General features: G+C 51.6%; 4 protein-coding genes across 7 annotated transcripts; 3 read left to right on the top strand and 1 right to left on the bottom strand.

Moving 5' to 3' along the window:
- Positions 1-45,442: 45,442 nt before the first annotated feature.
- Positions 45,443-47,691, top strand: CXCR5 (C-X-C motif chemokine receptor 5). Its single transcript, XM_049778391.1, has 4 exons — positions 45,443-45,491; positions 45,624-45,639; positions 45,757-45,778; positions 46,636-47,691. The coding sequence occupies exons 1-4, from the start codon at positions 45,443-45,445 to the stop codon at positions 47,689-47,691; spliced, it is 1,143 nt and encodes a 380-aa protein (XP_049634348.1).
- Positions 47,692-49,172: 1,481 nt separating this feature from the next.
- BCL9L (BCL9 like) lies at positions 49,173-77,418 on the bottom strand. Of its 4 annotated transcripts, none has more exons than XM_049778151.1 (9): positions 77,049-77,418; positions 63,263-63,369; positions 61,713-62,107; positions 60,761-60,880; positions 57,029-57,239; positions 56,802-56,886; positions 54,431-56,702; positions 52,922-53,206; positions 49,173-52,114 (listed from the first exon to the last, which is right to left on the bottom strand). In XM_049778151.1, exons 2-9 carry the CDS (start codon positions 63,286-63,288, stop codon positions 51,021-51,023), a joined length of 4,488 nt encoding a protein of 1,495 aa, XP_049634108.1. In that variant the 5' UTR covers positions 63,289-63,369; positions 77,049-77,418; the 3' UTR covers positions 49,173-51,020. The 4 variants fall into 4 exon arrangements, with proteins under 4 accessions (XP_049634108.1, XP_049634107.1, XP_049634110.1 ...); XM_049778150.1 differs by having other exon boundaries at positions 77,054-77,418; XM_049778153.1 differs by lacking the exon at positions 63,263-63,369.
- A 28,932-nt stretch (positions 77,419-106,350) lies between these two features.
- Positions 106,351-108,056, top strand: UPK2 (uroplakin 2). Its single transcript, XM_049778194.1, has 5 exons — positions 106,351-106,426; positions 106,877-107,011; positions 107,208-107,346; positions 107,628-107,698; positions 107,920-108,056. The coding sequence occupies exons 1-5, from the start codon at positions 106,351-106,353 to the stop codon at positions 108,054-108,056; spliced, it is 558 nt and encodes a 185-aa protein (XP_049634151.1).
- An 8,175-nt stretch (positions 108,057-116,231) lies between these two features.
- Positions 116,232-125,477, top strand: FOXR1 (forkhead box R1). The gene is made up of 6 exons (XM_049778390.1): positions 116,232-116,361; positions 122,692-122,780; positions 122,859-123,104; positions 123,494-123,720; positions 124,578-124,804; positions 125,413-125,477. The coding sequence occupies exons 1-6, from the start codon at positions 116,301-116,303 to the stop codon at positions 125,475-125,477; spliced, it is 915 nt and encodes a 304-aa protein (XP_049634347.1). The 5' UTR covers positions 116,232-116,300.
- Positions 125,478-129,823: the final 4,346 nt, after the last annotated feature.

Below are 129,823 nucleotides of genomic sequence, written 5' to 3'. Positions count from 1 at the left end.
TGAAATCTGTTTTACAAGCAATACTGGTAGAAGAGTATCTCTGTATAGATTTCAGGTTTGAACCAAGTTACGGGGAATGTTGGACTTTATTCATCGGCCCCCAGATGCACCAACAATATCTTGTGGCATTGCTTCTCTTTTGCATAGGCACATTAAAATGGGAAAATAATACACATGCAAACAAGTTCTTATCTAATAGAGATGGGAACACAAATTTGGTAATGCAATTAGGTCTTATACCCTGAACATTGGCATAATGATTTGGCTTAGGCCTTGGAAGAATCGGCATTGCCCACACACACCTGAACTATGGAAACCATCTATGGAAACAACCACAATTGTCTATAACATTACCAGGATCCAAGCCTCTACCAGGGAAGACCTACCACTGCTTTGGCATTGACTAACTCCAAAGAGTGCTCTCAATACCCAGACAACTCAGCAACAACCTGCTTGCAGGGCATCTAATGGTGTGCTGAAACTAGAGGATGCTCCACATCAGCCTGACATCAATGAAAGAAATGCGTAGAATCCAGACCTTTAAATGTAAGAACCTGATACCAACAACAGCTAAAGTGTGAAAAAGTTTCACTGGGGGGCCGGAGAGATGGCATGGAGGTAAGGCGTTTACCTTTCATGCAGAAGGTCATCGGTTCGAATCCCGGCGTCCCATATGGTCCCCCGTGCCTGCCAGGAGCAGTTTCTGAGCACAGAGCCAGGAAAAACCCCTGAGCACTGCCGGGTGTGACCCAAAAACCACAAAAAAAAAAAAAAAAAAAAAAAAAAAAGAAAAAGTTTCACTGGGACCACAGAGAATGACTCAGGTTAGACAGACTAGTATGCCTGGAACCCAGAGTCGGTCTTATGCCAATAAACTTCTGTGGTGAGGCCTTTTTGTAATCAGGTCAAGGATTTTTTTCCATTTTCCCCATTTTTCTGGACCTATGCAAACAACGGCGATTGCCATTATCATACCTTTACTATAATTTTTTTTACTCTTATCCTTTAAGGAAAAAAAATACAATTTACTGAACTTAAAAACAAATAACTGGGCCCGGAGAGATAGCACAGCGGTGTTTGCCTTGCAAGCAGCCGATCCAGGACCAAAGGTGGTTGGTTCGAATCCCGGTGTCCCATATGGTCCCCCGTGCCTGCCAGGAGCTATTTCTGAGCAGACAGCCAGGAGTAACCCCTGAGCACCGCTGGGTGTGACCCAAAAACAAAAAACAAAAAAAACAAAAACAAAAAACTGGGGCCGGCGAGGTGGCGCTAGAGGTAAGGTTTCTGCCCTGCAAGCGCTAGCCAAGGAAGGACCTCGGTTCGATCCCCTGGCGTCCCATATGGTCCCCCCAAGCCAGGGGCAATTTCTGAGCACTTAGCCATGAGTATCCCCTGAGCATAAAATGGTGTGGTCCAAAAAAACAAAACAAACAAACAAACAAAAAACAAATAACTGTAGTAGAATGCCTGTCTCGAAAACAGGCAGGGGATAGGAAGGGAGTGAGGGGAATGTTACACTGGTGAAGGGGGGGTGTTCTATTTGTGACTGTAACCCAACTACGATCATGTTACTTAAGTAAAAAATATATTAAAAAATAATAAAACCCAGAGCACCATCAGGAGTAATTACTGAGTGCAGAGCCAGTAGTAACCCTTGAGCACTGCTGGGCATATCCTCCAAACAAAATATAATTAGGAGTTTCGGCACCAAAAAAAAACAAAAAAAAAAAACAAAAAAAAATATAATTAGGAACTTAACTTTATTCCTCTATATGTGTATAGGTGTCACCACCTCCACAATAAATTTTTGTTTTTTTTTTTTGTTTTTTTGTTGTTTTTTCGGGCCACCCCCGTTTGTTGCTCAGGGTTTATTCCTGGCTAAGCGCTCAGAAATTGCCCCTGGCTTGGGGGAACCATATGGAATGCCAGGGGATCGAACTGCTGTCCTTCCTTGGCTAGTGCTTGCAAGGCAGACACCTTACCTCTAGCACCACCTTGCTGGCCCCTTTTTTTTTTTTTTTTCGTTTGTTTTTGAGTCACACCGGCAGCGCTCAGGGATTACTCCTAGCTCTACGTTTAGAAATCACTCCTGACAGGCTCCGGGGACCATATGGGATGCCAGGATTCGAACCATCGTTTTCTGCATGCAAGGCAAACACCTTACCTCCATGCTATCTCTCTGGCCCCCACAATAAATTTTTTTTCATCTCTATCTTATATATGGGGTATAGAGAAACATAGTAAGGGAACAATAAATAGCACAAAACTTCAGGACTAGAGATTTTGTCTACAGAACTAAGTTTGCACAGGCACTCTGGTGATGGGTGTGGTGTTGAGATGGTATGTGCACAAAAAGTATCATTAATGGTATTTAACTCCTGGTACCGCAATAAAAAGGTTGAAAACAACAACAGCGAATGAGGAGGTCAGAGAGATAGTACGGCCAGCCCTGGTTCAAATTCCAACATTCACCTCTAGTCCTTCAAGCACTGACGGAAGTATTTTCTGAGCACAGAGCCAGGAGCCAGCCCTGAGTGACACACACATCACTGGGTGTGGCCCAACACCACCACCGCCACCAATAACAGAACAAGTGCTTCCTCTTCTACTTGCTTCCTCTGAGGTTCCCACAGAATTGATGACTTAGGACAGACATTCATGTCCTCATGAAAGTGCTAGTAGAAAAGCTGGATATGGGGCCAGAGAGATAGCATGGAGGTAAGGCGTGGTGGTTCAAATCCCGGCATTCCATATGGTCCCCCGTGCCTACCAGGGGAGATTTCTGAGCATAGAGCCAGGAGCAACCCCTGAGCGCTGCCAGGTGTAAACCAAAAAAAAAAAAAAAAAAAAAAGAAGAAGAAAAAAGAAAAAAAAGAAAAGCTGGATGTACATCTCTGTGTACAAGAGAGCACAAGAGGGGCCGGAGAGATAGCATGGAGGATAAGGCGTTTGCCTTTCATGCAGAAGGTCATCAGTTCAAATCCCGGTGTCCCATATGGTCCCCCAAGCCTGCCAGGAGCGATTTCTGAGCATAGAGCCAGGAGTAACCCTTAGCAATGCCGGGTGTGACCCAACAAAACAAAACAAAACAAAAAAAGAGAGCACAAGATATGTCCACAAGTCATTTCCATCCTAATTAACTTTTCTGTTCTGCTCACAGGTTTGATTTAAATTGGGTGGTTCTGTGGAACAAAGGCAGTTCTCGTGTTTTTCATGTAAAGCTTGCTTGGCCAGAACATGCTACCCTAAAAATAAACTCACATGTAGGCCGTCAACAGCCCTCAATGGGCTGCACTTTATCTTTATTTTGTTTTGTTTTGGGGCCACACCCGGCAGTGCTCAGGGGTTACTCCTGGCTCTGTGCTCAGAAATTACTCTTGGTGGTGCTTTGGAAAACCATATGGGATGCTTGGATAGCATTCCAGTGGGCTGCATGCAAGGCAAAGGCCCTCTCCTCTGTTCTATTGTTCTGGCCCTTGCACTTTATTATTTATTATTGTACTTTATTATTTATCCTTTGTGCTGCTCCTGGCAGCGTGAAGTCCAGCTGAACACTCAGGCTCTTTTTCACATCCGTCAGTGAGAAAGACAAGCTACTTTGTCTGTGTTCACCCTAACACACAGCTCTGATGCTTGAGCCACCTGTTGCTTCCAGGATATTCCAAAAGCTTCTGCTCAGAGGCCAATCTTGGAGCTAATCTTTATTACAGATCTTCTGGAATGTTCCTGTGACCCTGACAGGTTGAGGCTATCCGTCATCTCTTCATAAGTCCTGGCTGGATTAAGAAGAAGACACATGGGCCCAGAGAGATAGCACAGCGACGTTTGCCTCGCAAGCAGCCGATCCAGGACCAAGGGTGGTTGGTTCAAATCCCGGTGTCCCATATGGTCCCCTGTGCCTGCCAGGCACTATTTCTGAGCAGACAGCCAGTAGTAACCCCTGAGCACTGCCGGGTGTGGCCCTTATCTAGATATTTCAATGTTTTAAGTCACTTTTTTAAAATTGTATCAATGTATATACAATACTATGTTCTTGAGGTTCTATGAGGGCAGTATTCAGGTCTTGCTCCTGGTTTGTGCTCAGGGATCAGTCCTAGAAAATCTTAGGGTTCATATGCAGTGCCAGGTTAGTCACTTATAAGGCAAGTTCATTAATCCTTCTACTATCTCTTCAGCCCTTTGCTGCTTATATTCTTTTTTTTTTTTTTTTTTTTTTTTTTGGTTTTTGGGCCACACCCGGTGACGCTCAGGGGTTACTCCTGGCTACGTGCTCAGAAGTTGCTCCTGGCTTGGGGGACCATATGGAACACCGGGGGATCGAACCTCGGTCCGTCCAAGGTTAGCACAGGCAAGGCAGGCACCTTACCTTTAGCTGCTTATATTCTTATTTATTAAAATATTTCAGGGGCCAGAGAAGTAGCATAGCAGGTAAGGTATTTGCTTTCCAACTTATAACCTGGGTTCAATCCTGGCATCCCACATGGTCTCTTGAGTCTATCAGGAGTAATTTTTGAGTGCAGAGTCAGGAGTAATCCCTGAGTGCCACTGAGTGTGCCCCCCCCCCAAAAAGTACTATTCTTTATTTATGCAGCTATTTAATAGAAAAGCAAAAGTATTAATATCCAATATAGTCCTAAATCCAATGACCAGTCAGCATCACCCTAGAAACAAACAAAATAAAGATTCTTTGTATGCGGCCAACCTGGGTGTGATTTCCCAGCATGCCAGATGGTCCCCTGAGCATACCAGGAGTAATTTCTTAGTGCAGAGCCAGGAGTAACCCCTGAACACTGCTGGGTGTGACCCAAAAACAAACAAAAAAATAAATAAAAGATCCTTTGCAGAAGTTGAGGAGCCGGAGCAATAGTACAAAGGGAGGGCATTTGCCTTGCACATAATTAAACTGTGAGTCAAATTTGCTCCTTAGCAACTCCTATGGTTTCCCAAGTTCTCTAGGAGAGATCTCTGTGTGCAGAGCCAGGAGTAAGCTCTGAGAATATTTTTTTCTTTTCTTGAAGCTGAGCAGCAGAACCCACCGCACCCCCAAAATCTCCATGCATTCAAGTTTGCAACTACATGAGAGAGAGGAACAGAGAGGCTGGAGAGGAGTAGGTAGCTTAATGGGCAAAAATGAAGGCTGATTGTGATGTAGTGAGGCAAGACTAGGCCCCAGAAAGCAGAGGGCAGCCTCAAAGAGGGATTCAGCGGCCAACTAGAAAAGCACAGGGTTTGTTTATGTTTCCATGGCCACCAAAGTACTTTAGAAACAGGAAACAGGCCAGGTGGAGCCATAAAGAGAAGTACAAACCCCCTGAATCACAACATCCGCAACTCACCGCACCTCAGGAGAGCTGCTTGCCACTTCTCTTCATTAACTTCATAGAAATAATTTGATTTTAGGTTTCATAATCTTCATCATCTCCTGAAAAACATCTGTCTGGCTGAGAATGTGAAGAAGGAGCTCTCATGAATTCAAATGTTTTAAAGCACTGTGTTTCAACACAAAGGATAAGACTGTTTTTGGAAGAAGGAGCCTGTTCTTTCCCCCACTGGCAGCCTTGGGACTCTATGTAATCTAGAAAATAGAACTCAGGGCTGGGGAGATGATGGCACAGAAGGTTGGGCACAGGTTTTCAAAGCACTAAAGCATGTCTGCTACCTGCCACCGCATCAGAAAGCCAGAGTTCTCACATTTCTGGAAAGAGTTCTACTCCTATCTAGCACACATAGCAAAGAGTGCTCATGGTTGAGCATAGCTCAAGTCACCCACACACTCAGCAACCAAATCAAGGAAATAGCACTTAGGAGTTTCATTTTAGTGCCAGGGATAAACACTATCTTGACTTCAAGACTCTTCAAGATTTCTTATGTTGTTTGGGTATTTAGGTAACTAGAAACATCCTGATGGCTTTTGTTTTTATTGTTTTTGTTTTTGTTTTGTTTGGTTTTGGTTTTTGGGTCACCCGGCAGTGCTCAGGGGTTACTCAGGGGTTACTCCTTGCTCTATGCTCAGAAATCACTCCTGGCAGACTTGGGGGACCATATGGGATTCCCAGGATTCGAACAGGGGTCCATCCTGTGTTGGCCGCATGCAAGCAAATGCCCTACCACTGTGCTATCACTCCAGCCCCAAGTAAAGGCTCTTAAAACATGCATGTTGGGGACATTCCTAGGAATAAATTAATCAGGTCACTGCTATACACTCACATAGACACACACATGTGCGTGCAAGATTAGGATCCACTTTCATAGTTATAATTTTCCGAAGCTCTGCCATTGTTTTATACTGCATTCTGGAACGTCCAGTTGAGACCAGAGTGTTAAATGGGCTGGGTCACATGCTTTGCCTGCAAGAGGCTCAGGTGGCATCTCCAGCACTGCATGGTTCCCCCACACGGCTGGGAATGATCTAAGTATAGAGTGAAGAGTAGCCCCAAGAACCACCTGGTGTGGTCCTTTTGTTCTCCCTTACAACTGAGTGAGATAATTTGTCTAGACTCTGACCCATTTCATCTACAAACAAACGTTTCAAAATCCATGCTTGGGCCCAAGGGTTAGAAGGAATAACAAAGACTTGAGACACCCAAGGGAAGGGAATCTGGGACAGAGTCAGGACTGTTGAATCAGCCAGCTCTTCTAGAATATTCTCTTTTAGAGGTTCTGAGAAAAAATAGTTTTTTCTTTTGGGCCACACCCAGCCATGCTCACTACTACTCCTGGCTCTATGCCCAGGGATCCCTCCTGTGGTGAAGGTTCAGGGAAATATATAAGGTACTGGAGCTCAAATCTGAATCAGCCACCTACAAGATAAGCACTTTACCTTCTGTGCTATCTCTCTGGGCCCTCTGATTCATTTTTTTTTTTTTTTACTAGAACACCATGTTCCCTTACATAGTTGAATAGCTTTCCAGCAGCTATTAATCAAACAACTCATTATTTCTTTAAGTTAAAAATTAAACTATATAAATGTGCACCCTGTTGCTGAAGGGTGTTGTACATTGTATGACTGAAAATCAATCATAAAAATCTTGTAACTGTGAAGAAAAAAAAAACTTTAATATGAGCAATCTTGTAACCACAATGTTTAAATAAAGAAAAAATTTGGGGCCGGGAAGGTGGCGCTAGAGGTAAGGTGTCTGCCTTGCAAGCGCTAGCGTAGGACCGTTGATTCGATCCCCTGGTGTCCCATATGGTCCCCCTCAAGCCAGGGGCGATTTCTGAGCGTATAGCCAGGAGTAACCCTTGAGTGTCAAATGGGTGTGGCCCAAAAACAAACAAACAAAAAAACAACTCTAAAACCTTAAAGTATAAACTTAGAAAGAAGTGACCTGGGGCCGGGTAGGTGGCGCTGGAGGTAAGGTGTCTGCCTTGCAAGCGCTAGCCAAGGAAGGACCTCGGTTCGATCCCCCGGCGTCCCATATGGTCCCCCCAAGCCAGGGGCGATTTCTGAGCACATAGCCAGGAGTAACCCCTGAGCGTCAAACGGGTGTGGCCCAAAAACCAAAAAAAAACCAAAAAAAAAAAAAAAAAGAAAGAAGTGACCTAATATGTGTGTGTGCGTGTGTGTGTGTGTGTGTGTGTGTGTGTGTGTGTTGCTTTTTTTTTTTTTTGGTTTTTTGGGTCATACCCGGCAGTGCTCAGGGGTTATTCCTGGCTCTACGCTCAGAAATCACTCCTGGCAGGCTCAAGGGACCATATGGGATGCCAGGATTCGAAACACCGTCCTTCTGTATGCAAGACAAATGCCTTACCTCCATGTTACCTTTCCAGTCCAACCTTATATATTTTCTAAAATGTTTAGCTTCAGCCATAATGGCTGTTTAGAAAACGACTGGGTGAGGGGTGAGAGATAGAATAGGAGAGGCCAGGGGCCAGAATTTGTGGGGCCCTCGACCTAGGACGATAAGGCAAGACTCGGACAAGATGTTTTAGGATAAACTCCTAGGCCAGGAAAGAGAGAAAGAGGAGAGAGAGTTGGATTTGGGACCAGGGTAAGGTCAGGAACAAGAAACAGGTAAACAAGGCAAAAGGATAAACCATCCAAGAAAATACAGCAGAAGCCTGTAGAATCAGACAGCAAACTGCAGCCAGGAGTAGAAACTGTTTGCCTGTCTGCCGCTCCACAAACTGCCACCTCACAACTCCCATTTCACAACTCCCCCCACAAGCCTCACTCAGGGAAGGGTTTTATACTCCCAGCCAAAAAACAGCCAGCCAATGACAGTTGGATAAAGTCTTCCTTTTATGACAGCTGCTGAGGTGTTACAGGGGTAATGTAGGACAAGAGCCAAGGCTCTTACTTTGCACATGGCCAATCCAGGTTTGATCCCTGGCACACGGAGTCCCCTGAGCCCAAAAAGAGGGATCCCTGAGTACAGAACTAGGAGTAAGCCCTTTACACAGCTAGATGTGGCTGCCAAATAAACAAAAAAAGAGAAAACAATTGGATGACTCAAGGAAGACTTTGGGAGTGTTTCCCAAAACTTGAAAACTCCCTACCATGACCACTGTTCATTGTACAGTTACTAATTCTGTAACTTGTCATTGCGGCCCTTTCTCAAATGTCCCCCAAATACTAGTAGACTCTGAGCTCCCTGGGGATTGTGCACACAAATTAATCAATCAGTTGTACAGCTGTGCTCCAACAGAAGGGACCCCATGGCACAGCTCCCCTAGGAACTGTTTTTGTTTTGTTGTTGTTGTTTGGTTTGGTTTGGTTTTGGGGTCACACCCAGCAGCACTCAGAGGTTACTCCTGGCTCTATGCTCAGAAATCGCTCCTGGCAGGCCGGGGGTGGGGGGGACCATATGGGATGCTGGGATTCAAACCACTGTCCTTCTGCATGCAATGCAAATGCCTTAACTCCATGCTATCCCTCCGGCCTCCCTAGGAGCTGTTGGGAAGCAGGGCTGCATACACAGGAGAATCTGGGGAGGGTGGGGACCACATGCAATGATAATAATATTTCTGCCACTAGTCTGCTCAGTCCCAGTATGAACAAGAGGCTCCTTCCCACAGTGTCATATTTAATCCTCTCAAAAGTCCACTGAGACCTGGCGTTATCATCTTCATTGATCAGAGAAGGCCACGAAGTGACTTGTCCAAGGCCACAGCTCATTAGGTGGGTAGATTTAGATTTAAAGTTATGTCTACCTAAACCAAGATGCTAAGAATATTTTTTGTTTTGTTTTTGGGCCATACCCAGTGGTGCTCAGGGGTTACACCTGACTCTGTGCTAGAACTCATTCCCAGCAGGCTCCAGGGACCATATGGGATGCTGAGGATAAAACTCTGGTCAGCCATGTGCAAGGCAAATGCCCTATTCACTGTACTATCACTCCAGTCCCTAGATGCTGAGGTTTTTGGTTTTTTTGTTTTGTTTTGTTTTGTTTTGGGTCACACCCGGTGGTGCTCGTGGGTTACTCTTGACTCAGCCCTCAGAAATTGCTCAGGGCAGTTTGGGGGACCAAATGGGATGCCAGGAATCAAACTGGGATCCGTCTATGGTTGGCTGTGTGGAAGGCAAATGCCCTGAAGCTGTGCTATTACTCCAGCCCCTAGCTGCTGAGATTTTAATGATTATAGGTGTCCAATAATTTCATGGTTTTGTTTTGTTTTCCTAGTGTGGGGGCCACCAGAGAATGCTGGGGAACTGGGGCCTCTCCCCATGGTGCTCAGAGATCAACAGGACACACCTGGGAGTGCTGGTGGGGCAGGGGGAATGTGATGTCAGGGATCAAGCCCTGGGCTTCGGGCCAGGTCCATAGTACATTGGGGAGGATGCTTGCTTTGTACACAGCTAACCCATGTTCTATATCCATCTCTATATCTGGTTCCTTGGCATCAGGAGTGAGTCCTGAGTGCACAGCCAGGAATAACTCCTGAACACCGCTGGGACTGACCCAAAACAAAATAAAAATGGGGCTGGGTGGTGGCGCTAGAGGTAAGGTGCCTGCCTTGCCTGCGCTAGCCTTGGACGGACCGTGGTTCGATCCCCCAGCATCCCATATGGTCCCCCAAGCCAGGAGCGACTTCTGAGCACATAGCCAGGAGTAACCCCTGAGCGTCACTGGGTGTGGCCCAAAAACCAAAAATAAATAAATAAATAAAATAAAAACAAGTCCAGAGCTTTTTGTGTGCTACCATTGAGCCACATCCCCAGCCCCTCTGGTATATCATGATTTGTCTATTAAGGATATTACTCAGGAATAGATTACTTGCCTTGTATATATGAGACCCTGGGTTGGAAGGAATCCTGACACTGCAAAAAATAATTAAATAAAATGAGTTACTATAAATAAATGAATGAAATTGCCTTGACTCAAAAAAAAAAAAAAAAGAAAAGAAAAGAAAAGAAAAGAAAAGAAATTGCCTTGACTTAGACTGAGAAAATAGCTCAAATGACAGAACCCATGTCTTGTATGTGCAAGATTCAAGGAATTCAGTCTTGAGCTGTGCCAGGGTGGATGGCCCTGAGCACCTGGATCCAAGCATCCTCAGCCAATCATCACTGCCACTGACCTCAGAAATTCCTGAACTCTGACAGGTGTGACCTATAAAAATTACCATAATCTGGGGCCTGAGCCATGGCACAGTGGGTAGGTTGTTTGCCTTGCCTGTGGTCCACCCAGGTTCGATCCCTGGCATCCCATATGGTCTTCCAATCCTTCCAGGAGTAATTTCTATGCATACATCCAGGAAACCCTGAGCACCACCAGGTGTGGCCCCCAAACCAAAAAATTAATAAATACAAATTTAAAATATTTAATTATCATACTCTGAAGTGCATGGATGTCTTTGCAGCTGATTTAAATGAAATATATCCAGTGCCTACTATCATCTAAACACACTTGACTCTGGGGTCAGAACTATATAGTGAAAAAATAAATTAAAAAAAAAAAAAAAAAGGGGGGCTGGAGAGATAGCATGGAGGTAAAGCGTTTGCCTTTCATGCAAGAGGTCATCGGTTCGAATCCCAGCGTCCCATATGGTCCCCTGTGCCTGCCAGGAGCAATTTCTGAGCATGGAGCCAGGAATAACCCCTGAGCACTGCCGGGTGTGACCCAAAAACCACAAAAAAAAAAAAAAAAGAACTATATAGTGGGGCCGGAGAGATAGCATGGAGGTAAGGCATTTGCCTGTCATGCAGAAGGTCATTGGTTCGAATCCCGGCATCCCAAATGGTCCCCTGAGCCTGCCAGGAGCGATTTCTGAGCGTGGAGCCAGGAGTGACCCCTGAGCGCTGCTGGGTGTGACCCAAAAACTAAAAAAATAAAAAATAAAAGAACTATATAGTGCAGAAGGTAGAATGCTTGCCTTGCACACAGCAGACTGGGTTCGATTCTCGACTTCTCATATGCTTCCCTGAGCATTGTCAGGAGTAATTCCTGCCTGCAAAGCCAGGAGCAAGCCCTGATAATAGCCAGGTGTGACCTAAAACACTGCCACCCTTCAAATAAAAGGGACACACGTGTCACTTAAACTAATATTAATGTTGATTTACTTTCTCTAACAGGCCCTTCCTGCCCTGAAAGAAAGTCAGGACTCAGATACAAAAACCTCTTTGTGGATCTAGCAGAGACAAACAGGAACCTAAGTGAGAGAGAGCCAGGGAGGCAGGGCTATCTTTAGGGTCAGGGAAGACTTTTCCAGAAGGGGACAGAAGCTAGAGTATGAGAGAGGAGAGGGAAATGGTTTAGCAAGAAAAAAAAAAAAAAAATACAGGTAAAAGTCCTTCAAGAAGGAAACCTGCAAACATTTTCCCAACAGAGCTGTCTTTGCTTTGTGCTCCAGTCAGCTTTGTGCTTGGGGAAAGCCAAAAAAAAAAAAAAAGTAGAATAAACTCCAGGCTCCTTGTCATTGAAGCTTCGTGTCATTGGGCTACAGAGCCACGAGTGTTCTGGGCCACTCGAGGTGGGATATGGCTGGATAGCTCAGACACAACCCTGCCTTCTGGGTCTAGGCAATGCCTAGACCAGATCCTGGCAACAGCAGGCACTGCTATGACCCTGGGCCACAAGGGAGGGGCAGAGGCTCAGGTGACGTGGCCAACTGCAGTACTAGGGATAAGCGGAGGCGGAGGAACTGATGCTGAGTGCATTCCTGCAGCTGGCCACAGGAATCCAGGGGACAAGGAGGAAGGCTGGGATGGGGGAAGGCATGGCAGATGGAGCAGAGGGGACAAGAAGGTCATAAAACACTTCCTGGCCCAGCTCCCAGCAGAGCTAATGCTTGGCACTGTCCAGCTGCCTGGCCGCTTTCCCTTTTTTTTTTTTTTTTAATAAGCAGCTGATGACTTGGTGCTGGATTTTCTCGTGCCCCCACAAGCTTTGCTTGGCTCCCTGTGGCCCCCTGCTCATGATTCAGACTGAAATAGCTGCCTGCTTTGCATGTCATTTCAGTTCTTGTTTCTCTGAAAAGGTACTGCCAGGGAAGCAGCATGAAATGTCAGGTTCCGGCCTGGTATTCCCCCTCAGAGGCTTCAAAGCTTGACTTCTGCGGGATCCCCACTCAGTCCCTGAGCACTGCTTGCTAATGGACTCATAAAGGGTGGGATGATGTCAAATGGTAAAAATGCCTGAGAGCGGGGCCCGGAGAGAGGAGCATGGAGGTAGGGTGTTTGCCTTGCATGTAGTGGTTCGAATCCCAGCATCCCATATGGACCCCTGAGCCTGCCAGGAGCAATTTCTGAGCATAGAGCCAGGAGCAACCCCTGAGCTCTTGAACCCCTGAGCGCTGCCGGGTGTGACCCAAAAACAACAACGACAAAAAAATGCCTGGGAACCTGTGTGGTGTTACCAGCTTTACCTTCCTAGTTCCTCCCACTCTCTCTCTGCCCGGCCTGTGGCCATACCAGATTCCCTTGGGAGTATCCTAGCTGCCCAGAGTGGAACTGGAACCGAAGGGCCATGGTTTTGTGCAGTGATTTGTTGATGTGGGGCCTGAGAGATAGTAAAGTGACTAGGGTGCTTGCTCTGCATAGGGCCTACCCAGGTTTGATCCCCAGCCCTCACTGTTGGTGCCTGCCAAGAGCCAGGAGAAAGCCCTGAGCACAGTCAAGGATGTGATCCAAAAACATAACGAAACAATGGTCTTTTCTGAGACTCACTCTTCTGACAGTGTTCTGGTCTGTCTAATTTATACCTGCTTCTGGTTCATCCCTGTATCTAGCCTACATCTAGATCTAACTATACCTGTATTAACCTACACCAGGGGTCTCAAACTCAATTTACCTGGGGGCCGCAGGAGGCAAAGTCGAGGTGAGGCAGGGCCACATAAGGAATTTCGCTTACCGAATATTCGCAATAAAAAATCGCATTAGTAAGAAAAAATCGCAAAAAAATTGCATTAAACATTTGCATACCCCAAACAAAACTGCTCGGGGTATGCGAATGTTGAATGCGATTTTTTTCTTACTAATGCTATTTTTATTGTGATTATTTGGTAAGCGAAGGGAGGCGCATTTAACCTCAGCAAACACTGTCCTAACAAGCTAAGCCCCTTGTTTATGTCTCTGTATGTCTCTGGACCTGAGAGTCGCTGTGTCCTGCTTCAAACCCCGCTTGGAAAAGCTATGCATTGCAAAATGTGCTCATTGTAGCCATTCATCCAGACATCACCTCTGATAAAAAAAAATCAGCTCAAATTATTTTATATGGGGCCGGAGAGATAGCATGGAGGTAAGGCGTTTGCCTTTCATGCAGGAGGTTATCGGTTCGAATCCCGGCATCCCATATGGTCCCCCGTGCCTGCCAGGAGCAATTTCTGAGCCTGGAGCCAGGAATAACCCCTGAGCACTGCCGGGTGTGACCCAAAAACCACAAAAAAAAAAAAAAAATTATTTTATATATTTTTGTTTTGCAGGTTAAAGTTTTGTTTTGTTTTTTAAGATTTTGTTTGTTTGTTTTGGCCACACCCATTTGATGCTCAGGGGTTACTCCTGGCTTAAGTGCTCAGAAATCGCCCCTGGCTTGGGGGGACCATATGGGATGCCGGGGATCGAACCGAGGTCCTTCTTGGCTAGCGCTTGCAAGGCAGACACCTTACCTCTAGTGCCACCTCACCGGCCCCTTTTTAAGTTTTTTTTTTTTTTTTTTATAAAGATACTATTTACAGTCGCGTGGAGGGCGTGAAAAATGTTTTCTTCTTCCTAGGGGGGCATGACAGAAAATAATTGAGAAGCACTGATCTAACTACTTGTTTCTGACTTATACCTGTATCTTACCCTCACCTGTACCTCATCTACACCTCTTCCAGCCCCAAAATATGAGTCATTGGGTGAATCATTTATTTATTTATTTATTTTGGGGGACAGAGTTACACCAAGCTGTACTCAAGCCTTACACCTGGCTCTGTGCTCTGGCTCTGTGATCATTCCTGGTGGGCTCAGGGGCCCTTTTGTGGTATACAGGATCAAACCTAGAGGCAGCTATGAACAAGACAAACACCTTATCTCTCCGGCCCCTAAAATGTGGAAACTCTGAAATGTGAAAGTTCTCAAGATCTAAATGTTTTCCCTGGGGTAACATTTGTAATTTCCTGGCTATTGGCACTGGTCAGAAAAAGCCCTTTTAGAAATGGGTCATTTGGGACTGAGGGCCTGGATCAAAGGGCAGGAGAGCGTGTTTTGCATGTGAAAGTACTGGATTTAATTCCTAACACCACTGGGTTCAGCTCTGAATACCAACTGGTGTGGGTCCTCCCTACAATGTGTAGAGAAAAGCCTCTTTGCAGATATCAAGATATTCTTTTTTTTTTTTTTTTTTTTGGTTTTTGGGTCATACCCGGCAGCGCTCAGGGCTTACTCCTGGCTCCATGCTCAGAAATCTCTCCTGGCAGGCACGGGGGAACCAGGTAGAATGCCAGGATTTGAACCAATGACCTTCTGCATGAAAGGCAAACACCTTACCTCCATGCTATCTCTCCGGCCCCTCAAGATATTCTTGAAATTCTCCTTATTCCAAAAGTTCTGTGTGCACATTGTGAGTGGGTGAGGAGGTGTATTATTGGTGACTCAGATGCCAGGATCTGGGCTGGTGTCAGCAGCAACATTGGTGAGGGACCCTGTGGAGGAAGAACTCAACCTGAGCCATTCAGAGAGGAAGAGGATTTCAATACACGTGGGAAACAGTTCCACTTCACTGAGAACAAAAGAAATGCAAATTTAAAAGTGGGGGCCATTTTTCATCTATAAAACATGCCAAAAGACCAGAGAAATTCTAGATGGGTTATAGAATGGAAAAGGCACGTATCTTGCATACAGACAACCTATGTTCTATCCCTGGCACTCGTGTGGTCCCCCAGGTATTGCCAGAAGGGACCCCTGAACATAGAGTCAAGAGTAAGCCCTGAACACTGCCAAGTATAATTTAAAAAATTAACAGAAGGGGCTGGAGGGTGTTTGCCTTGAACACTGCTGACCCAGATTTGATTTCCAGCATCCCATAATGGTTCCCCTAGCCTCCTAGGAGTGATTCTTGAGTGTAGAGTCAGGAATAAGACCTGAGCACTGCCAGGTGTGGGCCTGACCTCCAAATAATGGGCTGGAGTCTTAAGGCGTTGTTGGGAGAGTGCAACTCTGAATGATACCTGCTGCCACTTTTTGTGGGTTTTTTTTTTTTTAGAGGTGGGGTCACACCTGGCAGTGGTGCTCAGGAGATACTCCTGGCTCTGTGCTCAGAAATTGCTCCAGCGGGCTCGGGGGACCATATGGGATGCCGGGGATTGAACCGGGGTCCATCCTATGTTGGCCGTGTGCAAAGCAAACGCCTTACTGCTGTGCTCTCAGGCCCACCTGCTGCCATTTTTAGGGAGACAATCTAGTGAGGCATAACCACTGCATTCTTGGGAAATTGGGTTCAGAAAGTGACCCCAAATATAGACAAAGGTGCATTCACAAAGCGTAAAGTTCCTTAGAAGCCAGTACTACTGGAAACAATTTCTATGTCAGAAAAATTTGAGTTGAAAAAATGGCTAAATGAACTTGGGCAGATTCCACTGGTAGAATTTTTCTGCAACCATCAAAAAGGATGTCAAGTTTCTAGCACCGTGAGAAAAAGGCTTTTGGGTTGAGGGCAAGGGAAAAAAGTTAAACACAGAATTGTTTATGCATGATAATCTCAGGTTTTTTAAAAATATAAAACCCCCAAACATAGAAAGATCAAATATGGGGCCGGCGAGGTGGCGCTAGAGGTAAGTGCTAGCCAAGGAAAGATTGCCACCGCAGTTCAATCCCCCGGTGTCCCATATGGTCCCCCCAAGCCAGGGGCAATTTCTGAGCGCTTAGCCAGGAGTAACCCCTGAGCATCAAATGGGTGTGGCCCAAAAAAAAAAAGATTAAATATACCATATATGACTATCTTGGGGTATTAAAATTATGAGTATTTGGGGTGCCAAGGGGGTGGGTGGGATTAAAAAGTTCCTATTCTGGGTTGGAGCCATAGTACAGTGAGGAGGGTGTTTGGCTTTTATAGAGCTGATGGGTTTTCATCCTCGGCATTTTATATGGTCCAGAAGCCTATCATGAGTAATTCCTAAGTCCAGAGCCAGGAGTAACACTGAGTACTGCCAGTGTGACCTAAAAAGCAAAAAACAAAAACAAACAAACAAATAAAACAACTCCCTGTGCTATAGGAGTGGATATATACACTCCCTGTGCTGAGTGTAGTAGAGTCAGGAGTAACCCTTGAGTGCTGCCGGGTGTAACCCAAAAACAAAAAACAAAAAAAAACCAAAACAGGGGCCGGAGAGATAGCATGGAGGTAAGGCGTTTACCTTTCATGCAGAAGGTCATCGGTTCAAATCCCAGCTTCCCATATGGTCCCCCGTGCCTGCCAGGAGCGATTTCTGAGCACGGAGCCAGGAAAAACCCCTGAGCACTGCCGGGCATGACCCCAAAACCACAAAAAAAACAAAAACAAAACAAAACAAACAAAAAGAATGACATGGGTTTCCCAAGCCCAGCAAGAGTGATTCTTGAGTGCAGTGCCAGGATAAACTCCTGAGCATCAGTGGTTGTGACCTCAAAACAAACAACATTCCCTACCCATAACCTACAGACCCCCAGCATGAGTCCTGCACGCATCTGTCTAGGATCTTACGTATACTGTGGGACATGCACAGTTCCTCAAACATACTCATGAAAATGTGAACCCCAATGTCCACTGACATTGCAATGGGCAGCAAAAGGGAAGAAAGAGGAAGGGAAATATAGGAAATTTAGAAACAGAGTGAGAGGGGCCAGAGAGATAGCATAGGGACAAGGAGTACATGCTTTAAGTGTGTGATACCCTGGTTAGATTACAGCTCAGTGGATATCCCAACACTACCCAGGAGACCTGTGAGCACCTCCAGAGATAGCTCTATGATCCCTGGCATCACAGGCTACATTGCCAGGAACACCCAGCACTCAACAATTGACTGGTATCTTCAGAAGCAGCCCCTAACTTCTCCTGGAAACTACCAAATAATATATATTATATATAAAGAAATGGTGGGAGCAATGGTGCAGTGGATAAGACCTTGGTTTGCACATGGCCAACTCTGGCTCAGTCCCTGGCACCATACATAGTTCCCTGAACACCACTAGGGCTCCTAAAATGATCCCCGAGCCAGCTATGGCCCAAAACTCCCCAAATAATGATAATGCAATAATTAACATTTGCTGAGGTCCTCTTAGTACTAGTGAGCAAAGCTCAGGCAGAGTAGGGATGGGGCTGCAGAGGCCCTTCCTACATGAAGGAGACAGTCACTAAAAAAGTAAGTCGTGGATATGTTTATCCATGCTAGCCTCAGTACTAGGAAGGACCAAGGACCTGCTTGGGCATCTCACAGAGCAAGGTGTGAGGGAGGGCAAGGGGACCTATTTGAGTTTTGGTACTGGGAAAAAGGAGAAGATTAGTCCAGGAAAGAGAGACACGCAGAATTCTCAGAGAACAGAACAACCTGAAAAAAAAAAAAAAAAAAAAACCTGAGCAGAGTGTGAGTTTAACTGTGAGTTAAAAAGAAATTTTGTAAGGGACCAGAGAGGTGGCGCTAGAGGTAGCTGCCTTGCAAGCGCTAGCCTAGGGTGGACAATGTTTAGATCTCCCAGCGTCCTATACGGTCCCCCCAAGCCAGGTGCGATTTCTGAGTGCATAGCCAGGAGTAACCCCTGAGCGTCAAATGGGTTGCCCCCCCTCCCAAAAAGAAATTTTGGGGCCCGGAGAGATAGCACAGCGGCGTTTGCCTTGCAAGCAGCCGATCCAGGACCAAAGGTGGTTGGTTTGAATCCCGGTGTCCCATATGGTCCCCGTGCCTGCCAGGAACAATTTCTGAACGCTTAGCCAGGAGTAACCCCTGAGCACTGCCAGGTGTGACCCCAAAACCACAAATAAATAAATAAATAAATAAATAAATAAATAAATAAATAAATAAATAAATAAATAAATAAATAAATAAATAGAGATGCTTCCCCAGTCTTGCTTGGGAGCCCTAAGGCTATATCTGAAGAAACCTGGCCTGGCAGTTGGATACTTGGCATAATAATTTGGCCACAGTGCTCTGCCCTCTGCAATGCTAGGGCCACCTGGCTGCTTAGAGGTTATACAGCTGTGGGGATCAAACTCTGGGTCCCAGGGCCAGAGCAATAGCACAGCAGTAGAGCATTTGCCTTGCACGTGGCCAACACAGGAAGGACCCCAGTTCAATTCCTGTCACCCCATTTGGTCCCCCGAGCCTGCCAGGAGCAATTTCTGAGCCCAGAGCCAGGAGTAAACTCTGAGCACCACTGGGTGTGACCCCTTCAAAAAAAAAAAAAAAAAAAAAAAAAACCTCTAGGTTCCAGGGACACTCTTCACCCTCTTTGAACTATCTCCCCAGCCCCTAAAATGAAAAGTTGACTCGTTTGCTTGTTTTGGAGAGCGGAAAGTATTGCTCAGGGTCTACTTGAATCTGTGTGTGTGTGTGTGTGTGTGTGTGTGTGTGTGTGTGTGTGTGTGTGTGTGTGTGCTGGGGATCAAACCTGGGTGTTTCACATGCATAGTACGTGTGCTGTTGTTAGGGCCCATTTCCTCATTCCTTTTTTTTTTTTTTTTGCTTTTGGGTCACACCTGGCGGTGCTCAGGGGTTCCTCCTGGCTCTACGCTCAGAAATCGCTCTTGGCAGGCTCGGGGGACCATCTGGGATGCCGGGATCCGAACCACCGTCCTTCTGAATGCAAGGCAGATGCGCTACCTCCATGCTATCTCTCCGGCCCATTTCCTCAGTTCCTAAAATGAAATTTTTTAAAGCAGAAAAAACCACTTTCTCGCCTGTCTCATTGTCTTCTCCATCTTTGTTTCACAAGAGATATTCTAGACAGAAAAGAAATTTCTCTCATTTGCATTGACGTCAGATTGCTAAAAATACACGCAGAGCATATCCTTAAGGTAGGCACTGGAGAGCCAGTTGCTGCTCCAGATCATTTCTTCTCAGACCCGCAAAGCTATGCTGTCTGCTGGCTGGGATTGAGGCTTTGCTATTAACATCAGGATGACTTTTGCAGATGTAGATCTTTAGAGCAGCTTCTGATTTCATGGGCAGTGTATCTTAAAACAAGGACATCTCTTCTTTGGATTTTTTCTGCGTGGTGGCTCATTCACAGTAAATATTCAAGCACTAAAAAATAACACAGAAGGGAGGCCCTGAGCACAAGTACAGCAGGTCGGATGCTTGCCTTGCATGTGGCCAAACCTGGCTCATATACTGAGTCCAACTACATATGATCCCTGGTTATAGCCAGGAGTGAGTCCTGAATACAGGAGTAAGCCCTGAGCATGGTTGGGTGTGAGAGAGAGAGAGCTGTGTGGGGTCGAAGAGATAGTATAATGGTACACTTAATTCTCAAGTGACTGACCTAATTTCAATCCCTGGCATTTCATATGGTCTCCCGAGCACCACCTAGAGTGATTCCTCAGTGCAGAGCCAGAAGTAATCCCCAAGCACCACCAGATGTGGCCCAAGAAAACAAACAAAACCTGAGAGGGCTACAAAGATGGCTCTGTGAGCTGGAGTACAGGTTTCATGCAAGAGTCCTGTGTTCAAGCATTAAGACCACATGGTTCTCAGAAGTGACATCCAAGCAACCATCTGGAGTAGCCCTTGAGTTCCTAAGCATGTTTGAGTGATCGTCCAAACCAAAAACCAAAACAAAGGCATCAAAGAAGGGGCTGGAGCAGTGGCACAGGCAGTAGGGTGTTTGCCTTGCATATGCTAACCTAGGACAGATCCCAGTTTGATCCCCCAGCATCCCATATGATCCCCCAAGCCAGGGGTGATTTCTGAGCACATAGCAAAGAGAAACCCCTGAGCATCACTGGGTGTGGCCCAAAAACCAAAACCAAACAAACAAAAATAACAAAATCAAAGAATATCATCGAGTAATATTTGAATAATGGAATTCATATGTTTCCCCACACTACACAGAATCCAAGACTAAAATTATAAAGTTAAGAACCAAGCCTGCGGGGCCGGGTAGGTGGCGCTGGAGGTAAGGTGTCTGCCTTGCAAGCGCTAGCCAAGGAAGGACCGAGGTTAAGGACTGCGGTTCGATCCCCCGGTTCGATCCCCCGGCGTCCCATATGGTCCCCCCCAAGCCAGGGGCGATTTCTGAGCACATAGCCAGGAGTAACCCCTGAGCGTCAAACGGGTGTGGCCCAAAAACCAAAAAAAAAAAAAAAAAAAAAAAAAAAAGAACCAAGCCTGCAAAACTTATTTCTTGGATTATATGTACTGGCCTTATATAAAATAAAACATACACCCAAATTGATTAAAAATGCTTCTTTTAATTTTGGGGGTGACTTACTCCTAATAGTGCTCAGGGTTTACTCCTGGCTCTGTGCTCAGGGATTACTCGGTAGTGATGCCCAAGGAACCACAGAATGCACACTAGGATCAGCCACAAGCAAGGTAAGTACATAAATTCTCATGCTATCACTCTAGTCCAGTATATGTTTATTTTCTTTCTCTATTTAATTTGTTTTGCTTTTGTTTGTTTGGGGGCCACAACTGAAGGCGCTCAGGGGTTACTCCTGGCTCTGTGTTCAGTAATCACTCCTGGCAAGCTCAGGAACCATATGGGATACCAGGGAAAGAACTGGAGTCAGTCAGTCCCAGGTAAGCCACATGCAAGGCAAACACCCTATGCTGTGCTGTCAATTCAGCTCCTCTTTTTTTTTGTTTGTTTGTTTTGTTTTGTTTTGTTTTTGGGTCACATCCTGCGGCGCTCAGGGATTGCTCTTGGCTCTGTGCTCAGAAATCCCTCCTGGCAGACTCAGGGGACCATATGGGATGCCAGGGTTCGAACTGCCGCTTGTCCTGGGTCTGCTGCATGCAAAGCAAACACCCTACCACTATGCTATCTCTCCGGCCCCACATTTAAATTTTTTTTAATTGTTCTGTTTTGGAGCTGCACTTGGTAGCACTCAAGACTCACTGCTCTGCTGGCTCTTCATACACTCCTAAAGGGCTGGGAAATCCACTTGCTTGCAAACAAGCACCCTCCCCTCTGCCCTATCTTTCCAGCCTGCCCCCACTGTCAGTATTTCCCCGATGCCTGAGTCTGTGCACAGCCTGCTGGTGGGTTCCAAGCTCTTTAGCTCAGGTGGAGTGAACACAGGGGCCAGCTATGCAGGACAAATGTTTGCAAGATCTAAAGCATTGTCACTTGGCTCCAGACTCTTCAGGCTCTGCTCTGAGCATTGTCTTTCCTGCTTTCTCTTTCATTCTGTAGCTGTGACTTTGGCCAAGGCTCTTTTTTGCCAATTTACCATGACTTCGTGACTGCAGGAAGTTATGGTTGACCTATTTATTTATGTATGTATTTATTTATTTATTTTGGTTTTTGGGTCACACCCGGCTACACTCAGGGGTTACTACTGGCTCTATGCTCAGAAATCTCTCCACAGGGGACCAAATGGGATGCTGAGATTCGAACCACCGTCCTTCTGCATGCAAGGCAAACGTCCTTCTGCATGCAAGGCAAACGTCTTACTTCCATGCTGTCTCTCCGGCCCCAGCTGACCTATTCTTAATCCTTTCAGCACTGGAGAAGGTTAAATCCTTTTGAGGCTTCTGATTTCATAGAAAAACTGTTCCTGGAGCCTGAGCCATAGTACAGAGTCTAACCCAGGTTTGATCCCCAGCATCCCATATGATCCCTGAAGCCCACCATGAGTGATTTCTGAGTGCAGAGCCAGGAGTAACACCTGAGTACTGCCAAATGTGACTCAAAATTAATCAATCAATGGGACTGGAGAGATAGCATGGAGGTAAAATATTTGCCTTGCATGCAGAAGGACTGTGATTCAAATCCCAGCATCCCATATGGTCCCCCGAGCCTGCCAGGAGCGATTTCTGAGTGTAGAGCCAGGAGTAATGCCTGAGCAAAAACCAAAAACCAAAAACCAAAATCAATCAATCAATCAATCAATCAATAAATTAATATTACAAAAGAAATTGAAATAAAAATAAATAAATTCTATGTTCCTAGGTCTAAAAATAATTAGTAAATCTGGCTGGGAATGTGGCTCAAGGCTAGAGTAGAAGCACCTGCTTTGCATGTCATGACACCAGGTTTGACACTGGCATCACATGGTTTCCCAAGCCAGGAGCAGCAACACCTGAGCACAAAGCTGAGAGTAACCTCAGAGCTTTGACAGGCCTGGTCCAAAGTAAGCTAGAACTGAGGAGACAGCCCAGGTGTTAAGGCATTAGTCTAGTATATGCCACCACAGTTTGTGGGTACCTCCCAGCTCCCCCAAATTCCCCAGGGTACCTGTTCTATGCCATTGTCCTTCTCCCATGTTTGCTCCAATACTCTGGGTAATGAATCAGCCTGGAAACAGCAAAATGCTTTTCACACAGCATTTTATATCATACTCAGAGCGAGGCTACAATGCTTGTCTTCCTACTTTCTGCAGCAGGAAACGGAAGTTGGGAAGTGTTAGGAATTTTTCCCAAGATCCCTCCAGCATAGATCATGAACATTTATTTTCTCATAATTCTAAAGGCTGGGAAGTCCAAGGTCAAGGTCTCTCTTTCTCTCTCTCTCTCTCTCTCTCTCTCTCTCTCTCTCTCTCTCTCTCTCTCTCTCTCTCTCTCTCTCTCTCTCTCTCTCTAGCTAATGTCACTTTCTCTGTATCCTTGTTTAGCCTTCAAACCATGCTCAGTTGCAGGCTGGGAGAGGAGGATGTAAGAGAGAAAAAGAGAGAGGGAGAAAAAGAGAGTTCTTTCAATACAGTCACATGAGGTGCAGATGTCAACCTGAACATTTGGGGGGGAGCGCACATCCAGTTGTGCTCAGGCCTTACTCCTGCACTCAGGGATCACTTCTAGCAGTGTACAGGAGACCAGATGGGATACTGGGGACTGAACCCGGGTCAGCCATGTGCAAGGCAAACACTGTACCAACCCAACATTTCATTTTATTTGAATTAAACCACTCAGACTACAATTTTAGTGCTTTTAAGGGGAACTACCATCAGTGTTCAAGAGACCATGTGGTACCCAAAGAGGACCCAGCATGTTACTGAGAGCTTCTCTTGGGGGGTTCTTCTGGCTCAGTGCTTGTGGGGGCTGTTCTGAGTGGTGCTCAAGGATCTCTGTGTAGTTGGACCAGAACCTCAGGATTCTGCTGAATATTCAGTGCTGGAGCCTTGACCCCTGACCCACCACTGCCCCGGGACTTTTTGTTTGTTTGTTTATTTGTTTTTTCTGGCCACACCTGATGATGCTCAGGGGTTACTCCTGGCTATGCACTCAGAAATCGCTCTTGGCTTGGGGTACCATATGGGACACCGGGAGATCGTCTGTCCTAGGTGAGCACCAGCAAGGCAAACACCTTACCACTCTGCACCACCACTCTGGCCCCTATTCCAGGATTACTTAACCAAACACATATAAGTTATCCTCGTGCCTTAAATATAAGATATTCTTTTTTTTTTTTTTTGGTTTTTCGGGCCACACCCGTTAGATGCTCAGGGGTTACTCCTGACTAGATGCTCAGAAATTGCCCCTGGCTTGGGGGGACCATATGGGACACCGGGGGATCAAACCGTGGTCCTTTCCTTGGCTAGCGCTTGCAAGGCAGACACCTTACCTCTAGCGTCACCTCGCCGGCTCCAAATATAAGATATTGATGAGAGGTGTTGCAAGTCAGCCCCTAAAGAGGTTGACTGATGGAGGGATGGAGGATGAGGTCTTTCCCCTCCAGCTCGGAGCACGCATCTGCCACCCTGTTCAGCCGGCGGTTCTGAGGTGAAGCGGCGGTAAACAGCTCGCAGACAGTCAGGCTTGTGGAAATATTAGCTTTATTTGGTGGACAAGACTGAAGTCCAAAGCTTCAGCATCAGTTCCAGCCAAAAAGCCCCTCGCCTTTCACAGACCCTTGTTTTTATCCCCCAGAATCAGGTACCACCCAATGGTGGGATTAGATACCACCCAATGGTGGAAGCAGAATCAGGTACCACCCTAGGGTGAGGGCAGAATGCCAGGTCACACTCTAGGGTAGGGCACAATCACCGATCAGGGTCGGGTCAGTAACATAATAATCCCCTAAAATGTTTACATACAGAACAAGAGGGGCCAGATAGCAGAGCGGAAGGACGTTTGCCTCATACACGACCTTCCCAGGGAAGACCCTGGTTTGATACCTGACATCCCGTATATCCTCTAAGCCTTCCGGGAGCAATTTCTGAGCATAGCCAGGAGTAACCCCTGAGCACTGCCAAGTGTGGCCCCAACCCCCCCCATAAAGATGTTGATGGGATAGGTCTGTTGGAGTAGGGGGGTTCTGGGGGCTCAAATATGCAGTCTGTACCCTGCCCCCTTGTGCCCTGATGACAATATCTGCAGCAGGCCCAGGAGCCCATGTGTATGTCCTGTTAATCTCAGAGTTCCCTTTTCCTCCCTTCCTTCTGCTAGTCACAGGCAATTGCTAAGCACCTACTAGAATAAAACTCTTTGGGCAATAGGGTAAAGAATAAATGAGAGGGGCCGGAGAGTTAGCATGGAGGTAAAGCATTTGCCTTGCATGCAGAAGGTCGGTGGTTCAAATCCCAGCATCCCATATGTTCTCCTGAGCCTGCCAGGAGCTATTTCTGAGCATAGAGCCAGGAGTAACCCCTGAGCGCTGCCGGGTGTGACCCAAAGACAAAAAAAAAAAAAAAAAGAATAAATGAGAAAGTTGGGGCCGGAGCAATAGCACAGCACAGCACAGCGAGGAGGGCATTTGCCTTGTATGCAGCTATCCTAGGTTTTGTGTTTGTTTGTTTGTTTGGTTTTTGGGCCACACCCGGCGATGCTCAGGGGTTACTCCTGGCTGTCTGCTCAGAAATAGCTCCTGGCAGGCACGGGGGACCATATGGGACACCGGGATTCGAACCAACCACCTTTGGTCCTGTATTGGCTGCTTGCAAGGCAAACACCGCAGTGATATCTCTCTGGGCCCAGCTATCCTAGGTTTTATCTCCAGCATCCCATAAGAACCATCGAGCCTGCCAGGAGTGATTTCTGAGCACAGAGTCAGGAGTAACCCCTACGCACCTCAGAGTGTGACCCTAAAACGAAACAAAACAAAACAAGACAAAAGAGTAAATGAGAAAGCTTTCCTGTAGCTTGGCAAGTGGGCCTTAAATAGGAATCACTTCCAGCCCATGTCACTCAGCAATAAGAGCCAGAGTGGAAACACAGCCTTGGGGCTGGAGATTGTGGGGGAATTACCTTGGCTACCGAAATGGGGGCCCACCAGAGATGTGAAGAAACCTGCCAGAATTCGCAGAAAGAGGAGAGGAGGAAAGGGCAGTGTGGGGATGGTGTGGATGGAGGGGAGGAGAAAGAAAGCAAGGTAGAAGGCAGGAGAGACACAGTCGATGTTCTAGAGATACTTATCACCACTTGATGGGCCTCAGAACTAGCACTGGGGTCAAGTATGCCCTGCATATGACCAACGTGGGTTTAATCCTTTACAGCACAGATGGTTCCCAGGAACTGCCAGGAATGATTTTTGAGTGCAGAGCCAAGAGTCAACCAGGAGTTCTGCCAAGCTATGACACCACTCCCCTGATAAAAAAAGAGAGAGAGAGAGAGAGAGAGACAGAGACAGAGACAGAGACAGAGACAGAGACAGAGACAGAGAAAGAGAAAGGAAGGAAGGGGAGAGAAAAATAAAAAATAAAGTAAAGAATAAAGAAATAAAGAAAAAATGGGGGCTGGAGAGATAGCATGGAGATAAGGTGTGTTTGCCTTTCATGCAGGACGGTGGTTCGAATTCCGGCATCTCATTTGGTCCCCTGTGCTTGCCAGGGGTGATTTCTGAGCGTAGAGCCAGGAGTAACCCCCGAGTGCTGCCGGGTGTGACACCCCCCCCCAAAAAAAAAGCTAAAAGAAATAAAGAAAAATAAAAGAAATAGGGGCTGGAGAGATAGCATGAAGGTAAGGTGTTTGCCTTGAATGCAGAATGTCAGTGGTTCAAATCCCAGCATCTCATATGATCCCCTGAGCCTGCCAGGAGCGATTTCTGAGCATAGAGCCAGGAGTAACCTCTGAGCGCTGCCAGGTGTGACCCCAAAACCAAAAAATAAAATAAAATAAAATAAAATAAAATAAAATAAAGAAAAATTATTGATTACCCATACAGCTCATGAAACAACTCTAGGCCAGATACAGAGGCCTGGGCCGCTGTATCAGAGTCTGCAGCTTTATGCTCACCAAGCACTTCCGACCGACTTCTCTGCCCCCCCATCTCCCCCTTCCGAAGATCACAGGTGGCTGCTGTCTGGGAGCTGGTCCCACAGTGTCAGCAGCCTGGTCCCTCATGCTGTGTCATCAATTACAGCCTTTCAAGTGCCAGCCCCACACCAGCAGCCCCCCAGTGAAGCGGGCCCAGTCATTTGGAAACTCTGCCGCCTCCCCATCACAGTGCTGCCACCGCAGCAGGTGGGCTGGCCGCACAGGTTCTGGGCTCACAGGGAAGGCAGTGGTTTCACTGGCCTGCCGTGTTGTGTCGCCTGGCGCCTGGTTTACTTTCACTACAGATGCCTCTGCCCTTGGCGCCTCGCGATCCTGCCCACAGTTTCCTGTCCTTGGCTTCTGCGTTGATCCTTCCTGCTGAGTCCATTCTGTCCCCCATCCCAGGCCAAGGCCTTTGATAATCGTAGTTCCTGGCTCTGGGTCCCTTGGAGCCTAAGGTCATGGAAAGGGAAACTTTACTACTTGACTGGTTCTTCTTGAACAGTTAGGCTATCTCTAGGAAAAAGGAGGAGAGGAAAGTAAAGGAGAGGAGGGAAGAAGAGAGGAGGAGAGGGGAGAGGACAGGAGGGGAGAAGAGAGAAAGGGAGGAGAGGGAAGGAAAGAGGGTAGAAGAGGAGAGTGAGAATGGAAAGAAGGGCAGGGGAGAGAGACAGAAAAGAAAAGGGGAGGGACCGGAGAGATAGCATGGAGGTAAGACGTTTGCCTTTCATGCAGAAGGTCATCGGTTCGAATCCCATATGCTCCCCCGTGCCTGCCAGGAGCAATTTCTGAGCATGGAGCCAGGAATAACCCCTGAGCACTGCCGGGTGTGACCCAAAAGCCACACCAAAAAAAAAAAAAAAAATAAAAATGGCCCAAAAACAAAAAAAAAAAAAAAAAAAAAAAAGGAGGGGGGGAGAGGGAATGGAAGGGAAGGTAACTCTAGAACCTTTTCTTTTTTTTTTTTTTTTTTTTTTTTTGGTTTTTGGATCACACCCGGCAGTGCTCAGGGGTTACTCCTGGCTGTCTGCTCAGAAATAGCTCCTGGCAGGCACGGGGGACCATATGGGACACCAGGATTCGAGCCAACTACCTTTGGTCCTGGATTGGCTGCTTGCAAGGCGAACGCCGCTGTGCTATCTCTCCGGGCCCTAGAACCTTTTCTAAAACCATTAGAATAACATCACCTGGAGGCCAGTTCACCTCTAGCTCCTTTGTCTAAGTTCTGGGGACACTTTTGGAATGGGGGGCAGAGGGGGCTTTTCCCGATGGCCAGATTGATGGAGCTGCTGGTCTGCTCATGAGTGTTGTAGGCCAAGAATTCCTTCGTGTGTCTCTGCACTCAGGGATCACTTTTAGAGGTGCTCGAGAGACTCAATGGGGTACAAGGAATGGAACCTAGGTTAGTGACTTGCAAGAAAAACACCCTGCATTCTGTCCTCTTGTCCAACCCCAGGCCAAGAACTTTCTTTCTCTCTTTTCTCTCTTCTCTTCTCTTCTCTTCTCTTCTCTTCTCTTCTCTTCTCTTCTCTTCTCTTCTCTTCTCTTCTCTTCTCTTCTCTTCTCTTCTCTTTCTTCTTCTTTTCTTTCTTTCTCCCTTCCTCCCTTCCTTCCTTCCTTCCTTCCTCCCTCCCTCCCTCCCTCCCCCCCTCCTTCCCTCCCTCCCTCCCTCCCTCCCTCCCTCCCTCCCTCCCTCCCTTCCTTCCTTCCTTCCTTCCTTTCTTCCTTCCTTCCTTCCTTCCTTCCTTCCTTCCTTCCTTCCTTCCTTCCTTCCTTCCTTCCTTCCTTCCTTCCTTCCTTCCTTCCTTCCTTCCTTCCTTTCTTTCTTTCTTTGTTTTTGGGCTACACCTGGTGGTGCTCAGGGGTTACTCCTGGCTCTGAGCTCAGAAATTGCTCCTGGCAGGCTTGCTTAGTCTGTCCTGGGTCAGCTGCTTGCAGGGCAAATGCCCTACCGCAGTGCTATCACTCTGGCCCTCTAACTTTCTGCACATCCAGCTGTGATTCCTCCGGAGACAAAATGTGACAAAGCTTCACAAAGTGGAAATGAACCTGGAGCATGAGGTTGTGCTTATTAGTTCCTGAAGACCCAATTACTGGGAAAAGTGGCTGTCAGGTCTCTTCAGCCCCTGATTCCATCTCCCTGCTCTGAGGGGCAGGAGTTGGCCCAGATTTCTCTTTTCCAGCTTCTAGCTCAGGTCCTGGATATTCCTTGGAGGTTCTTTGAGCAGCCGCCACCCAACACCAGAGACACTCGTTGGCTGCTCTCCCAGCTCACTGCTCAGCTTGGTGCATGGAAGTGACAAGTCCCTCCTTTATAAGAACAAGCCTCCCATGGGCCGGGAGAGATAGCACAGCAGTGTTTGCCTTGCAAGCAGCCAATCCAGGACCAAAGGTGATTGGTTCAAATCCCGGTGTCCCATATGGTCCCCCGTGCCTGCCAGGAGCTATTTCTGAGCAGACAGCAAGGAGTAACCCCTGAGCACCGCCAGGTGTGGCCCAAAAACCAAAAAAAAAAAAAAAAACACAAGCCTCCCTCAGCCCCAGCTGAGCTGTTTCCCAGCTGTCCTTTTTGTGATCCAAATGCCAGGACCTGGGCCGGAGCAATAGGACATCAGGGAGTGCACTTGCCTTGCACATGGCAGACCAGGGTTTTATTCCTGCCACCCCATATGGTTCCAGGAGAAAAATCAGAAGTAACCCCTGAATGCAGAGTCAGGAATAACTCCTGAACATTGCCAAGAGTGATCTACCCACGATAAAAAAGAAACAACTAAAAAGCTATGACCTCCACAAGTTAGATGTGCAAACTTTTTTTCTATTCACATTTTTTCTCCTCTTCTTTTCCCTTTTTGGGCCAATTTCTCACGAGAAATTTCGGGCCAATACCCAGCTCAGAAGCTACTCCCAGCTCAGTGTTCAGAAATTGCTTCCAGAGCTCCTAAGGGACTCTGGGGGTACTTGGAGCTCCTGCACGCAAAGCCTGAGCTCCAGCCCTTTCAGCAGCTCCTGAGCCCCTATGTTTTAACCTGGACATGGTCATTTTTGGTGGTTCCATAAAAGCATTTTGGTTGAGAAATCTCCATGGGGAGGACTCAGGTCTGTCCCTCCACCTTTGGTGACCACCGGCCTGCATCTGTCCTTCAAAACTTTGCGGCTAATGCTTTGAACAGGTTTTCCAGGGGTGTGTAAGTTGTGTTAGAGCTTGTGTGAGTGTCCTTGTATGAGTGACATGGGTTTGTTAGACTTGTGCCCTAGGGTAGGCCCTGAATCCCACCTCTTTGATTGACAGATTCCTGGTGTGTGGGAGGTGAGGGAGAAGGGGCCCCTCACATCCCAGCACCTGAGCCCACACTTGATTCATTCTCCCTCCAAAACCTTCCCCAAGGTGAGGTCCCCAGCACCCTGACTGGGCCCGTCACCTTGAAATCACCTTGAGGGTCAGATAATCTACCTTTGTTTCCTCCCTCCCACACACCTTGTATCTGTGTCCTACAAACAGAGATGCGTGAGTGCTGCCATTCCGAGACCCCCCCCCCCCACTTCCTGTGCTGACAGGCCTCAAGATTGGTGGCAGTTGGCAGCCACAGCTCCTTCCCACTGCTGGCCGGACCTTGCCAACCCCCTTCCTCCTGTGTGTGCGATAAGGTGATAAAAATACCTGCCACTTCAGATGTTCAGAGAATGACAGGAAATGATGAGTGTGAAGAACATGAACTTGTGATGTCATGTGAGTTCCTGGTAAACAGCTCATGTAGAGGGAGACTAGAGGTCCTGTGCCCCCTCTGTCTGTACTTTGGGGACACCAGTGACCTGTTATTTTTAGGTTGCCTAAATGTGTCATCCTCTCTCTTGGAATCACCAGCAAGGGATGCTAGCCCCTCCACACCCAAGACAAGGGACAGCAATGCACTTCCTGAGAATTAGCTCTCCTGCCATAGGCATTGGAGGATTAATTCTCAGGAGTCATAAAACCAGTGACTATGAAGATGGAGATGAAGTTGACATCCATGACCAGGGCAGGGAGAATAGAACAGACTGGAAGGCGGCCTCCTTAATTTCAGTCTCCAGTACCCCGTATGGTTCCCTTCAGCACTGCCAGGACTGGTCCCTGAGCACAAAGTCAGGAGAAGTCCTGAAAATTGCCAAGCGTGTGGATTACTCTGTGCAGGGTCATTTAGTCTCCGTGGGTCCCATGAGAAATGCAAGATTTGTCCTCAGGCCAACGTCCCCCATGGAAACTCCAGCAACTCAGAGCCCAGTGGCTGGAAAAGACACACAGAAAGAAAAGACCAAGGGGCCAGAGAGATAGCATGAAGGTAGGCATTTGCCTTGCATGCAAAAGGATGGTGGTTCCAATCCCGGCATCCCATATGGTCCCCTGAGCCTGCCAGGAACGATTTCTTTTTGTTTTGTTTTGTTTTGTTTTTGTTTTTTGGGCCACACCCAGCGGTGCTCAGGGGTTACTCCTGGCTGTCTGCTCAGAAATAGCTCCTGGCAGGCATGGGGGACCCTATGGGACACTGGGATTTGAACCAACCACCTTAGGTCCTGGATCGGCTGCTTACAAGGCAAACACCGCTGTGCTATCTCTCCGGGCCCCAGAAGCGATTTCTGAGCATAGAGTAACCTCTGAGCACTGCCAGGTGTGACCCCACCCAAAAAACAAAAAAACAAAAAACAAAAAGAAAAGAAAGGAAAGAAAAGACCAAGGGCTGGGAATATAGATTTGCTTCTCATGTGTGAGTTTCCAAGTTTGATCCAAGCACAGGGAAGTGGGGAGAAGGAAAATGGGAGAAAGGAATTAGGGGGAGAGAGAGAGAGATAATTACCTATGTCAAAAAGAGTAAATCAGGGGTCGAAGAGGTAGCACAGAGGTAGGGCGTTTGCCTTGCAAGCAGCCAACCCAGGACCAATGGTGATTTGAATCCCAGCATCCCATATGGTCCTCTGTGCTTGCAAGGAGCGATTTCTGAGCACAGAGCCAGGAGTAACCCTGAGCACCACCAGGTGTGACCCAAAAACCAAAAAAAAAAAAAAAAAAAAAAAAAGAGAGCGAATCAGGAACCGGAGCAGTGGTGGTGCAGCGGTAGGGCGTTTGCTTTGCATATGGCTGACCTAGGATGGACCATGGTTCAATCCCCTGGTGTCCCATATGGTCCCCCGAGCCAGGAAAGATTTCTGAGCACATAGCCAAAAGTAATCCCTGAGCATCACCAGGTGTGACCCAAAAACAAACAAACAAACAAACAAACAAAAAGAATGAATGAGTTATTAGTGGGAGAAAAGATAAGGGGGAAATTCAACCAACTTCCTAGACCCCAAGACACTACAGAATAATGCATAGTTTCTATGGAATTTGGGAAATGACTTGAAGATAAGTAGCTCTATTGAATATTTGACATTAATGTTTGTGTTGTGGAAGAGGAGTTACAATTCCTGAGAAAAGTAACTCTGAGCTTCTGCCAGAATCACAGGCAGATGAAAGCTTTCTTGTAATAGAACCACCGAGAATGAAAAACAATTGTATAGAAAGTGGAAACTGTTCAGCCTTGGGTAGGCTGACTCTGGACAGGGGGCTGGGATCTCACATAGGAGAATGATGAATAAAGACTAAGACTGAGGGCCGGGAGAGATAGCACAGCGGCGTTTGCCTTGCAAGCAGCCAATCCAGGACCAAAGGTGGTTAGTTCGAATCCCGGTGTCCCATATGGTCCCCTGTTACTGCCAGAAGCTATTTCTGAGCAGACAGCCAGGAGTAACCCCTGAGCACCGCTGGGTGTGGCAAAAAAAAAAAAAAAAAAAAAAGACTGGGGCCGGGAAGGTGGCACTAGAGGTCTACCTTGCAAGCGCTAGCATAGGACGGACCTCGGTTCGATCCCCCCGGTGTCCCATATGGTCCCCCCAAGCCAGGAGCGATTTCTGAGTGCTTAGCCAGGAGTAATCCCTGAGCATCAAACGGGTGTGGCCCAAAAACCAAAAAAAAAAAAAAAAAAAAAAGACTAAGACTGAAATAAAATTTAGGGACTGAGAGTCAAAGCAATAGTACAGTGGGTAGGGCATTTGCCTTGCACATGGCCGATCTGTGTTTGATCCCTGACATCCCATATGGTTCCCCAAACATTGCCAGGAGTTATTTCTTTTTTTGTTTGTTTTTGTTTTGGGGCTACACCCGGTGACGCTCAGGGGTTACTCCTGACTATGTGCTCAGAAATCGCTTCTGGCTTGGGGGACCATATGAGACGCCAGGTCTGTCCTTGGCTAGCACATGGAACACAGACACTTTACAGCTTGCACCACTGCTCCCCTATGTCCCCTTAGCACCAGGTGTGGCCCAAAAAAAATCAATGTAGGCTTTCACTTGGAAGTGTCTCCCCCAAACTGAGTCCCACATCTTTAAAGTCAGAGAGATAGATAATAAAGAGGGTAAGGCACTTGCTTTATATGCAGCAGACCCAGTTCAAATCCCCACACCCCAAGATGGTCCACTGAGCACCAGCAGGAGTGATCCCTGAGCACAGAGTCAGGAGTAAGCCCTGGCTCAGCTGGGTGTGGCACAAAAACACAAGACTTAGTGCTGGAGAGAAAGTACAATAAGTAGGTAAGTGCTTGCCTTGCACATGGCCAACCCAAGTTCAATCTCTGGCACCCCATATGGCCCCCTGAGTCTTACCAGAAGTGATCCCTGAGTACAGAGCCAGGAGTGAGCTCTGAGCACTGCTGGGTGTGGCCCAAAACAAAAATAAATCAGAAAAGGGGTCGGAGCGGTAGCACAAACAGTAGGGCATTTGCCGTGCATGCGCTGACCTAGGACGGATCTCGGTTTGATTTCCCCGGCGTCCCGTACTGTCCCCCAAGCCAGGATCGATTTCTGAGCACATAGCCAGGAGTAACCCCTGAGCAAAGGATAGTCTGGCTGGAAGGAGGGGGTGCACAGAGAAAAAACCTGATTCTGTTAGCCTCAGCATACTGCAGGCCCAGCTCTGATACTAGCTATCCAAAGCCAAGACCAGGTGAGCCTGGGCCATGCACTACCTGCAAATTAGTTGCCAGAAGGAGACTAGAAGGACAGAAAAAACATGACATGGGGCCCGGAGAGATAGCACAGCGGCATTTGCCTTGCAAGCAGCCGATCCAGGACCTAAGGTGGTTGGTTCGAATCCCGGTGTCCCATATGGTCCCCGGTGCCTGCCAGGAGCTATTTCTGAACAGACAACCAGGAGTAACCCCTGAGCACCACCGGGTGTGGCCCAAAAATCAAAAAAAAAAAAAAAAAAAAGAAAGAAAAACATGACATGAGCCCAGGGAGCAGATTCCACCAGGATGGAGACTGGCAAGATATGAAGCCAGGACAACCAGGTGCTGGCTGGCTTTCCTGATCAGTCCGGTGGCATTGTCTCTTTCGGGCCTCAGGGACAACCACATACCATAGCTGGGGAGTGTCCCACACTTATAATCCACAGGCTCGCCAAGCTTGCCTATAATGAGCACATAATTTGCGGGTGATGGGACAGTCTCCCAAGCAATGCTCAGGGGCCCTCCCTATGGTTTTCAGCTAGCCAGGCCAATCGATGGCAACAGTATGACTCAGTCCCTGCACTGCTGGGAATCTCTAAGACCACCCCAGAAGCACTTGGGGACTCCCGGGCCACCCTTTAAGAGTACTGGGGGATCACATACCTTCAGGGGAATTGAATCAGGGTCTGCTTCAGGCAAGGCATACCCCTGACACTCTCTGGTGCCACATCACTATTTTGGTGTCTGAAATGACTTTGCTCAGTCATCCGGAGGTGTCATTTCATTTGTGTCTTCCAGTAACATATCTCTGGTGACCTTTAAAAATTTCAAACCTCGGGGCCGGGAAGGTGGCAGTAGAAGTAAGGTGTCTGCCTTGCAAGCGCTAGCGTAGGACAGACCGCAGTTCGATCCCTGAGTGTCCCATATGGTCCCCCCAAGCCAGGGGTGATTTCTGAGCGCATACCCAGGAGTAACCCCTGAGCGTCAAACGGGTGTGGCCCAAAAACAAAAACAAAAAATTTCAAACCTCACTCTGGGGCTGAAAATGGCAGGTAACAACGGAAGCCCAGGTGGCGATGGGCGAAGCACTGACCTGGTCTGCCTGGGACTGAGGAGAGGATGCTCTAAGTATAAGGACTTTCAGGGCTGGCCCCGGACTTCCTAGCAGGGAAAAGAGGAAGGTTTAGGAATGGTCTGAGGCCCAAAGTACTGGAAGTTGCCTGTCCCTTCTCCTGTGGCACCTCCTTCATGTCACTGTCCCCTCCCTCCCACCCCCCACTCCATCCTTGGATAATGGGGTGGTAGTTTTCACAACCAGTTTCACCCCTATAATATGAGGTTGGTAGTGGCACAGAGAAGAGGGGCAAGGAACTGTCTTCAAACCATTCACGAGCCCCAACTAGATGCCTTCTGTAAGAAGACTGAAATGTGCTTGACTAGCATTGAACTGGGGTTTTCCCTAAAAAAAAAAAAAAAAAAAAAAAACAGTTTTGAGAAGCAGCTACAGGTTCTTGCGGCCCCAGGAGATAGTGCACAGGTCGCTGCTCATTTGTTTAAATTTGCAGCTGACTGCTGCCTCCTCTCCAGTCACCAGGAACACACAGAGCGCTCAGCCCAACTCTGAGTGTCTGAGGGTGTCCCGGCTCTTCATCATGAGCTACCCCCTCACGCTGACCATGGACTTCATCAGCGAACACATGGATGATATGGTGAGTAGTATGGACATTATGGGATTCAGGAGATGGCAATGCTGTTGTTCCCCGTCCCCATGGAGGAATCCCTTTATTAGACATCCTTTTGGGGTTCCAGTGTCCTGCTTCAGTGCAGACTCACTAAGTGCCCTGGTGTCTCTGCCACTCCATTCTCCAGGAGGGGGTCCTTGCCTGATCTTTTGGAAGGTAGGGGGGAAAGAACTTCAGGAGTTTGTTTTGCTTGGGTACCACAGCTGGCAGTGCTCTGGGCTTAATCCTGGCTCTTCACTCAAGAATTATTCCAGGCAAATTTGGAGGACCATATGGGGTGCCAGGGATGGAGGCCAGGTCAACTGTATGCAAGACAAGCAAGCACCTTGCCTGTTGTGCTATTATTTCAGCCCCTACATTTTCTTTTTTGTTTGGGTAACTCCTGGCTTTGAACTCAGCAATTATTCTTGGCTCAGGGGACTATATGGAATGTCAGGGATTGAACACATGCAAGGCAAATGCCCTGTAGCTCCCGCTCTAAGTTTTCTTTTTTTGTTTGTTGGTTTTTTTTTTGGGGGGGGTCACGCCAGGCAACACTCAAGGGTTACTCCTGGCAGGCTCAGGGGACCATATGGGATGCCAGGAATCGAAGCCAGGTCTGTCCTGGGTTGACCACATTCAAGGCAAGCAAGCGCCCTAATGCTGTGCTATCGCTCCAGCCCAGCCCTAAGTTTTCTTAAGCCTCAGAAGTTGGCTTTGCTCGTGTACTGATCTGTGTCTATTTATGTGAATTTGTCTTGAGGTACATGGTGTACTGTGGATGGAGTGGGGGTGGCCCCTTGAAACAGCAGATGGTGGTGTGGCCAAGAAAGGGTGCACTGACTGGAAACTCTTACATGGCAACAATCTCACCTTCTCAACTGAGGCACAAGGGGATCAGGTGGCCAGCCAGCATGAAGACCCCAGTGGGTGAAGTTGGGAGGGGTGGGAGCTGTGCATACAACCAGGCGAGGGAGTTATCTGCATATCCCAGGAGCATCAGAGATGCTCTGGTCCCTAAAGATGTGTCCAGCTGTGCAGATTAGGTATCTTTGGGTGTCCTAAGAAAGGTGGTTCCCAGCATCAAGCTCTGTACCCCTGGGCCTCCTTCAGGGAATTAGTTCCATTAGCTTGGTTGTTGTGGGATTCCTAATGGATGCTTGAAGGGGACCAGCTCAGGCAGAGCCAGAGGTGGGGGGGGGGGGCAGAGAACTGTGAGGGAGTCCTGCAGAAATGTTCTGATATGCTTTTTCCCTGCCTCCTGAGGGATGACACCCCACTAAACTGCAGCTGACTCAGAAAGGCTCCAACCCACCTCTTCCTAAATTCATCCCTAAAGTGCCCTGAAAGGCTGAACTATTCCTCTGACTACCCTGACTACAGTCTCCCCTGTAGCCCCTCAGCCATGGTCCCAGAGGAACTTGAATACATCTGCTCTTGTGACTGGTTCCCTTGACTGGCAAAGGTGGGGAGACAGGAACCCCCCCCCCTTTCCATCAAATTTGCCTTCCCTATTCCAACTCTAGAGCCAGGACCCTTCAAGTATCTCATCTGTGGAATCTGATGCAAAATGAAAATACATGAACCCAAGTTCAAAAATGACAGTTCCCCATAAACCCCTAAAACAAACTCAGGGACTGTCTGATCTGCTGGTACTTCGGGGAAACAGGGCACCTGGCCAAGCTTCCCCATCTGGCTGGACAGGACCCCATGCTCCACCCCCTGGCCCCTGGCCTCCCGTGTTCGTTACAGGATGTTCCTCTGCCTGAAGCTTTGGGCTCACCACGAGCCCTGACCCACTTGGCTCTTTCTGTGAGCAACTCGAGAAGTGTCCATTCCTGGCTTCTGAGAAACCTCAGAATTTCCCCTAACTGCCTCACTGGCTCCGAAGAGTGACCTACTAGACACAAGTGGCAGCGGGGCCCCTTGGGGGGCAGTGGTACGAGTCCCAAAGAGCATGAGAAGCCTCCACCCAATGGGAGACCTGTAGGCTTTGCTGTCTGTCACACTGGCAATGACAGATCCTGGGTCAGGTACCCCTCACAGATCCAAATCACTTCAGTCAGGCTCTACTCAAACCCCAAGAGTCAAGACCAGGAGCTTCTGGAGCCCAAACTTGCCTCATTTCCCCCTGCACTCTCTCTAAAACTCTTGCACCTTAAAAGCAAAGAATCAGTGCTCCCTGTACCCCGCTCACTTATACCAGGAACCCATAGTTGTGCTAAACATGGGTCCAGCACATGGCACACAGCAGCTTCTTTATAAGTAATTCTCAATCTGTGGTTTCCTGTAGGTTGTACTTCTGGAATCTTCTGTCTTTTATTCCTGTGGCTTCCTGTTTTGCTTCCCTATCCTGGCCTAAGTCCAGTACTGGCTGGCTCACTTTTCCAGAACGTTGGCTTCTACAGCACAATGTTGGGGTTGAGAACTGGGGGGAATCTATGGTTGAGCTCGTGCATTACACATGTGAAGCTATGGGTTTGGTCCCTGGCACTGCAAAGTTGTAAAAGAATAAGTGGTGTTTGGCTACCAACTGAGCACTGACTTCCCTGTGTCCCCTCCTCCTGCTATTCTGGTGGAATGTCCATTGGCTTGGGCTGGGCTGTCGATCCACATGGAACAAACCCAAATGGCTGAGGGCCAGGAATGAGCCAGTCCCAGGTGGGTTGCTAGAGAGGCAAACCCAGAAATATCTCTGTGCACAGCAACCTTGACCTCCTGCAGCCAAAAAAGGGCTGGACACCTAGGGGCCTGTCATGGACAACATTTCCCCCCCCCCATCAGAAGAGGAAGCCACCTCGGTTCCAGTGCTGTGCCTCGTTTTCCCACACAGAGCCACACAGAGCCTGGTTCCACCATGCCCACAGTACATGTACCCAAGCCCATGTCAGGTACCTCATTTCTTCTCGAAGGTGTGAAGAAGAGGAACCAAAACCAGCTCTGGCTTTTCTGGGCTTTACCATGGGGGAAGGGAGGATAACCCCCAACTGGGTCAAAAGTCCCCAAGGAACCCCAGTGAAGTAGGCGGCAACTGGGGGGAACAGTTGGGAGGCGGGGTGTGGAGAACCCAGGCCAGCCCAGGGTGGGGTCGTTCTGGGCTCCGGCTCACAAACCACATCTCCGCTGGGCACAGCGGCCACGCACGGGCAGATCCCACTTCTCTGTCTGGGCCCCAGGGGAAGTGGCTGTGAACTTGATGCTGACCTCCAAGTACAAGGATGAATGTTCTTTTAGTGACATGGGAGTGGGGGCGGGGGTGTGCATAGCTCAAATCTGCACTGCCCGCCATGGTTGATGAGGTTGATGTAGAGGCATAAGGGGTATGTTCATGCTCCTGGACAATGGACATGGATTTGGGGAGCCTAAGGAAAGACCCCCTGTAAATCTAAAGACTCGGTGCGGAGATAGGGGCTATATAAGTCCCTCTCTGAAATCACTGAGCTGTAGCCAGCTCCTGAATGCATTAGGACATCGGAAGACTGGGAATGAGGTGATAATTTTTTTTTTTTTTTTTTTTTTGGTTTTTGGGTCATACCCAGCAGCACTCAGGGGTCACTGCTGGCTCCAGGCTCAGAAATAGCTCCTGGCAGGCTCAGGGAACCGTATATGGGATACCGGGATTCAAACCACGAACCTTTTGCACGCAAGGCAAACGCCTTACCTCCATGCTATCTCTCGGACCCCGAGGTGACAAATTAATATTAGAGTAGTGTCTCAGAGGGTGTCGCAGTGTGTAATCCTCTCAGAGAATGGTGGGGTAGTCCTTCACCACACCCCAGTGCCCTCCACATCACTGAAGGGTGCACTGAGAAACCCCAGTGGCCCCTCTGGGCTGGGAAAGGCTGGACACGAGAGGATCTGGTACCAGTGTGTGTCTGAGGCCAGAACGAAGACCTGCATGCAAATGTGTGTGTGCAGCCATGTGGATTTATGTATATCTGTATGGTTTGTACATGCATGTCTAAGTGGTGTGTGTGTGTGTGTGTGTGTGTGTGTGTGAGTGCCTGTGTGTGCAGTACCTACAACCAGTGCAGTAACCTACAACCAGTGCAGTATTTTTGTTTGCTTTTTGGGGGGCCACACTAGCAGTGCTTAGAGGTTACTCCTGACCCTTGGCTCAGAAATTATTCCTGGCAGGCTCAGGGGACCATATGGGATGCTTGGAGTCAAACCTTGGTTGGCTTCTTTTTTTTTTTTTGGTTTTTGGGTCACACCCGGCGGTGCTCAGGGGTTACTCCTGGCTGTCTGCTCAGAAATAGCTCCTGGCAGGCACAGGGCGCCATATGGGACACCGGGATTTGAACCAACCACCTTTGGTTCTAGATCGGCTGCTTGCAAGGCAAACGCCGCTGTGCTATCTCTCCGGGCCCTTGGTTGGCTTCTTGCAAGGCAAATACCCTCCCTGCTGTGTTATTGCTCTGGCTCCATTGCAGCCATGTAGTAAGCAGCGTGATTTCCCTAGTCCTGGGGTTCTGCCTGAGACAGGGAGCTGTCTCCCTGTCTCCCAATCCCCCTTCAGCAGCTGGCTCCCGTACCCTCACATGGTGGGGACTGAACCAGTGGTGCTGGGCTGGCTCTGCTGCAGGGTGGGTAGATGGATGGATGGGGCAGCAGAAACTGTGCTCCCATTGGGCAAAGGGCCCAGTGTACTCCCTGGGGAGAAGGTCCAGAACTGCCTGAGAGCAAGATGCCAGAAACCTCTTGGGAACTCAGACCCTTTCCTTACCAAGGCCCTAACCCCTGATGGACAGTTCTGCTCCATATAAGGTTTTCTCTCCAGGACCGGGGATGGAACTTTAAAGGCTACTACATAAACAGCTGTAGGGTATTTGCCTTGCATGCGGCTGACCCCTGACAGACCTGGGTTCAATCCCCGTCATCCCATATGGTCCCCCAAACCTGCCAGGAACAATTTCTGAGTGCAGAGCCAGGAGTAACTCCTGAGCACCATTGGTGTGGCCCCAAAACAAACAAAATAAATAAAGGCTGCATAAGCTTTACATGCAGAAGACCCAATTTCAAGTCCCAACAATGCGGAGACCCCGTCAGGGGTCCTCAAACTTTTTAAACAGGGGGCCAGTTCACTGTCCCTCAGACCATTGGAGGGTCTGACTATAGTAAAAACAAAACTTATGAACGAATTCTTATGCACACTGCATAGATCTTATTTTGCAATGAAGAAACAAAACAGATACAAATACAATATGTGGCCCTTGGGCCATAGTTTGAGGACCACTGCTCCAGATGGTTCTTTCCTCTTCCCAAGAGCCAGAAAGCATCCTCTTAAGTGAGAATTCCCAGGCCCCTCAGTGAACTGTCACTTTTATTCTGATCCTTCCTTCCTTTTCCACCAAACTGCTGGTTCAGCAGCTTCCCCCACCCCACTCACCCCTGCCTGTCCCTGGGCTTCTTTGCTAAGTGAGGTCACAGCACTCCTCGCCACCCCTACTTTGTAAAGCCAGCAGTGCCCCCCCAGGACACTGCTCACTTGTCTGGACCATCCAGGTTTTCAGCCAGAGCCCTTCTTCTGTCCCTGCCCCTGCAATGACATCTGGGCAGCTGGGCACCATTAGTACTGGTGTGTTCCCCCAAAACAAGACAGAGGTCAGAGGAGAGCCTGAGGCAGAGCCTGAGGAAGTGCCTTAACTCCTTTGCTTCCTGGCCCCATCTGCTGGCACTGGACCCTGCAGGCCAACCAATGAGGGGCAATGAGGGTTTGGAGAGGGCAGATGTACTTAAAGGGGTGGTGGGAGGAAGTGGGGTCCCTTGTGAGCCCAGTTCAGGCTCAGCACTTGACTCCACCTCCCATCCCCCTCACTCCTGACCTACTTAGGCCAGAGAGATAGATGCTCAAGATTTGAAGTCCATGATCTACATGCAGGAAGCCAGGATTCCATCCCTGCTCCTCAAACATGGCAGGAGACCCCAAGTTCAGGTTTGGGAGTAGCCCCCAAACACCAGCAGATTTGCACCTCCTCATAAAAAACACACACACACACACACACAGAAAAGAATTAATAATAGAATGTTGTGGGGCCAGAGAGATAGCGTGGAGGTAAAGTGTTTGCCTTTCAGGCAGAAGGTCATTGGTTCAAATCCCGGCATCCCATATGGTTCCCCAAGCCTGCCAGGAGCGATTTCTGAGTATGGATCCAGGAGTAACCCCTGAGCGCTGCTGGGTGTGACCCCCCCCAAAAAAAATAATAGAATGTTGTGCTCCTCAATAGCGAAGCGGTAGGGCATTTGCCTTGCACATGGCTGACCCAGGACGAACCTCGGTTTGATCCCTGGTGTCCCATATGGTCCCCCAAGCCAGGAATGATTTCTGAGTGCAGAGCCAGGTGTAACCGCTGAGCATCACTGGGTGTGACCCAAAAACAAAACAAAACAAAACAAAAATGTTCTTCTCCTCCCCAACATTTCCCCCAGTACACATGGCAGCTTTCTTTTATGTTTTTTTTTTTTATTTGTCTTTGTTTTTTGGGCCATACCCAGTGGTACTCAGGGGTTACTCCTGGCTCTGCGCTCATAAATCACTCCTGGCAGGCTCAGGGGACCATATGGGATGCCAGGGATCAAACCATGTTGCCTGCATGCAAGACAAACACCTTCACCTGCCTCTGTGCTACAGTAAAAGCCCCATAATGGGGCTTTCTACCTCGCCGTTCTCAGCCTCCTGCCCAGCCTCACCCCGTCATCCTAAATTCATGCTTCTTTGGGATCCCAAAACCTGCTTCTGGGGAAAGCTCCAAAATGCCTGCTGAGCCCCCTATCCTGCTGCCATGGTTCTTCCCAGACAGGAGGATGATGTCTTTGGAGAGGTGTCCTTGTCCCCAGAAGGGGTAGTGGGGCCACATCTGGCAAAGCCAGGGTTGAGGGAGCAACAGGGTGCCAGGGACCTCAGCCAGAGCCTGCAGCGCTGGACATTGAATCACACACCCGGACCCCCAAAGCTTTTCATTTAGTTTCATTGAAGTAGTAGTGCTCAGGAAGTGACTTCTCCATACTCGGGGGACTTCCCGGAAGTGCTTCCCAGGAACCATACCATAGCATGCACAGTGCGTGCTCAGCCTTTTGTCCCTCTCCACAGCACCAGTCTCCCACCTGCAGCAGCATTTCATACCACAGAACATGGGTTACTGGGCAAGGATACCTGTCCAGCTGTAAACCTCAGCTAGCTTATGGTCCCCTGAGCCTGCAGGAGCAATTTCTGAGCGTGGACCAGGAGTGGCCCCTGAGCGCTGCCAGGTGTGACCCAAAAACAAACAAGCAAACGAACAAAAAACTCAGATAGTTCCTGTACCCCTACAGGGAACCACAGTGCCCAGCTACCTGCCTGATGCCCTGTGCCTCCATCCCATGGCTAGCCCTACTTTCTTTTTTTTTTTTTTTTAGTTTTTGGGTCAGACCCGGCGGTGCTCAGGGGTTACTCCTGGCTGTCTGCTCAGAAATAGCTCCTGGCAGGCACGGGGGACCATATGGGACACCGGGATTTGAACCAACCACCTTTAGCCCTGCTTTCTTAGCTCTACTTCTGGTCTGATCCCTGGCTATGGGAAGTGACTTCAATGCTTGCTAAGGTCTGTTTGACACCTCCTGTGGAGACATGGGAGGCCCTCCCTGCCCTCTGTACATCCGCTTTCTCCTGGCTTCCCCTTCCCCTCTGCAGGGCACTTCACCAAATAAGCACCTTATTTCTTACAAGAAAGACATCAATTCTCCCTCCCCTAGACACTGAAGAAAAAGGGATGCCAAGGTCTTGGGGACACACTCCACTCTGTTCACTTTAATCCTTTAGACCCTTTGGGTCGAGGAGACAGATCAAAGTGTTGGTACAGAAGTTGCCTGCAGAAGCGCAGAGTTCTATCCTCAGAAGCATAAAATCCACCCCTCTGGCCCAAGCACCACTGGGTGTGACAACACTCCCCTCCCTGGAAAAAAACAACAACAACAACAACAACATAGCAAATAAATGATAAATGAGTAATGAATCTGGGAGCTTTAAGTGTGGGCCCATGAATGCGCCTCATTTTAGGGCTTCAGCTGGGCAGACTGCACCATGCCGGCCACCGGGAAACGTGCCAGTTAGGACTTGGCACTAGCAGGGACGGCAGAATCCAGCCCTGCTGCCTGGCCAAACCCGGGTCCAAATGCCTGGTTCCATGTCTCACTTTTCTCCCCATCAACTCCTGCAAGAGATGAGTCACATGGTTTATCCAAAGGCAATTTAGAAAACAGCAGTTTTCAACAGCAATTGAGGAAACAGCTCCCAAGTGGAAGAGGAGACCCAAGATAGGTCCCAGGCTGGCAAGAGTGTGGGAGGGGGTGGAGAGCAAAGAGGAGAAACTAGAGCCAAGAGCCAACTCAAAGGCCTGGGCACAGGGGTCAGATGGACAGTACAACAGGAAGGGCATCTGCCTTGTACACAGCCAAATTGGGCTCGATCCCTGGCACCACAGATCACTTTGAGTACAGACAAAAGAGATCCCTGAGTTATACTGGGCTTGGCTCCAAACCAAACAATGCCCACCCCTACACACACACACACACACACACACACACACACACACACACACAGGCTGAATATATTCATTGTATAAGGGAGTTCCAGGTCCATCCTGAGCACTGCCAGGAACACCCCTGAATAAGGAGCAGGGAGTAACTCCTGAGCACCCCTGGATGTCGTTCAAAACGAAAGCAAGGCCGGAGACATGGTTCAGGGCTAAGACACTTATCTCAACAGCTACAGTTCTTGGCTTTACACATATTTCTTTATGAGTGTTACCAGCAGGGATCCCTGATTTTTTTCGGGGGGGGGGGGTCACACCTCAGGGGTTACTTCCAGCTCTGCACTCAGGGAATGACTCCTGCAGTGCTTGGAAGACCATATGGGATGCCAGGGATTGAACCCAGGTGGGCTTCGTCCAAAACAAGAGACTTCCTTACCTGCTGTTCTATCTGTAGAATAAAACAGCAGGCTTTTATTCTACACTATCTTCCTGGCCTTCCCCTTTCTTTCTTTATTGGTGCTCAAGGCTTACTCCTGACTCTGTTCAGGTATCATTCCTGGCAGAGATCAGAGGATCATATGGATGTTGGGGATCAAACCTGGGTCAGCTATGTGCAAGGCCAGAACTCTACCTGCTGTACTCTCTCTTGGGCCCAGCACTGCCAAAGCCCAAACACAAAAACAAACATGGGAAGTCTGAAGGGGAGGGGAATGAATAAATTGGGATCCCCGCCTTCTAAGTCACTCAAAATCTACCATCTCCAAGAATGTGACTTTGCTCTCAATGTGAGGTGGGAAGGGAAATCAGCAGGCAGGACACAAAGACAGCTTGCACCTCAAGGTGGTCAGAAAGGACCCAGGAAAGTGGGGGAGGAAAGTCCCCTCCTTAATCAGAACTTCGAGGGAGAGGGAGAGAGAGGACACTATTCTGGGTATCTGGGCATTAGGAAGAGGGTGCAAGCAAGTGTAAATGAAAGCAAACATCCATGGAGGGGTCCCCAATGCCCTCTCACAGGGCTCTAATACAGGACTCAGTTGGGAAGTGGGTGGACGCCCCTCTGAGGGCCAGAAAACCCCAGGGTTATCCCCATTCTCCTGGGAGGCCATAGCCTGGGACTACTGAATCAAGCCAGGAGCCCTTTCCTCCCTTTTTATCCAACCCAGAAAACTAGAAACTCCTGGTTTCTAGTGTCTGGTTTCTGGCGTCTCCTGGTTTCTATTGGGGTCTTTCTGAGGTCAGAGCTAGAGGATAACAGGGAGGACACTTGGCTTGCATGCTGTTGACCTGGGTTCAAGCTGTGAAACCCCATATGGTCTCCGGAGCCCACCAGAAGTGATCCCTGAGTGCAGAGTCATGAGCATTGCCAGATGTGGCCCCAAACCTCCCACCTCCAAAAATAGAGGGGATCTTTCTGCACCCACAGAAGTGGGCTCAAGAAGGATTTTACCGGCCATGCCCTTCAAGGGAGTCTGGCCGTGGGAGCCGGGAAGTCGGGGAGCAGGTGTGTGGGGCACAGCTGTGAGTGAAAGGTCTGAAAACAGGCCCCACCCCCACCTTCCTCTGTGGTTACAGTAAACAAGGCACCTGGGGGAGGGTGCTTCCCCTTCACGTGAGACTGCCCCCACTCCCACAGTGGCCTGTAGCGGCAGGTGAGGGGCACTGGCCTTTCTGTTGGCTGTGGGGAGAGCAGAGCGTGGGTTTACTAGGAGATTTGAGGCAACAGCGCTGGTGAGATGTGATGATGCCAGCACTTGAATTTGGACCAGTTACTGCAAGTGGAAGGGCCAGGTGGGAGGACAATTGCCCCTGTCTCCATGGCAAGGAACATAGTAATTGGGGCAAGTTAAGTCAGAGGGAGGGAGGGAAGGAGAGAGGGAGGAGGGAAGGAGGGAGGGAGGGAGGAAACGAGGGAAGGAGGGAAAGAGGAAGGGAGAGAGGAAGGGAGGAAGGGAGGGAGGAAGGAAGGAAGGAAGGAAGGAAGGAAGGAGGGAGGGAGGGAGGGAGGGAGGGAGGGAGGGAAGGAAGGAAGGAAGGAAGGAAGGAAGGAAGGAAGGAAGGAAGGAAGGAAGGAAGGAAGGAAGGAAGCTTTGTATGTAGGAGGTCAGGTTTGATCATGATATCACATAGTCCCCTGCATCCCACAGGGAGTTACACCAGATCATGTCTGAGTGTGACCCAAAGACCAAGAAGATTGGGTGCAGGGACCAGAGAGATAGCATAGAGCTAGGGCAGGCAGAAGGATGGTGGTTCAAATCTTGGCATCTCATATGGTCCCCAAGCCTGCCAGGAGCCATTTCTTTTTTTTTTTGGTTTTTGGGCCATACCCGGCAGTGCTCAGGGATTACTCCTGGCTGTCTGCTCAGAAATAGCTCCTGGCAGGCACGAAGGGACCATATGGGACACCGGGATTCAAACCAACCACCTTTGGTCCTGGATCGGCTGCTTGCAAGGCAAATGCCGCTGTGCTATCTCTCTGGGCCCAGGAGGGATTTCTAAGAGTAACCCCTGAGCGCAGCCATGTGTGACCCAAAAACAAACAAAAAAAGAGTCGGTGCAGAAGCTGGGAGTGGGAAAGTCCTCCAGAGGATCAGCTCTCCCTATGAAAGGAAGACTTCTCATTCCCGGCCCTATCTCTGCTTTTACAGTACAACTATAATGATAGCACAGAGATCCCCGACATAGACACCCCCATCTGCTCCACGCTGGAGGGACCCCTACTGGCTTCCTTCAAGGCCGTGTTCCTGCCCTTGGCCTATGGCCTCATCTTCCTCCTGGGCATGTTGGGCAACATCCTGGTCCTCGCTGTCCTGGAGCGTCACAGGCAGACACGCAGCTCCACAGAGACCTTCCTGTTCCACCTGGCCGTGGCCGACCTCCTGCTGGTCTTCATCCTGCCCTTTGCAGTGGCTGAAGGCTCCGTGGGCTGGCTCCTGGGCACGTTCCTCTGTAAGACAGTCATCGCGCTGTACAAGATCAACTTCTACTGCAGCAGCCTGCTCCTGGCTTGCATTGCCGTGGACCGCTACCTGGCCATCGTCCATGCAGTCCACACCTACCGCCACCGCCGCCTGGGCTCCATCCACGTCACCTGTGCCACCATCTGGGCCACCGGCTTCCTCTGTGCCCTGCCTGAGATCCTTTTCGCCAAGGTCAGCTGGCCCCATGACAACAACACTCTACCAAGCTGCTCTTTCTCCCAGGAGACGCCCGCCATGGCCAATGCCTGGTTCGCTTCCCGCTTCCTCTACCACCTGGGTGGCTTCCTGATACCACTGCTGGTGATGAGCTGGTGCTATGTCGGGGTGGTGCAGAGGCTATGCCAAGCCCAGCGGCGCCTGCAGAAGCAGAAGGCGGTGCAGGTGGCCATCTTGGTGACTAGTGTCTTCTTCCTCTGCTGGTCCCCCTATCACGTTGCCATCTTCCTGGACACGCTGGTGAGGCTGCGGGCCGTGGGCAGCAGCTGCCAACTGAACAGTTACCTGTCTGTGGCCATCACCATGAGCGAGTTCTTGGGCTTGGCCCACTGCTGCCTTAATCCTATGCTCTACACGTTCGCAGGCATCAAGTTCCGCAATGACCTGTCTCGAATACTGACCAAGCTGGGCTGCTCCGGGCCTGCCTCCCTCTGCCAACTTTTACCGAGCTGGCGCAAGAGCAGTTTGTCTGAGTCCGAGAACGCCACCTCGCTCACCACCTTCTAGGGCCCAGCACCTCTTTGTGTCTGGGAGGGGGGGCGCACCCATGAGACCGTGACCCTGCTGACTGGGCCCCGGGAGGCCTCAGACTACATCAGCCAGTGGGGGTGCACTTAGTCCTCTCCTGATCTCCCTGCCAGTGCTTCTTTCCACCCCAGGGGCATAACCAGAACCCAGGTTGGGAGGCAGTTTGAATGGATTCTGTGCCCAGTCTGGGACCCTGCCCTTTTGCTGCTGCCTTAACTCTCCAAGTTCAGGAAGCAACTGGGACATCTGCCCTCGCCAAATACTCCCCAAGAATACAACCGGAATTTGCAGGCGGGAGCCTCAGATTTAATCGCAATTGCGGGAGTGGTCTCCAGTCCTACAGCATTTTCTGGACAATTGACCCCACAGGTCCCACCTCTCCTCCTGCCTGGCCTGTGCAGAGAAGCCAGGAGTGTATGAGTGAGGCGCCTAAGGTTTGGCAACTCATGGCCACTGTGTCTCAGTTGCTGAGACACACACACCCAGCCAGAAGCCCCTGTACCAAGCTCAAGCTAGTCCAGGCCACCAGACGGCCTGACGCTGACCCAGACTGTGCAGGGTCAGCCCCAAGAAGAGCAGCTCAGACTTGACTCCAGGCCCCGTAAGAGACCAGCCAGGTCCTAAAGAAGAATCACGGCCCGGCCAGCAAGGAAAACCCAAGGGGAAAGAAAGCCTATTTATAGGGACAGAGCGATAGCACAGATGGTAGGGCATTTGCCTTGCATGCAGCTGACCCAGGTATGATCCTAGGCTTCCCATATGGTTCCCGAAGCCTGCCAGGAGTAATTCCTCTTTGTTTGTTTTTGTTTTTTGGGTCACACCCTCAGGGGTTACTCCTGGCTCTGCGCACAGAAGTCACTCCTTGGCAGTCTCAGGGACCATATGGGATACTGAGATTCAATCTGGGCTCCGTCCTATGTTGGCCACTTGCAAAACAAATGCCTTACCGCTGTGCTATCGCTCCAGCCTTGCAGGAGTAATTCATTCCTGAGCACAAGTGTGACCTAAACAGAAAAAGTAAAAATAAAAAATCTGTTTCCCTGACCCAGGGAGAAACAAGCCAAAGCCAGTGTCTTCTGTGCTGGACTCCCTCCTCTCTGTAAAGCAACACCAGGAGCACTTTGCCAGGAGTCAGGATAGAGCTGTGGGTCCTTAAGGGGCCACGCCCAGAACTACAGGGGAGTCCTGGGGCCCAGAAAGCCTACCGTCCCCAGGGGGTATGACTCAGATGGAACCGGAAGCAGCAGTTCCCCACTGGGGAACATTGCCCCCAAACCCCATCTCCCACTTCTAGTGGACCCCCCACAAGACCAAGTGGAGGACTAGAGCTCTGAACCAGATTGTCATCACCAGTATCGGGGAGCACTGGGGTACCTCCACCTTTTAAAAATAAATTTCCCATCACACAGTAGCAAGTGGGGGTACAGGGTAAGAAGAGATAAAAGTAACAAGGCAAGAGGTCAGATTTCTCATTTTCTCTTTTTAATAAAAAGGCACCTATAAAACAGGTCAATACAGTACAGGCAGCACAGAGACCCCCGGAACAAGCCTAAAAATTGTCTCAAAATAAAAACCAAGAAGATGTCTTCACATATGGTATTTATATATTTATATTTATATATATATTTATATAATGGTACAAAATGGCCGGGGGCGTGGCCATGGATGGGGGGGGACAGGCGGCTGGTCTATGGTGCTCACCTTAAAGAGCTAATCTGGTGGCAGAGGTGGGGGGGCCAGAGGCACTGGACCCTTTGCCATCTGACTCCCCTCTCTCCTCAGAGCAGGAAACATGAGTCAGTTTTTTTTTGGGGGGGGAGTTCTTGACTGGGATGGAAGGTTCAGGGATATGGGGTCCCGGTGGAACAGTGTGGGCAAAGTGCCTGGCAGAAGGGCAAGTGGTCCCCAAGCCCAGAGTAAGGGATCGACTCCTGGAGGGTCTGGGGCCCTGCAGGCGGCTGGGGGGAGAGGGGGCTGAGGACAGCACCAGAGGGAGAAGTGGGGAATCCCTTTGAATAGCTGCCAGAGAAAGCAGACCCCCTCCCAGCTCAGCAGGAGATACCTCAAAAAGGTCTAGAAAAGGCCCCAGGGACAGAGGGCCTGGGCTAGGAAGCTGCTGCCTCCCAGCACGGGCACCAGCGAGGAAGAGGTCGGAAGAAGTGCTTTACTCCTGGGGCCCAGGGGGACAAGCCCCCAAGTATGGCTTCAGTCTGCAAGAGGGCAGAGCAAGACAACACTGCAGGACAGGCTTTCTGGACCCAGGAAGGGCTGGGTACCTGCCCCAGTGGCTCAGCCAATCCTCTTGCTTCTGGCCCAGGAGGCAGTGGGAGTCTCCAGAAATAGGGCCCTGGGCTAACATAACAGGCCTGGATTCCAGGCTGGCCCTGTCCCCCTTTCTCCTTCCCTTCATCGAAGACCCCAAGACTTCAAGTTCCGGCTAAGATAAAGCTGCTCCCCACAACCTTTCAGCAGCAAGCTGGTATTCGGGGAAGGTCTGACACCTGCCCTGGGCTCAACAGCCGAAAAATCTGGGTGGTCTGCCCACAGCTCAGGCGGGGGACACCTGGGTCACTTCACCAAGGGGGATGGCCACATCTCTGATGCTGAGGACTGCAAATAGGGTAGGGGTATGGAAGAGTGGGCAAAGATGGGTAGAACGGGCAGGGGTATGGGAGCGCAGGCAGGGGTATAGAAGGACAGGTAGGGGTGAGAAGGCAATCTCTTCAACTGGGGGCACGGATTCTTTTATCCTTTTTTTGTGTGACTTTTTATCAAAACACAGAAAAACAACACACGCACACACGCACAGAGGCACGAAAGCGCAGCCCTATTTACAGCTGCGGCTGGCGCCTGCCCACCTGGCCAGCCGCCCACAGAGAGGGATGGGAGGGGGCCAGCCACATGTGCAGGGGGAGGCAATGAGGTGGGAAAAAGACAAGAGGAAACAGGGGAAGGGGGTAGGAAAGAAACAGAGAAGGAAAGCAAACCCAGCTCAAGAGAGGGGTGAAGGATCAGAGAGGAGAGGGACGAAGGAAAAGGGGGGCCTCTTACTCCAAGACCCCATCTCCTTAAAGAGTCAAAACAGAGCTGACCCGAGGCCACAGAAGGGTACAGAAAATGAGCTAGAAGAGGCTCCAGGGACTTGGAAGACCAAGACAGAAAAGGGGGAACAGTCCTGCTGGCCAACACGAGGCCACGACCCCAACAGCCCCCACCCCACTTGGCCACATCTCCCTCTGTTGCCAACACACCTGGTCTCCACAGACATGCCCACCTCCCCCCACATCACCCCCTCGCCCAGGCCAGCATTAGAAGGGCAAGTTGGCCATGCCGCCCGGCGCGGGCAGATAGCCCATCTGACCGTCCACAGACACGCTGCGCTGTCTCAGCGGGTGAGACACCATGAGGTTCTGCTGGGGTGGGGGGCCCATGAGCGAGCCCTGTGGGGACAGCATGTGGGGGGGCTGGCTGTAGACCTCGCCACCCACACCCCGCTGCTTCATCAGCAGGAAATTCTGCTGGCTCATGAGGCCTTGTGGAGGGGGCACGACCCCCTGGTGCAGGCCGTGGGGTACCAGGCCCTGCTGTGGGGGCACACCTGTCCTGCCCAACAGTGACATCTGTCCAGGGTGGCACATGGACATGCTGAGCCCCCGCTGCACGCCCTGCTGGCCTGGAAGGTTCGGGGGCCGTGAGGGTGTCTGCTCCGCCATCATGTTCTGCAGGTTCAGGAGGTGCAAGTTGGGGGGCTGGGCCTTGGGGGGCTGGTTCTCACTCTTGGGGAAGTATTGCAAGGTACTGCTGGGCTTCTCCGAGGGGATGATCCTCGACAAGTCGAACTCGGGGATGCCCGTCGGGGTGGGCCGAATCACTTCGCTCAGCTCCGGGTCGTTGAGAACCGAGGCCACTCCGGGGAGCATGCCCGAGGGGTAGGCGTCCCCCATGCGGCCAGCCATGCCTTTGGCCATCAGGTGAGGCTGCGGGGGCATGGGGCCTTGCGGCTGGCTGGGCAGGTCCTCGGGGGGCAGTGGGAGGCCCGTAGGGTAGTGCTGCTGCAGCCCGGGGCCCCCGCCCCCTGCCCCACTGGGGGCCATGGCAGCGTGGGGGGCCTGTAGCCGCGGGGGGAAGGGCACCATCTGCGAGGAGTTGGGCACAGGGCCACAAGGGGCGTTCAGGGTGTCTGGGCCCCCCGGAGCCATCATCATGGAGTTCTGGGGTGGGCCTCCGCTCCCCTGTGCATTGGGGTGCAGTGGGAGGCTGGAGCCCAGTGGGGTAGGAGAGGGTAGCATGGTGGGCGGTGGTTCGTGGGACAGAGGCTGCTGCCCGGGCAGGGCCATGCCCATAGGGCTCTGGCCGGCAGCGGAGTTCAGGTGCATCTGGTTGGGCTGGTTACTGCTGATCCCTGTGGAAAAGAGGAGACGGGGCTGAGGAGTGGAGTCAACACAGGCCTTCAACCACCTCAGCCATTCCTTGAAGAGCTAAGAGAAAACACAGGGTTTTTCTACGTGGCCATGTGGCTGGAGAACCTGAGTCTGCAAAATTCCCAGGAGTGGACACTGTTTTTGTTTTTGTGCCACACACGGCAGTGCTCAGGGGTTACTCCTGACTCTACGTTCAGAAATCACTCCTGGCAGGCTCGGGGGACCATATAAGATGCCGGGATTTGAACCACCGTCCTTCTGCATACAAGGCAAACACCCTATCTCCATGCTATCTCTCTGGCCCTAGGAGTGGACACTGTCCAAGGAACCATATCTTCCCATCAAGAGCCTTCTAGGGGGGCCGGAGAGATAGCATGGAGGCAGGGCGTTTGCCTGGCATGCAGAAGGACGGTGGTTAGAATCCCGGCATCCCATATGGTCTCCCAAGCCTGCCAGGAGCAATTTCTGAGAGTAGAGCCAGGAGGAACCCCTGAGCGCTGCCGGGTGTGACACCCCCCCCCAAGAAAATAAAGCCTTCTAGAAGAATGTCAAGGCTTGAGATATCGGGGGCAGGAGCAGTAGTACAGTGGGCTTCCCAGCCTGAGTTTGATCCCCAGCATCCCATCTGGTCCCCTGAGCACTGCCAGGAGCTATCCCTGAGTGCAGAGCCTGGAGTAACCTCTGAGTACCACCAGCTGTGGCCCAAAAGCCAACCCAGAAGAACCAACAATTCCCCAGGACTTGTCCCAAGCCTCTAAGGGCCACCTGCCCTTGCATCTGCCCCATACCTGGCCCCGAGCCCTGTGGTGGTGGCGGTGGCGGGTGCAATAGGGTCCGGTCGGGCAGCAGTTCGTCATCGGAGGTGGCAATGGTCTTGATGGCATTGTGGTACAGTGGGGTGGAGCTGGGCATGGCGTACTTGGACATCTGTGACATCATCAGGGACAGAGGGTTCTGCGAAGGCGTGGGGTCCGGGGAGGAAGTAAAGGGTAGACTGGGGTTCATGAGGCCACCCGAAGGGTTGGCAGGAGGTGCTGAGGAGCTGCTCCGGGGGCCACTAGGCGGGAGGGCACCTACGGAAGCAGGGAGACACAGACACAGATTGCTGAGTGAGTGGGGTGAAATGGAAACTTGACTGCCTATGTGGGGGTATAGGACTGACAGCACCCCAATCTCATTTTTTTGGGGGGTCACACCCGGTGGTGCTCAGAGGTTAATAATCCTGGCTCTATGCTCAAAAATCAACCCTGGCAGGCTCGGGGTACCATATGAGATGCTGGGATCCAAACCACCATCCATCCTGTGTTGGTTGCTGGCAAGGCAAATGCCTTACCACTGTGCTATCGCTCCGCCCTGCCCCCAAGCTCTTATTTTTTGGTCTTTTTTTGGTTGTTGTTGTTTTTGGTCACAACTGGTGGTGTCCAGGGGTTACTCCTAGCTCTACACTCAGAAATCACTCCATGGGAACCTGAGAGATAGCATGGAGGTAAGGCATTTGCCTTGCATGCAAAAGGACAGTGGTTCAAATCTCAGCATCCTATATGGTCCCCTAAGCCTGCCAGGAGCGATTCCTGAGCATAGAGCCAGGAGTAGCCACTGAGCGATGCCGGGCATGATCGCCTCCCACCCCCCCCCCCAAAAAAAGAAACCATTCCTGGCTGTCTCGGGGGACCATATGGGATGCTGGGATTGAACCACCATCCATCCTGAGTCGGCTGCATGCAAAGCAATGCCCTACTACTCGCTGTACTCTCTCCGGCCCCCACACCCAATCTCTTAACAGCCTCTCCTCTCTCCCAGTGCCTTTTTTCAGGAGTGTTGTGAATGCCACCAAACACCCCGCCCCCAACATCTATCTCAGACATCACTGAGTCAGGGAAAGCAGAGACAGCTGGAACCTCAGGATCAAGCCCTGGCACCATTGGGGTAAAAACAAAAGGCTTAGGCTGCCAGTCCAGCAAAATGGACCTGGGCTCAATCCCCAGCATACACACACCCACACACTAAAAAATTCCTGCAGCCTTAGTGCCTCCACAGTGGGAAGACCCTCAAAGATAACACCCCCCAGAAATGTCCAGGAGGGCAGGCAACGGGAAGGGCAAGAGTGTACGTCTACTAGGGTCTTAGCTTGAATCTTGGTGCCACATGGCTTTCCAAGCATGGATAACCATCCCCTACACATATGCACAGTTTTTTTGTACTATTGTTCTAGCCCATACACGCCCCTCCTGCTACTAGCCCTCCTCCTTTCCCAGTAAGAACCCCAGCAGGCAGCACCCCCAACCCCAAGGACTCACCCGATTCTATGTTGCCCAGGGAGGCGGAAGAGTTCATATTGAGAGGCGGCTGTTTGTTCTGGGGGACCCCGGGACTGGGCATGGCTGTCTTGGGTGAGGCCACCCAGCCCGGGGAAGGCATGGCCATGGAGGGGGACTTGAGCCTACTGGGAGAGCCAGTGGGTGAGCGGACGCTGAGGGAGGAGCTGAGGACTTGGGGCGACTTGAGGGGTCCTGGTGGGTTGGCTGAAGGCAGGGGCACCATCTGCGAGGGGGTCTGGGGTGACTTGAGGTTGGCAGAGGGTGAGGTGACCAGGGGCGAGTGCACCTGGCTGAGGGTGGGCGACTTCAGGTGCCCCATACCCGGGGAGCCCAGTTGGTTAATACTGATGGTGAGGTCAGACGGCCGCCGGCCCAGACCCCGCGTGGGCGCGGGGTGCACGGCGCCAGGGGCAGCGTTGGATGCTGGGGGCAGGGGCATGTGGCTGAGCCGGGCGGTGCCCACGCCGCCCATGGGCATGGCGTTCTGGTCAGGGCTGAACATGTCCTGGGTGCCACCCAGGTCCTGGGGCATGGCTTGGTAGGACCCCTGGCCCCCCGAGAAGGTCTGCTGGCCTTGCGGGGGGAACTGCGAGGGCAGCAGCATCTTCTGGGGCCCGCCCATGAGGCCGCTGGAGTTCTGGGCTCGCACCCGGGCCATGTCTTCGGGACTCAGGCCCTGCGGCCCAAGCATGTCACCGGGACCCCGCATCTTCTGCGACATGAGCATCTGCTGCTGGGGTGTCATCTGCACATTCAAGTTCATGTTCATGTTCATGTTCACGTTCATATTCATATTCAGGTTGCTGGGCCCCAGGGGCTGGTCCACGTCCCTCAGCCCCGTCTGCCCGATGGGGGGACTCAGGAGGCCTCGACCACCCCCGAACTCCATGCCCAGGGGGTTGCCTGCCAGGCCCTCGCCGCCAGCCATCTGTCCCGGAAACATGGTTGGTTCCATCTGCCGGTGCGCCTGCAGCATGCGCTCCATCTCTAGGCCCTGCCCCATGCCACCGCCACTCATGCCCAATGGGCGCTGCATGCCCATGGGCCTCTTCTCTAGCAGGGGGTGTCTCAGCAGCTCCTCTCGGACTCGCGGTGTCAAGAAACGCTCGGCTTCACTCTGCCCAGCTGGGTAGGGCACCGCGTTCTGCACGAAATTGCTAGGTCCACCCATAGGGGCCAAGTCTTCAGTCCAGCCCATGCCTGGCCTCACAGGCCTCTGCATGGCGTTCATGGGCATGTCCATGGGCATCCCCTGCATGCCTCCGAAGCCCGGGACCCTCTGCATCTGGTTGCCTGGGAAACGAGGGCCGGGGAAAGGGGGTCCACCGCGAAGCTGCATGGGGTCTTGAACGTCCATAGGCCCCCGCAGCTGGGCCCCCATGCCAGGAGGCCACTGCTCCCCCGGCTTGCTGTGGTAGGGCGGCGGTGGCCCCCTCACCATCATGCCGCCCAGGCCCACCATGTCCTGCAGCGGCCGGCCCCCATGGAGCCCCATCTGCTCCTCCTTGCGCCGTTTCTCCTCGTAATACTCTTCCTGCAGCTTTCTCCAAGCCACCTGCTCAGGGGTCAGACTGTCTTGGCCCAGTCGCTGCATCATCATGTTCATCTGCGGTCCCATGTCCCCCCCGGGCGGGTGTCCCGGTACATCATGCTCCAGCGGGGGGCCCCCCAGGCTCTGCGTTTGCGAGATCATGGACTGTAAGGGCTCTTCGTACTTCTTCAGCCCTGTAGGGGGGGCGGCGGGTGGTGGCTGGGGTGCCTGCGGGGCCGGTGCAGGGGGCCCCACGTCCCCAGCGCTGCCAGGAGGCCCCTTGAGGAAGGGCTCAGTCTCCCCACTTCGAAGCAACAGCCGTTCGATGTCCCTCAGGGTCTGCAGCGAGCGCTCCCGATGTTCCAGCTGCTCCTTGGACAGACCCTCGGAGCCCACCAGGCCCCGGGGACCACCCCCAGGAGGTGCTGCCTCCCCAAGAAGTGCCGGCCCGGGGATGCTGCTCGGGTCTCCTCCGGGAGGCAGTGGGTTGTTGGCCGATGGGGCTGTTGGGGTGTTCGGGTGGGTACCTCCGGTCCCGCCCCCTGTGCTGGCGGCCCCCACCGAGTTGGGGGTCAGGTCTTGGGTGGTATCTTCCGGAGGCCCCTCAGAAGGCAGGACTGGTGGGGCGCTGCCCGGGGCTGAAGATGGCGGCAGCGGAGGAGGCTGGGACTGCGGGGTACCCGCAGGCAGTGGCTCTGGGGTGGGTGGTATTTTGGGTGCCTGCAAAGAGGAACAGAGGCCAAGGGTGAGATGGGGTTGAGGATATAGGCTGGTTGGCCCTGGAGGAATCTGCTTGGGGGTTGGGGGTGCAGGGCTCACCTGGTCGAGCTTGGCCCGAGGTACGTTCTGCTGGTGGTAGGCGAGAATGGAGTCTGCCCGGCCCTGCAGCACAGCCTCCGCTGCCCTACACAGGAGCAAGCAAGCGAGGTGCACACAGCTGAGAGGGGGATAGGAGGCGCCTGATTCCCAGCCCCCCCGATCCCCCATGCTCATTCACTGAGGCAGACTAAGGGCATACACATACATTAGATCCAACAGGTACTTACGTGTTGGCCAGGTGGGTGGTGAAGACGTACATGAACTGGGAAGGGGGTTTTCCAGGGACACCCGTGCCCCCGCCACTGGGGGCATCGGGCCGGAGGCCTGGAGGGGGTCCATGCGGGGGGCCAGGCGCGCTGTTCTCGCTGAGGGACAACTGGGTGGCTTGGCCAGGACCCAGCTGTGGGGTCGCCATGACGGGGTCGGCTACATTACAATCTGGGGGGTGGACAGAGAAAGAGGGAGGAAGGAGGAAGCAGAGACAGAGAGTCAGAGTCAGTTCAGGACCGCAACCCTTTGCCTTATCCCAGAGAAGCTGGGGTCACCAGCTCTCTTCTTTCAGCCTGTACCAGAGGGGTGTCTCCGGGACCAATCTGAGGGTCCTGCCAGGTCTTAGGCCAGGATCCTCAAACTATGGCTCAAGGACTTTTTTTTTTAAACTAAAGTCTAACCCTCCAACAGTTTAAGGGACAGTGAGCTGAACCCCTGCTTAAAAAATATGATTGCCTTAGACAATCTTTGGGCAGCACCGAAACTAGAGGCCAAGCTGTGTGTGCCTCAGCCACTGAAACTAAAGTCCTGGGAGACAAGAGTGGTAAACCCAGGGGCCATGGCTTTCTCCTAGTCCCTGACTCCCTAACCAAGGGATCTCAAGGGCAACAAGACAAAGGCCTCACCTGACCTCTCCCTGCCAAGAAAATTACTGCCTTGAACTCTGGGGGTGGAAGGGAATTGGGCCACACCTGGTCGCTCTGAGGGGTTACTCATGGCTTTGCACTCAGAAATCACTCCTGGCAGGCTCAGGGAACCATATAAGGTACTGAGGATCAGACCTGGGTTGGACACGTGCAAGGCAAATACCCTACCCGCTGAACTATCACTCTGTCCTCCATGAACTCTTTTTTTGGGGGGAGGACAGGTTGTTACACCTGGTAGTACTCAGAAATCACTCCTGGCTCTATACTCAGAAATCGCTCTTGGCTTGGGGAACCATATGGGATGCCAAACCGAGATAGAACCTGCATCCAACCTGGGTCAGTCATGTGCCAGGTAAAAGCCCTACCCCCTGTGCTACTCCGGTCCCCATGAACTTTTTTTTTTTTTCCAACGGCGCTCAGGGGTTACTCCTGGCTCTACGCTCAGAAATCGCTTCTGGCAGGCTCAGGGGGGACCATATGGGACACCAGAATTTGAACCATCTTTTTGCATGCAAGGCAAACGTCCTACCTCCATGCCATCTTTCCAGCCACCCCCATAAACTCTGTTTTTTTGTTTTTTTTTGTTTTTTGGGCCATACCCATTTGATGCACAGGGGTTATTCCTGGCTAAGCACTCAGAAATTGCCCCTGGCTTGGGGGACCATATGGGACACAGGGGGATCGAACTGCAGTCCTTCCTTGGCTAGCGCTTACAAGGCAGACACCTTACCTCTAGCACCACCTCTCCGGCCCCTCCACCCCATAAACTCCTAACACAGGTTCAGAACAGCATCAGGATCCAGGGAAGGAGCTGGGGGAGGGGACATGACACTCAATGCATACACACACACACACACACACACACACACACACACACACACACACACACACACACACACACGCAGGCATGCACAAGGCCCAAAGTTCCATCCATGCCACTGCATGTATGTGCACACTGGCAAGTGCTGGGTCGTCCACTGTCCCTTTGTGTCCGAAGATGGTTTATTTATTCCACAGCTGAAACCCATGGCAAGCTAGAAAAGTTCTGCACTAGCTCTGAGTGGGCTGAGGGGAGGGCAGGGACCAGCTCTGGTGCTAGGGAAAAAAAGGTAACTACTGCCCAAGGGCTCAGGAAGGGCTCGGGGCTGGCTCCCCGCCTGAGCCATCTGCTCTGCCATCCCCACTTCCAAGGGACCTCCTCTGGAGTCTGTCTCCCACTTACACTGGAACACAGAGGCAGTCTCGGGGGAGGGGGGCATTGAGAGACACCCCACTGTGGGTGGGGAAGAGCAAGGCAGGGGCAGGAGAGGCCTGGACTTAGGGGAGTACGGCAGCTTTACTTCAGTAAAAAATTGTCTAGTACAGTGACAAGCCAACATTGAAGCTAACATTGATCCTAGCACATTACACCCAAGAATGCCTCACAGCAAGTCCATTTTGACAGATGGAGAAACTGAGTCCCTCTCCCAAATCTCCTAGGACTGGAGTCATGGCACCATAAACCTGCACAACCAGCCGTATGCAAGGCTCTTGTGAGGCCAAGGAGCTGACACAGACAGGCCTGGCAGGCCTCTGGGCCTGGATTCCCTCTCCAGCATCGCAAGGTCAGGCCTGAGACTTGCCAAGAGTGACCTGATCTAACAACAATAGCCCTCTCAGAGACTCTTCTTGCAACACAACTAAAAAGTAACAAAGCTTGTCCCCACATGGGCCTGGGACACCCATTTCCTGTGTTCATGTCCAGGTAGAAAGGGTCATAGCAGTGAGCACAAACCTCCTAAGGGTGCCAATGGCCAGAACCACCCTTCACACCCCCACGCAGGAACCATCTATCACCAGATATATCCGTGAAGGGCTCTGGGCAGCCCCTGGGAACCTTCCTGCAGAAGCCTTAGGAAAGGAACCCTAGGCCCATCTCCACCAACACAGATACCATCAGCCAGTGCTAAGTACGTCTGCTCCTCTCCCTCAGGCAGCCCAGAAGTCCCCCCAACCCCACTCCCCAGAAAGCACCAGACACAACAGCCAGTAAAATATATTTACAGGGTCAGAGTGATAGATAGCACAGTAGGTAGGGCGTTTGCCTTGCATAAAGCCAACCAGGGTTTGATCCATGTATCCCATGAGCCTTCAAGATTAGTTTCTGAGCACAGAGCTGTTACCCAAGTGCCATCAGGTGTGGCCCCAAAACAAATAAATATATATATATATATATGGGGCCGGAGTGATAGCACAACAGGTAGGGCGTTTGTCTTGCACGTGGCCGACCGGGTTCAACCCCCAGCATCTCCTATGGTCCCCCAAGCCAGGAGTAACCCCTGAGCACCGCACACACATATATGTATATATATTTACTCAGGGTCCCCGAGGCCACTCACTTAAGACAACTGAGTCACGGATCAACTCATTCTGAGCACGCTAAGCTTATGTTCCAGACAACCAAACTCCCAGCTTCCTTTACCCCCTTATTTCTCCAATTCTACCCCCAGAACTTTATTCTTGGGCCATGTTTAACGTTTCTCCTCCTTTCCCCCTCCCCCTGAAAAAAAAAAAAAAAAAAAGATGCAGGTTTTGGTGAAAGCACCAAATAAACATGTCTGTGGGTTTCCCAAGGGCAGGGCTGTGGAGCAGGAGCGAGGAGCCGGTGAGGGCAGAAGGCCAGAGAAAGCGCTTCTGTTTCCACTCAGGTGAACTTGGGGGTTCAGGACTAACCAGGATTAACTCTGGCAGGGCAGAGCACCAGGTGGGGTGGCACCCTGGCCGCCCTCCCTCCACTGACCGGTAGGTGGCAGCAGAGGCCAAGGATTCCAGGGAGCCGGCGCTACGGCTAGGCCAAGGGGCCACCTGAGGTTCACCCCACCTTCATCCCTGGGGACAGGGAACCACGTAGTCCCTGCAGGGCCGGGGATGGGCTGTCCCTTTGCAGGGAGGGCCAGGGCCTGTGCAATGAGCCGGGGAAAGGACACTGTGCAAAGGCTGCTCTGCAGACACCCAGGTGTGGGCAGTGAAGGCCATGCCCAGGGGCACAAGAAGGGAACTCACTGTGGGGGGCCGCGATGGGCTTGTCGTCCTCCTCGCTGTCTGGTCCAGAGCACCACTCGTCCCCACTGTAGGGCTGCTTCCGCTCCAGCACACAGCGCCTCTTGCTCCGGGGTGCCCCTTCTGCTGAGCAGGGGGTCAGTGTGAGCACCCCAACCCCAGGTTCAGCGCTCCGGCCTGGCCTTCCACAATGCCCATGCTGGAGGTAAGGCTTTGCCTGGGCCGAGGTGGGCCCGGTGCCAGCCAGACCCTCCCCCCATTTGTTTCTGATTTCACTCGACAACCCTGCAGCCAGCCTCCCCTCCCCTCGTTTCCCCTCCCCCAGCGCCCAAAGCTGCCTAATCCCAACCACGACTGGTTTTAATTAGGGCTGGGGGAGGGGAGCGCGGCCACTCTCCATCCAGGCCCGTGCCTGCCCCAGGTTCCCACCAGCTGGGGTACCAGGCGGTGCCTGGGAAGGGTGTGGGTCAGCCCCTGCCCCCTCTGGGGGGGGGGTCTGATGGGCAAACTCAAGACAGATCCTATAGGTATAGCCTCTTCATGGTCCTTTGGGGGGTCACCCAAAAACTGAACCCCTGCTCCCCTAATTCGGTGGGGGATGTCAGATGAGGTTAAGAGGTGCCACTGCCTACAGACTCCAGGGGAGCAGGGAGCCAGGAAGCCGGGAAGCTAGAGGGTCCCCCCACCCCAAACCCTGGTGTGGGTCAGCCTCTTCTCCCTCTGGCCAGTCTGCTGGGCAAACTCAACAGACCCAATAGCCCCTTCATGATCCTTTAGGGGTCACCCAAAAGCCGAACCCCTGCTCCCTTAATTGGGTAAGGGTGTCAGATAAGGTTAAGTGGTACCGAGGCCTACAGACTTGGGGGGGGCATGGAACCAGGAGGCTAGGGTCCCCCCCACCAACCCTAGTCAATTGGCAGAAGGGGGGGCACCTTGGGGAACCGGAGGTGGGTACCTTTGGGTTCTGAGTCCAGGGATGGGGTCCCAGCCTCTCGCTGCTCTCCGGAGTCCACTGACACGCTCCGTTCCCGCTTCACTTTGCCCTTGAGAGAGCTGAAAGGGGGCACCCCTCCCTGGGGGTTCTTCAGAGTTGGGGTGCTAGGTGAGAGCTGGCTGGCCTTCGCTCCCTGGCTCCCCGCCCCCACGCCCTTGGCGCCCAAGCTGCAGGTGGGTCCTTGGTTCACATTCTGGTGCTGGGACTGGACCCCGCTGCCATTCCCCGTCTTGACGTGATTGGTCAACTTATTTTCGGGGTGCATTGGCTTGGCTGGGGCAGGGGGGCAGTGGCCGCGGGGGGACAGGGAGAGCGGCGGGCTCCCGGGCGCGTCTCTTCTCCTGGGGTGGGGTAACCTGGGGAGGTGGGAAAAGACAGGAAAAGTGAATTTCTTGCCACCCTGGGCATGCCCCTTCCTGCCTCACCTTCTGGGGGGAGAGAGAGGGGCAGCGAGGAGCCAACAGCTATTCCCCCTCAGCTGAGACCTGCCAACCTTGGGGAGGAGAGATGGTAGCAAGTCCTCCCCAGTCCCTACAACTCACAGGAAAACCAGGGCCGGCATGGGCATGGGCGGGGGCACCCCCTCCCCAGCCTGGGCACTGCAGCAACGCAGGGATACTGAGACACCCCAGAGAGTCAGGGTGCCCAGTCTGGGGCGGTCCAGCTGCCGCCGGAACCAGCTTCCACGTGTCCCCACAGGAGCGGAAAGGGACGCTAGCCAGAGAGGTGGGAGGGGTGTGAGAGCTCCTTAGCTCCCCCCCTGGGGAATGGGGAGGCCAGGCCGCCCCAAGGGTGATACCCAAGGGTCCGGGTGGGCGGGAAGCTGAAGGGCAGGAGCAGGAGATTCAGGGGTGGGGAGTGGCAAGTGGGGTGGCCTGGAGAAGCCCAGGATTCCAGCAGTTGGGGTGGCTGCGGGCCCTTTAAGCTCCAGCCCGCTCCCCCGACCGGCTCCCCCTCCCCGGAGACCTATTAATAGCCGCTGGAAAGATCACATCACGGGAGAGGATATGTACCCTCATTCCACACCAGCTCAGATTTATTTCAGCTCTGCTGTGCTGTCCTGCTGCTGCCGCCTGGCCCTGTCTGCAAGGCTCCCGGGGAAGGGGGGGTGGGGAAGGCATGGGCACACACCCCCGGCCCTTGGGCACCACTCCCCACTGGGCTGGCAGGAGGGGGGTGTCCAGACCCCAGGTGAGGGTGGGGAGGTCAGCCCCAACCAACCCTGGGTGGGAGCCCAAGGCCTGGAGACACCATAGCGGTGGGCCTACAGGGCTGGGCTGCCACCCCGTGCCCTGGCACTAAGGTGTTCTGGAGGGGAGCCCCCCAGTTGGCCCGCAGGTGTGGCCCGGAGGCCAGGTGCCCGCTGGGCTGGGCTGGCTCTCGGAACCGAACCGGTGTAGCACTTTGCCAGCCGGCCAGCCAGCCAGCCAGCTAGCCACGGTGGCAGCAAGCCGGGCCGGACCCTTCTTTCCCGTTCGTCCCGCACACCCGCCCTCCGGGACTGCACACACCTTGTCTTGTTAGCCAGGATCCGCATGGCTCCCACACACGTGGGGCGTTGCCCTGTGCTTGCCCAGGGCCCGGCCGGGGACTCGGGGACTCGGTACGGGAGCGCGGACTGCAGCAACAGGCCCCAAAGAGAAAACTGGTGACTTGAGGAGGGGGTGCGAGGATAAGATGGGGAGGGGAGGGAAGGGAAGGGTAGGGAAGGGAGGGGAAGGAGGAGGAGGAGGACCCACCAGGACAGGGCCGGGGCAGGCTGGGTGGGGAAGGTGAGGCCAGGCCAGGCGAGGCAGCCCTACTAGGTGGGGTCCAGACTTTCTTCCCGGCCCTCCCGCACCTGACCGCCTGGGAACTGGCAGATCCCCGCACCCTCCTCCTGCCCAGGGCCTGGGGTCCCAAATTTGAGTGTCCCCTCCAACCCCACACCACGCAGGGGGCCTGGGATCAGCTCCAAGCACCCCTTCCAGGCCAGGGGCGGGAGGGGAACCCACCCCCAAACACACACACACAGACACACACCCAGTAGGCCCCTCACCCAGGGTGGGGAAGCCCGCACGCCCAGCGAGCTCCAGGCGCCCCGGGCCAGGAGGGGAGGAAGGGGGCCGGGTGGAGACGCTGCCCCGCCCCCAGCTCCAGCTCCAGCTCTGCTCCAGGCCTAGCCCGTGCCCATCCCAGCAGGCCCGGGCGGGCAGCGGGAGGCCTGGCGGGGCCCCGGGGCTGCAGCTGGGCCCTTCTGGAGACCAGTAACGCAAGCTCAGATTCCGCCCCGACCGCAAGAATGCAGGCGCCTCCCATCCCCCCGGCTAGAGCGAGCGGGAGAGCGAGCAGAGAGCGAGCAGCGAAGGGGAGAGAGAGCTGCGAGCCAGCCAGCCAACCTGCAAGGAGTGAGTGCAGTGGGAGCGGGACAGAGAGCTAGGCGCGCCTCCCCAGGGCCTGGCCTGCACGCTGACATCCACGGGCACCTCCAAGCAGGAGTACTGGGGGACCCCCCCAAGCCCTGAACTCTGATGTACATGTGGACAGGGAGACAAAGACACGCACGGAGCCCAAAGAACCTTCCACGGACACCGTGGGCTGCAGGGCAGCCACGCACACTAGGCCTGGCCCGGCTGCAGCTCGAGCTCATTGGCCGGATCGGATGCAAAGACTTGATTTGAGCTGGGCCGGGCCACCCCAGAGCCACGAAAAGTTGATCCCGGGAGTGTCACAAACACTGGGTCAGAGATAAACCAACAAACAGACTTACACAAACACTTAAGCCCCACCCAGCCAACCCTGCCCCCCCACCACCACCACCATCACCGACGCTGGACCTGTGGGAGGGGATGCGGGGAAGAAGCTGGGACCCGCCCAACCCAGTCCCACTCCACCCCAGCACCCTCCACCACACGCCCCAGGGGCTGCTTCCAGGCTCTGCCTCCGGGCTTTCCAGGCCTGGGACCCCAGATGGCACCTCGCCCTAATGCTTTCTGCTCCCTGGCGGTCCCTTCTAGGCTCTCGGGAGGGAAGAAATTCCGAAGTTCCAAAGTCCAAAGCAGCCTGCCCACAGCCTGACATCACTCATCTCAGCTGAGGGGAGAGGTGCAGGTGCACCCCAAGATTATGGATAGCAAGCCCCGAAGCTCCTGAAACTCCCGTTAGCTCCCCGAAACTTCCCCACCCCACCAGTGGCACTTGAGGAAACTGAGGGCCGGGGGAGGGACACCTGGCCCAGGGTCCCCTGCAGGCCCCCATTCCTGGGCCTTGCTGCCCCAGGAGCCCCACCTGAGCTAGGGGAGAGGGCGGGCGCTTCCCACTACCTCCAGGAGTCACACAGGATGGGGGGCTGCTCTCATGGGGGTGGAGGAAATCAGTCCCTTCCAGGTTCCCGCCCCCCTCCTGCATAGGTTCCTCCCCTCCATGGCGGCTCCACCCCCTCCGACCCCAACGCAGGTCAGCTGAGTCAAGGCAGCATGAGTCAGGATTTTCCCCCACAAGCCTCTCTCCCGGAGACCCTCCCCCATGGTGCACTTTAGTCCCCAGACAGTGCCCAGAGCCAGCGGGCAGCGGGCTCCAGGAAAAGGAAGAGGGGTTCAGATCAACAACCCCATCCCAGCTGGGGGGCAGTCAGAGATGAACCCGTGTGGGTGCAGTAGGGAATGTGACCTGCTTCCGGAAATCAGGTGCAGGTCATCTGAGTCAAGTCACCTGGGTGGCTCAGACCCAAGAGCCCAACCAGAGAGCCTGAGCACTCAGGCCCTGGGGGCCACTGGATCAGGGAGGAGAAAGCAAAGCAGAAGGGCAGTGAAGCCGGAGCCTAAAGGGGAGGCGGACAGGGAGAGGGACCCACACCTACCCTGTCCACCTTGCCACTCTGTCGGCTGTGTCCACCCCTGCCCAAGGCCTGTCTGCTTCCCTTGCTGAGTGCAGGGGGAGGCCACCTGTTGAGAGTCCTACCAGGTAGTCCAGGTAGTCCAAGGCCAAAGGAAGGCCTTGGTCTCTGGCTCAGGACCAAAAACCTCCAAGAATGTCATCTTAAAAGGTCCCTCTTCTCCTGGGTGTCAAGACACTCACAGGGTCCCCAAGCTCATCCACTTCCTGTGACTCAGCCAGGTGAGGTCAGAGGTTCAGTGTCTGCATGAAACCTGTCCCCCTCCACCAAAAGGACTCTGGGACCCTCCATGGGGGACGAGGACTCCCATTCACCCCTGCTTCCCAGCAGCTCTCCTCACTTTACTCTTCCCCCCACCCCGGAAGATGCTGAGGTTTCCAGCCCACCTGTGGCCCAGAGCCAGGAACTCCTGACCTTAGGTGGCCCTTTCTGTCCAGAAAGAATCTTGCCCATTCTGGTGCCCACAATCCCTGAACAAGAGGAAGCACTGCAGGGACCAGCTCACTGTCACCCCTGGCAGTAGGGTGCTCCTAACACTGCTGCCCTCTCCCAGGCTACTCCCTCCTGGGGAGGAGGGGGTGGCGCGGGTTGGGGTACAAGGAAACAAGACAGGGCAGGCAGCCCAGGCAGGCGGCGGGCACTCTGGGCCAGGCCCAAACAGCCAACACAGGAAACCACAACCCTCCCCGCCCACAGCTGAGAGAGAGAGAGAGAGAGAGAGAGAGAGAGAGAGAGAGAGAGACAGAGAGAGAGAGAGAGAGAGAGAGAGACAGAGAGAGAGAGAGAGAGACAGAGACAGAGAGAGAGAGAGAGAGGAGAGAGAGAGGAGAGAGAGGAGAGGGAGAGAGGAGAGAGAGAGAGGGAGAGAGGAGAGAGGAGAGAGAGAGGGAGAGGGGGAGAGAGGAGAGAGAGGAGAGAGAGAGGAGAGAGAGGAGAGGGAGAGAGGAGAGAGAGAGAGGGAGAGAGGGAGAGAGGAGAGAGGAGAGAGAGAGAGGGAGAGGGGGAGAGAGGAGAGAGAGGAGAGAGAGAGGGAGAGAGGAGAGAGGAGAGGGAGAGAGGAGAGAGAGAGAGGAGAGGGAGAGAGGAGAGAGAGAGAGGAGAGGGAGAGAGAGAGGGAGAGAAGAGAGAGAGAGAGAAAAGAGAGAGGAGAGAGAGAGAGAAAAGAGAGAGAAGAGAGAGAGGAGAGGAGAGAGGAGAGAGGAAAGGAGGGAAGAAAAAGAACCAGGGTCCAGTCCCCCAGCAAAGCCAAGGGCCGGGGTGAGCCAGGGCCCAGAGGAGCCACTGTCTCTAGGCCTCTCTCCCTGCACCCCCCTACCGGGGAGGGGTGAGAGGAAGCCAGGCTGGCAGGGATGGGACTGCTCCTTTAAATCCACCGAAATCCTGAGCTAGGCCCAGCCCAGCTCTGGTTTCACCGGAAGGAAGGGAGCCAGTGGAGCAGGCGGTAGTGGCTGGAATTAGACCCACCAGCCCAAATATATCTGGTCTCTGCTTGCCACCCTACTGGCACTTCCTGTCCCCTGGCACCTGCACCCCCAGAAAGGTGGAGAGGATTCGGACCACTCTATGCCCTCTTGGGGCCCCCATCTCTAGAGGCAGCTGGGAACTGGGGACCTGTGGGGAGCTACAGTGATGGGCTCTCACCTGGCCTCTGGCTGCCAAGGGGTTAATTGGCTCCCTGCTGGGGGGCCAAGAGGGGCTAGGAACCTCCTCCAAATTGACTGGTGGCAAGGAACAATGGGGCCATTGTGGGAGGAGCAGAGGGCTGCCCTGCTGGCATCTCGGGTGCCCAGGGCAGACCTCACCAGCAACCCTGTGCTGCCATCTTTCTCAGGTACTGCCATCAGTGAGGTCAGCTTCTAGCCCTCTCCCCGGACCCATCCAGCCCCAAGCCCTGGCACCCACAGCACCTGGGCGCCCTGGAGCCCTGCCCACATGGCCATCCAAGCTGCCTGGACCCCACAGGAAGCGGGGAGCCTGGGGACCATGGGGGTGGGGCAGCAAGACAGGATGTGATGTCCTGCTGGTGATGATCCGTCTGCTGGGAAGACAGGAAGGCCAAGTGGGGTGTCTGGTGTCAGCTCAGGCACCCTCTACAAGAGGGCTTAGGGGATTGAGAAGAGCAGTGACCACACAGGCAGAGTCCTGGCCCTTTAGCCCACACCTACAGTATCCCCAAGAGAGGTTTAGGGGGAGGAAAGCCGGGCCTCAGGCAGGGAGCAGCCAGAAGCAGGGTGCCCACCACACTGGGCCCTTCTGAGCTGCAGGGCTTCCTCTTATCCCTCTGTCCCCTGACTTGTGTCCTGAAGTGAGAGAATTCAGTGTCATACACAATCACGTTCCTGCCCTGTCTCCCTTCACCCCTTGCCTGGCACCCCCGTACACCCTGGCAACAATCTGTATCCTTGGAGATTAAGGGAATGGCGGGTGAGCATCCCTGTGTGGTACCAAGCAGAGATGGCTTTGCCTCTGTTTGTCTCACAGGCCAATTTCCTGGCCTGTCTAGGCCCTGGGACATCACTGCTTGGCCAGACCAATACTCAAAGCCCACATATGAGCCCAGAGAACCAGTCAAAGGGACATACCAGGCTAGCAGGCTAGAAGCCCTTTCCTACCCTGTGAAGGTTGGAGCAGGAAGAGAGAAAGATGCAGGGGTCTAGGAGACAGTACAGCGGGGAGGGCATTTGCCCTGCACACAGCGGACCTGGGTTCAATACCTGGCATACCATAGGATCCCCCAAGCACCACCAGAAGTGACCCCTGAGTGCAGAGCCAAGAGTGAACCTTGCATTGCCCGGATATGGCCCAAAACCACCACCCGAAAAAGGTGGACAGGTGCTACTGGGAGATGTTCTTATGCATGGACAGGTCTGGGGTGGGGTTGAGTGGGGTGGGGCATCCTTCTTTCTCATCTGGCTAGGGCTGCACTGCTCAGGGTGGTTCCCCGTGCCCCAAAGGGTTAATGAGGCCCTAAAAATAACCTGCTCCCAGCAGGACCCGCTGATTGGAGCCCTCCAGCCATCTGTTCCCGTTTTCTCCTGTTCACATTGGAACATCTGAAACCAGCCCCAGGGCCCCAGCTGAACCCAAAAATAGCCCCAGCCTGCCCGAGGAGCAGGCCCCAGGGAAAGGCCACAAGGCCAGGCCAACCATGAGTCCTTTCCTCTGGCCGAGGAAAGGATGGGGCTCCAGACACCCCTCTGAATGCCCAAGGAGAGAAGGGCCCTTCCAGCCAAGGCCCAACCCGCCATCTCACTCAATCTGTTTACTCCAGATTCCTGGACCCACATTTTCCAGAAAAGCCAAACCACCTGTCTGTGGGTCCCCTCATGTGGGCACCTAGTCCTGCTGCTCTCTGCCCTGCAATGTATCCTCAGCCCATTATGATGTCTCCAGACCTACAGGCTAAAGGGAACCTCACCCTCCACTCACCTGCAAGTTCAGGAAATTATTCTGGGGCTCCCCTATAACCCCACCTGATCCCAGCTCACCCAACTGCTCATTGGAGCTTATTTTACACACCTGTCCTGGGCCCCCTGACCCCCACCCAAAGCCAAAGCCCAGACAGGCCCAGAGGCAGATTGGCCATGACAGCTCCAAGCTGCCACTGTCTCTCCCAGGAAGGACAGGACAGAATATCTCATCCAGCCACAGTGACAGGGACTTGAAGCTACACTGAGCCACAGTCTAGAGGCCACCAGCTAAATCCTGAAGCCGGAGATAGGGGGACCCAGCCTCGCTCCAGGCCCCTGGCTAACAAGCATATGTCAGCACCCACATGGGGAAACCGAGGCCATAAGGACATGGATCTGGAAGGGCAGCCATTGGAATTCAAGTCTCTTCACCCCTGCTCAGGCCCCCCCCCCCACCCGCACTGACCATCTGACCATAGGGACCATCAGATCCTCTGTCTGATCATCCCCAGGAGGACCCCAATTCACGGAATGGCCACTTCACTGCCAACTGCCCAGCTCACCGCAAGCTACAACCACCGGGCACCAGAACCCAGAGCCATCCACCCTGGGTAGCACTGCAAGAAATGCCACCATGTTGGGGCCGGAGAGATAGCATGGAGGTAAGGCATTTGCCTTTCATGCTGAAGGACGGTGGTTCGAATCCCAGCATCCCATATGGTCCCCTGTGCCTACCAGGGACAATTTCTGAGCATAGAGCCAGGAGTAACCCCTGAGTGCTGCCGGATGTGACCCAAAAATCAAAAAAAAAAAACAAAAACAAAGAAATGCCACCATGCTTCCCCATTACGAAGCAGAAAACAAGCCCCAGACATGGGGAATCCAGAACTGAGGGAACCCACCTGGATGCACACACCTGGACGCAAGCACTGTCAGCTCAGAGGTACTCTCGCTGTGTCAGATAGGGGCCTCATCCCCCATTCCACACACCTATCAGTCCTAGCTGGAGGCCCCGGGTCCTGCCCACAGATCAAAGACAGGGCACCGCCCGACACCCGACACAGGTGCCCCGGACAAGCTGGTGCAGAGAGCAAAGGTTAGGGCCACCCTACCCCACCCCCCACTGCCATTCTCACACAGCCTGGTCCCTGAGTGAGGGGGAGGCAGTCTATCACCACCAGGACAACAGCACAGGGGTTCTGCAGAGTTGGGGGCTCCCCACCCTATTCCCTGGACAGGTTAAAGGTCAAGTGAAGATCCAGTCCAATTCCTTCCCCCTGCCTGCTTGGTCACACCTGTCCTGGGCCCCCCCCTTACAGCCCCTCCCAGCACACCTCCACCAGGTCCCTACAGGGTGACACCTCCAGGCTAGGGCCCTGGGCACCCCTCCCTTTCTCCTCTCCCCTCTCCCTGCCAGTCCTCCAGCTTGCTCCAGTTTTCTCAGCCTGGGAGCCAACAGCAGGCATGTTTGTTGTGAATTCAGGGAGTCGTTGCTAAGTAAGGAAGGAGGGGAAGGAGGGGAGAAGGGGGTGCAGCGAGACAATGCATGTGTGCCTCTATCTGTGTATATGTGAGAAAAGAACCTCTTGCAGTGGCTGCTGGCACCCATTGGTCAGGTGTCTGGGCACAAACACATGGGCATGGTTCTCCAGCCCTCAGAAAAAGGGGAGATATGGTGCTGCTGTAGCCCACTGGCCCCCAGGTTGGGTTCCATCTGTTGGGCCCCCTTGAGTGGGGAAGAATGGAGTACTAGACCAAAGTGAGGGGAGGCCACACAAGCCCGGGGCCTCCAGCTTCTGTGGCATGGCCAGGATGGGACGCTCAGTAGAGAGGGGTCAAGCTAGAGGCTGCAGTATGGGAATGCCCTGATGCCCCCCATACCAGTCCCTAGGGATATACTCCACAGTACCCCCACAAGCCATCATGGGACCTGTGAACTAACAAAAGCCAGGACACCCCAGCCTGATTCCCGTCCTCTGGGGAAACTCGACTCAAGTCCTGGAAGGCCTCAGAGCTCACCACCCCCAGTAAGGGAGGCATAGGCGCCCCAACCTGACCGCAGAGTCTAGCTGACTCCCTGGATTACCCTCAGTCCCAGGGTCCTGGCTAAGACACTGGGGCTCTCTGGGATGGGGGGCGCGGGTGGGGCTCCCACAGCCAGGCGGCTGGGCTCAGTGTGTACTGGAGGTCAAAGGGGAGTTCTTTTCCAAAGAATTCTGGGAGAGACGCCAACTAGAGCAAAGCTGCTAACCGCCCCTCCCTCTCCCCCTGCTCTGGGGGCAGGGGGTGTCCCTGCCAACCAGACTTAACCCTCTGCAGCCTGTGACAGCACCCAGGCCACGGCAGGGTGGCAGGGTAGACACAGGGCCTGTCTGGGCTCCAGGCTGGGCTAGGCAGTTGCCAGACAGAGGGCGGAGGGCTATGCATGGGCCACTCGCTCTGAAGGTGTCTGCAGTGACGTGTGCGTGCGTGTCCCAGACACAAGAGATTGAGAAACAGACGGAAAATTCCTCATCAAGGCCCCAACCTGCACCTCACCCCTCCCTTCCTCCTGCTGTCCTGGGATCAGGGCTGGAGGGGGAGGGAAGACACTTCATCCTCCCACCTCAGCCCCTTTAGCCCTCTGTGCCACATGCATTCATCACAGGGGCTCAGAGAAGGCCGGTTCAGTGAGTACCAGAGCTCCCCAGAAGGGAAACTGAGTCAGGGCAAAGCTTGCAGAAGGGTTGGGAGGGTGGTCCTTCCCTGTCTCTTGCATTCTGTGTGGAGTCTCAGCAAGACACATAAACCAACAAGTCGCTCTCCTCACTGCAGCCTGGAAGGTCCTCCATGAAGGAAGGCCCAAGATAAAGGTCCTGGCCCCCAAATACTCCCTTTCTCGAAGGTGGCAATCGCTGGTGCTTCTGTCCAGGCTGGAAGGTGGGGTATCTCCTCTGAATTGCTGGCCGCACGTTGCTATCAAGGCAACTTTTTGGAAGCTGTAATTGACTGCCAAGCTCTCAGCTTGGATGTGGCTGGTGTGAGGAGAGCCCTAGGGGAGGAGCCCTGTTCCGGCTCTCTCTGTGGGGTGCCCTGCAGCCCAGAGAAGCAGGACCTGGGGCTAAAGCAGCGGTGCAGCGGTCCAAAGGGTCCTGGAGAGCTGATCTCAAAATCTCTCTCTCTCTCTCTCTCTCTCTCTCTCTCTCTCTCTCTCTCTCTCTCTCTCTCTCTCACACACACACACACACACACACACACACACACACACACACACACACACACACAGAGTGATGGAACAATACTACAGCAGTGTCTTGCATGCAGCAGGCCTAGGTTTGATCTCCAGCTTTCCATATGATCCCCTTAATCTATCAGGAGTGGGGCCGGAGAGATAGCATGGAGGTAAGGTGTTTGCCTTTCATGCAGAAGGTCATCGGTTCGAATCCCGGCGTTCCATATGGTCCCCGAGCCTGTCAGGAGCGATTTCTGAGCATGAAGCCAGGAGTAACCCCTGAGCGCTGCTGGGTGTGACCCAAAACCCAAAAAAAAAAAAAAATCTATCAGGAGTGATCCCTGAGCACAGAACTATGTATGAATAACTCCTGAACACAGCTGGGTTGGCTCAAAAACAAAACAAAACAAAAAGCGCATAAACCCCAAACCAGAGCCCGGAGAGATAGCACAGTGGCGTTTGCCTTGCAAGCAGCCCATCCAGGACCAAAGGTGGTTGGTTCAAATCCCGGTGTCCCATATGGTCCCCCGTGCCTGCCAGGAGCTATTTCTGAGCAGACAGCCAGGAGTAACCCCTAAGCACTGCCTGGTGTGGCCCAAAAACCAATAAATAAATAAATAAATAAATAAATAAATAAATAAATAAATAAATAAATAAACCCCAAACCAGTCTCCCCTCCAAGCATCATATCCAGCAGGGTAGACCGTGTCCAGGACAGCTCTGTGAGGGACTGAGTGCTCCAGGGGCATTGACATGCTGATCCCAACAGAGACCAACAACACCTTCCAGGACATTCCCTGCCACAGGACCGCCATGATGCATATGCGAGAGATGGCCCCCAATTCCCCAGAATCACAAGCTCTGGAGCTCAGGGTGAAGGCCCAGAAGAGGCATCCAGATGCACAAATACACACCAGGTCATGTGCCTGCATGCTCATGTATACCAACACATGGATGTTTATACACTCATACTAGCTAACACACGCACACCCATATATGTACACACACCAACACACTGGCCCGTTAGCACATTTACATGCAGACACCTGCCAAGGTACTTAAGCACGCTAACAACTAGAGCGATCGCTCATGTCAATGCATGCATATTCATGCATGACCACATGCCAACACACACCACACCTAATACCCCCATAATCACACATACAGACACTCACTGGCACACACACACACACAACTCACTGACACACGCCAACTCACACAGATGCACCAATTCACAGGCGTACATATTCTCATAGGCACACACATGACAGCTCACACAGACTGTACACCCTTACACTCATACGTGCAGATTCACATGTACACAATCACACATGACACTCAAAACATGCCAACTCACGCATGCATGCACGCTCAACCTCCCACTTCTATGCACAACTCACACTCTGACACATGCCAACTCATATATACACACACACACACACACACAAACTCCCATGTGTTCACACAAGGACACACACCCTGGCCCAGCACAGAAGGCAAATGAGGATGGTCTGGCAGGAGGAGGGGAGCTGAGCCTAGCGGAGCTGGGAGCCGGGCGGTGGAGAAGAAGTGCTCAGGGATTTCAAAACAATCCTGGTTTCGAAATGCTGGAAATGTGGATTCAAGGCCATTCCCAGCTGAGGTGGGGGAAGGGAGACAGGGCCGGGCCTCGGGTCCCTGGGAGCAGGGGGGTTGGACGGGGCGGCTGCAGACGCCTGGGGAAGGGGTAAAGCTACAGAAGCACCAAGCCAGGAAGAGGCCAGAGAAGGCAGAAGAGAGCCTGGGGGTGCCTGCCCAAGCTTCCTTTCCCCCACTCCAGAGAGACCTGCCCCCCTTCCCCCTAGTCTGGAGCTAAAGTCAAGGCAGCAAAGGCCTCAAGGGCCAAGGTGCTTGGAGGGCCCAGGACAGCCCAGCAGAGCTTCTCCCTGGAAGCCAGGGGGGGAGACTGAGGCCCAGCAACCCCCCAGGAAGTCACCGTTGCCCCTCCTCCAGGGCCTGCGCTGCGGGTCGGCAGGGGGGGTGGGGCCAGGAGGCCGGGCCCTGGCACCCGGTGGAGGAAATTCCAGGCCGCCTCCAGGGCAGCCTTCCCGGTGACATGTCGTGGCCCACGTCACCTAGACCCTCAGTCCTGGCCAGGCCTCCTTGGCCCAGTGCTTTCTGCAATTCAAGCTCTGGGCAAGCCTGGCACCCTGGGGCACTGGTTCACCAGCCCAGCAGGAGCCCGGGGTCCTCCTCTGGGGTGGGGGGGCACCCCGGGAGCCCCAGCAGAGCTTTGGGTGGGAAGCTGGCAAAGCTGCAGGCAGAGCTGCAGATGCCAGGCCCCGGCAGCCAGGTGCTCAACAGGTCGAGCCAGTCCCTTGGCACAGCAGCCCCACCCCGGGGAGATTGGGGCTGGCAGTCTCCCTGCCCGCGGCACCCACAGCTCTGCCTGCCCAGCTCCCATGGCTGCCCACTTTCCCACGGTGCCATCCCTCTGCCCCCTCCCCCCAGGTAAGCACCTGGGCAGTGCTAGGGCTCTGGCACAACAGAGGAATGGGAATGCCATTTTCCCCAGCACCCCAGAATGCCTGGGCTCTTGGGGTTCCCCATTATCTGCAGCCACTGAGTCCCAGAAAAATGTTAGTATGTGTCGGAGCAGCAAGAAACCCCAAATGCATCCACGCCCTGACATCCTTGGAAGCTGTCTGCGATGTTGAGTCCCCAATGCAACCAGTGGTCCCTCTGGCAATGGAGGGGTCACAAGTTCTGCAGAGGCCCCCATCCTCCCTCTGACAATTGTACCAGCTGCACCCAGGGGTACCCACACTTCAGGCTCCTCCAAGCCACTGCCCCCACAAGCAGGCACACACACACCCCATTGACAAGACATCCCCTTTATTTACTTTGGGTGGGCCATACTAGCGGGTGGTCCAAGTTTATTCCTAGCCATGCTCACAGGGACCTTATGGGATGCTGGAGAACCCGTCAGTCACATGCAATGCAAAAGCCCTCCCTGCAATACTATTGCTCCAGCCCCCACAGGGTCCCCTGAAAGCTAAAACAAGTGCCTGGCATTCCGGCCCTCTGAGACTACCCTGTATCCACCAGGTCCAAAAGCCTCTGTCCTGCCTGGCCCTGGATGGGAGTCGGGGTTCCAGAGCGTTGCATCCCCAGCCCAAAGTTTCCTGTGACCCAAGCAGCTAGGAACAAGGAAGCAGGAGCTCCTAAAGGGTAGCAGGGGTGCCCAACACATTCTGCACCAACAAAGTCTTGAGGTGCTCCAAGTCCAAGATGATGCTGTCCCAAATCTCTGGGGACAACTGCCATTTCTCCATGAACACATCTGAAGCCTCCAATCAAGAGAACGCCAGAACCCCTGAGCACAAGCTTCCTCCTGACCAAGAGGACATGCAATTCATTCCTAACCTGCACAGAGGAGCCACAGGGGTAAGCATGGAGGGTCACGGGGGAGGGGGCTTCTAGGCATGGTTCTCACAGACCCCAAATGCCTGATGGCAGTCAAGTCAGGGAGCCAGTGCCTGCTTCCAGCACCAGACCTACCCCTTGCCCCCACCCCTTCTGAATGCACTGGGAGCTGAAACTAGGAAGGTCCAAGCGTGTTTGTCCCCCAGGGCCCTAGGAGCTCTGGAGAGAGAAAAGCTGGCCAGGTTCCTGCAGGGGGTAGCCAGGCCTCTAAGCCCAGCAGCCACTGTTCCCTAGAGCATTAGGGATATCCAGCCCTCCCAACCACTCCAAGGTCTCTTTCTCTCTCATCTCTCAGAGACAGCCCTGGGGTCACAGGCGGCGGCAGTGGGGAAGTCCAGGTAAAAGCAGAAACCAAGGCCAAAGGTCGGGGCCCCACCAAGTGCCTCTCGGGGCTCCGTGAGGCCCCATCAACTCTCCCCAGCCACACTTTCTCCTGAGCAGAGGCCCCAGACACAGACAGACACAAGCCCAAGCAGCAGACAGAGGGGGAGGGGTGCAGAGAACCCGGAAGGAAGGAAGCTGGACAGACAGAGAGAAGCTGGTCCTGGCTTTGCTTAACCTGGGAGCCCCCCTTATTCCCAGGCCCTGCAGGACACGCTCCCTCCAGGCTCCCCAGAGTTAGCGAGAAGGAAAGGAGGGGAAACCTGTGTGTCCTGAAACCACTTCCAGTGCCCCCACCAGGGAAAGGGTCATCCCTTACCTCCCCCAGCCCAACCCATCCAGGAAAGCACCCTAAGCTGTAAACCTCTCCCCACGCTGCTCCCTCTGGACTCCTGAGGACCAAGTCAAGGGCCCCATCCCCAGATGACAGGGGGTTCATCTCTCCAAGAGCCTTGTCTGGGAAGATTCTAAATCTCAGCTCCGGGTGCATCTAGGCAGTGCTTGGAAGGGGGAGCAGAGAAGACCACCCCAGCCACCCCCTATCCCAATGTACTGTCTTCTGAAGGAGCCCACCCAGGAGGGGTTTGGGGGGTGCTGAGACCCACGGGTGGCCGCCGGGGAGGAGACTACATCTCCCAGAAGCCCCCAGGGCAGGGTGGTTGCTCCAGCTGGCCCGAGGCCGGCCTTGTTCTCGGGCGGGAGTGGCAGGGTCCCCGGGCGACCCCTAAGTCCTCCCCGCCAGGACTAGGCAGCTGCCAACCAGCTAGGGAGCCCAGCCTGATCTCCAAGAGCCCTGGGGCACCCCCCAACCCTTGCAGCAGCCCTGGGAGTGTGCAATGCCAAGACATCAAGCTGTGCCCACCTCCCATTCCGAAGTGGACCCGTGGGCCAGCCAGCAGCCAGGTCTCCCCCCCAACCCTTCAGGGACCCCCCCCCCAGCCCACCCCTCACCTCACCTCACCTCGCCTGGCTCGGGCCGGGGGGGTCCTCACACCAGGCCGGAGATGGACGCCATGGTCAGGTCAGGTTGGAGCGTGGCTCGGTCGGTCCTCCGTTTGGCTGGGCCGTTGGAGGGGAGAGCTGGAGGCGATCTGGTGACCCCCTGGACCTCAAAACCAGCCCGGCCCGGGAGAGGGGCTGCGGGGTCCGCTGCTAGGCGCCTGGGGTCCTGCCACCCCAACGCCCGGCATGGTCGTGGGCGCCGGCAGCAGCAGGCAAGAGGGCACGATCGCCCCGCCGGGCCCCCAGGCTCGGGGTTTGGGGGGTCTGGGCCCCGAACCTCGCAGCTGGGGCTCAGGCTCCTTTGGCTGCTTCTGCTGCTGCTCCTCCTCCCTTCCTTCCTTCCTTCCTTCCTTCCTTCCTTCCTTCCTTCCTTCCTTCCTTCCTTCCTTCCTCGGCCTCCTCCTTTCACTTTCCCCCAGGCCCCTGTCTGGGCGCTTATTGTTGACGGGCGGCCGAGGGTCCGGCTCGGGGCCCTCTGGCGGCCAGGCGCCGGGGGACTTCGGGGGGCGGCTGGCTTTGGGGGGCGGCGGTGCTGCAGCGGCCCCGGCTCCGGGGCATGTCCGGCCACTGGCTCCACCGCGCGCCTCTGCCTGCCGGGGCTCCCCAGGGCCGCCAGAGCCTCCTCGCTCGCCCCTGCTGCTCTCGGCTCCGCTCCCCAGCCTGAATAAGCATCGGGGCGCTCTGGCTGCCTCCTTCTGCCTTCATACCAGAGCCCGGAGAGGCCCCTGTCAAAATAAGAGCTCCCCCATGTCTGCGAGGCGAGCCGAGGCGAGGCGAGTCGCCTCCTCGCCCTGCCCGGCTCCCCCGGCCTCCCAGCGGTCTGGCTCGGTAAGGCGCCCGGCCGGCTAGGGCTGGGGGCTACCCTCTGCCTAGGCTAAGCTCCCCGTTTTTTTTCCCCCCACCCCCGTGCAGGCTGCAAGCTAGGGAAGGAAGCGATGCCACTTAGGGACAGAATGGGAAGGAGTGACCAAATTGCCTGGGTGAGAGAGAGACAGACACAGAGAGAGATAGAATTTGTAAACAAATAAAAAGGCAACTGCAAGATCCCGTTATTTTTATTTTTTTTGGGGGGTCACACCCTACAGCACTCCTGGCTCTACGCTCAGAAATCTCTTCTGGCAGGCTCTGGGGACCACATGGGATGCTGGGGTTCCAACCACCTTCCTTCTGCATGCAAGGCAAATGCCCTATCGCTGTGCTATCTCTCCGGCCCCCATAATGACTTTATTTAAAATAAATGCCATGGTTACAAGGTTGTTGATAATACAGCTGGTTTGCAAGATGTTTTTTTCTTTTAAGGCAGTGCACATGCATGGAAATTGTTCCACAAACCTAGCAGGAAAAATTTAGTGGGATCCCATAACATAGAGGAGGAAACTGAGGCCAGAGTAACACACAGGCAAAAAGTCACAAAGGCAGACTCAGAGTCTGGGTTTCCATATCGCTGAGTGCTTTTCTTCTGTCCACTGGATTTTACTTGCCCAGACTAAAAACTTACAAGTGACCCTGTTGATCTAAGTTTTGATCACTCCATTTACCTTTATGTTATAACAAACATATAAAGTAAAATTGGGACTGCATGAAGGCAGGCTATGATAGTGAGTGGGAAATTGGGGAGACTGATGAAAGTAAGGTTACACTGGTGGTAGAATTGGTGTTTGAACTTTTTGTGTGTGTGTGTGTGTGGTTTTTTTTGGGGGGGCGGTGACACCCGGCAGTGCTCAGGGGTTATTCCTGGCTCCAGGCTCAGAAATTGCTTTCGGCAGGCATGGGGGACCATATGGGGCGCCGGGATTCAAACCAATGACTTCCTGCATGAAAGGCAAATGCCTTACCTCCATGCTATCTCTCCGGCCCCATGGTGTTTGAACTTTTAATGCTTGAAACAACTATAATATGAACAACTTGGTCAATCATGGTATTCTGATAAAACTAATTAAAGATAATATGTAAAAAAAAAAAGTGACCTTCTGGAAGGAAGGAAAGGAAGGAAGGAAGGAAGGAAGGAAGGAAGGAAGGAAGGAAGGAAGGAAGGAAGGAAGGAGGAAGGAAGGAGGGAGGGAGGGAAGGAAGGAAGGAAGAAAGGAAGGAGGAAGAAAGGAGGGAGGGAAGGAAGGAAGGAAGGAAGGAAGGAAGGAAGGAAGGAAGGAAGGAAGGAAGGAAGGAAGGAAGGGACTACTTTCAGGCCCTTCCTTGGTCAAGCCCAGCACTGCAGAAGGTTCCTTGCACATAGAGCCAGGAGTAGCCCCTGAGTCAAGTGGCCCCAAATAAATTCCAGAAAGGAAGGACACTGGCAAGCAAGCCACTTTTCTCCTGTCTGTGTGGGATCTGAGGCCCCTACCTGCAAAATGGTGTTGCTAGAGGAGGGCTTTGGGTAGTGTTTAGGAGACCCAGTGGGGCTGGGAATGCCCTGCGGCCCAGGCCTAGCATAAAGCTGTGCTACAGCTCTCTTTGAGCATCTCCCCAGTGTGGTTCATGTTCTGCGGTTCTGGGGTTCTGGTACTGGGTTCTCCCTACCCTTCCTCTTCTCACCCTTGCTCTCACTGGCCTCTTCAGTCTCCGCCATATCCCCTGGTTCCTGGTTCGATGTCCTTTGCCTCCATATTCTCTACTGTGTTCAAGTTCCAGCAGACTGAATCTATCTTGGTGATAATTGAGCACAAACTTAATGGGCTGACAGCTAAGCATTGGGCAATGCTTAGAAAAGTTTAGGTAGAGGGGCCGGGGAAGATAGCATGAAGGTAAGACGTTTGCTTTGCATGCAGAAGGACGGTGGTTCGAATCCCAGCATCCCATATGGTCCCTTGAGCCTGCCAGGAGCGATTTCTGAGCATAGAGCCAGGAGGAACCCCTGAGTACTGCCGGGTATGACTCAAAAACCAAAAAAAAAAAAAAAAAAAAAAGAAAAGAAAAGAAAAGAAAAGGAAGGTTCAGGTAGAGGGAAAGGGTCCTAACCCTGACAAAGATAATATAATAACCATGGTGGAAGATCCTTAGAATGGAACACATCACAGTTTATAAAACATACATTCTCACTTCATCCACAAAACTTCCCCTGATACTTAAGAGTGTTCTTAGCTGGGGCTGGAGAGATAGCATGAAGGTAAGGTGTTTGCCTTTCATGCAGAAGGTCATTGGTTCAAATCCCAGCATCCCCTGCCAGGAGCGATTTCTGAGCGTAGAGCCAGGAGTAACCCCTGAGCACTGCCGGGTGTGACCCAAAAAAAAAAAAAAAAAAAAAAAAGAAGAGTGGTCTAGGCTGGATGATTACAACATCTAGGTAGGAATTCTTCTTGTTGTTCTTCGGCCACACCCAAAATACTCGGGACTTAACTCCTGGCTCTGTGCTCAGAGATCACTCTTAGCAGTGTTGGGAAACAAAGATCAGGGATCAAATCCAGCTACATTCAGGACAAGCCACCCTCCCACTGAACTTCAACCCCTTCTCTTTTTCTTATGTATGTGTGTTGTTATTTTGGGTTACTCCTGACAGGCTCAGGGGGCATCATGGGATGCCGAGGATCAAACCTGGGTCTGTCCCTGTCGGGTCAGCTGCATTTTAAGGCAAACACTCTACTGCTGTGCTATCGCTCCGGCCCCAGCCCCTTCTCCTTTAAAGGAAAAGACAACTGCTGGACTGCAGGAGAGAGAGCTCAAGGGACAGGATCACATGCTTTGTAAGCAAGAAGCATACCGATTTGACCGGACCCTCCCCCAGCACTGCATGGTCCCCCAAGCACCATCACCACCACCACTGGGAGTGACTCCTAAGCACTAAGCCCAGGAGTAGCCTCTGAGCAACCATGCAGCGTGGCTAAAGGAAGAGAAAACCGAAGTTTAGAAAAACCACATTCTGAAGGCCTGGACAGGACAGTAAGGATTGACTTCCTGGTCTCAAACCCCAGCCTCCAGATCCTGTAGCTAGAATAGCAACCATGGGGCAGAATGCCCCTGAGGAAGACTGAGGACTGCTTCACCCATTTATGTAGATAAACTTCTCTCTTTAACCACATGAGCTGGTTTTGATCCACTGGGCACGAGGCCCCATTTCTGGGAGGTCCAGAACCCAGTGTTCGAAGGGGTAATGATGGCCCGTCTGCCAGGGGTCTCTCCAAGGCAGTACACAAAATTCCACTGTGTTGAGCAAGGCCTGGGAGCAGCCTTGTGGCCTGTCCCCCTAGGGTGGGGCTGTGACTCATTCCCCCTACCCCCCACCCCAGGCGCCTATTCAGGTTGGGACTCAGGAGCTGAGCTCTGGGCAGCCCCAATTGAGGGCGCTCTTAGGGGGGAACCCTTAGGGTGCAAGCCCAGGACTTGAGGTCGGCGGCCCAATGCAGGAATGTAGCAGCGACCTCTACCGTCCAATTCTGGGAACCACCGCCAGGTGTTTCCGAGTAGCTGCGTGTCACTGGGACACGTGTGTGTGTGTGTGTGTGTGTGTGTGTGTGTGTGTGTGTCTGTGTCTGTGTCTGTGTGTCTGTGTGTGTGTCTATGTGTGTGTGTGTCTGTGTGTGTGTGTGTCTGTGTGTGTGTGTGTCACCAAATTAGTTAAGCTCCAACAGGAGCAAAGGTGTTCGAGGGGCCCAGACGGTGCCCCCCTCTTAGTGTGCCAGCGCTATGCTGGGCCGATTTGGGAATTACAGTCCACAGACATATACAATTTATAACACAATTTGGGGGAGCAGAGCTGAGCTTTGGCAAGTCATCTCAAATTAATTGCCAAAGTGACCCAAGAAAGTTGGGTCTCTAGTTGGCACTCCTCCTCGATGTGTATTAGCGGAGTAGTGTTGGGTGGGGAATTTAGGGCTAGAGAACCATTTCCTAGCAAGGGGTTCTATCTATCCCCTAAAGCAACTTAGAGGACTTGGGAAAGGGTTAATAACATCGAGCCCCGCTGTGACTTCACTCATTGGCTCAGGGCCTTGTCAGTCAGCGCTGGGGGGGGGGCGAGACCGCCTCTAGACTGCCCTGCACCCTTCACTTGCCCCTCATCGACCCCCCCCCCACTTCATGGCACAGCCGGGCTGCACCCACACTGATCCTTGGTGGAGACAATCTCCTGGGCCCTAGAGGAGGCGCCGATCGGGGCCGTCCGTCTGTCCTGGCTTGCCCACTCTGTCCAGCTGCCGGGCGTCCTGGTCCTGATAGATGGTGATTATTAGATTATATAATAGAGCTGTGGCTTGCACCGTGCCAGCAAGCCCGACACTTGCCCCCCTCCCCGAAGCCTGCCCGCCTGCCAGCCTGCCCCAAGGCCTGGCACCAGCGCCACCAAGCCGGCTAGCTGGCCCAACTTAGCTGCATGCGTCTCCTTCGACCCAGGCCCGGGAGACACCCCTGGGGCCAAGTCCTGGGAGTCAGGTCTGCGCCCTAAAGGGTTTGGGGGTCTTTCCCAGAAGGGAGGGGCCCACATGGCTCCTTCACATACACAACCTGAACTTGGAACTCAGGAGCCCAGGAGAGGTGGGCGCAGGAGACAGGGTCGGCCCAAGGAAGAGTTGGAGAAAGGTGCAGGGGAGGGCAGGGAGAGGGAGGCAGGGCCAGGGGCCGGCTGGGCTGGGGAAGTGGGGTGGGGGGACTCTTATCCTGACAGGGCGCCCTCCTTCCCCGACTGGAGGGTTTGGAAAAACTGAGCAGGCAGCCAAGGCTTGGCTGGCAATCCTGCAGCCCACCCTCCTGGGGGATACAAAGTTGGGAGGCGGGGGTAGGGCTGAGGGGGGTGAGCGCACGACCCTGGGGAGGGCTGGGCCTCTGTGGGGATTTGGGGGGGACCCAGAGGCCAGATCCCTGGGGAGGGGGTTCCTAGCGCTGTCTCCCAGCAGTCGGCTTTCCCTTCCCCGGCATTCCCACCCCCTTTGCTCCCCAGTCCTTCCCCTCCCGGGCTCCTGTCTTGCAGATTGCGGGCAGACTTAACTCCTTGTGTGCCAGCCGGGTGGACAGGTAGGTGTGTGTGTGTGTGTGTGTGTGTGTGTGTGTGTGTGTGTGTGTGTGTGTGTGTGTGTGTGTGTGTGTGTGTGTGTGTGTGTGTGTGTGTAGGGGATCTGACCCTGCTCCCACTCCCTCGGGCTTTTAACACCTTGACACCTTGTAGGCCTGCAAGTCACCTTCTCAGAACTGGAATGGGTCAGAGCCTTGCAAGGCTGGCTAGCTTGGTCCCAGTGACCTGGACACTCAAAACTCAGCATCAAGGGATGATGCAAAATTTGGTTCCCTCCGGGGCTGCATCAGAATTGGCTACCCTGTACCCCAGCCCTTGAGATCTAGGCCTCCCTGATCTGCCACTGCTGCCACTGGGGTAGTAGACATTGCCCTCCAGGGGTCTCAAACAATTTACCTGGGGGCCACAGGAAACAAAGTCAGGGTGATCCTTGAGTGCAAAGTCAGTAGTAAGCCTTGAACATTGGGGGGTGTGACCCAAACAACTAAAACAAAACAAAACAAAAAAACATTCCTCTAGGGCAGGGCCACAAAATGTTGTATGGAGGGCCCTGAGTTTGAGACCCCTGCTAGTCTCTGAGCTGCGAGGGAACCTTGGAGTCTAGGTCCTGCGGTTGCCTGGAGATGTCTGCACCCCACCAGGCTAGGAAGGTCCTGAGGTGCAGGGGACCACAGCCCCTGAAGCTGTGGCTGATTGCTCTGGCAGGAAATGCTGGTCACCCCAGACCCAGGAATGACAGACAGTCCAGCCCGAAGCCAGGCTAGGCAGGTGGGGGTTAACGGAATCTCCCGGGCTCTGCTAGGTGAAAGCCAGGTGAGACCCGCCCTCCCTCCTCAGTCCCTCCCCGGCCTTGGGGTGCGTGTGGGTGGGGATTGGGAGGGACCCCGATTTACCTGCTGCTCTGCTCTGTTCTGCCGCCCCCTGGCGGTGCGATCGGAACCCGCGGGCCCTAGACTGAGCACTGCCAGAAGTTACCCCTGCCCCACGCACCCCTTTGCTCTGGACCAGTGAAAGCCTGGCACTTGGAGAAAAAGGGAACCCCTGGTCAGGCTGGCAGAACCAGGCAGCTTTCCGTTTTGTTCCTCCACTTGGACACACTGTCCTAGGTGCCTTGACACAAAGATGTATGTGAGTGGGGTGGGGTGGAGTGGTGTCTTGGAAATACAGATTCTGGGCACCCAGAATCTCAACCTAATTTTAAAAAACCTATAGAAGGAATTTGCTTCTCATCCTCTCTTCTGAGCCCTAGTAATTTCAGCAACTCTCATCCAGCCCATCAATCCAAAACTCTAGCATAATTTGGCTTCAAACATCCCACCAGTAGCATGACCCCCTCCCCAGCGGCTCCCTCTGTCGCCTGGGTTTTCTGAGTCGCCCCATAAAAAATGGTCTCCCTGCTGGATAGCACTCGTCTGACATTTGCCAAACCCCAGGTATGACATGCTCCCTCACCTTCACCTCTCATCATGGGAGGGATGTGCCCCCACCCTAGCACTAATAGGGGGCCCCATAATCTCCTGCACTGGGTAACATTGAATCTTCAGGCTCAAGCAAGTCCAGGTTGGTTAGCCAAAAACTACCAGGCAGGGCTGTGGGCTAAAGAGGCAAATAAAATAAAATAAAATAAAATAAAATAAAAAAGACTTTCCCTCCACCCCCAAAAAAAGACCCCCTTACAGCAGTGGGATGGTATAGCTCAGTAGCCATGTATAAGGTCCAGAGTTTGATCCCAAGCATAGACAGAAAAAAAAAAAGGAAGGAAGTACGAAGGGAAGGAAAAAAGAAAGGAGGGAAGAAAGCAAAAGAGGGAGTGAGGGAGAAGAATGAAAGAGTTTAGGGTATGCCGCATTCTTTCCAAAAAAAAAAAAAAGGGCCCGGAGAGATAGCACAGTGGCGTTTGCCTTGCAAGCAGCCGATCCAGGACCAAAGGTGGTTGGTTCGAATCCCGGTGTCCCATATGGTCCCCCGTGCCTGCCGGGAGCTATTTCTGAGCAGACAGCCAGGAGTAACCCCTGAGCACCGCCGGGTGTGGCCCAAAAAAAAAACCAAAAAAAGAAAGAGTTTAGGGAAGGGAGAAAGTGTTTGTGAACTGGTGTCATGGCTCCATGTTTTGTTTTTGTTTTTGGGCCACACCCAGCGGTGCTCAGGGGTTACTCCTGGCTGTTTACTCAGAAATAGCTCCTGGCAGGCATGGGGAACCATATGGGACACCGGGATTTGAACCAACCACCTTTGGTACTGAATGGGCTGCTGGCAAGGCAAACACCGCTGTGCTATCTCTCCGGGCCCATGGCTTCATGTTTTTGTTTTTTGTTTTTTTTTTTTTTTTTTGGTTTTTGGGCCACACCCGGTGATGCTCAGGGGTTACTCCTGGCTGTCTGCTCAGAAATAGCTTCTGGCAGGCACGGGGACCATATGGGACACCGGGATTCGAACCAACCACCTTTGGTCCTGGATCAGCTGCTTGCAAGGCAAACGCTACTGTGCTATCTCTCTGGGCCCATGGCTTCATGTTAAAGCAGAAAACTATCATGTGTTGTGGCTGGGTCCATAGCACAGAGGGTAGGACATTTGCCTTGCATGCAGCCAATCCAGATTCAACTCCCAAGCACCAACAGGAAGGATTCCTGAGTACAGAGCCAGAAGTAAGTCCTGAGTACCTCCAAAAAAGACAAAGAACATGTGCAAGACCTGAGTTTGATTTCTGGCATCACATGCCCTCCAAAGTGCCTGAGTGACTGGCGCTGGGTGCAATCCAAACCCTTCTGGAAGGATCGTAGGTGTCCCCAACCACATCCTCTTCTGCCCCGTTGGCTTGATTTGGAGCCTTTGTTTAGTTGATTTCTTAGTGTGTTTCCTTTTTGTATTTTATTTTGTTTTTGTTTGGGGACCACATTCGGTTGTGCTCAGGGCTTACTCCTGGCTCTGTGCCCTGGAGTCACTCCTGGCAGGGCTCAGGGAAACCAAAAGTAGTGCCAGGGATCAAATCCCACTTGGCTGCATGAAAGGCAAGAGCCTGGCTAGATTTATAATCTTTCCATTCCTGTTTTGGTTTGTTTGTTTGTTTGTTTGTTTTGTGGTGGGGGTGGGGCATCTTACCTGGTGATGCTCCAGCAGGCTCTGGGGACCTTGCTGGGGAGGCCACCAGAATCAGAGCCTCAGGCCTGTCCTCTCTCCTCAGTCCTTCCCCTCTGGAGTAGAAAGAGCCTCTCTCTCCCATGAGCCTCCTGGTATTTGGGGTGTTTTTTTTTTTCTTCTTCTCTCGGCTATACCAGTGGTCCTCAGAGGCCACACATGGCGGGGCTCAAAGGACTCAATGTGGAACCAGGATTCAAACCATTGTCAGTGTCAGTCTCCAAAGGTTTCTTTTCACCTTTGCACATCCAGCAGTGCTCAAGGCTTACTCCTGGCTCTGTGCTCAGGAAATCACATCCCTGCTATCCTCCAGGGACACTCCATAGGTCTTATCAAAGATTTGAACCCTAAGTTTTTTTTTGTTTTTTTTTTTTAATGAAACCACTGCTTAAATGATTGTTCATTTGTCCCACCTACCCTGTGCCCTTGGGATTTGAAGAAAGGGGAATTAACATAAATGTGATGTTACACTCCTAAAAAAAAAAAAAAAAAAGATTTGAACCACATTCTGCCACCATATTTCCTACCCCTGTGCCTTCCCTCCAGACCCTCTTTTTTGCCTTTTTAATGCTGTCCTCTTTCTGGCTTCCCTCCTGCACCCCATTCCCCATTCTTCTCTGAGTTCTTTCTGCCCAGGCAGAGTTCACTCCACCCTCCCATGAGACCAACTCAATACTCACCTTCTCCAGCTCCTTGTCTGACCCCCCTATATTCACTCCACAGATATATGCATCCAGGACTCAACAAAAGATTCTCTGGGACACTCTGGAGAGTGAATTTTCAAATCACCAGCATGAATCTAGGTGGAACTTTATTGTCTTTGGCGGGGGGGAGCACAAGGCTAAATACCCCTACCTGGGGGCTGGAGAGATAGCATGGAGGTAAAGTGTTTGCCTTGCATGCAGAAGGTCGGTGGTTCGAATCCCAGCATCCCATATGGCCCCCTGAGCCTGCCAGGAGCGATTTCTGAGCATAGAACCAGGAGTAACTCCTGAGCACTGCTGGATGTGACCCATAAAACAAAAACAAAAACATTTATTTAAATACCCCTACCTGACCTGCTCATGAGCTATTCCCAGCTCAACTGTAAGTGGGAGGGAAGGCTGTCTCTGGTGGTGGCTCTGGAGGTACAGAGGTCACAGTCTGTAAAGCCTGAGCTCAGCCATCCATCCAGGGGTCTCAAACTCAATTTACCTGCGGGCCCCAGGAGGCAAAGTCGGGTGATTCTTGAGTGCAAAGTCAGTAGTAAGCCTTGAACATTGGGGGTATGACCCAAACAACTAAAACAAAACAAAACAAAAAAAGATTCCTCTAGCTCAGGGCCACAAAATGTTGTACGGAGGGCCGCAAAGGGCCCACGGGCCCTGAGTTTGAGATTCCTGATAGACTAACTAGGGCTAGGGCGTCTGACAAGTTCTTTACAGGAAGCTACCCCTGAGCCAATTCCAACCTTAGGTGTGTCCTGGGGCAGGTGCTGGCAGAAGGAACCTGTCATTGTGCACATCAAGACCTTGCCAGGGACCCCAGCAGCTACAGGGGTTAGAGGTCCATCCCCGCCTCCCCCAACCTCTCCTGTCACCTCAGACCTGGAAACAATGTGGACTATGTGACCTGGATCTGGACATGCCTTTCTAGTGCCTCATTTCTGCACAGGAAAAACCAGGCAGGAGGGAGTTTCTCTGGCTTCTTTATCAGGAAGATAAGGATAAAGAGAAAAGGTTGGTTTGTTACAGAAAAATTCTCCCTTACCTCTACAAAGCACAGAAAGAAGGGCAGGGTTCAGGGGCTCAAGAGAGGCTGGCAGGGGCCGGAGCAGTGGTGCAGCGGTAGGGCGTTTGCCTTGCATGCTGCTAACATAGAACGGACCAAGGTCCTCCAGCGTTTCATATGGTCCCGGGAGCCAGGAGCAATTTCTGAGCGCATAGCCAGTAGTAACCCCTGAGCGTCAAAGGGTATGGCCCAAAAACAAAAACAACCAACAACTTGGCTGGAGAGATCGCACAGAGATAGGGTGTTTGCTTTAGAAACAGAAGGACAGTGGTTCGAATCCCGGCGTCCCATATGGTCCCCCGAGCCTGCCAGGAGTGATTTCTGAGTGTAGAGCCAGGAGTAACCCCTGAGCACTGCCAGGTGTGACCCCAAAACCAAAAACAACCAAGCAACAACAAAAAATACAGAGAGGGGGCCGGGCGGTGGCGCTGGAGGTAAGGTGCCTGCCTTGCCAGCGCTAGCCTAGGACGGACCGCGGTTCGATCCCCCGGCTCCCATATGGTCCCCCAAGAAGCCAGGAGCAACTTCTGAGCGCATAGCCAGGAGTAACTCCTGAGCGTCACAGGGTGTGGCCCAAAAACAAAACAAAACAAAAAAAAAAATACAGAGAGGCTGGTAGGGTCCTTCACCCCCTGCAAGGGACCCAAGATCCCTCCTGTCTCCCATCTCTCACTGTTGGGGGTGGTGGTGAGTGATTTTCTCTCTTTTTTTTTTCATTTCATTTTATTTATTTATTTATTTATTTTGGTTTCTGGATCACACCCAGCAGCACTCAGGGGCTACTTCCAGGCTCTGTGCTCAAAAATCACTTCTGGCAGGCGTAGGGGACCATATGGGATGCCTGGATTCAAACCACCATCTGTCCTGGATTGGCTGCATGCAAGGCAATTGCCCTATGCTATCTCTCTGTGCTATCTCTCTGGCCTATGTTTTTGTTTTGGGGGCCACACCCAGCAGTGCTCAGCGGTTACTCCTGGCTCTGTGCTCAGGAATTACTCCTGGCAGGCTCTGGGGACCATATGGGATGCTGGGATTGAATGTGGGTAGGTTGCATGCAAGGTAAATGCCCTCCCTGCTGTGCTATGGGTCTGCCCCCATTTTGTTGAACCACTTCAGTCCCAAGACTATGCTGCTCCATCTATAGTTATACAGTTATATATATAGTTTTATATGTATATGTATACACAGTTATATATATAGTTATACAGTTATAGTTATAGTTTTTGGGCACAGTTCCTGCAAAGGAAATAGAATATAGATTCTGAGATGCTCTGAAGCCCCCATCCTAATATCAAATGTCCTTTTAGGCCCAGGGATGAAGCTCAAGGGTAGACCACAGGCTTTGCATGTCGGAAGCCCTGATTTTGATTTCCTCCAAAAAAAAAAAAAAATACTACCCACAAAGGCCAGGGAGATCTCAAGAGATTGAAGCACAAGTTTTGCACACAGGAGACCTGGGTTTGATTCCCAGCAGCGCATATGGTTGCAAGGAGCAATCTTAGAGCAAGAAACCTGGAGAAGACACTGAGCAATGACAGGTGTGGCCCCCAAACCAAAACCAAAACAGATAAAAACAAAAAAGAAAGCAAAACAGAGCCTGAGTGATAGCACATTGGTAGGGTGGCGTTTGCCTGAATGCTGCTGACCTGGAACCGTTGTGAATTCAATCCCTAGCATCCCATATGGTCCCCTGAGCCTGCCAGGAGCAATTTCTGAGTACAGAGCCAGGCATAATCTCAGAGTGCCACAAGGTGTGGCCAAAAACTCAAATACAAAATCAGGGGCTGGAGCATACCAGAGGGTAGGACATTTATCTTGCACACAGCTGACCCAGGTTCAATCCCCAGCATCCTGTAGGGTCCATGGACCCTGCCAGGAGTAATTTTTTTTGGGGGGGAGCTACACCCGGCAGCACTCAGGGATTACTCCTGGCTCTATGCTCAGAAATTGCCCCCAGCAGGATCGGGGGACCATATGGGATGCTGGGATTCGAACCACCATCCTCTGCATGCAAGGCAAAAGACCTACTGCTGTGCTATCTCTCTGGCTTCCAGAAGTAATTTTTTTTTCTTTTTATTTCTTTTTTTGTTTTTGTTTTTGGGCCATGCCCGGCGGTGCTCAGGGGTTACTCCTGGCTGTCTGCTCAGAAATAGCTCCTGGCAGGCACGGGGGACCATATGGGATGCCGAGATTCGAACCGATGACCTTCTGCATGAAAGGCAAACACCTTACCTCCATGCTATCTCTCCAGCCCCAATTTTTTTTTCTTTTTAAGTTCGTTTTACTATTGAGCTTATTTTCGGATGAAAAATGGGAGAGGACATGGACAAATAAAAATTACATAGCTGATACAGACTTTAAATTTTAGTAGAAATGAAGATCCATGTTAAAGGTTAATTGAAGGGACCAAGGAGATAGTTCATCAGGTTAAACACATGCAATGGCCCTTGAGCACAGAGCTGGCAATGCCCCCAAGACTCACCAGGAGTGGAGAGAGGAGACAGAGGAGAGAGAGAGAGAGAGAGAGAGAGAGAGAGAGAGAGAGAGAGAGAGAGAGAGAGAGAGAGAGAGAGATTTTTGAGTGCAGAGCCAGGAATGACCCCTGAGTGCTGTCAGGTGTGGCCCTAAAATAAAACAAAAATCAGTTTTGTCAAAATGCATACACTGATCTTCAAATGCAAAATTCTAGAAAACAATGTCAAGTTCTTCTTGTTTGCCTGGGAAGTGATGTGTCAGGAAACTCCAGGGAATGCTCCCACATAGACTAGCAAGTGACCAAGCGAGAGAACAGTTCTCAGCAAGTCCCAGATTAGCCAGGCCTTGGTTTCTTTGTCCCCTGAGGTATCCAATCTGCTGTCTCTTTGCTTGTGTCACCCAGAATAGGTGCCTCCCATCTGCCATCATGCTTTGCTTGACTTCATCATCCAGATTCACGGGGCCTCTTGGCCTCTCTATCACCTCTGGTGCTCCCAGTTCTGAGTTCCTAAAGCTCTGGAGGGGACAGGCTAAGGCTAGATTACCCACAACAGGTGAGGGATAAAATTATCCTGGTGAGGGAAGGGCAGGCTGAGAAAGGGCAAACACAGGCAACAATGAACAGCAAACTGGTTTGTTTTTGCTGCTTTTGTTGTTTTCATTGGGCTGCACCTAGCAGTGCTCAGACTTACTCCTGGCTCTGTGCTAAGGAAGCACTCCCTGGTGGTGCTCCAGGGAAACATATAAGTCTCCTTCAGGGTTCCAACCAGAGCCAGCCCTGTGCCAGGCATGCGCCTAACCTTTGTTCTGGGTCCCCACAAAATTGTTATCCTAAAACTCAGAATTTACTGGCACTTGACCTCAAGGAGCTTATAATATGGGGATATTAAAAGTATAATAAGGTACCAGAGGGGCCGGAGAGATAGCATGGAGGTAAGGCGTTTGCCTTTCATGCAGGAGGTCATCAGTTCGAATCCCAGCATCCCATATGGTCCCTCGTGCCTGTCAGGAGCAATTTCTGAGCCTGGAACCAGAAATAACCCCTGACCACAGTCGGGTGTGACCCAAAAACCACACACACACAAAAAAAGGAGAGATAGCATGGAGGAAAAGCATTTGCCTTGCATGCAAAAGGACCGTGGTTCGAATCCCAGCATTTCATATGGTCCCCCGAGCCTACCAGGAGCAATTTCTGAGCATAGAGCCAGGAGTAACCCCTGAGAGCTGCTGGGTGTGACCCTAAAACAAACAAACAAACAAACAAAAGTATAATAAGGGCTTGGAGTGATGGTGCAGTGGTAGGACATTTGCCTTGCATGCAGCTGACCCAGGACAGACCGTGGTTCCATCTCCCTGCATCCCATATGGTCCCCCAAGCCAGAAGCAATTTCTGAGCACGTAGCCAGAAGTAACCCTTGAGCATCACTGGGTGTGCCCCCCCCAGGAAAAGAAAGTATAATAAAAAATGGGCTGGGGTGATAGCACAGTGGAAAGGCATTTGCCTTGTCTATGGTCAACCTAGAATGGACCCATGTTTCATCCCTGACATTCTGTGTGGTCCCCCAAGCCTGCCAGAAGCGATTTCTGAGCACAGAGCCAGGAGTAACCCCTGAATGCCGCCGTGTGGCCCAAAAACCAAAAAAAAATAAAGAAGTAACCTCTGAGCAATGCCCAAAAACAAACAAAAAGTATAATAAGGGGCCTGAGAGATACCACATTGGTAGGGCATTTGCCTTGCATGCAGCTGACCTGGGAGGTTCTACTCCCTGCATCCCATATGGTCTCCTAGCCTACCAGGGGCAATTTCTGAGTGCAGAGCCAGGAGTGACCCCTGAATGCCACTGGGTTTGGCCCCAAAATCAACCAACCATTCAATCAATAAATACATTTAAAAAAGGGGGCCGGTTGCCCAGAGAGATAGCACAGCGGCGTTTGCCTTGCAAGCAACCGGGTGTGGCCCAAAAACCAAAAAAAAAAAAGGGGGGGCGGTGAGGTGGCGCTAGAGGTAATGTGTCTGCCTTGCAAGCGCTAGCCATTGAAGGACCACGGTTCTCCCATATGGTCCCTCCAAGCCAGGGGCAATTTCTGAGTGCTTAACCAGGAGTAACCCCTGAGCATCAAATGGGTGTGGCCCCAAAAACAAAAAAAAAAAATAGTATGATAGGGACCGGAGAGATAGCATGGAGGTAAGGCATTTGCCTTGCATGCAGAAGGACGGTAGTTCGAATCCTGGCATCCCATATGGTCCCCGGTGCCTGCCAGGGGTGATTTCTTTTCTTTTCTTTTTTTTTTGTTTTTTGTTTTTGTTTTTTGGGCCACACCCGGCAATGTTCAGGGGTTACTCCTGGCTGTCTGCTCAGAAATAGCTCCTGGCAGGCACAGGGGACCATATGGGACATCGGGATTTGAACCAACCACCTTTGGTCCTGGATCGGCTGCTTGCAAGGCAAATGCTGCTTTGCTATCTCTCCGGGCCCCCAGGGGCGATTTCTGAGCATAGAGCCAGGAGTAATCCCTGAGAGCTGCCAGGTGTAAAAAAAAAAGTATGATAAAAGAGGCCTGAGCGATAACATAGTCTATAGGACTTTTGCCTGGCATGTGGCCGACCCGGGTTTGGTCCCTAGTGTCCCATAGGTCCCCTGAGCCTGCATAGAGTGATTTCTGAGCACAGAGCCAGGATTAACCCCTGAGCACTGATAGGTGTGGTCTCGAAACCTAAGTAAATAGTATAATGAAAGATGCTGAATCGGGCCGGAGAGATAGCACAGCGGCATTTGTTTTGTAAGTAGCCGATCCAGTACCAAAGGTGGTTGATTCGAATCCTGGCATCCCACATGGTCCCCCGTGCCTGCCAGGAGCTATTTCTGAGCAGATAGCAAGGAGTGACCCCTGAGCACCGCCAGGTGTGCCCCCCCACAAAAAAAAAAAAAGATACTGAATCAGAGCCCGAGCAATAATACAATGGCTAGGATGTTTGCCTTATACACATGACTGACACAGGTTTGGTATCTGGTGTTCCTTATGATCCCCCAAGCCCTTCAGGAATGATTCTTGAGCATTGCTGGTATCTCTCTCTCTCTCTCTCTCTCTCTCTCTCTCTCTCTCTCTCTCTCTCACACACACACACACACACAGACACACACACACACACACACACACACAAAGATACTAAATCACAGAAAGAAGAAGCTGGAAAAGTGGAATCACAGGTAAGATGTTTGCATGCACCCAGGTTGGTTCTTCTACAGCTTATGGTCCCCAAGCCTCGATAGCCAGGACTAATTTTGGATGCCAGGATAAGCACAGCCAGGAGGAAGCCCTGAGGTGGGGCCCCAAAATCATACCAGAGGAAAACAAACACAAGAGGTTGGGACCTCTTGGGTGCTCTGAGCTTTCATTTTTTTTTATTTTTATTTTTGTTTTGTTTTGTTTTGGGTCACACCCAGTGGCACTCGGGTTACTCCTGGTTCTGTGCTCAGAAATTGCGCTCAGAAATTGCTCATGACTGGCACAGGAGACTATATGGGATGTAAGGATTTGAACCAGAGGCCATCAGGGGTTGGCCGCATGCAAGGCAAAAGCCCTACCACTGGTCTATCTCTCTGGCCCCTCCTCTAAGCTTTCAAAGCACTGCAGCAATGGGCCGAAAACTGAAGAGAAAGGGAGGTCCAAATGAAAGTAGGGAAGGGCACTTGCCTTGCATGTAGCTAACCCGGGTTAGAGATAGCACAAGGGCGTTTGCCTTGCAAACATCCAACCCAGGACCCAAGGTGGTTGGTTCGAATCCTGGCATCCCATATGGTCCCCTGTGCCTGCCAGGAGCTATTTCTGAGCAGATAGCCAGGAGTAACCCCTGAGCACTGCCGGGTGTGGCCCAAAAACCCAAAAAAAAAAAAAAAAAAAAAAGAGAGAGAGAGAAAAAAGAAACCCAGCATGGGGCCGGAGAGATAGCATGGAGGTAAGGCGTTTGCCTTTCATGCAGAAGGATGGCAGTTTGAATCCTGGCATCCCATATGGTCCCTTGAGCTGACTGGGGGCGATTTCTGAGCATAGAGGAAGGAGTAGCCCCTGAACACTGCCAGGTGTGACCCAAACCCCCCCCAAAAAAAAAGAAAGAAAGAAAAAAGAAATCAGCCCCAAGACATGATTTCTGAGCACAGATCAGAAGTAACCTGAGAACCCTAAGCACTCCTGAGTGTGCCCTTCCCCGAATAAGGGGAGTGAGAAAAAGGGAGCAAGCATACATGTGTGTGTGTGTGTGTGTGTGTGTGTGTGTGTGAGATATGTGTGTGTGTGATATGTGTGTGGGGAGAGAGAGAGAATAGAAAGAGGCAAGAGCACCTTGCATGTGGCCAACCTGGGTTCAGACTCTGACACCACATATGGTCCCCCAAGACCTGCCAGGAATGATCCCTGAGTGCAGAGCCAGGAATAAGCCCTGAGCCCTGGGTATGGCTCAAACAAACAAACAAAGGGAGTATCCAGAGATCTGGAGCCGAGCAGGGAGAAGCAGAGAGAGAGAGAGAGAGCAAGAAGCAGAGAGAGGGGAAAGAAGGTGAACTGAGCCCAGAGAGAGACAGAGCTGAGAAGGCAGGAAGGAGGGAGGCAAAGATGAGCAAGAAACGACGAAGTGCAACTGAGAAATCTGTCTCCATGGTGACAGTCCAGAGGAGGGAGAAGGAATATAAATCGGATTATGAGTTGGGGGAGTAGAGGAGGGGTTTCCCCACACAAGACCCTCCCCTTCAGACCTTTTCAGAAGGCCTCCCAGGCCAGACCCAGCAGTGTCATAAAAACTAAAGCTTAGGGGACTGGAGAGAGAGCACAGCGGTAGGGTGGCCTTGAACAACGCAGTCGATCCAGGAAGGATGGTGGTTCGAATCTCGGCATCCCATATGGTTCCTCAAGTCTGTCAGGATCAATTTCTGAGTGCAGAACCAGGAGTAATCCCTAAACACTGCCGGGTGTGACACAAAAATAAAAACAAAAACAAAACCTGAAGCTTGGGAGGGCCCAGTTCTTCGCTCCACACCCCCCACAATCCTGTAGGGGAGTATTGGGGGTACTTTCCCCACTGACCCCTGTTTCTCCTCAGAGCTCCAGTGAGGGAGGGAATTAGTTTCAAGCTCTTTAGTGTAGATGGACCCCAGGGTGGGTGCAGGGACCTCTCTGGGGGGCAGCCGCTACTCCTTTTAGAGACATGCTCAAGCTCCAAGCTAGAAAGCAGTGGTGGAAGGAGATCCTCGGCTTCAAAGTCATTTTCTCTTTAACTGGCCTCCCTCTAGCTCTGCTTTCCTAATGGGAGCTGTCCCCATAGAACAGGAGGGAGAGCTGGAGAAGTAGGGTGTTTGCCTTGCATGCAGAAGGATGGTGGTTTGAATCCCGGCATCCCATATGGTACCCCAAGCCTGCCAGGAATGATTTCTGAGCGTAGAGCCAGGAGTAACCCCTGAGTGATATCAGGTGTGACCCCCCCCAAAAAAAAAAAGAACAGGAGGGGGCTGTTGGGGTAGGAGACTCTTACACTCACTCTATTCTATTTTGGGGGGCCACACTCAGTGTTTCTCAGGGGTCATGATCCCTCAGGGATCATTCCCATGCTCAGGAAACTGTATGGGATGCCAGGGATTGAACTCAGGATTGGTCCCGTATAAGGCAGACATCCTCCCTACTGTACTATGGCTCCAACCCCTCTCATCTCATTCTTAGAAAAATAGGATCAGGGGGCCTAGAATCAGGGAGCCGGCGAGATAGCATGGAGTTAAGGCGTTTGCCTTCCATGCAGAAGGACGGTGGTTCGAATCCCAGCATCTCATATGGTCCCCTGTGATTTTTGAGCGTAGAGCCAGAAGTAACCCCTGAGTGCTGCCGGATGTGACCCAAAAAACAAAAAAAAAGGAAAAAAAAAGAGAGAATCAGGGTTCAGTCCAGAGAGATGGACAGTGAGCAAGGCACTTGCCTTGTGGTTGGATGACTGTGGTTCAATCCCCCCACTCCAGCCCTCAAGAATGAATCCTAACCCCCACTTCAAGAAAGAGAGAGAACCAGGGAAACTTAAGCCACATTCCACATTCCTTAGCAAAGATCCCTGGGGAACCCTGGTGGGAACTGCAAAGAAGGGGAAACTGAGGCCAAGTCATTTCTGCAGCACTGAGAATCCCTGTGGAGCCAGAACCAGCTAGAACCAATTTGAGAGCCCCCCACCTCAAAAGAGAGTCGGACTGGGGCTCTGTGTAGTCAAATGTCCCTGTAAATGAATGGGGGGGGGGCGAGACACAATCCTCCCCCACTGGCCTGTGGACAAATAACAGCTTAAAGGGCAGGGACCTGCCCAGCATCTCAAACAGCCAGCTCAGCCCTGACCTTTTTCTGCAGGGCTGGCCCAGCGCCTCCTCCTCTGCCCCTCCCAGACTCTGGGTAGATGGGGTCTCTGATCTCTCAGGGGACTGACAGAAGTCACATTTTGGGGGCCGGGCGGTGGCGCAAGAGGTAAGGTGCCTGCCTTGCCTGCGCTAGCCTTGGACAGACTGCGGTTCGATTCCCTGGTGTCCCATATGGTCCCCCAAGCCAGGAGCAACTTCTGAGCGCATAGCCAGGAGTAACCCCTGAGCGTCAACGGGTGTGGCCCAAAAACCAAAAAAAAAAAAAAAAAAAAGAAGTCACATTTTGCCCTCAAGTCCCAGGGGAGTGGGAGTGAGTGGATGAGTGGGTCCGGGGTAGGGGATAGAAGCAGCTGGACCCCTGAGAGGTTCAAGGTTACAGTTTGGGCAGTGGGGTGGTTCAGCAGGAGGTTACAGGCCCCAGCTATGAGCCCTGAGTTCACCTCTGAATCAAAACTGAAGCAGGCTCAAATCCAGGGGGCAGAAGTACCCCTGGCTCCAGCACCAACCATCAGCACCTACTTAGGAAATCCCTCCCAGCAATGGCTAAGAGGTACCAGACAACCCAGTCTGAGCACTGGGGGTAGGGGGTGCACTGAGGAGGAAAGTCCTCAAGGTCCTCCAGTGTCCTCCCTAGGCTGTCTGGATCAGGAGCCCTTGAACACATTTTGGCTTGGTTTGCTGCTGTTGTTATTTTTTTTTTTTGGGGGGGGGGGCTACACTCAGCTGTGCCCAAGGAGGACTCCTAGTTGGACTCAGGGACAACATGTGGTGCTGGGGATAAAATCTGGGTCAACTGTATTCAAGGCAAGCGTCCTCCCCTACCCGCTGTGCTATCTCTCTGGTCCTGACATATTTCTTTTGCAAGGAGGGAAAACCCAGATCTGTTGGTTGCACATATACTACTGCCCACTTAGTGCTCAGGGAAAGGTCCTGGTGGAAGTTTGGGATCCAAGCGATGTAGGAGAGGAGACAGAAACCCAGCCTTGGGGCCGGGAAGGTGGCGCTAGAGGTAAGGTGTCTGCCTTGCAAGCGCTAGCGTAGGACGGATCTCGGTTCGATCCCCCGGTGTCCCATATGGTCCACCTAAGCCAGGGGCGATTTCTGAGCACATAGCCAGGAGTAACCCCTGAGCGTCAAATGGGTGTGGCCCAAAAACCAAAAAAAAAAAAGAAACCCAGCCTCCTGGAGGCAAAGCTGTGCTCCAGCCCAGTGAGCTCTGGCCCAGTGTGGTAAGCAAGGGCTTAATGGGTGACAATTTACCTCCAAATGTAGTGGTTTAGGGAACTAAAGAAATAGTAAGCTGGTAGGGCACTTGTTGCTAACCCAGGTTCAAGCCCATATGGTCAGGAGTGATCCCCTTGCATAGCTAGGTACAGTCCCACAACCAGGGAAAACAAACAAAAAGCCACCTTACTGATTTATGATTACATTTACATTTGGAAGGAACTCGTGTTAAAAATGCCTAAATTTAGGGGCCGGGCGGTGGCGCTGGAGGTAAGGTGCCTGCCTAGGAGACGGACCGCGGTTCGATCCCCCGGCGTCCCATATGGTCCCCCAAGCCAGGAGCGACTTCTGAGCGCATAGCCAGGAGTAACCCCTGAGCGTTACCGGGTGTGGCCCAAAAACCAAAAAAAAAAAAAAAAAAAAAAAAAAGCCTAAATTTGAAGCTGGATAGTATGGTAGGTAAGGCGCTTTTCCTTGACCTGAGTTTGGTCCCTGAATTCTAATATGGTCCCCCAACACTGCCAGTAATTTCTTTTACTTTTTTGGTTTTGGGGCCACACCTGGCGACACTTGGGTTACTCCCGACTCTTCATTCAGAAATCACTCCTGGCAGGCTCAGGGTACTATATGGGAAGCCGGGGATTGAACTTGGATCCATTCCAGGTTGTCTGCATGCAAGGCAAATGACCTACCCGCTGTGCAATTGCTCTGGCCCTCATTAGTAATTTTTTTTTTTTTTTTTTTTTTAGTTTTGGAGCCACACCCGGTGATGCTCAGGGGTTACTCCTGGCTATTTCTGGCTCCAGGGATCATATGGGACACCAAGGTACCAAACCGTGGGTCCGTCCTAGGCTGGCATGCTCAAGGCAGACACATTACAGCTCGCACCACAGCTCCGGCCGGCCCCAATAATTAATTTCTGAGTACAGAGCCAGGAGTAATGCCTGAGCTGCTGGGTATGGTCCCAAAACAAAAACAGGTGCCTAAATTTGGGCTGGAGCAATAGTACAGCGGAACGGAGGCTTACCTGGCATGCAGCCCACCTAGGTTTAATCCCTTGGCACCCCGTATGGTCTTCAGGCCATGCCAAGAATGAACACAGAGTCAGGAATAAACCCTGAACACTTCTCAGTGTGACTCATAACAATCAAAAAAAGAGAAGCCTCATTGTCCCCCTTCTCTCTAGAGGTACCCCATACCTCCCAGGCAAGCAAGGAGGACCTCTAAGTACCTTGGAGCACCTCTATATTCGAGGGACCACTCCAGGTACAGTGCCCAGGAGCCATGTGGGGGCTCAAACTCAGGGCACCAGCTGCAGCCCTGGACCCCTCTCCCTGGCTGAACATTCTCTTCACCCAGAGTATCTATCCCCGGGCCCATCTCTAGGCCTTTCACCCACTGCTCTCCCACACACACTGATGTCAACCGGGCTAAGTAGGCACCTCAGCTCTGGGGAGCAAGGGTCTTCGTGGGTCCGTTTGCTTTCTCCACTTAGCACAGTCCCCACCATCCACAGAATGATGAATGAACCCGGTTCCAGGGTGGCTAGTGCCAATTACCAGCCATAGTTGTGATAAGGTCGGGAATTCCACAAGCACCCCTTTAATGACTCCAAGAGGCAGAGACCATGCAAAAGCAAGGGGTTTTATTATGCAAGCATATGCAGGGGCTCTCAGTGGCCTAACATAAGCCAGAGGATGAGGGCCCCCGAATCAGATTTAACAAACCTTTATATAGCTTTTCAGACAGTGGAAATTTACAGTAGGGTGGTCCATTTCAGGAAGTACGTGACACTTGACATTTGCTCAGTTACATTTTTGCAAGATTTAGAAAACTACAAGTCACAAAGTTTGCAACAGTTAAAATGTATGTTTTGGTCAAGGGCAAGTTCTTAGGATTTAGGAAGGGGTGGGGTCCAGGCCATTAAGGGCGAGTCCTCAGGAAGCTGCAGAGCAAAATTATTTTATTTCTTTTACCTTTCAGTTGGTACCATCTCAGGCCCTTCCCTTTTACTCCCGCCTGCCCTTCTGGCTCCTCCCATGTTACCCTTCCCCCAATGTCATATGCTAATCTTTTATTTTTATTTATTTATTTTTGGTTTTTGGGTCACACTCAGGCATTACTCCTGGCTCTATGCTCAGAAATCGCTCCTGGCAAGGCTCAGGGGACCATATGGGATGCCGGGATTCGAACCTTACCTCCATATCCGGGCCCCATCATATGCTAATCTTACCTGGATGGTCAAACCCACCCACAGCTGGGAGGGGTCTGTGGTTAGTAATTAAGGGATTGCTTGGGTGGAGCTGGAGAGAAAGCAGATGAAGCAGGGGTCAAGGAGGGCAGCTAGGAGAGGCTGCTTAGCTTAGAAGCCATGTGGAGAAATGCACCTGGCAGTTAGGGCCATGAAGTAAAGCTGACTATCTCCTGAATCTTCAACTGACTTCCTGTGGATCATATCTGCACCATTTCCCTGCAACCATCAAACCCACAGGTAAAGGTGAAGGGGCTACAAGCAGAACTGAGAAAGGCCTCGCCCACCGACACTAGGATTCTATATTTTATACTTAAACAAAGCCCCACACCTTTACACCTGGTGAAACAACCTCTGAATTTTTTTTTTTTTGGGCCACACCCAGTAACGCTCAGGGGTTACTCCTGGCTATGTGCTCAGAAGTTGTTCCTGGCTTGGGGGACCATATGGGACACCGGGGGATCGAACCGTGGTCCGTCCAAGGCTAGCGCAGGCAAGGCAGGCACCTTACCTTTAGCGCCACCGCCCGGCCCCAACCTCTGAATTCTACTTTTGTTTTTTTTCTTTTTTTTTGGGGGGGGGGGCACACCCGTTTGATGCTCAGGGGTTACTCCTGGCTAAGCGCTCAGAAATTGCCCCTGGCTTGGGGGGATCATATGGGACTCCGGGGATCGAACCGCAGTCCTTCCTTGGCTAGCGCTTGCAAGGCTAGCACCACCTCACCGGCCCCTCTACTTTTGGTTTCTTTGGGGGCCATACCTGGCAGTGAGTGCTCAGGGGTCCATATGCGATCACGTGTCAGGGATCAAACCAGGATTGACTACATCTAAGCAAATTCCTTCCCCACTGTACTATTTCTCTCTAGCCCATAACTTTTTTATTTTCCTAATTATTATCACACTGTGATTTACCAAGCTCAAAATACAATCATTGCAGGCACTTAATATTCCCACACCAGTTTCACCACCAGTGTCACCTTCCCTTCCCCAATGTCCCCAATCTCCCACCTACTACCCCAACCTGCCTCTGTGCACTCACAAATACATTGACCTCATAGTGTTGGTTACAATACAAAGGCAAATAGGATGGTCAAAACTCAAATCAACAAGGATCTGTTCAAAATAATAGTTCTCTCTCTCTCCATGGTGTTACTAAAATCAGTGTCTGAGGATTTCCTGGGCTGTGGTTGGGGCTAGCTGAACAGCTCATAAATTCTTTCTTTCTTTCTTTCTTTCTTTCTTTCTTTCTTTCTTTCTTTCTTTCTTTCTTTCTTTCTTTCTTTCTTTCTTTCTTTCTTTCTTTTTTTTTTATTTTGGGTCACACCTGGCAGCGTTCAGGGGTTACTTCTGGCTCTACACTCAGAAATTGCTCCTGGCAGACTCAGGGGACTTTATGGGATGCTGGGATTCGAACCACTGTCCTTCCGCATGCAAGGCAAACACGCTACCTCCATGCTATCTCTCTGGCTCCAACAGCTCATAATTTTCTAATTCTGTCTCCCTTTTTGTCCAGTGAACACTGGTCCTCGAAAAAGTTCTTTATTCTCTCAGAGCTTTTCGCCTTCACTGCACTAAAGTTTGGGTTTTAGAGACAGAACGCAGGGTATCTTAAGTGTGAAGCATTTGGCTCCCTCCGCACTCCATCTTCAGCCCTCCATAAAGGGTTAATAAAAAAGGGAGGTGATGAATGACTTAAATTGATATTTATTGTGGCTGGAGCAATAGCACAATAGGGAGGGAGCTTGCCTTGCACACAGCTGACCCAGGTTTGATCCTCAAAAGGTTTCCCAAGCCTCAACAGGAGTGAACTCTGAACGCAGAGCCAGGATTAACCCCTGAGCACTGATAGATGTGGCCCCAAAATATCAAGTCAATTAATACAAATAAGAAATTGATATTTGTTGAAAGATACTGTGCAAGGGCCGGAGAGATAACATGGAGATAAGGCATTTGCCTTGCATGCAGAAGGTCGGTGGTTCGAATCCTGGCATCCCACATGGTCCCCCAAGCCTGCCAGGAGCCATTTGTTTTTTGGTTTTTGGTTTTTGGGCCATACCTGTTTGATGCTCAGGGATTACTTCTGGCTATGCGCTCAGAAATCGCCCCTGGCTAGGGGGGACCATATGGGACGCCAGGGGATCAAACCGCGGTCCGTCCTACGTTAGCACTTGCAAGGCAGACACCATACCTCTAGCGCCACCTTCCCAGCTCCAGGAGCCATTTCTTTTCTTTTCTTTTTTTTTTTTTTTTTGTGGTTTTTGGGTCACACCAGGCAGTGCTCAGGGGTTATTCCTGGCTCCAGGCTCAGAAATTGCTCCTGGCAGGCACAGGGGACCATATGGGACGCCAGGATTCGAACCGATGACTTCCTACATGAAAGGCCTTACCTCCATGCTATCTTTCTGGCCCCAGGAGCCATTTCTGAGCATAGAACCAGGAGTAACCCGAGAGCTGCTGGGTGTGACCCAAAAATAAAAAAAGGGAGGGGGGGGCAGGAGAGATAGCATGGAGGTAAGACATTTGCCTTGCATGCAGCAGGACGGTGGTGCGAATCCTGGCATCCCATATGGTCCCCCTGAGCCTGCCAGGAGCGATTTCTGAGTGTAGAGCCAGAGTAACCCCTGAGTGTTGCCAGGTGTGACACAAAAACCAAAAAAAAAAGAAGAAGAAGAAGAAGAAGATACTGTGCAAGGCACTCACTCTGAAATAAATTAGCTTGAGTGACAGCAAGACAGACTTGGCTTCCCTTTCTCAGAGTGAAGCCAGAGAGTGAGACAAATATATGGCCAATGGCCCCAAACTTAAAGAAGAGTTGGGGTGAGTGACCAGATTCTAGCTAAACTTAGGACAAAAATCAAGGAACGCCCAGTTTTCTTCCAACCTCAAATGACTGAAGTTGCTTTTTATTTTTGTTTTATATTTGTTGTTTTTTTGAGGGGGTTCATACCCTGTAGGGCTCAGGGGTTCCTCCTGGTTCTATGCTCAGAAATCGCTTCTTGCAGGCTTGGGGAACCATATGGGATGCCGGGATTTTTTTTTTTTTTTTTGGTTTTTGGGCCACACCCGTTTGACGCTCAGGGGTTACTCCTGGCTATGCGCTCAGAAATCGCTCCTGGCTTGGGGGGACCATATGGGACACCGGGGGATCGAACCGTGGTCCGTCCTACGCTAGCGCTTGCAAGGCAGACACCTTAACTCTAGCGCCACCTTCCCGGCCCCGGGATGCCGGGATTTGAACCACAGTCCTGCATGCAAGGTAAACAAACACCCTGCCTCCATGCTATGTCTCTGGCTTCTGTTGTTTGTTTTATTTATTTTTATTTTTATTTTTTTTGGTTTGGGGCCACCACTGGCAGGGCTCAGGGGTCATTGAGAGACCATCTAGGATGCCAGGGATCCAATCCAGGTCAGCCACGTGCAAAGCAAGTGCTCTCCATGGCTGTCCTGTCGCTCTGGCCCTTGGTTGTATGTTTGTGGACTGTGAGTGGAGGATTTGAAAGGAAGGAGGCAACAGAGGGGACTAAAAAGAGTTTAGAAAGAAGACTACAGGCATTTCTGGGATGCTCTCGGACACCCACCAGACCTCCCCACTGGGCTGAGAGTCCTCCAGAAGAACTGAGAAGAAAAAAAAGCTATAGCTTTAAATGACTTCGCATCCTCAATGAATCTACTCTGGTAAGAGAGTTATCCTGCCTTTGGCTTCCCCCTCCTCTCAGCTCCCCAAACCCTTCTAGGCTGCTGTGATGGGATAATTAGATGCGAGAGCTCAGCACAGATGATGCTCCAGTTGCTTAGCAACTAATGGTTTCTATGGAGACTGCAAAGCACAGCCTCCAGAGCAGCCAGGAGAAGACGCAACTCTCAGCTCCTCCAGAAACCTGGGGAGGGCCAGGGGGGGATGAGGGGGACTGAAGGGAGAAGGGAGGGCTTAAAGGCACAGGGCCTGCTGCTCAGCCTTTAAATTCTTTTTTTTTTTTTTTATTTTTTTTTTTTTAGCCTTTAAATTCTGGCCAGAGTTCGGTTCTCCCCTCTCCCCCTGTCTGTCCCACTCAACTTAACGGGGGCAGAGGCATGGGATCTGCACCCCACACTCTCTTGAGTCTTGTCACCAACCCAGCCTGCCTGTGCTTCTCGGTTTGGGGCTGATATGGGGAGGACCTCATAGGCCACTGCTGCCTCCTTTGGGCATGTGAAGAGCAACTGGAAGCCCCTCTAGCCCCTGGAAAGCAGCATTGCCTCCTGGAATGCAGGATGGCTTCTGTTCCCTAGCTTGCTCAGGAATGCACCCTATGGGCTGGGATGTACCCTAGACCTCCCTCTCAGTACAGGAAGATATGACACATGGTACAAAAGAGATCTGAGGTTAAGGTGCAGAAAAAACAGGGAACTGAGTCCTCTACCCAAGAGGCAGCCTGTGGGGTGATAGACAGGAATGGATGGCCCCTGATCTTCATTCACCAAGAGGGAGGGAGAGGGGTGCAACATCAGAGACATGGCCACTCTGAGTCAGGTTCATATCTATATGCCAAGAATTGAGCCCAGGGCCTCAGAGGAGCAAGGGGGTGCTATGCAGCAGAGCTCAGTCCTGACCCTCTGGTGACCCGGTCCAGCCACCCCCTTGGGATCTCACTCAGCCTTACCTAGGGGCTCCACAGAAATGCAGCCTTGCAAGTATTTACCTCAGCCCCACAGAGTCCGATCCTGCTTCCTGCATGACTCACAGCTCAGTCATCTGGAGTAGGAGCTCAACCCTCCCTCCCTCTGCGGCTTCCTACTCAACCAAGTACCCCAGGCTTTAAGTCCCCTCCTACCCGCTGGGAATCCGGCCCCACCCCACCCCCAACCCCCAGGAACAGTAGAGACTCCTTGCTGGGACTGAAGCTTCCACAGTTCAGGGACTAGAGTCCAGCCACCTTCCTTAGGGTCGGGGCCAAACCTTCCTCTCTTTCTGAACCAGCCATCCAGCTCTAAGGAAGTGGAACCATAGTACAACAGGGAAGGCACTTGCTTGCCTTGTAAGACCCAGGTCGATCCCCCAACCCCAACCCCTCAAGCCCCACAAGGAGTGATCCCTGAGCTCAGAGCCAGGAATATGTGAGGTGTGGCCCAAAATTTCAAAAAATAATAAAAATGAGGGGTTTTCAGGGAGTACAGGAGTGGGTCATAGAGTGGAGAAAGAAGTATTAACTGTCATTTTCTCTCTTCACCCCTCTCTTTTTTGCGGGGGCACACCTGGTGGTACTCAGAGCTGACTGTTGGTTCTGTGCTTAGGTTGGCTGCATGCAAGGCAAATTCCCTCACTGCTGTGCTATGGCTCCAGCCCCATCACTCCTCTCTTTTTTCAGCTTTATCCATTTAACCTAAGGTTGCTAGAGGCCTTGGTGGTGAGATCAAGCACCTGCCTGGCAAGCTTGGAGCCTCCAGTTTGATCCCTAGCATCCTCACATGGGCAAAACACAGTTCCACATCTGTGCTGTCTGGGGCTTGGTTGGGGGGGGACTGCAGAGCATGAGAGACCCCACATCATGACAACATTAGCAACAATGGGAATGGAATGAGGGGGGACATGTTTGCTGCCTAAAGCTGGTGGCAGCCCCCTCTCCCTCCTGACAAACCAGCCAATGCCCACATCTAGGTGGGTACTTCCAGGGCAGTTGCCATCTGCTCAGCCAGGACTCACCCCTATCCAAACCCAATTTTTCACCTCTCACTTGCTAGCCAAGGCTGCTGCTTTGGGGTAGCTCCTTCCTGCATCCCCAGATACCTCAAGACTCACTGCCTTCCTGGCAAGCCCTCCTCTGAGGAGCAGACCCCATGAGTTCCAGATCTATGTTACTTGAACTGACTGTGCCCCATCTATGTATGGGGCTCATGTCTGGGTGCCTAAAAGTGGTTCCCAATCCTGAAAAACCTGTCTGGGGGCACCCCTGAGGCTGTGGGCCCTGGGGCAGGTTGGGCAGGATTCTCTGCAGCCCCTCCCACCCCCAGGACAAAATCAGCCACCCTGGGGGAGGGAGGGTCAGGCATCACTGGGCACCAGGACGCACCTGCCACCAGCTCCGTTCCTGCACCCAGTTCCAGATGGCATCCCGGGTACCCTTCTGCACTTGGCCATGGCTCCTGAGTCTGCTGTCCGTCCTGGCCCCGGGGGCTGCAGGTCTTTGCCATCTCTGGGGTGCAAAAGGGAGAGAATGGGGGTCTGGACAGGAGGCCTGCGTTCTCAGAAGAGATGGCAAAGCGGGTGGGGGTAGGGGCAGGGGTGGCAGTTACCAGACACCAGGTTATTGCACTCTTGTGCCATGCAATAGTCTCCCCCAGATCTCAGGTTCAAGGGCTGCCCAGGGAACCCTAAGGAGCTTCTGCAGCCCTATGCTTCCCCCTGGTGGTCAGGCCTGTGAAGGTCCGCGTTCCTTCTGGAGACCACCAGGTAGGCCAGGGGACCCCGCTACTGCTTAGAATTGGGAAGGATGGAGCTAGAGAAATTGCACAGCGGGTAGGGCATTTGACCTGGGTTCGATTCCCAGCATTCCATATGGTCCCCCAAGTCTGAGTGGGGACTGGTCTGATAGTTGGAGAGGCTACCTGAGACTCTTTTCTGTCCCCCCAGTTCACTTCAATCTCTCAAGCCTCTCTGGTCTTCTGTCACCGGCGCTGGCGGAGAGCCTAATGGTGCCCTTGCCACCCTGTCACCTCACGGGGGGTAATGCCACCCTGACAGTGCGGAGGGCCAATGACAGCAAAGGTCAGTGCTTCCACCCCAACACTCTCTCTCTCTCTCTCTCTCTCTCTCTCTCTCTCTCTCTCTCTCTCTCTCTCTCTCTCTCTCTCTCTCTCTCTCTTTCTCTTATCTCCCTATCCTGCCAGCCCTCTGAATGCTGCCCCCTTACCTGGGGCCCTCCAGAAACTTCCCTGTGCCTTCCACCCTGTTTCCTGTCCAGTGGTGAGATGGAACTTTGAGGTGCCCCCATGCCGGGCACGCAGGGAGTTGGTGAGTGTGGTGGACAGTGGTGCCAGCTACACGGTCACCCGGCTCAGCGCCTACCAAGTCACAAACCTCGCACCCGGGACCACATACTAGTAGGTACCATAACCAGGCCCTGTCAGAGGCAGAGAATGTGTTAGCAATTCGGGAAGACAGTGTGGGCACAGCTAATTGGGATCCCAATGGGCATCTCCCAGCCCCAGAGGGTCCCTTGAATTCTGATCACTGGGAGTGTCTGAGTTCTGCTGAATGTATTCCCCCAAACAACTAGGGCTTTTCTGGGAAAAGGGCACAAAGGAATACAGCTGTTTGGGGGGTTCCCCAAATTCCAGCTACACACTAAGAATTCTCTCCTCTCCCCAAATCGACACACCAGCATCTCTTACCTTGTGACCAAGGGTGCAACTGTGGAGACCAGCAAAGAGGTCCCTATGTCCACGCTTCCACGTGAGTAACATCTTGGGGCCCTGCCAGCCCCTCATATGTGTCCCCATCCCCAAAGCCCCATCCTAGTGCCCAGCCCTGGGCATTTCTGTTACAAGGCTGAGGAGACGTGATGAGGCCTATGGCCTCAGCATGGCTTCTATGACTGCCTGTACTTCCAGGCAGTGAGGGGTGTCCCGGGGGTTCCCAGATGAGGGATGGTGCTCCCTTGTGTCTCCCCACAGGCAGGAAGATGGAGTCCATCGGGCTGGGCATGGCCCGAACAGGGGGTATGGTGGTCATCACAGTGCTGCTGTCTGTTGCCATGTTCCTGCTGGTATTGGGTCTCATCATAGCCCTGGTGCTGGGTGCCCAGAAGTGATGCTGTCCAGACCCTGAGCATGCCCCAGGGGTGGAGGGAGGGAGTCCCAGGCTCCATGCAGATCCCTGCTCCGGGAGAGATTCTTCCCTTGACCTCAGCTCCCCTGCCTGGATTCAGCACCCAGGCCCCTCTTTTTTTAGCAGCCCCTGCCCTGCCATCATTCTGATGCCCTCTCCTCCCCATCCTCCCATTGTCCCTACTCCTACAGCAGTCCGAATTGAAACTCTCCTCCTGCACCTCTGTAAAACTCCCAAATTTCTGTCCAGCCCTCCCTGGGCACAAGTCCCTACAATAAAGGCATTGCTCAGAGTCCCTGGCTGCTTTTCTTCCTGTATAGCATCCTCAGGGGTTCCTGTCCCCTCTTGGGCCACACAGCTGCTTTTCCCACTAGGCAGGAAGGGGCCAAGGACATGGGTTTCCTTCACACCTGGGCATCGATTGCTCCTCCTGGCTAAGGCAGCCACTAGTGTAGGATCATGGGCTAGAGAGGTGCTAGAGAGAGTGCAGGGGCAGTGGAGCAGAGCTGGGGAGCTTGGGGAAGAGCAGAGGGCTGAAGAGAGAAGAAGAGAGAAGGCCCTGGGAGGTCTCCAGATTGTCCCCCTGAGTCCACAAACTCCTCCAGGAAATCTCTCCAATCTCCACCTCTCCCCCACCCCAAGCAGGCGCCCCATTCTTCAGCGAATGATTATGGTCGTGCTCATTTGGTCCTCTCTCCACCAGACTCATGTTCCTGCCCCAGAAGCTTCCAGCCCCATTGCTCTGCAGCTCGGGCATAACCCCCAAATTTATTTTTATTGGGTTTAGGGTTTGGATTACATCTGGCAGTACTCAGGTTAGTTACCCCAGTTCTGTTCTCAAGCATGACTCTTGGAAGTGCTGGGGTAGGGGGACAAGATGGGGTGCCAGGGATTGAACCCAGGCCCATTATATACAAGGCAAGGGCCCATTATATGCCTGCCCTCTCTCTGTACTATCTCCTGGGATCTACCATATTGTTAGGTTTGTTGCTGCTAACAACAACAAGGTTTTTTTTTTTTTTTGGGCCCGGAGAGATAGCACAGTGGTGTTTGCCTTGCAAACCAGGGCCTAAGGTGGTTGGTTCGAGTCCCCGTGTCCCATATGGTCCCCTGTGCCTGCCAGGAGCTATTTCTGAGCAGACAGCTAGGAGTAACCCCTGAGCACTGCCGAGTGTGGCTCAAAAAAAACAAACAAAAAAAAAAACCCACAAGGTTTTTTTGGGCCACACTCAAGTGTGTAGGTGGCACTCAGGGGTTACTTCCTGGTTCTGGCAGGCAGGGAGGGGGGACCATATGGGATGCTGGGATGAGCCTGGGTTAGACATATGCAAAGCAAAAATACCCTACCCACTGTGCTATATCTCGGACCCCACTGAAGTGGAAGCCTCGTGGCCCAATCCAAAGGGATAGGGAAGACACAGGTCTGAAAGCAAATGCCCTACACTGGAAATAATCCACACACCACACGGTTATGGAGATAAAACAGGTTCAGTCTTCCACTGCAAGCCTTCCTCTCACTAGCCCTAAGGCCAGCAAGCAGGCAGGAAGTTCAGTAGTGGAAAACTAAAAACACAAGCAGTTTTTCCTGGAAATGGGGGGCTTTATTTGGGAAAGATCACACCCAAGGAAAGAGATCAGGTCGGTACGGGACCAATCCAAAAGATGCTTCAATTCAAAAGTGCTTTAATTCAAAGGTGCGTCCATCCAGTGAGTGACAATCTTATCCTGAAAAAGATGGAAACCAACACCCCATCATATTGTCATTTTTTTTTTGTGTGTGCTACTCAGAAGTGCTCAGGAGTTACTCCTTGGTCTTTGCTCAGAACTTACTCCTGGAAGGCTTGGGGGACCATATGGGATACCAGGGATCAAACTGAGGTCTGTCCTGGGTCAGCTGCATGCAAGGCAAACGCGCTATCACTCCAGCCCTAGGACCATTATAAAATACTGTTTAGGGGCTGGAGAGATAGCACAGCGGTAGGGTGTTTGCCTTGCATGTGGCCGACCCAGGACAGAGGGTGGTTCAAATCCCAGCATCACAAATGGTTCCCCAAGCTTGCCAGGAGCGATTTCTGAGCTCAGAGCCAGGAGTAACCCCTGAGCGTCACCAGGTGTGGCCCAAAAACAGAAAAACAAACAAACTGAAAAAAAGCCCTGAGAGAATAAAGAACTTTCTCAATGTCAAATGTTCACTGGACAGAAGTGGGGATAGAATTAAACAATTAAGAGCTGGGGCTGGAGAGATAGCACAGCGGTAGGGCATTTGCTTTGAGTGGAGCCAATCCAGGACGGAAGGTGGTTCGAATCCAGACATCCCATATATACTTCTGAGCACTGTCGGGTGTGACCTAAAAACCAAAACAACAACAACAACAAAAAATTTAAAAGGTGCTGTTTAATGTCCACATGTCTGGATAAGGCCTCTCTTAGCATGGCACAAGTTTCATCAGAAAACTGTCCTGGGTTAGCCATGTACAAGGCAAACGCCCTGCAACTGTGCTATCGCTCTGACCCAAAAATACTACATTTAATATTCTTTGGTAGGGAGGGACACCTAACAGTGCTCTGAGCTTACTTCTGGCTCAGGGTTCATGAATTTCTCCTGTCAGGCCTCAAGAGACCATATGGGGTGCTGGGAATCCACCTGGGTCAACCGTATACAAGGTCTTACCCACTGTATTATCCCTCCAACCTCCTACATTTAATTTTCTGAGGGACTGCATCATTTTACATTCCCAACAATGCAAAAAGGTTCCAGTTTCTTCACATCTTAGTCAACTGAGGTGTTTGTTTTTGAAAAGTCATCTGATGTCTTTATTGATTTGTTCTTATTTTTTGGGGGGCCACACTCGGCGGTGCTCAGGGGTTACTCCTGGCTGTCTGCTCAGAAATAGCTCCTGGCAGGCACGGGGGACCATATGGGACACCGGGATTCGAACCAACCACCTTTGGTCCTGGATGGGCTGCTTGCAAGGCAAACGCCGCTGTGCTATCTCTCCGGGCCCCTTATTTTATTTTTATTTTTATTTATTTTTGGTTTTTGGGCCACACCCGTTAATGCTCAGGGGTTAATCCTGGGTATGCGCTCAGAAATCGCTCCTGGCCTGGGGAGACCATATGGGACGTGGGGGGATCAAACCTCGGTCATTCCTAGCTAGTGCTTGCAAGGCAGCCTTACCTCTAGCGCCACCGCTCTGGCCCAAAAAAGAAAAAAAAATTTGTTTTGGGGGGGTCACACCCGGCAGTGCTCAGGGATTACTCCTGGCTCTATGTTCAGAAATCACTCCTGGCAGGCTCAGGGACCATATGGGATGCCGAGATTTGAACCACCATTCTTCTGCATGCAAGGCCAACGCCCCACCACTATGCCGTCTCTTTGGCCCTGCAAAAAAAGAAATATTTTTAATGAGAGGAGTGGAGGGATAATACAGTTGTCAGGGTGTTTGCCTTACACATGACTGAACTTGGTTTGATCCCAAATGGTTTCTGAGGCCTGTGAGAGTATCCTCTCTGAGAAGAACCAGGAGTAAGCCCTGAGCACAGCTGGGTGTGGTCCAAAACCCAAAAATAAAATAAAATAGGGGCCAGAGAGATAACACAGCAATAGAGTGTTTGTCTTGCATGCAGAAGAACGGTGGTTCAAATCCCGGCATCCCATATGGTCCCCCGAGCCTGTTGGGATGATTTCTGAGTATAGAACCAGAAGTAGCCCCTGAGCGCTTCCGGATGTGACCCAAGAACAATAATAATAATAATAATAATAATAATAATAATAATAATAATAATCCATATAAAGTATAAAGTCCTATACTAAAGACCAATATGGTTCTTCCTTAAAAGGTTGACTAAAGGCCAGAGAGATAGAACAGGAGGTAAGGCACTGGCCTTGCATGCAGCCACATTGGGTTTGGCCCGGGTTCAAATCTCCAGCATGACATAAGGATCAGAACAACAGGGTGCTTGCCTTGCACATGGCTCTCCCATTTCAGTCTCAGGCTCCTGAGCCAGCCAGGAGAGATCACTGATTGCAGAACCAGAAGTAAGTCCTGAGCACTGCCAGGTTTGGCCACCTTCCCTCAAAAAAAAAAAACCACTAAATCGGGGCCAGAGAGATAGCACAGTGGTTCAAATCCCGACATCTCATATGGTCTCAGTGCCTGCCAGGAGTAACCCCTGTGTGCCGCCAGGTGTGACCCAAAAACCAAAAATCCACTACATCAATGGAGAAAAAAAATTAGATTTATGAAAATTACTTTCTACTCATCAGGCTGAATTCATTAGATTCATTATTAAGGTGCGGATTTTGGGTTGAGAAGGCTCACACCCAGTGCTGTTGGCAGGCTATATCTACTCTGCTCTGGGGACCATGCATGGGGAATCGGACCTGGGCCTCCTACCTACATAATTTGTGTTCAATCCATTAAGTTACTTTGGTCCCGTGAAGTAGAAATCTTTACTTTGGTGGGTAGAGAAGGCACAGTTTGGACTACACATGGAGATGCTTAGGGTCTCCTCCTGAATGTGCTCTGGGATTACTTGAGTGTGCTCAGAATCCACCTGGGGGAAGGTCTCAAGCATCCCTGTACTGTTTCTTCAGTTTGGGAGGTCAAAATCACATAGGGGGCCAGACAGTGCCTTGCCTGTGCCTGATCTGGGTTTGATCTCCAGCATCCCAAACAGTCCCCCAATGCCACCAGGAGTGATTCCTGAGTGCAGAGCCAGGAGCAAGCCCTGAGTACTTCAAGGTGTGGCCTGGAAAAAATGATCTCATATGGGGGCTGCAGCAATAGTATAGAAAGTAGGGTGCTACCCTGTCATGTAGACACTGCTTCAACTCCTGGCATCCCATATGATCCCCTGCACCCCATCAGGAGTAAACCTTGAGCACAACCGGGTGTGGTCGCCCCATAAAACAAAACAACAAAGACTTTTTGGGTTTTTTTGTTTGTTTGTTTTTTGCTTTTTGGACCACAACCAGGGGTTACTCCTACCTATGCAGTCAGAATTTGCTCCTGGCTTGGGGGGCCATATGGGACGCCTGGGGATCAAATCGTGGTCCGTCCTAGGTTAGTGTGTGCAAGGCAAATGCCCTACTACTGTGCTATCGCTCCAGCGCCCAAAACAAAGACTGTTATATGGATACTAAGGACACATGGGTCCAAATTTGATGGAGAGCAGGATTTGATTTTTATTTGGGTGGGAGTTCAGGGGTTTGGGCCACAACTGGTGGTACTTGGGGGCTACTTCTATTTATGTGCTTGGTGCTCAAGGTACCATGCAGTGACCAGTATCAAAGTTGGGTTGGTCAACACAAGACAAGGTACCTTAACCCCAGCAAAAGGATTTTATTTTTATTGTTACTGCTTTGGGGGCCACAGCCAGTGGTGTTTATAGCTTACTCCTTGGCTCTGCACTCATGGATTATTCCTTGTGGGGCTTGGAAGACCACATGGGATGCAGGGAATCAAACCTTGGTGCCAGGAACAGGCTTCTCAATCACTTTAAAGCATCATCCCCACATATTACTTACTAATTTAAAAAAAATGAATAAAAGATAGCTTTGCAAAAAAAAAAAAAGATAACTTTGCAACAGAAAAACATGGTGTCAGGAAGTCATGTGATGGAAATTAATATCAGATGATTCTCAAGTGATGGAGGTCATCAGATCAATCGCTTCCTGGCCTTTTGGCATAGATCAAGTGGATAATCAGATCAATTGACATCAATCAGGGGTCAAAGATGTCCTAAGAGAGGCTGAACCCATAGCACAGAGGGTAAGGTTCGACCCAGGTTCAATCCCTGGCATCCTATGTGGTACTCTGATCCCCACCAAGAGTGATTTCTGAGCATAAAACCTGAGCATAAAACCAGGAGGAACCCTTGAATATCACCAGGTGTGTTACAGAAACCAGAAGAAAAAAGGAACAGCATTTAAGACTGGACTGATTAGTAAAGTGGGTAAGGCAGTTACCTCGTACACATCCTTCCCAGGTTTGGAGCCAGAGAGATAGCACAGCAGTAGGGCATTTGCCTTGCATGCGGCTGACCCAGGACAAACCTGGGTTCAATCCCTAGTGTCCCATATGGTTCCCCAAGCCAGGAGCGATTTCTGAGCGCATAGCCAGGAGTAACCCCTGAATGTCACCGGATGTGACCCCAAACAAAAAACAAATAAAAACCATCCTTCCTAGGTTTGATCCTTAGTACCTCATATGGTCCCTCAGCCGTATTTGGAGTGATTGCTGAATGCAGAGCCAGGAATAAGCCCTGAGCACTATTAGTTGTTTTAAAAAGAAAAAAAGGAAAAGAAAGAAACAAGTGAGGTATTCCTACCAAAAATAGATCATCTATATCTAATTACAAGGAGCCATCTGAGCTAAATTAGAACAAAATCAATAACCTAATATATGCTTCCCAGTCGAACATATATGATCAAAATGAATGACAACATGAACAAAATAAATGACCTCTTCAAAAATGGTGAAAGAGGCCAAGAAATGGCTACCAATGAAAAGAGACGGGAAAACTGAAGAAATTAAATCTGCTGCATGGTCTTTGCTGCAAACTCCACCAGAAAACACATTTACATGAAGCATTATTGATTAGATAGTTGAAAGAATTTGGGGCCGGGCGGTGGCGCTGGAGGTAAGGTGCCTGCCTTGCCTGCGCTAGCCTAGGACGGACCTCGGTTCGATCCCCCGGCGTCCCATATGGTCCCCCAAGAAGCCAGGAGCAACTTCTGAGCGCATAGCCAGGAGTAACCCCTGAGCGTCACAGGGTGTGGCTCAAAAACCAAAAACAAAAAACAAAAAAAACAAAAAAAAAAGAAAGAATTTTAACAGAGTTGGATATTAAATTCATGTGGAATCAATGTTATATTTCTGATTATTTCACAGGTTTCTCACTCCCTGTTTTCTGGGTATGTGTAAGTTTTACGATATTTGCAGATTACTCTCAAATCAATCAGAAAAAATGTCAGAGAGCATGGGACATGGCTCGGTGGAAGAGCACATAACTTTCTTTTCTTTTTTTTTTTTGGTTTTGTTTTTTTTATGGGGTCACACCCGGTGGTGCTCAGGGGTTACTCCTGGCTGTCAGAAATAGCTCCTGGCAGGCACGGGGGACCATGTGGGACACTGGGATTCGAACCAATCATCTTTGGTCCTGGATCGGCTGCTTGCAAGGCAAAAGCCACTGGAGCACATAACTTTCAGATGTGAGGGCCCAAGTTCAATCACCAACACTGCAAAAAAGAAAAAAGGAGAGGGGGAAGGAAAAGAAAAAAAAGCCACAGCGAGAGAAAAACAAAAATGATTCAATATTCATAGCTGGTATAATGATTGATTAGAGAATGTGAAGACATAGAAATAGTGAAACTTTGGGTAGCTTTGGGCTTTTTTTTTTTTTTTTTGTCTATTAGAACCCACAACAATTCTGAATTCTGTTTTAGGGGCTGGAGTGGTGGCACAAGTGTTAGGGTGTTTGCCTTGCATCTTGTGCAAGAACAGACTGAGGTTCGAATCCATCTCATATAGTCCCCCAAGCCAGGAGCGATTCCAGGAGTAACACCTGAGTGTCACCGGGTGTGGCCCAAACAAAGAAGCAAAAACCCAAAAAAAAAAACAATTCTGTGTTTTTTTGTTTGTTTGGGCTACACCCTGCAGTGCTCAGCTCAAAAATCACTCCCTGGCAGGCTCTGAAGGATCCGATTGGGTGTTAGGGATCAAACTGGGGTGGACCACATACAAGGCAAACACCCTGCTCGAATTCCCAATAATAATAATTTGTTCTTAAAAACTAGTAGGTTTCTCTTTCAGGCCCACTCCCACTTCCTTTCTGCTGGGATCGAGGATAGAAACACCGAAATTCTCTTCCCCGGCCTCAGTCCTGCTCTGGAGGCCGTGTTCATACTTTTGCACCACCAAGAGTTTTGTGCAAATCCCAGGGAGGGCGCCAGGCCTTAGAGGGGGTCGGGCGCTTGGGGGCGCATCCAGGGCTTCCACCACCGATCGACCACTGGGAAGTTGCATGCACCTGGGTGCTTGCCCCCCCCCCCCCTGCAAAAGATCAAGACTACTTTATCAGCTGCTTTTGGAGGACGCTCTGAGCCCAGGCCCAGATTCTGCCGTCCTAGCACCCCATCTCTCCCAAGGTGGATCTAAAACTCCAAAACCTCAACTTCTGGGCTGGCCTCCATGGCCAGGTTCCAGGCCTGCTGGACTGGGATATGGGAAACGAGCTCTTCCTGACCTTCACCACTGACCAACTGCCCCCAACCCAGCAGAACCGTGAGTGTGGGGGGAGTTGTGCAGAGGGGTGTGGGGACATCATGTCCTCAGCTGTGCATGTTCCCATTCCGGTGAAACCCCATCACTGCAAGGTGGTTGGGAGGCTCCTTGCACCCCTAACTCTCCCCACGTGCACGTGCACTCATTTTGCAAGGGGCCCTAGGATGGGTGCCTTCCCTGGTTTAAGATCATCGGAGTCTGCACAAAGAGGCCATCTTCCCAGTTCCCGCCAAGAACTTTCTAGACTAGAGCATTCCTTCAAGCCAGGCCTTCATTACGGGACCGTGTTCTATGTATTTCTTCCCTTAAAAATAACAGACAGCCCCCAGAGCACTGCTATAGGCAGCTTTGTGGGAGGTAGGGGGTTCCTACTCTGCTAGATCCGACAAGGGGCTGTTTAAAATTCTGGGCTTTGGGGGCTGAGAGATAGCATGGAGGTAGGGCGTTTGTTTGCCTTACTGCATGCAGAAGGACGGTGGTTCGAATCCCATATGGCATCCCATATGGTCCCCCATTCCTGCCAGGAGCGATTCTTGAGTATAGAGCCAGGAGGAACCCCTGAGTGCTGACGAGCATGACCCAAAAAACAAGAATAACAAAAAACAGGGGCCGGGCGGTGGCGCTAAAGGTAAGGTGCCTGCCTTGCCTGCGCTAGCCTTGGATGGACCGCGGTTCGATCCCCCGGTGTCCCATATGGTCCCCCAAGCCAGGAGCAACTTCTGAGCACATAGCCAGGAGTAACCCCTGAGCATTACCGGGTGTGGCCCAAAAACAAAAACAAACAAAAAGAATAACAAAAAACAGTTGTTGTTGGAGTACTAACACAATACGGAGGACCCTTGCCTTTCGTGTGGTAGACCTGGGTTTGATCCCTGGTACCCCAGACTGCTAGGTGTGAGCCCTAAGTGCAGAGCCTTGAGCATAGACAGGGATAGGCCTCCCCCACCCCCTAAAAAAATTCCAGCTTTGTCTTTAGATTTCAAGAGCAGAGTAACATTCACACAGGGGTCTGGGGTGAACTTGCCCCACTGGGGTCCCCACCCCCTATATCTCCCACACTCCAGCACCCACCCCTAGTGATGTCCTCTGTAGGTTTGTGTCTTTCAAAGTTACTTGGCCTTATTTATGCCTTTGGCCGAGTTTCATCCACCAACTATTCATTGTCCGTGAGGCAACTCCATGTCCTCCTATTCCAGCTGAACAAAACAAACCAGGCAGGGACGAAGAGAACCAGTAAGCCAGGTTCAATTTGCAGCACCACATAGTCCCTAACGCCCACCAGGAGAATCAGTCTCCCAGTACAGCTGGGAGTGACCCTGATCACCTCCGGTTGTAGCCCAAAGCCAAAACAAATTTTTTAAATACGTGTTTGACTTCCACATTCAAAATTTAAGAGTTGGGGCTGGAGAGATAGCATGGCAGTAAGGCGTTTGCCTTGCATGCAGAAGGACAGTGGTTCGAATCCTGGCATCTCATATGGTCCCCTGAGCCTGCCAGGAGCGATTTCTGAGCTTAGAGCCAGGAGGAACCCCTGAGCGCTGCCGGGTGTGATTCCCCCCCCCCCAAAAAAAAAAAAACAAAACAAAACAAAACAAAACAAAAAAGAATCGATCTTGAACCAGACACTGGCTGAAAGGTTCTGAGCAGAGGAAATGACTGATTCGCCAACTTCCTGAGCTTGTTAGTTCTGCCTTTGCATAGGATACTTACATTTAGGGGTTTTTTTGTTGTTGTTGTTTGGGATCTACGCCCACTGGAACTCAGCTGTTAACTCCTGACACCGTTCAGAGGCTGCTATGGTGGTGCTCAGGGTTGTAAAGCCTGAGGTAAAGTCTTCCACATGATAAACCTCTGCATTAGTCCTTTGTACTCTTGGTCCCTTGAATGTTTGTACAAGGATCCCCACATTTGCATTTTTTGCCCTGAAAATGCTGGAGCTGATCTGCAGAAATTAGAGTCTTTAAAGATCCCTGTGGCTGGTGTGGGAGTCACATTGGCAATGTAGGGAGATCAGGTGTGCAGAAACCCTGAGGCAAAGCCACCAGCCCAGTGTAGAGGACTGAAGATCAGACCATCAGGGCCCTGAATGGTTCAGTGGCTAGGGTGCTTCACTAGCATGTGGCCGACCCAGGTTCCATCTTGACACCCCATATGGTCCGGGAGACTGCTAGGAGATATCCCTGAGCACTGCAAGGAGGTGTGGCCCAACCCTTCTTCCCCACTACAATAGAAAGACTTCTCTTTTACAGTCAGAAATTAAGATATTTCCCTTATGGGGCCGGAGAGATAGCATGGAGGTAAGGCGTTTGCCTTTCATGCAGAAGGTCATCGGTTCGAATCCCGGCGTCCCATATGGTCTCCCGTGCCTGCCAGGAGCAATTTCTGAGCATGGAGCCAGGAATAACCCCTGAGCACTGCCGGGTGTGACCCAAAAACCACAAAAAAAAAAAAAAAAAAAAGATATTTCCCTTATACCCACACTGACCCTGGCTCAAATCTCAAGAACCACATGTTCCAAATGGGGTGCTGGGGACTGAACTTGGGGGTTTCCCTCAGACTAGGCAATTCTCCACTTATTGTGCTGTCTCCTTGATCCAGAGAGTCAGTTTATTTATTTATGTATGTATTTATTTATTTTTTGTGGTTTTTGGGTCACACCCGGCAGTACTCAGGGGTTATTCCTGGCTCCAGGCTCAGAAATTGCTCCTGGCAGGCACGGGGGACCATATGGGATTCGAACCGATGACCTCCTGCATGAAAAACAAACACCTTACCTCCATGCTATCTCTCCGGCCTGAGAGTCAGTTTTTGACTAAACTTACAGGAGCTCAAAGTTGTATCCAGCTGGTGATGCCTCCCTCACACCTGAATTAAATAAGAGATCCCGGAGAAGGGACACTGCTGGTTTTGCTGAGCCGTGTTTTTGGGGGGTAGGGATTCTGTTTTGCTGCATGTGTATTTCTTGAAGTTGCAATTTCTAGTGCTCCAAATCCCTTTGTGTCAAGGCAGATGTCCATCTGGTATTTGTTTTCTCTCTGTTCTGGAGGATTGTCTTGAACATTGCTTATAGTGAGTGTTGGTTATTAACTCTGAAAATTACTTTATTACTTTATTTCTCCTTTGTCCTGAAATATAGACACAGAATTCTTTACAGGGTACAGAATTTTGGGTTGTTGGTTTTAATTTTCTTTTGGTACTTTATTATTCTTTTAGTACTTCATTTATTTGGGCTTTTGGAGTCACATTTTGATGATGCTCAGGAATTACTCCTGGCTATGCTGGAAGTGGCATGGGGGGGGACCATTTGGGATGTGAGGGAATCTAACCCTGGTAAGCTGCATGCAAGGCGATTTTCTTATCTACTATACTATAGCTCCAGCCCCCCATTCAATTTATATTTGGGATATTCTGAGTTTGTTTTTCCCTGTTGTGGTTTTTTGGTTTTTTGGGTTTTTTGTTTGTTTGTTTGTTTTGAGTCACACCCGGCAATGGTCAGGGGTTATTCCTGGCTCTACGCTCAGAAATTGCCCCCAGCAGGCTCAGGGGACCATATGGGATACCGGCATTCGAACCAGAGATCTTCCGCATGCAAGGCAAACGCTTTACCACTGTGCTATCTCTCCGGCCCCTGTTGTGGTATATTTTGAGAAGTTCTTTTTTTTTTTTTTTTTTTTTTTTGGTTTTTGGTTTTTGGGTCTCACCCGGCGGTGCTCAGGGGTTACTCCTGGCTTTCTGCTCAGAAATAGCTCCTGACAGGCACGGGGGACCATATGGGACACCGGGATTCGAATCAGCCACCTTTGGTCCTGGATCGGCTGCTTGCAAGGCAAACGCCACTGTGCTATCTCTCCGGGCCCTTCTTTCTTTCTTTCTTTCTTTCTTTCTTTTTTTTTTTTTTGAGAAGTTCTTAACATGTCTTTTTTTTTTTTTTTTTTGATTTAGGGTCCACAACTGGCAGTGCTCCTGAGTGACCTCTAGGGGTCACTCCTGGCTAGCTTTGGGTGACTGTACCAGGAACCAAACCCAGGTTGACTGAATGCCCCCCCACTCTGCTGAACTAACTGTGGCCCCCTTCTCATTCTCATGGTGTCTTAATAGTCACTAATCGGGCCCGGAGAGATAGCACAGCGGTGTTTTCCTTGCAAGCAGCCGATCCAGGAGCTAAGGTGGTTGGTTCAAATCCCGATGTCCCACATGGTCCCCTGTTCCTGCCAGGAGCTATTTCTGAGCAGACAGCCAGGAGTAACTCCTGAGCACTGCCCCTCCCCCAAAAAGTCACTAAGCATATTATGTCTCATTTGCCATTAATCAAACATTTCCTTTATTTTTTCCCTTCTTTTTCTTTTTTGGGCCACACCTGGTGACGCTCGGTTTACTCCTTGCTATGCACTCAGAAATCGCTCCTAACTTGGGGGACCATATGGAATGCCAGGGGATCAAACTGCAGTCCGTCCTAAGTTAGCACGTGCAAGGCAAACACCCTACTGCTTGCACCACTGCTCCAGCCCCTATTTACACTTTTTTTTTGTTTGTTTGTTTTTGGGCCACACCCAGTGGTGCTCAGGGGTTACTCCTGGCTGTCTGCTCAGAAATAGCTCCTGGCAGGCACGGGGGACCGTATGGGACACCAGGATTCGAACCAACCACCTTTGGTCCTGGATTGGCTGATTGCAAGGCAAACGCCGCTGTGCTATCTCTCCGGGCCCTATTTACACTTATTTTTAACTGAGTAACTAGTTTCCATATCTCAGAAGTTCTATATAGGGACCAGGATAGTAAAACAAGTTGGGTATTTGTCTTGGGTTTGATCTTCTTTGCCCACTAGGAGTGATTCCCTGAGCAAAAAGCCAACAGTAAGCCCTGAGCACCAGTGGGTGTATCCCCTACCAAAAAACCAAGTTTGCTTCAGGCTACCTGCCTGCTATCTCTTTCTTACATACTTGACATTTCTCCTTCCTTCCTCCCTCCCTTCCTTCCCTTTCCCTCCCTTCCTTTCTTTCCCTCATTTCTTCTTCCCTTCCTCCCTCCTTCCCTATCTCCTATTTTTCTCCCTCCCTTTCTTCTTCCCTTACTTCCTCCCTCCCTTCCTTCTTCCTTCCTTCCTTCCTTCCTTTCTTCCCCCCTTCCTTCCTTCCCTCTTTCTCCCCTCCCTCCCTTCTTCCCTCCCTCCCTCCCATCCTCCCTCCCTCCCTCCCTCCCTCCCTCCCTCCCTTCCTTCCTCCCTCCCTCCCTCCCTCCCTCCCTCCCTCCCTTCCTTCCTTCCTTCCTTCCTTCCTTCCTTCCTTCCTTCCTTCCTTCCTTCCTTCCTTCCTTCCTGTGTTTGAATCTGAGTTGGCTGTGTTTTTGTCCCCTTATATCTTGAACACATGGAAATCCATTAGAATAATTGTCTTAGTGTCCTTTTCTACTAACTCATTCATCTGTCTTTATAGATTAATGTTTAATTTTTCTTCCCATTATTCATCCACTTCTCTGCTACTTTACAATGGGGGGTAATAAACCCTGATGTACTCTGGCTCAGTTCTTGGAGGGCCCATGTGGTGCCAATGATTTAACCCGGGACTTCCACTAATAAAAAGTGTGTGCTCTAGCCCTTTGGACATCTCCTGAACTAATAGTCATGATAGTTCTGCCCTTTTCATCTCTATTTTTCTCTCCTCTCTTCCCTCTTTTCCTTTTTTGAATATTCTTTTATTTGGGGGGGTCACATCTGGCAGTATTCAGGGGTTACTCTTGGCTCTATGCTTAGAAATCGCTCCTGGCAGGCTCAGGGGACCATATGGGATGCTGGGATTCGAATCAGCGTTCATCCTATGTTAGCCTCATGCAAGACAAACACCTTAACATTGTGCTCTCACTCCAGTCCCCCCTTTTATGAATATACAGCTATCCTTCCTGCCAATAAATTTATCTTTTTCAGAACTCAAACAAGAGTATCTCTTATGACACTCCTGGGGACTAGGAGGGAAATGGAAATAGTTGTCCCTCTGCCCTCATAGCTAGCATAGTCCCATAGCACTAATAGACACTTGATTATGCCCACCCTGATCTCTTTGGCCAGTTGCCTTGTCCAGACAGAGGAAGCCATAGCTCTCAGCAGGGCATAACCATGAAACGTGTGCAGGAGTGTGGAAAGGACAGTTGCTCCAGAAAGAAGCTTTATATAGACCTAAGGGTGACAGGTCAGATGCCCAAAGCCAGGCAGGACAGGGACTACAGGGTATAAGGCACTTGCATTTGGGAAGAGTGTAGGAGGAGAAGAGTTTATCACAGCTAGGTCCAAAAGCTTGAAGGATTCACTGTGGAATTCCTCTTCTCTCTTTCTGCCAGTTGCCAAGTATAAACTTCGAATAGTTGAGCCACCAGCAGCACTGTCTCTGGAGAAAATTTCTGAGCACAATGGTGAGGAGAGAAGAGGGGTCTCAGTGGGCTGGGCTGCATTCCAGGGATCCCCCTCAACCTCTATGCTCATAATCTCTTTCCTCCTCTTTGCAGAGTCAGCTCTTAAACCCAACCTGTGGATGTGGGTGAGCCCCAACATCGTGTTCCCCCCAGGAAAGCTGGAGGCTCCAGAGCCCGCAAAAGGGGAACAGCTGACAAGTCCACTTTCTTCTCCCCAAGGATCTCTCAAAGGGGAGGACTTGGAGAGTTCTTCTGAGGTCACAGTGGACTCCCCGTCAACCCCATCCAGTGAGAAGTTTCCCCCTCCGAAGCACTTTGCCTCTTCCCCTAGCATCCCACAGGTAGGATTTGAAGGGCTGAGGTGGACAGGCATGAGGCTTCAGGTTGTGGTGTATGGGCTTTCTTTCCTTTTTCTTTTATTTTTTGAGAGGAAACATGCTGGGATGTTCAAGGATTTGCACTTGGGGATCACTCCTGATGGGGCTCAGGGGAACCAAATAAGGTACTGGGAATGGAACCCAGATCGGTAGCTTGCTCTACCTGCTGTCCTATCTCATCAGTCCCTGGGTGTGATCTTTTTGGGGTTGACCAGGGACTGAGGGCACCCAAAGGAGCTGAGCCTTGGGGTTAGCCCAGATCAGCGTCCTTCTTGTCATTGTGCCCCGCCCCCCCACCCCCCACCCCCAGTAGAGGCTGTGGAGTTAGGGCCAGCTCCTGCTCTGCTCCTCAGCTTCTGGAAGAGGAGGTGGTGGAGGTCCAGGATGACAGCTCTTCTGTGGCTCTCATGTCCCCCGACCAAAGAGCCCTCCTCCAGAACGAGAGACACCAGCACACCTGCAGTAAAGAGGGACAGGTCTGGGCCCGGCCCCCCCTCAATTACTTTCAGCTGATTGCCTTGGCACTAAGAAACAGTGCCCCCTGTGGCCTCAACGTACAGCAGATCTATAGCTTCACCAGGTAGGTGGGAGCCCTTGGGGACAGGGCCTAGTTTTGGGACCTTCCAGTTTTGGGTCCCTGCCTTTGTTTCCACTCTGTGGTTGGAGCAGAGAAATGCATTGTCGGCTCACCTTCTCTGGTTCTAGATTATTCCCCAACAGTTTGGCCACATATTACATTACAGGAAGACATCCAAATAACCCCCATTTTATACAGAAACACACACTAATCATTTTTCTGTTTTATTTATTTATTTTTTGGTTTTTGGGTCATACCCGGCAGTGCTCAGGGTTACTCCTGGCTCTACGCTCAGAAATCCCTCTTGGCAGGCTCAGGGGACCATATGGGTTGCTGGGATTCGAACCACCGTACTTTTGCATGCAAGGCAAATGCCTTACCTCCGCGCTATTTCTCCAGCCCCATTTTTCTGTTTTCAATCAAAAACATTTTTTTTAATTCTGAGAGTCGAACTCAGGACTCTGAGCTCTTGCCACCATAAATGCACTTAGCTTTATTATCTCCCAGGGATTGGCCACTTCTAGGGGGTCTGAAAGGTGACCCTGAGCTTTTGGCTCTAAGAGTCTCTAAACATTGCCTTTTGAGTAGTGTCATTTCTGGGGTGAGTCTAGAGGCAGGAGGTAGAAAGGGAGGCACAATGGATGGGCGCAGGACACCAGGCTGGGTCCAGGAGAGGAGAGTTTGCTCCTGGTGGATGTGTGACACGTGCTGCATCATCCAGTAGTCATGGGACCCAGGTCACTGGCCATTCACTCCCTTGAGTTTCAAAGTTTCAAGCTCCACTGAGCAAGAATCTTCTCAAGAACACTGCATTTTGTGGAGCAAACCTGCTTTTTCTAATGAGTCTCCTCTGTCCACAGACAGCACTTCCCCTTTTTTCTGACGGCTCCAGAAAGCTGGAAGAACAACATTCGCCACAACCTTTGTTTCCGAGACTGCTTTGAGAAAGTGCCCATGGGTACCAACTCCCGGGGAAGCTACTGCCTCTGGAAGCTGACAGAGAAGGGCCATCATCGCTTCCTGGAGGAGATCCGCACCCTGGCCACCTCTCAGGTGCAGAGTATCCAGAAGTGCATGAGCCAGCCAGGTGGGATGCCCCTCCCAGCCCCCCACATGCTTGAGGATGGAGGGAGGGGCTCAGCAGAGACTGGCCTAGGACTTAGGGTGCAAGGCACAATCCTGAGGGTGAACAATTCTGGAGGGAGAGAGACAAACTGCAGGAAGGAGAGAGGAGGTCATTGGCCTGAAATCCCAGGGTTACCCCACCACCTGCTCTCTATACACATGAATAGGGGTTATTAGAAGCACAGAGTTCCTGCAGAAACAACTAATGTGGGCCAGAGAGTTAGTACAGCAGGTCAGGCACTTGCCTTGCATGTGGATGACCTCGGTTTGATTCCCAGCATCCTAAATGTTACCCCCCTGAACACCTCCAGGAGTGATTCCTGAGTGCAGAGCTAAGAGTAACCTCTGAATGTGACCCCCAGACTAAAATAAATAAAAGAAACAAGTCATGTATAAGTGGGACTTAGGAATCCCAGTAGCCTAGAAAAACAGTGGGTGGGAGCATAAGGTGAGAGGTCATGTCCAGAGTGGGGTGCTTGGGCCTGGAGAAGAAAGAAAAGAACGGGTGCCTTGAGAAAAGGGCTCAGGGGTCAGCAGCTGTAGTGCACCAACATTCCCCTTGTCTTACAGATATGATGCCTTTCCTCTTTGACGTCTTTGATTCCAGACAGTGGAGTCCACATGCATCTCATTAAAGCTCATCTCCAGCAGCAACCTGGTGTGTGTGTATGCCTGTATGGGCAGAGAAGGGGGGAATTCAGCTCCAGACTCCCATCTGCCACCCCTGTGTCTCACCTGGACAGCGCCCCTGTCCTAGGAACCACATTCAACTGGCCTTGCTCCTATGGTGGTGGGGCCCGAACTGCCCATCCTGCCCTCTCTCCTTTGGGTTCCCTTTACATCGCAAGGGGCACAGGGTGGGAGGAAAGTAGATCAGAGGCTTTGTGGGGGAAAGAGAAAAACCTGTCCTAATGCTGTTTGCCCGTAGAGTAGAAGCTCTCTCCTTTTCTTTTATCATGGAGAGTTTTCAGTTCGCCAGGCTGTGAGGCACGTGGTAAGGGTTCAGTGAAATTCCAGATGATTCTGAGTTTTCAGCCTGGATGGACAGACAGATTTCAGACACACTGACAAGAGTGATAGGCACATGCCACCTGATCTCCCTCTTGAGACTTCCATGCCTTAACTGTGCCTTTGGAGAAGCCCACATTCTTTTGAGCATGTTGCTTCCATGCTCAAACTCTCTCTCTCTGTTTCTGTCTCTGTTATCCTAATCTTCCTCTACAAATAAAACTTTTTACTTCAATAAAAAAAAAAAATGAGGCTGGTCCGAGTGCAGTGGTGTTTACAAATTAATCACAGCCAGTTACAGATGTCTTTGTTCCTTCTCCACTCCCACTGCTTCACTTGACTAGCCTTAAAAAAAAAAAAAAAAAAAGAAAAGAAAAATGAGAGGCCGGAGCGATAGCACAGAGGTAGGGCATTGCCTTGCATGCAGCTGACCTCAGACCTGACCTAGAACCGACCTGTGTTTGATCCCTGGCATCCCATATAGTCCCCTGAGCCTGCCAGGAGTAGTAATCCCTGAGCACCACCGGCTGTGGCCAAAAAAAAAAAGGAAAAAAGGAAAGGGAATATTGCTATGAGTTCATGAGAGATATCAGGGAGAGGACAAATAAAGCTTTCTTTTTCTTTCTTTCTTTCTTTTTTTTTTTTTTTTGTGTGTCACACCCAGCAAACACTCAAGGGTTAACTCCTGGCTCTGCTCTCAAAAATCGCTCTACAAAAAGCCAGAGCCTGCCAGGATTTGAACCATCGTCCATCCTTGGTCTGCAGCTTGCAGGGCAAACGCCCTACTGCTGTGCTATCTCTCTGGCCCCAGATAAAGCTTTTTTTTTTTTTTTTTTTTTTCTCTCGTTTTTGGGTCATACCCGGCAGTGCTCAGGGATTACTCCTGACTCCAGGCTTAGAAATCTCTCCTGGCAGGCTCGGGGGACCATATGGGATGCCGGAATTTGAAGGAATTTGAACCGATGACCTTCTGCATGCAAGGCAAATGCCTTACCTCCACGCTATCTCTCCAGCCCCAGATAAAGCTTTCTAAGAAAGAACTTGGCAACCAGAATGATAGCACAGTAGGGAGGGCATTTGCCTAACACTTGGAACCGGGTTTGATCCCTAACATCCCATTTCCCTGAGCCTGCCAGGATTGATTCTTGAGAGCAGAGCTAGGCGTAACCCACATACTGCCAGGTGTGGCTCAAAACCAAACCAAATAAATGAAAAACCTTGGAAGAAGTATGTAGAGTTAAGAAAGGAGGGGCATGTTCTAGAAGGAGCTGAATGGATAAAGGCCAGAATTTCCTATACAGGAGAAACTGGCTTGCGAAAACTTGGCCAAACAGCATCTGGAGGGAAGGGAGTGCAGGCAATAGCTAAAGGGAGAATCATTCTAGTATTGAGACAGTTTAAACAGGTTTTTTTTATTGGTTTTGGGTCATACCTGGTGGCACCAGGGTTACTCCTAGCTCTATGCTCAGAAATTGCTCCTGGGAGGCTCGGGGGCCTATAGGATGCTGGGAATCAAACTCAGGTCTGTCCTGGGTCAGCTGCATGCAAGGCAAAGGTCCTATCACCATGCTATCTGTCCAGCCCTATTTTTTTTTTGAGAGGAAATTTTGACCACACCTAGCTGTGCTAGTCCACGTATGCAAAGCAAGCATCCTTTTGGTTTGGTTTGGTTTTGGGGCCACACTTGGTGGCACTTAGGGGTTACTCCTGACTCTGCATTCAGAAATCACTCCTGGCAGGCTCCAGGGACCACATGGGATGCTGAGGATTAAACCCAAGTTGACTGTGTGCAAGACAAATTTCCTATCCGCTATGCTATTGCTCTGGCCCCCCAAAAGCAAGTATCTTAACTTCCAGCCATACCTTTCTTCTTTTTCTATAATATTTTGTCACTCTACCCTAGAAAAAAACCCAACCAGATAATAGAGATAATGTATGTGTTAAGTCACTGGCCTTACAGGTGACTAACCCCAGTTGGATCCTGGTACCACATAAGTACTTCTTTTTTTTATTTATTTATTTATTTTTTTGGTTTTTGGGCCACACCCGGTAACGCTCAGGGGTTACTCCTGGCTATGCACTCAGAAGTCGCTCCTGGCTTGGGGGACCATATGGGACACCGGGGGATCGAACCGCGGTCCTTCCTTGGCTAGCGCTTGCAAGGCAAACACCTTACCTCCAGCGCCACCTACCCGGCCCCACATAAGTACTTCTGAGCCCCAACTGGAGTGATATCTGAGCACCACTGAGTGTGGCCCTCAAACTAGAAATAAAAAGAAGTAACCAGAAATATATTAACTACTCAAAGAATTACAATGAATCAAATCATATATATTTTCAGTAACTGAATCATCTCATTAAATGTCATCAAAACCTACATAATCTAATTTTAAAAGCTACAGTAAAATATATACTTAAGGGCCGGAGCAGTGGTGCAAGTGGTAAGGCATCTATCTGCCTTGCCGTGCTAGCCTAGGACCGACCGAGGTTTGATCTCCTGGCATCCCATGTGGTCCCCCAAGCCAGGAGCGATTTCTTTTTTTTTTTGGTTTTTGGGTCACACCCGGCAGTGCTCAGGGGTTACTCCTGGCTCTATGCTCAGAAATCGCTCCTGGCAGGCTCGGGGGACCATATGGGACACTGGGATTCGAACTGATGACCTTCTGCATGAAAGGCAACCGCCTTACCTCCATGCTATCTCTCCGCCCCCCCCCTTTTTTTATTGGGCCACACCCATTTGACGCTCGCTCAGGGATTACTCCTGGCTATGCGCTCAGAAATCGCCCCTGGCTTGGGGGGACCATATAGGACGCCAGGGGATGGAACCACTGTCCATCCTAAGCTAGCGCTTGCAAGGCAGACACCTTACCTCTAGCGCCACCTTCCCGGCCCACAGGAGCGATTTCTGAGTGCATAAACAGGAGTAACCTCTGAGCCTCACGATGTGGCCTAAAAACCAGTGTGTGTGTGTGTGTGTGTCTGTCTGTCTGTCTGTCTGTCTGTGTGCCTGTGTGTGTGTGCGCGCGCGCGTGTGTGTGTCTGTCTGTCTGTCTGTATGCCAGAAAGAGAACTCAATAGTCTGATAACATGCTTTATATGCAGGAGCCTGGATTCCAACATTTGCACCACTGGGTCCCAGCAGCACTTCAGGGAAGCCCCCCCTTTTCAACACATGCACAGAGAAAATAGTCTCTCAGCACTCGGGTGTGGCCCTAAAACAAAACAAGCTAGATATAAAGAATCCCACTGGGGAACCTGAACAATATCAGGGAGGATAGGGTGTATGTTTTTACATGGGGTGGACCCGCGGTTTGATACCTAGTATCCCATATGGTCCCCTAAGACCCAACAGGTGTGGCCCCAAAGCAAAAAAATAAGGAGGGCCCGGAGAGATAGCACAACAGCGTTTGCCTTTAAAGCAGCTGATCCAGAACCAAAGGTGGTTGGTTCGAATCCCGGTGTCCCATATGGTCCCCCGTGCCTGCCAGGAGCTATTTCTGAGCAGACAGCCAGGAGTCACCCCTGAGCACCGCCGGGTGTGGCCCAAAAACCAAAAAAAAAAAGAAATAGCACAGCTGTAGGGTATTTGCCTTGTACCCAACTAACTCAGGAAAGATCTGGGTTCTATTCTTAGCATCCCATTTGTTTTCTTGTTTTTTTTTTTTTTGTTTGTTTTTTGTTTTTTGCATCACAACCGGTGGCGCTCAGGGATTGCTCCTGGCAGGTTTGGGGAACCATCTGGGATCACAGGATTCAAACCAATGGCTGTCCTGTGTTGCCTTACTGCTGTGCTATTGCTTCAGCCCCTAAAAGCGATTTATGAGCGCCAAGCCTGGAGTAACCCTTGAGCTCTGCAAGGTGTGGCCCAAAATACAGAAAAAGAAAAAAAAAAAAAAAACACAAATAAAAATATTTTTAAATCCCACTAGAACTTTCAAATTGAAAAATGCTGGTTAACCCACAACAGCGGTTC

This window comes from Suncus etruscus, chromosome 8 (genome assembly GCF_024139225.1).
Source record: "Suncus etruscus isolate mSunEtr1 chromosome 8, mSunEtr1.pri.cur, whole genome shotgun sequence".
NCBI classification, from domain to species: domain Eukaryota; kingdom Metazoa; phylum Chordata; class Mammalia; order Eulipotyphla; family Soricidae; genus Suncus; species Suncus etruscus.
The sequence above is the reverse complement of the archived record's forward strand: the minus strand, read 5'-3'. Positions and strand labels throughout refer to the sequence as shown.

Bases quoted from the DNA above. Each gene is read 5' to 3' on its own strand.
- CXCR5 (XM_049778391.1), top strand. From the start codon at position 45,443: ATGCCCTTCAAGGGAGTCTGGCCGTGGGAGCCGGGAAGTCGGGGAGCA. The intron at 45,779-46,635 runs GTGGGAGGACAA...CTGCTTTTACAG, and splicing joins ACTGCAAGTGGAAGGGCCAG to TACAACTATAATGATAGCAC.
- BCL9L (XM_049778151.1), bottom strand. From the start codon at position 63,288: ATGCGGATCCTGGCTAACAAGACAAG. The intron at 62,108-63,262 runs GTGTGTGCAGTC...CCACCTCCCCAG, and splicing joins ATCCTGGCTAACAAGACAAG to GTTACCCCACCCCAGGAGAA. The intron at 52,115-52,921 runs GTATGGGGCAGA...TCTTTTCCACAG, and splicing joins ACCACAGGGCTCGGGGCCAG to GGATCAGCAGTAACCAGCCC.
- UPK2 (XM_049778194.1), top strand. From the start codon at position 106,351: ATGGCATCCCGGGTACCCTTCTGCACTTGGCCATGGCTCCTGAGTCTG. The intron at 107,347-107,627 runs GTAGGTACCATA...TCGACACACCAG, and splicing joins GCACCCGGGACCACATACTA to CATCTCTTACCTTGTGACCA. The intron at 107,699-107,919 runs GTGAGTAACATC...GTCTCCCCACAG, and splicing joins CCCTATGTCCACGCTTCCAC to GCAGGAAGATGGAGTCCATC.
- FOXR1 (XM_049778390.1), top strand. From the start codon at position 116,301: ATGGGAAACGAGCTCTTCCTGACCTTCACCACTGACCAACTGCCCCCA. The intron at 123,105-123,493 runs GTAGGATTTGAA...TCTGCTCCTCAG, and splicing joins CTTCCCCTAGCATCCCACAG to CTTCTGGAAGAGGAGGTGGT. The intron at 124,805-125,412 runs GTGGGATGCCCC...CTTGTCTTACAG, and splicing joins GAAGTGCATGAGCCAGCCAG to ATATGATGCCTTTCCTCTTT.